The sequence below is a fragment of the Strigops habroptila genome, chromosome 15, assembly GCF_004027225.2.
Source record: "Strigops habroptila isolate Jane chromosome 15, bStrHab1.2.pri, whole genome shotgun sequence".
In the NCBI taxonomy this organism is placed as follows: domain Eukaryota; kingdom Metazoa; phylum Chordata; class Aves; order Psittaciformes; family Psittacidae; genus Strigops; species Strigops habroptila.
Genome location: NC_044291.2, coordinates 6,245,408 through 6,346,726, shown reverse-complemented (window position 1 = coordinate 6,346,726; position 101,319 = coordinate 6,245,408). Strand labels below are relative to the sequence as shown.

Here is a 101,319-nt window from a genome sequence, read left to right as displayed (position 1 = left end):
TGCATGGGGGCAAGGGCCAGCCAGGGCCATGTGGTCCTGCAGCACTGTCTGCCCCTTCCCAAGGGTGGCTATGTCTTCTCCATCTCCGTGGCAGGACTTGGGAATGCTTCCCAAGTCTGCCTATGGCTTTATTCTGCACCAGGATGAGCCTTGCTGTGCATCACCCACTCAAGAGGGATGGCCCAGGGCACCCTGGGGAGCAGCACCCCACAGTCATAGAATCATAGAATCAGCCAGGATGGAAAAGACCTTTAAGATCATCAAGTCCAACCTTTACCCCAGGACTGACAAGTCTACCACTAACCCATGTCACTATGAGCCTCATTGATGCCCCATGAGCTCAGGAAACACCTCCGGGCTCCCTGCAGATCTTTAGCAACGCAGTAGCTGCATCCTGATCCCACACACAACCCTCCCTGTCTCTTGGGACAGGACAGACCTTTCCAAACACTGCCAGGGCTCAGCCACAGCCTGCGTAGGAGACCTGACGTGCCAGTTCCCACAGGCACCAGCAAGGCTCGACTTGCAACTTGCTATTGAGTCAGGCACAAAACGAGGGCAAAGGGCACAGAGATGTGCAGATCAGGAACAACCAGGAACCCCCAACTTCTGCCTTCGCCCAGAGCTTGCGAAACATCATCCCCCTGCCCTGTGTCACCCGCCCTGCCAGGCAGCAAACACCCACCAACAGCACCCCGGGCTCGGGCAGAGCATCTCCCAGCAGGGAAAAGGTGACTTCCCACGGCCTCTTGGTCACACAGAGCCAGTGGGGCACGACACTGCGGATCCAAAACTCCCCACACACCAAATGGGGCTGAGGATCGAGGAGTCCAACCAGCCCATTGCTGCTCACCCAGCATGTTGGTTGGCATGCCCAGGAGGGTGTGCATCATATCATGGACCTCTCGGTACCTCTGGATTACATACGCCAGTTCTTCATCATCAACAAACTTGGCTGGCATCCGGGTATCCGGAGAAACCTTCTGCAAAGCCAAAGAGGTCCAATTCAGCCCCTTCCAAACCTCAAGTTTATCTTGGTTTGGCTAAGGTAGAGTTAATTTTCTTCCTAATAGCTGGTACAGTGCTGTGGTTCGGATTTAGGGAGAGAATAACACTGATAACACACTGATGTTTTAGTTGTTGCTAGGTAGTGTTTATACTAAGTCAAGGACTTTTCAGCTTCTCATGCTGCCCTGACAGTGAGGAGGCTGAGGAGGCACAAAGGACACAGCCGGGACAGCTGATCCCAACTGATCCAAGGGATATTCCACACCATAAGGTGTCATGCTTGGAATATAAACGGGGGACTGAGCAGGCTGGGCATCAGTTGGTTGGTGGTGAGAAACTGTTTTCCATTTGCATCACTTGTTTTTCTTGGGGTTTCTCTCTCTATCATCACCATCATCACCATCACCATCATCATCATCATTTGTGGTCCCCTCCACCAGTGCAACTCCCAGCCCCCAGTGATGGGGGGAAGGATCATTTACATAGACAAAACCCAAGGACTGCTCAGCACTGGTGACAAATCAGCATCATCCAACACCCAGCATTCATCCTGTCTCCCTGACTTCCTCATTCCTCGAGGGTTCCCCACAGGTTCCTCCATGGCTCCAACCTCCCTCTAAAGTAAATCCGTGCTCCCAGGGACCAATTAAAGCCATTTGCACCCTCCAAAACCCCACACTCACGTTGTCCTCCAAGAAGCGAACGTACTCTCGGCCCAGCGATCCATCCGGCAGCTCCCGCAGCCGGGACATGTCCAGGGTGGAGAGACAGATGCGGGGACGTTCCCTGGAAGCAAAACACAGGTCAGTGAAACCCACATCTGGAGAAAAGGGGGGACTCCCTGGAAACCCCATTGCCTGCCTCTGCCCTTCCTCGCACAGATCCTGACTGCTCGCTGCAGGGATAGCACCATCCTTATCCCTGCTGCTGAGGCTGGGACACAGACTGCTTAAAGGCTCTACCTGAAGCTTTGGCAACAAAAGAGCTTTCATCTCGCACCCTGTAGCAACTCTGGTTGGAAAACCACTGCTGTCCTCTGCACTGAAATCTTGCTGCTGGCCACGCACGGCCCCCAGAGCAGCCAGCCAGGGGGAGCAGAGCCCTTTCGTGTCCCTGCAAAGCAGCCAGGGCTTCGAAGGAACAACACAGGGCAAGGAGCACGTGGGGATTTCCCTCCCCAGCCCTTGGTGCCTTTGCTGTCCCCTCTCCCTGGGCAGTTCCTCTGGGCCCCAGCCCCATCCCAGTGCTCCATGTGCTTTGCTGGGTCAGTGTCTGGAGCCAGGATCAGGCTGCTCTGCACAAACACATGGCAAAAGGCAGCTTTTCCCCAGCCCCTACCTCCCAAAGGTACACCCCAAACGCTACACAAGCAGCAGGCTTGACATGTAATGAGGACCAGAGAGAAGCAAGCAAACAAGCAGGAAGATTTTGGTTAATAAGAGACTCATGAAGTCCCTCCTGGCCCTCACTCTTGCTGTGCTCAACACGTCCCTGTAGACATGGAAGCAAAAGTGATCAAATCTTAACAAGGAAGACAAGAGAAGTGGCCTCATTTCACAGCCTGGGGAGATGCTGCAGGCACCAGGAAAGAAAACAGGGAGGTGTCTGAGGAGGCAGACCAGTGGAGATGAAGTCTCCGACGCAAAGAGATGCAGCAGCAGGCACAGGGGAGAAACCCATGGACGTGGTGGGTTTTCATCGCTGCTCAGCATCCATGGAATCCTCCCCTGCGCCTGCTGCTGCATCTCCTTGTGCTGGCACCTGCCAGTTCCAGCAGCGAAGCAGAACAGACCCGCAGCAGAGCCTGAACCAGGGCTGGGCCCAGCGGCTGCTGGTGCTCTCACCCTTAGATCGCCACAGGGCTCTTGTGATGGTTCAAAAGAAAGCAAAATAAACAACTTGAGGGTTAGAGCTGACAAACTCCTGCCTCTCCCTTCGCGGGGCCCAAGGAACGTGCTCTTGGCCTCGTGCCTCCTCCCCACCACAACCCACAGGGCCAGGAAGGAAGGGATGCGGAGGGACGCACTGGAGGATGCGGTAACCTTCGGGGTGGTGTTTCATCTTGTCTCGCAGGTTGGGCAGGGCCAGGCAGCCCGTGGTCTCCCCGAGCACTGCCACCATGTCTGAAAGAGAGACCAGAGAGTGACCCAAGAGCTGTTTTCGCAACACCCAGTTGTCCTTGGTTGGCAGGTGAGGACATGGGGCAATGAACCCCTTGGCCAGGAGCAGGCTGCGGCAAGGCAGGGACCCACAAACCATGGATCTTCAGCCTCGGGGAGGCTCTGCCCTCATGCCACCCGCATGGAGGGATGCAGGAGCAGGCATGAGGCCTGGGGGGACGGAGGAGGAATGAGAAGGGGCTGGCTGGCATCGTAAGGGGTCAGGTGGAGATCACTGGGGTGTGTTTGGGGTTCCTCAGCCCTTCTCTTCCACATCCTCCTGCCCTGGGCCAGGTCTCAGCTCTGTGCTTGCTGCATTACTGAATGTCTCACCCGACAGGAGCAGGAATAAACACACACCCAGGAGACCCCGGGCAGGATTCACTGGACGTTACCGAGGGCGCTGGGTAAAACGAGATCCCCTCGCCCTGCTTACCGTGTCTGTAGGGGTCATACAGAGCCATGACGGCCGAGCCGGCCGCCAGCAGCGCTTTCTGCAGCGGGCTGGTGGGGATGTGCCCGGGGTACAGCTGATAGCACCCTTCATCCTCCTCCTCCTCCTCCTCCCCGCCGCGTCCACGCCGTGCCCGCGGCTCGCTGCGGCTCAGACCGGCGCTGCCTGCGGGAACGGGGGGTGAGGAACCGGCCCGGGGCACGGCAACGGGGCGGGCAGCGCCCGGACGCCCTTGGGGCTGCCCGCGGGGGCCGGGACCGGGACTCTCACTTGCCTGGGGAGCCGGGGCCCGCCCGCAGCAGCGGGACCCCCGCCCGCGCCGCCGCCCGCCGCAGCAGCAGCAGCATCGCCCCGCCGGGCCCCGCCGCCGCCTGCCCCGGAAGCGCCCGTCGGGGCTGAGCGGGCCGGGGCGGGGCGGCAGCGCGGCATGGCGGCGGCAGCGGCGGTTCCCGCCGGGCTGTTCGCCGTGTACAAGCCGGCGGGGGTGGCGTGGGGCCGCGTCCGGGCCGCGGTGGAGACGCGGCTGCTGAGCGGTGAGAGCGGCGGGGACCGGCGGCGGGACCCCCACTCCCCCCCCCCAGCCCGGGGTTACCGGGCGCCCCTGACCGAGCGCTTCCCTTGCAGAGCTGAACGCGGCGCCGCGCCGTGCCCTGCCGCAGCACGTCCGCTTCCTGCCGACCCAGGGCGACGGCGGCGCCACCGAGCTGGTGCCCACCATGGTGCCGGTGCTGGCAGAGCACCCCCTCGGTAAGCGGGGCCTCGGCCCCGGGGGGGCGGCGGTGGGAGCCCCGCGGTGGGGCGGTCTGACGCGGTGTCCGTTGCAGTGCGAGGCCCCCAGTTCAGGCGGCTGAAGATCGGAGCCGGGCACCGGCTGGACGTGAAGGCCTCGGGAGTCTTCGGTGGGTGTCGTCCCGGAGCGGTCCCGTACTGCGGGGTGATGGGTGTCCGTGCGGGGAGGGGGCGCCCGGCCATGGCACTGCAGTACCCCCCGCCTCAACCCGCCGGGAGCAAAAGTGCTAAAACATGGAAGAAATGATCCAACAAGACCCTGGCGATGCCGGGAGATGGCAGTGACCTCCTTCCTGAGCACTGGGGCTTTGCTGCGGGACACCAAGCTCCCGCTGGTGACACCATTGATCTGCCACATAACCCTACCTGAAATAGCATCACTGAACGTTTGCCCTGAAGGTGGAAAGTTCTAGGGCAATCCAAGAGCCCTGGTTACAGCCTTATAGCTTTAACGACAAGCAGGAATTTGGGGGTCTGATTGCACAGCTCAGACACGACTTCTGAGGAGACGTGGCCCTGTCAAAGGGGGGAAGTGTGAGCATGCCACATGTGTAAGTACTCATCAGTAATGGGTTCCTTGTCTTCTGTGTTTCAGTTCTTGGCATAAGTCATGGGAACAAGCTGCTCACTGACCTGTACAACTGCCACCTGAGCAAGGTAAGTGTTTGCTCTCAACAGCCTCAGAATACCCGAGTACAGTCACACACTTGATGCCTGACCCAGCTGGCCTCGGGACACTGATTCTGCTTCAAGTCTCAAACCCACCAATACTTTTGAGAGCTTTTCAGAGTCCAGAACATCATCCTTCACGTGAGCATCTGCACGTGAGCAGAGGATGGTGCTGTCTTTGTGCGGCGCTGCTGTAGCCTGCAGCATGGCTGCTCAATAACTTGGGAGTATTTCTTTGATAACTTGCACTCTTTGTCTTTCTTCAAGGTTTACACTGTTGGTGGGCTGTTTGGCAAAGCCACTGATGACTTCTCAGACACAGGGAAGCTGGTGGAGAAGACAACATTTGGTAAGAAACTGAACTGATGTGTTTTTAAAACCACAAAAATCAGCACACCAAAGAGTGTGCTGCCTGTAGAGCATTTAACCAGGTGAATTGCACAGTGGTAAAAGGTTACCTGCTTTCTACTCATCATGTTTACATGCAGCCCACGTGCAGTCCCGAGGTTGTAAATACAACCACAATACAAAGCCAGGATGAGTCCTGAGCACAGCGGTTGCTACTGGAGTGCGTGGGACCCAGATCTCTCCATAAATCACACTTAGAGATAGCGGTTAGAAGCCGTCGAGTGAAACTCTTCAAACACCTGATAAGAAAAACTGGAGCCAACATCTCGAAACCAATTAAGGAAAATAATTCCTCCCTTTGTGGTCAAGCGCTGCGCTGCTCTGTGCATGGCCACGGTGCAGCCAGAAGTGACTCTGCTAAAGCCACCTCTGGCAGTTCTCATCAGCCTGGTTTGGTGTGACTGCCTGCCAAGGGAGCAGCCATACCCTGATGGCACATTCCATCCACTGTCTCTTTCCAGTGTCTGGGTGGATAATTGAGATTCATTTCTACCTTAATGTTTGCAGATCATATCACAAGGGAGAAGCTGGAACAGATTCTCGCCGTCATTCAAGGGACAAACCATAAGGCCCTGCTGATGTATGTATCCAGGGGAAATGCAGCTGACCTCATCCGACTGCCATTTGCTGGTCTTTAAAACTAATGAGATGATCTTGTTTGCCATAATCAAAGTCTTTAAAGGTTGGAGTGCTAGACAGGGACAGAGAGAAGAGTACAGAGTGCTCTGTTCTCTGGTGAGAGGTCACAGTTAAGTGTCCCTATTGGTTCCTGAATGTCCAGCTATTTTAGGACCCATTAGCTGCATCAATGGGTACAAAAACGTCTTGTAGACTTGACCTAGTACCTCCCTCTCAAACTGTGCTACACTATGACAGTACAGACACCATTAAAACATGTGCAAAACCTCAACATAGAGTTTTAAGAACAAAAATTGCAGCTCTGCTTTATTGGGGGTGGAGATATTTTTGAATCCCATCGAAGAGAAGTGCTAAGTGTCAATGCTGCTCCCTTTTCTTCTTGTTCCAGGCATTCTAACATTGATATGAAAACACAAGAGGCATACGAGCTGGCTGTCAGAGGCTTGATTCGCCCCATGGGGAAAAGCCCTCCCATAATCACAGCAGTCCGATGTCTCCAGTTTGCGCCTCCAGAATTCCAGCTGGGTAGGTACAAAATATACTGGGGAAGCCTGAGTATATATTATAACAAATAAGTCAGTAAAAGTTGAGTTTCTTATTCATGAAGCAAAATTCTTCCTTATCCCAATGTTTCAGTGTAATGCGTTAGTGTTGGGTTGGTTTGGTTCCTGCAGCCAGTCTCCTACTCCTCACAAATTGTCTTATTAAAAAGGTACCTTTTCTCATCCCCTTTGAAATACCTCAATTCCTACATTACTCTCCTGTATCTATGGGTTTGTTTTCTAAAACATTCACTTCAGGAGGGGTTAGAACACCCTGAAGTATTCCAGAAAATCACAATCCCCTTGTGCTGTATCTTAAACAGCCTGTTCTACCAAACCAGTTCTTTCAGCCTGACTGTGATTGATGTCTGCATTAACAGACAAGGTCTGTGTTTGTCAACACTTGGCTGCTTCTGAAGGAATCTCTCTGTCCCTCTAGAAATCCACTGCTTGCACGAGACCCAGCAGTACCTCCGGAAGATAGTTCATGAGATTGGTTTGGAGCTGAAGTCGTCTGCAGTGTGCACCCAAGTGCGCAGGACACGCGATGGTGTCTTCACGCTGGACGATGCTCTCCTGAGGAGCCAGTGGAACCTGCAGAATATACGCAGTGCGATTTGGAGCTGTCAGCTTAAGGTGCAAGCAGAGATAGAGAGAACGTTGGGCCATCAGGATGGCAGTAACCTTCATCAGCAGGATGTGGAGATGGCCCACGCTGCAGACAGCTGAGTGTGTGCGGCGCAGGGAACGTCCACAAGCGATCTCTGGAGCACAATAACGCAGCTACACGCTGACAGGGTGATGGACAGCAGAAGGAAAGAGGTTAATTGCAGTTCACTTCCACCCTTTTCCTTGAGATGACTTGAAGCAGGGAGGCATTTTTCCAGTGACAGGCTGTATTATTTTTCTGAAGCCTTGCAAACAGTTCATTAACAGGAGTGAGCTGCGCCAAGATTCCTGGTGACTCCGGGAACATGAGGTTGCTAACGGATATCAAAACCCATCCCCAAATTGTTTAGCAGCAGGAAATAGCGTCTTGGAGAGCTGCAGTCCCTTGTTTGCACAGATTTGTTTGTTCCTTGCAGCGAGCAGCAGAACTTGCCCACTCTATGGATTTTGTTTTCCTTCTGTTGTCCTAAAGCAGTTTCTTTCAGTTAGCCCTACTTTCAAACACTTAAGAGCTCAAAATCAGACTAAAAGAGGGATGTGCTGGAGGAAACCCAGCTTACACAAAGCAATGCAAGGAAAGAGTTATATCCAGAGGAGGCATGAGTGATGGGGAAAGTGGCTTGTAATAGGGATTGATGTGTAAGATACACAAGAAATAAAACTGAAAGTGCCCTAAATGGGAAGATAAAGGGGAAGAGGCTGGTTCTTGGCTCTACTCCTCCATGAGTACAGTGAGTCATTAAAAAAGAGCATGCTTTCCCCCCTCCCTGGGGAACCAAGGGCGCTCAGAGGGCTCTGGTATCCTGCTCTGCAGCAGTACCACGCAGACACCATGTACTGCCCTTCAGTGAAGCTCTACAAGCTCTGTAATACCAGTTGTTCCCTGTTAGCTCATTACAGCTGGGTCTGACTTAGCAGAAATACTTTCTAAATTTAAGTTAAAACTGAAGTTACAATTAATACTGCACTCAATACACTCATTCTTCCAGCTTACAATTAGCTAGCGAGCATGGACATCTATTTATAGAAAGCAGAAGATGATTTGTTCTATTCCTCTCCTGGATTTGGACAAAGACCAGCATTATTCCATCCTCCAGATGATAGCCACTAAGGTACAAGAGGTAACTTTGGGAGGAGCAGTAAGAGGGGTCACGATGAAGTACCTGTGTGTGCAATCCTGTCCTGAAGCACCCCATGAGTCATTAACTTAGACCCTGAATCTTTCAGCTCTGGGTTTCTGCGCTCTGCACAGAGCAGCAGTGGAGTGTAGGTGCCACCATGCGGCACAGAACCATGGGTCTCCCCAAGGGCAGCTCCCTCTTCCCTCAGCTCACTGGTTCTGTGAGCGTTCACCATCCATGGATGAGGGACTGGGGTCAGGGCACCTTCCATGGACAACTGCCTTGTGCTCATAAACCCAGCACTGCAGAAGCGTGAGCTCTGGAGCCAGGCACTTGCACAGCTACAGCTGCAAGTCTTAATCCTTGTGCTCCTACAAGGAGGGGAAGAAAACATGGACTTCTCAGTCCTTAAATACCCCTCAATCGCTTTGGTAATGGAGTATACTTCAGCCCCCGTGGCTTACACCTAACACTAACAGAAGGAATTTGTGTACACACATCCCATTGCAAAAAAACCCATTTCCAGTTGGGTGTGCCATTGCCAGGCTAATATTTGTGTTGGAATACTCCAGGCTAAACTGGTTCTTCCACACACAAAATACCAGCCAGAACAGCAGTGAGCATTGTGAGAACAAAGACAGCATTTCCCACTCGTGGCTGCCTTGTGACGTTATTCCTCCCCTTAAAACTACTCCTAAAACACTTAACAAGGGAGGGTTTATGGTGGGGAGGATATACCTGTACCCATGAGAGTGTTCTTACATAGCCACAGTGAAAACCCTCCAGAGAAGCACAGCTGGACTTGCTGGAATACATCCCAGGATACACAGGCTTTGTCCATGCCCTGCTTTAGACTCATCCCCACAGCTTTTGTGGCAAAACAAGATACTTGTCAGTGATGCTCCTGTGCCTGGTCCAGAACCAAGAGCACAGAGACAATTATCTCTTCTCAGTGGCAGCCTTGTGACCGTTTTCTGGTTTCCAAGCACAGAAATGATGACAGATCCCTTTGATTTAAATGTGGAAACAAGGAGCAGACTGCAGCATGAGAGCAGGGGGGACACATACTGGCAAGAAAGTCTTTGATAGTAGAAATGGGCAGAAGGACATCAAGCTTGAGTGAGAAAGGGACCACAGATCTGCAGTCAGCAGGGTGCTCCGTCACTTAGAACTGCCCAAAGCAGCCCAATTTAGGCTGTGCAGTCACCGTCAATCCTAAACCTGACATTTAAATGCTCCTGCTCTCCACATAAATTCTGTGCTCAGGACACCACTCACTTCCACAGTGACTCTGCATTTAGAAAAGACTAAAGGTAATTCTGCACCCAGCCGTTGCTGGGTAGTGCGGCCACGCTGGCTCCATTAAGAGTCCTCAGAAAACACTTGACTAATGGATGTTATAGATGTCTCAGAATACAGCTGAAGGATTTGTTCCCAGTTCAGGCAATGGTTTATAGGCTTTTACAGTGAATTACTGAGGAATGTGATAGCTGCTTTATTCAGACAGTTCAACACAACTTCACATTTTGCCATTTGCTACAGAAATGATACAGAACCTCTAGATACCAGAGTGGATAAGTAAATAATGCAGAGCACCCAGAGTTACCCAGATTTGATCATAAACCAAACCCCCAGAGCCCTACATCAGCCTCCTTCCTACTTCTGAGGGCTTTTTCTTGTCTTTCAAAGCAACTATTACATTGCACATCTGTATGCCCTCACTTCCTCTATCCATTCAGTAACCAAATAGCTGCTGGATGCTGTAAAGAAGCAAAGGCTCCACGGGAAGAATCTTAACATCAACCAACCGGAATTACAACCTTTCCCATAAAGAAATACTGTTGATCAGGTAGTAGACAAGTAATCCAAAGTCCTACATCCCTCTCCCACAAGCAGGACACAGCTGATAGATTCAACAACTTTCACGTTCAAAGCTTCTTGGAAATAAGGCTGTTAACCCATGTTCTGTTGCAACTCTACACACATACTTCCAAGGCCACATTATATCAGTTCTAAACCAACACAACACCAAAGCATAACAAGCCCAGTAACAGTCATTTTTGCAGGACGTGGCAGTCTTGATGTTCAATACTAGTCACTAAGCTCCAGATCATACTCAGGGTAGAGCTGCTTTGTGGTAACCCCTCGGATAACAGCTAGAAAAGAAAGAAACACCATTGCTTTCATCAAGCAAAGATTGGGTCAGGAAAGTTGTGTTCTCCTCCCAGTAGCCCCTAAATGCCCCACAGAGCCTCCCATAGCAAAGAAACCAGCAGCTTCTCCCTGTCTATATGAAAACACCAAGAAGTATTTCAACAGCTTTCCCCTTCCTCACCCAGTTTGCCCAGCAGCATCTGCCCGGCATCTTTGATGTCATTATACTCGTGGAGCAGAGAGATGTGCTTCTCCAGTTCCTCCAGGCTGTAGCCTCTGTAATGATAAAACCAGAAAGGTCAAAACGACACAGAGGGATTCCTGCTGCTGCACACGGAGTGCAGCCACCACCGACCCAGCACAGCCAGGGTGTACGAGGTATTCAAGCTTTGCACCTCAAAAGCAGAGCCTGAAGGCAGCGAGTACAGTTGGTGCAAGTTGTAAATGAGCAGATCCTCAATTTGAGGGTATTTTGCCACATCAAGACTTATCAGAATAAATAATCCACCCAAAAACCTCAGAATCGAGCAGAAACAGGCATAGGCAGTGGTGAACCCAAGTTGTGTGTATCTCTAACCTATAGCTAGGGAAAAGAATGAGGATCTGTTTAACCTTAAGCATAATACAGCTTTTGGAACAACCTCTCTTCTACCATTTCCATTCCATGCTCTACATGTTATCCTAGAAAATATCACTCCTTTGCAGCAAATAACCCAGAGGATCCCTCCTCTCTTTAAAAATGAAGCAGCAATTTTATCTCAAACCCGTTGCTAATAAGCAGCTGCCACAGTGTGTCATGAGAAACCACAACAGTTGCACTGCCCTGTAATGCAGCACCCATCACACCAAAGTGTCCTACAGGCCACTTGCTTGCCTGGAAAACACCTCAGCTTCTTGCTATGAAGGTTTAACCCACTCGCCTCAGGCACAAAATAAGGGGACACTTGACCAAGATGGAACAGGAAAGGAAACAGTTTTATCTGGGATAAATCTGGCAGCTCATGCAATTCATTATCTCCGTGTTAATTCCCACATGAACAAGCTTTTCCAGTGTTGTGTCATCATTATGCTTAAAATTATTCATTCCCAGTTTACACATAAATTACCTCAGCAACATCTGGGGTAAAGTTAAAATCCTCTTATGCAAGCTCCCAGTCAAACTTGTTCTGCTTTCCCAAATAAAGCAGAAAGAATTCCCTCTTGTCTTTAGCAGGTCCCATAAATCAAAACCACACCGTAATTGACAGTGCACAGCACCATGACAGAAACAGGATCACAAGGGGTCAGCTCTTGGCTCTAACCCCTGCATCATGTTTTGGTTTAAGAACAAAAATAACTGAGGCATCGCAGTGAACACGGAGCCTGCCAAGGACATACTCGGACAGTAATTGTGCAATTTCCTGGTCCAGAGCAAGGTCTTTTTGTTTCAGCTCTTCAATCTCATATTGGAGGGATTCTTCGTTGGCTCCATGAGGTTGGCAGGACCTTGGAGATGGGATCTGTGGAGCACAGAAGATATTTAACGCTAACTCAGCCCTGGATAAGATGCTGGGCACTAGATGGAGGGCACTAATCAGAGAATACTCAATGTGTCACTGGATAAAGGAGGTTAAAGAGGAAAAGGGAAACAAAACACCTCCTGGGCAAGGAGTGGAGGGAAACTCTGGTGAAATATTTATCGATTTTGTAACATAAGCCTGCTCCACACCATGCTCATAGAATCCCAGACTGGTTTGGGTTGGAAGGGAGCTTAAAGCTCCTCCAGCTCCAACCCCCTGCCATGGGCAGGGACACCTTCCACTAGAGCAGGTTGCTCCAAGACCCTGTGTCCAACCTGACCTTGAACACTGCCAGGGATGGGGCAGCCACAGCTTCTCTGGGCACCCTGGGCCAGCGCCTCAGCACCCTCACAGGGAACAACTTCTGCCTAAGAGCTCACCTCAATCTCCCTTCTGGCAGGTTAAAGCCATTCCCCTTGTCCGGTCCCTACAGGCCCTTGCCCAAAGCCCCTCTCCAGGTTTCCTGTAGCCCCTTTAGGCCCTGGAGCTGCTCTAAGGTTTCCCCTTCAGGAGCCTTCTCTTCTCCAGGCTGACCCAGCCCAGCTCTCTCAGCCTGGCTCCAGCCCAGAGCTGCTCCAGCCCTCGCAGCATCGCTCTGTTCGACAGCAGATTTACAGCATAAAAGACAAAAAAACACGATCTGGTTTTTAACCGGAGCTCCCGGGACGCGCAACCTCCCCCTGCAGGTCGGGCTGTGCCCGGGCTCGGTGCGACCGGCTCCCGGGGGAGCCCCGGGCAGGGCGGGCACTCACCGGTGACTTGAAGCCGGCCGCGCCGCTCCGCCGGCCGCCACCGGAGGCCCTGGCAAAGCAGAGGGGACGCGCGTCAGAGGCCGGACACCCGCTCAGCGGGGCCCGGCCCAGCCAGGGAGGGGAAGGGGCGGCGGGGCAGCGGCTCCTACCTCCTCAGCGGAGCCCGCGGCGGCGGGGCCGGGCTGCGGCCCACGCCCGGTGACACCCGCTCGGCCACGGCTGCCGCCTCCCGCCGCACCGGCGCCGTGCGCCACGGGGCATGCCGGGAGCTGTAGTCCCGCCGCCGCCGCGGGGCATGCCGGGAGCTGTAGTCCCGCCGCGGGGCATGCTGGGGGTTGTAGTCCCGGCCGTGGTTTCTTGCGCCTCACGGCGCTGGAGAATGAAGTTCCCGTGTGGAGCTGCTGGGGGCATTTAGCTGTGGCAGGACGTAATTACCCCAGTTACCACAAGCAAGGTGGTTGCATTCAGTGCCCTCAAAAGATGCATCAGCCGCGGGGCTGCAGCCGGGATGGGGTCTCGGGAAGCCTGGACGCGCACAGGCAGTGCGGCCACCCTGCAGGAGCGGCTGGCAAGAGCCTTATGGAGTTCAACAAGGAGTGAACAGTGCGCAGCCGTGGCAAAGGAAGCCGATGGGATGCTGGGGACCATCAAAAACATCACCAGCAGAGATAAAGATGTCATTGTCCCACTCTGCTCAGTGCTTGTCTGGCCATACCTGGAATATTGTGTTCAGTTGTGGTCCCTGCTGTACAAAAGGATGTGGGCAGGCTGGAGAGGGTCCAGAGAATGGCCACACTGGACACCTAATATTTGGACGAATAACGTGCTGGCACATCTAGTGTAGGTCACGCTTTGCCTGGAAAGGTTGGACTTTCCAACCTGGTATCTGTGATTCTATGATTCCTGGACCAGCGCAGGAGGAGGCTCCTTCCCGCAGCTTCCCTGGCCCTGCGCAGTGCCAGGGGCCAGCAGCACCCATATCCAATTCCCTGTGCCGACCACACGAACCAAACACTGCTGTTGCCACACTTGGACAGTCAAAGAACTTGGGAATGGGATCAAACACCCGCAGAACCCATCCGCCTGCGCTGACCGCGACTTCAAAGGCAGCGCTCAGGCATCAAAGCGATGCACATCCATTGAAAGCCATGCGGCTCTGGAGGACGTGCCCTGCGAAGGACGCGGGAAGCCTGCCCAGCTTCCCGGGCTGTTTTCCAGCCAGCGTTTGCCCTGGGCGACTGAGTCAACGCAGGAACGCGGGGCGTCACGGGGGAGCGGGGCCGGGTGTCACACACCGGGAGCCGGGTGTCACGCACACACACCGGGGAGCCGGGCACGGTGTCACACACACACCCCGCGGAGCAGCGCGGGGTGCCGCACACCGGCCCCATGGGCGAGCTCCGGTGAGGCCGCTCCGGCGGCAGCTCGGGCCGGGCCGGGGCGGAGCCTGGCGGCCGCCTCCGCCGCTCCCCGCCGCGGCTGACGTGGCCCGGGCGCGGGGCGGACATGGCGGACGGCAGCAGGCAGAGCAGGCTGGCGGCGGCCAAGAAGAAGGTGAGGGGCCGGCGAGGGACGGGACGGGGCGGGTAGGCAGGCGGCGGCCGGGTTCCGTGGGCACAGCGCGGATCGGAGCCGCCGGGCCGAGCGGGGCCCGGCCCAGCCTCCCCCCGAGGGACACGGGCTGGGCCTGCTCCGGGCCGAGCTGCGCTGGGGGCCGCCGGGAGCCCCGCGGTGTCCGCAGCGGCGGGCGCCCGCAGCCCGGGGGAGGCGGCCGGGGAGAGGCCGGGCCTGTGCTGCTGCGGAGCGGAGCGGTCCGCACGGTGTGCCACGGTGGTTTTCCCTCCCTACCCCTTCTCTCCCTCCTCCATCACCTTTTCCTCCCCATCCCGCCTATTTTCCCTTTTTTTTTCCGTTATTTTTCCTTATTTCCCCCCCCGCGGCCGCTCGGCCCGGTCCGTCCCGGCGGGATGCGCCTGTGTGTCAAAGTCATAGGAATGCTAAAGTGTCCTGGAGCAGTTCGGGCTTCCATTTTGAGATCCTCCCAATAATGAGATCCTTCCCATTTATTCCACCTCCACCCTGACACCAGCCCGGCAGCGGGGACAGGGGTTTGTCAGAGGCGGCAGGGGGCTGGTGGCACTGTGTTGTTTACATAAGCTGGGTTTGGGGCTTAGGTGTGCAATAACACACCCAAAAATGCCATAAGACCTGGCAGGATCCACGTTCCAGCTCATCAGAGTGGCTTTTCCTGGGCGAAGGGGATAGGATTTTAAAATCGACTGCAGATTGCTTCTCCCCTTCATTCTGTTATTGCAGTGTCTGTATTAATGTGTTATCTGCCTGTGGGGATTGTCATTTCCTCCTTGAAGTCTTTGATAGAGTGGAAGATCTTGCTGCCAGACACTGATTTCTCACTTTGCATTCAGGATTAAAAGCCCTTTTTAAATTTTTACTTATTGCTCTTAGTCATAACCCTAAACCCCCTCCAAAATATATTTGAATCTCCTTTTAGTTGCAGGCTGGAGTGTCCCATTGTTTCCCAAGAACATCTTTAGCTGTGTGCAAAAGTTGAACATTTACAACTCGGAGCCGTTGTCATAAACCCATCATGTTAGTTCTTACTTCAGGCTTCTCTGGACTTGTTTTTAATTTTTCAACTCATTGGAGAGCATTTCTCCTTACACTTGATCTGTCTTTTCACCCAGTGGAGTTTGGGTTGGGTTTTTTCTGACCTTATCGAAGGCATAGTTCTGTTTGGACTTGGGATTATTCTTCTTTTCACAGCTCAAGGAATATCAGCAGAAGAACAGCCCCGGAGCAACCGCAGGGACTAAGAAGAAGCGCAAAACTAAAGAAGACAGTCGACCAGAGACTCCCCCCAACGACGACCAGCAGCCTCCAGAGAACGTGAGTGCCTCATTCTTTCTCCCAGATCATTTCCCACCTCCTTGTTCTTTAGTTTTCCAAACACCACAACTAGAGCTGGGAAGTGGTTATGCGGGTGTGATAGATGAATGGTGTAGATGCCTGTGTGGCCAGGGTGCCACAGCACTACAACAGTTAGCAACTACCTCTCCTGAAGGTGCACACTAGAGTCAGGGTATGTGCCGAAGCAGTGTCTGATCATACAGTGCAGTCACGCAGCCCTGGGTGCATCCAGAGCTGCTGTTTTGAGGTGCATGCTCCGAACGAGCTGGAGGATGCTGGTTTCTTTGGCTGCCTTTGATTGACGTTTTCTCTCTGTCCTTTTCTGAGCCGTTTCTCTTATCCCTTTTCTTTCGCCTCCTTTAGATTCAGAACATTCTGAAGGTGCTGGTGTCAGACCTTAACCGCTCCAATGGGGTAGCCATACCCTCATTGGACAAGAGGAAGGTGAGGCAGTGCTCGTGTCCCTCGCAGTCACTCCCTCTCCCTACTGCATGCTTCGGGTTCTGTTTACACTGACCTCGAGTTTTTTGGAGGGAGCCTTGTCCTCACTGTCAGTTGCTTGAGTTTTGTTGCTGTTTTTATTAACATGGAGCTCTTCATTATCATGCATTTCCATTGCTCATGCTTGTTTCCTTCTGGTTTGTGTCAAACTTAACATGTGAAAAAGTGAACCTTGTCAAAAAGTCTTCCTTGAGACAGCTGAGCTTTGCGGAGAACCGGGAATTTAGGGTGAGGCAATAAACTAAGGAAGAGGTGATGTTTTCTTAGTCTGTATTTCTCCTGTGTGTGATTGCTTTATTTCCTACAGCCTTGTTTCTGAAGGGCATGTTTCTGCTCATCTCCAGGCAAGCAGCTGCCCAGAGAAAGCTGCCTAGTTATTCCAGCCAACCCATTTTAAGCCAGGCAGTGAAACTTGCACAGCTGATGTACAGTCTGGCAAGTACCACGGGTTTAAATATGTTTAGGCAGGAAGTCAGATACCTCAGGTCAAGTATTTACAGGCTTTAGCACCCTCACGTTCCCAGGCTGCTGAAGAGGAAAGGGCAGTACACCAATAAGAACAGAAATGTGTTCAGGAGCAAACATAAATAAACAGCCTTTTAAAAAAACAACCTATTTTCAGATAGTTTATTTAAGTAAGGCTCAAATTGTGATAGAAGCTCAGGGAAGTCAGACTATGTAGACCAGACAGATGCAGTGAAACCTGCAGGATGGAATGGAATTCACTCTGAATTGCCTTTGTATCCCTTTTCTCCTGATAACACAGCAGCAATTCTGTCCAGCGTGTAGGGTGAACAGCAGGAAGTTCCTCTAACTAGACCTTGCTTGTGTAGGTTGTGTATCAGTAGAAGCTGAGTGATGTGCAGACACGTTGCCAGCTTTGAGGGTGCTGGATGTGCCTGTCTGGCAGCAGCAAGCATGTGTTTTGATTGAATTTTCACTCTTGTCATGGGGATCTACTTTCAGTTAATATTCCTAAGTTATATCTCAGAGATATGTTTCACGTTGGAGGGTGAGATGAAGATGGGTGGTCCTGTGCTGCTGCTGAGGTGGCCTTCCTGTGTCTGCAGCTTTAGTCCTGTTCTGCAAATGGAGAATTTAGTACTTCTATTCATCCTTGTTTTCCCATTTCCCCCCCTTTATCTCCTTAGCATGGAGAGATACATTTTTATCTGATTGGCTATTATGGAACTTGTGGATTTAGGAATAATTTGAAAAGTAATGTTTAACTGCAATATGGAATGAAAGAAAGATTCCTCCTTCCAGTTGCTGCCATGTAAAAATCCTGAGTCAGGAAAATGCTGTTCAGAAACTCACTTGATGCTAATGGGGCAGAAAAGCCGCTGTTAGTGTCTGAGCTGCTGCTGCCATTGGTGTCTTAATGAGAGGCAGAGCCCTCCCATCTCACCCACTTCAGCTCTCTTGGCTGTGAAACACAGAAAAACCAGCAAAATAGGAGCCTTTGTGTGAAAGCAAATGGATCCTACTATATGCTAAGCTGAGCAGAATCACTAACTTCTTATTCGACATTATAGAACCTCCCAATGCATAATTTAGTCTCTTGCTCCTAACTCTTTCTTTGTTTCCAACAAATTCAGCTGCTCAAATAGTTTGGCCTTTCTAAAAGAATTATTTCAAAATTGCTTGTTGTGGAGGAAGGAGTTCTTGTGGTTAAGGCACGTTTACTGGTTTTTGCATCTTGAAGCATTAAGCAAAAAGAATGTCTTGGTCAACAGAAATGAAGGAAACCTTTTTGAGATGTACTGGGGAAGGTGTTCTTCCTGTCCATCTGATGTTATATATTGATGAGTGTCTGAACCAATAAAGGTGAAGTAACCTGTGGCTGGAAGAAGTAAGGGAATTCCTGTCCTTCCTGTAAGCACCTAACATATATTGCTCCCTGAGAGCACAAGTATCTGTCCTGCTAAAAAGAAATAGGGTGAATTCTGTTTGTTGCCCTCTGCAATCTTCGAGCTCATTGCTTTCACTAAATGTCTTTGCTGTTACTATATTCCTCCTGCTGCTTGATTCATGAGTGAAGTGCTGAGCAGGTAAACGGGGAATGCCAAGAGAGAGATTTCTTGTCTCCTGTGAAGTGCCAAGAAGGGAGTGACCGAAGTAAGAGGGGAATTCTTTCAGATGGAATTGCAGAGAGCCGCAGTGTATTGGTGGAGTTGAATATTGCAAGATTATCTCATTTGCTTTGTAGGGTTTTTAATGATGACTTAGCAGAGCTGGCTGATGAAATAAAACAGCTAGATGCCATAAAACACTACAACACTGCTCTGGGCCTTTACGGCTCTCTGATGCTGCACAATGCACATGAAATAGTCCAGTCTGGCTTGGTAGAGGTGTCATTAGATGCTCTTCATCCTCCCACGAAGGCTGGATGAGAACTTGCATCGCTGTCCAGAAATAGCTTTTTTGGCCCTTCCTTTTCTATTTAGATTCTTGTAGTCATGGGATTCACAGCACCAGCAGGGCCACAGGCACCTGCTCCCAGCCACGCCGAGTTTGACCTGTTCATAAATGTCCTGCTTCTAAACTTGTGGTTTATGACATGCCACAAATTTCACTGAGTTTTAGACAGAGCCTTTGAGTTTGACTAACCCAGTTTCCAAGTAGTCACTAACCTGTTCTTTCCCATCTTAATTTGCATACAGTGATCCGTGTTTTCCCCAGACACATCTTGAAGGCAGTGCTTTTCAAAGCACAGTGACAACCATCTGGCTTTGCTCTCGCTTGCTTTTTGGGGAATCCTTTGCAGTAAATCTAGGGTGTGAATTTAGACCTGGGTGATATTCTTGCCCCTGTTAAAGGAGTTTGATTATGGGACACTGGCTCTGAGAGGGCTCAGGTGTGGGACAGTGTTTGTGGGTTGATGCAGTCACCTCTTCGCTCTGGGGAGAACGCAGATTCCCTTCCACATGTTTCCTAATGGTTGATGGTTCACATCTGTCTAGTTTTCACAGGCAGATCACAAGGTGATGCGTTCACGTGTGTTTTTGTTCACTGTGCATGAAGGCTGTAATTCCTGTATGTGTTTTGTGACAGGCATACTTTGACAGTGATGTTGCCACTCGTAATGCTGAACAGCTTGCTACCGATGTCCCTGTGCTATCTAACAGCAACAGCCTACCTAGTTGTGGTTCTGTTCTGCCTGCTCCTGGGAGCATGCAGCTGACACAGGTTTGTGAATTATCCTGAATATTGCCACTGAGCCATGGTTAGCAATACCACTTCTTGTTTTGAGAAGGATGATCATCATAAATATGACGTGATTAGCTCAGATTTTCTCCTGTTAAAAATACTACATCCTGCACTCCCCATCCAGTCATCATCTGTCTATGAGAGCAGAGAGAGTACTAGCACACACATGCCCCTGCGGCTTCCAAAGCTGTTTTCCTTCCTGTTCTCTCCTATTTCATTAGCAGAAAGTACCCTTAATAAGACAGAAGGTCTCCAGTCAGCTCAATCTGTGTTTCCTTTCACTACTTAAAGATTCAGTTGAAGTTTTTTCTAGCAAAGCAAAGTGTTGATGATGCTGATAAATAGTAACAGCAAATATAGAGCCTGGAACACTAAAGTTTCTCTGTTCCAAGAAACCCAGGTTCACACCACTCACAAATTATGTGTAAGCCAGGACTGAGTTGGTGGTTTGAAGTTCATTTTCCTTTGGGAAGCAGTAATTACAGGTACTGTGGAACCTGAGCCCAGATGTAATCAAGTCTTAGTGACACATTCATGAGTGTGACTCCCATCTTCTTTTACAGGCTTGTAAGTTTTTGTGTTTTAATCCACAGATTCATGACACTGAGGATCACAAAAATGCTTTGGATGAGAACAGGTGAGTGTCTGTGTGTGTTGATCAAACAGCTTTGCAACAGGATCCCAGTAAATTAAGGTCTGATTCCTCCCCAGTGCTCTTCTGATTTGGGCTGTTCTCTGGGAGAAATTTTCATTTCATTTCCTTGTTCCCAGGTCTTTCTCCTCAACAGAAAGTCTCCGGCAGTTGTCAGAACAACTCAATGGCCTCGTTTCTCAGGTATGGCCTCATTTGATCCATTCGTCCTATTAATTCTGTTGATGTTTGATGTGGAGCTTTGAGCAGTCAGCTCAAGAAAACACTCTTCAGTCTCAGAGGTGTGTTCAGTCGTCCTACTAAACAATATCTAAGCATTGAGAAGCAAAAAATCCTGTTTTAGGAATGTAGTTTCAGCAGTAGGAAGAAAAGCCAGAGTGGGATGAATGAACAGTATGTATTCATGGAAAGATGTATTCTTGATTCAGTAGAAAAGAATCTGAAGTCAATCTGCATAATTCACATCATCTTGTCACAGGGGGAGTCTGCATGTGTCCTCAGCTAGGAAAGTATGTTTTCTGTGCCTGCGTGTGGTAATTTGAAGTGAAAGGTGCTAAAAGAAGTATTACTGTGATAGTCAGTTCTTCCTTAGTAGTGATTTGTTGCCTAGAGGAATAAAACTGACTGACTTGACTGGTTTACTTCTAGTCTACATCGTATGTGAATGGTGAAAGTGCTGTTTCTTCCACAAACATTAAGGAAATGGAAGTAAGTTCTTCTCAGTTTATCTTTTTTCTTCTTCCTTCGTATTTGCTACTGTTGATCTCTTATTGTGACTCTGTACGTGGAGCAGTGTTAATGAGACCTGACTGCACACTTCACAGACATCATTGTCAAGTGTGGGCCCGTGCTGTAATTGGGTAGTTGTGATCAACAGTAGGAGACAGGTATTGGAGGTGCTTCCATTCTGGGGACTGGGGATAATCTACCTTCCATGCAACTGCAGTTCTCATTTTTGATTCACTTTTATGTCGAAATGAAGCCTCAGCAGAAATGGATAAAATATACCAAAGTGTGATAATGATTTCTATCCTTTTTAATGATTGCTTTTTTCCTCCCCTCCTCCTCTTCTGCTCCTTCCTTTCTCTCATGTGTGCATGTGCCCGTCAGACACGTTACCAGGAGCTGGCAGTAGCCCTGGATTCCAGCAATCTAACTAACAAACAGCTCGTTACAAAGATAGAGGAATTGGTAAGAAACAATCCAACCCACCAGTTTGCCATTGTCTTTGCTGCTCCTCCGTGCTTTCTGGGTGTCTGCAAGGTTATGGGTTCTCTCATGGTGCCACAAGGAGAGCTGCTTACCCAGCACTTTGTAAGGAACAAAGTGGACTGTATGGAAGACCTTAGGCCAAAGCCTAAGGCCACTTGTGAATGTATTGGATGAACAAGAAACAGAGTTTTGTTGTTTCCATTGAAGTGCTGTGTTGATCCCATTATGCTTTCCCTGGCTGATAAGCATCCTGATAAAACAGGGATGTCTGGTCCAAATCCTTGAAGTACAGAATTCTGGTGCTGGCAGCAGTGTGGAAACCTGTTTCTGCAGGTGGTGATGCTGTTCTAAATTCATCAGCAGAGTGGGAGCAATAGGTCTAAGGGAGAGCCTGGGGCTGGTTTCTGGTCATATCCTCAGCTTCCCTTGGCACGATGAATGAACTGCTTTGTCCTGTGGCCTGCATGGATTCCTGCTGCTGCTTTTCAGCCTTCAGCTTTAACACTGCAAGAGATGTAGCTCAATGGACTTGTTTTGGCCTGAAAAGAGCTTTTCCCCATTTTCTTCCTCTCTAAAACTACGCATTTCCTAAAGTTCAGCATTTCCCAGTGTACCCCATGAGCACTCTTCTTGTTTTAGTTTTGGTTTTGTGTTATTTTTGTACCATTCTATTTCTTTTTGTCTTTTAGCTGGGCTGCAGAGGTACCTGCTAGTGCATTGCCCACCCAAGATTCTCCTTGTTTGCCTGGAATGATGTAGGGCCTTTGCTTTTCCTTGCTTATGTTGTGCATGGGCACTGCTAGAACCAAACCCTCTAACTCATCACCCTTCCATATGCAGTCATGTTTCAAATTTAATTGAAATGGTAGTAGTAAAGAAACAGTTTGGCCAATGTTCATTCTTTGGGAAGGGGAAGAAGTACTAATTCTGTAGTTACTTACAAGGCATCTGTGAGAAAACTGTCAGGGGGACAACAGCAGCAAACACAGCAGCACAGTTTTGTGCTCCTTCACTTCCTATCTAAAGATGCAGTATGTATGGTCAGCAAACCTCCAAATACTTCACCCATAAGGTTGAAATGGGTTAGGACAGAATTACCCCTTTTCCTTACATTTGGCTTCAGTGCTCCCTTGTACCACCTTTGGCAGAGGCCTGCCAATGTAAGTGTGGATCTGTGTGACTTAAAGGCCAGTTGAAGTGAGATAAAGGTGTAAAGTCTCAGTTAAACCTAAAAAGAAGTGGGTTTTTTTGTTTGGGTTCTGGTTTTTTTTAAGCATTTTGAGTGATTATCATAATACACCAGGGTTACTACGATGAATTGCATACAAATGGGATGCAAGCTTAACTGAAGTTGGTGGATGCTCAGACACAAACATACAGGGGTTTCAGTAGTAGTATTGGAGAAGAACTGTGGTAATATACTGAGCAATGAAAACCATGTCATATAAAGTGTATCAGTGAAGGGAGCCCCAAATCTATTATTTTTTTAGCCAAGATGAAGTTCCCAGTCTTGTACAGAGAGGATAATGGAAATTCTGTTTGCATTCATTGGGCATGTATCCTACTTCATTAAAGTGAAAATGTGTTTCAGCAGTATGAGAGTATTTTCTCTTAATGCTGGTACGTCAATTTTCTTCCATAGAAGCAGCAGAACGAAGAAGCGGTGAATCAGCTGGAGAAGGTAAAGTGTGTCCTGGTTTTGGGTACATACAGAAATAGGTGTCTGTTTCTCTGAGTAGAAAGCACAGTGAACTGTGGCACAGGTATGTGTCATCTCATCTTACGTTACATTCAGTTTCATCTGTGGCATAAGGTTGAATATTTTGACTTCCTGAGCTAGGCCTGGCAGGTAGTGTTCTTATTTTGACAAAAGCTCATATTTAAAAGCTCAAGCATTGGAGGAGCACGGTGGAGGCAGGAGATCACAGTTTAGGTCTGTGCCAGTAGCTTGCATTCCAAACACTGCCGCGGTTGTGCCAGCAGTGACTGCGCTATGCTGTCATTGCTCTTCCAGGATGGATAAATAATGAAGTAGTTCAAATGATGGAAGACTGAAGTACGTCTTTAGAAATACTGGTATCATTTAGATGCTGGAAGTGCTACAAGTGAGTCACTGCTTTTTTAGTTTGACATAACTAGGGGTTAACTAGTTACATGTTTGTGGTGTTTGTTTCTACAGGAAAAGAAGGAGTTTGAACAGAAATTTTCTAAGGAGCAAGCAGCACTGAGGGAACAGCTCCAGGTAAGGCAGAGCCTCCATTATAGTAATATCATCTGGCTTCTGCTGTTTTCTGCATTACTGACCACTCATAGTCTTTCATTCTGGAAGCCATGAGTCCATTCCTTCAGGAAAACTGGGAGAGTCAGTCAGCCAGACTGTGCTTAACTGCAAGAGCTCTCTACCTTTACTGAATTATCCTTTTGTGGCAACAGTGATGTTGCAGTTACAAGCAAAGAAGCTTTGCACTGAGCTGATCTTTCTTTCCTAAAGGTTCATATCCAGACAATTGGAATTCTGGTTTCTGAGAAGTCTGAGTTGCAGACAGCCCTTGGACATACTCAGCAAGCAGCACGGCAGAAATCAGGTAATTGAGTGTGAGTGCTCCAGCTCATGCTGGTGGTTAAACTGTGGATGTCAAGTCCCAGGCATGATAGCTGCTGGCAGGCAGCTCACAGCACTCCTTAATGAGCGATACTTGGCACCGTCACTGCTTCTGTCATCATGGCTGCCCCCAAATGGGAGCATGTTGAGCCCATGGCAGTTGAGGTTCTTTTGTGCATCACTAAAGCCTTGTCAGCCCTGTTTGGGCCTGATGACTACCCCAGACTGTTCCTTTCTGACTTTTGTTGCTTTTAAAACTTGGTTCCCTTTTCTCTGCCCGTCCTCCCACACAGCTGTCATGTTAACGTAGGTTTTACCCAAACCTTTCATTCTGAGCTAGATTTGAGTAGTTTGTTCTATTAGGAAAACCCCCAAACAGTATATTATGTATCGTTCTGCAAAGGAAGTTTATCCTTATTATCTCCCTCTAAAAGTGAGGAAGGCAGTTCAGAGAACTTCACTGCCCAGAGCTGCTAGTGAATCACCTGTAGAGCCAGGAGTGGAGCCAGGCCTACTGATTTACAAAGCTCTTTGCCGCCTTAAGAGTTTGTTGACAAAGTAGAAAGTGCTGTTCAGCCAGTTCCAAAAAGTTCTTTGTGATCTAGTCTCAACTGACTCTGCTCTGACTTGTTCAGGAGAAGCTGAAAGCCTTGCTGCTCGTTTACATTCATCTCGCCAGAGGGTATCGGAGCTAGAACGTACTTTGTCCTCCATCTCTATGCAGCAAAAACAGTCAGAGAAGGTAAGAGTCACCTCTGTTTATGCTTAACCAGCAGTTCTACCGTTGGCTATTTGCTTGTCACTACACTACTGCAAAGTAAGTCTGTCATCCCTGCTTAGAGAAGAGGCAGAAATTAACCTTGTATAGCCCTGTACTCTCCATGATGAAGGCAAACTTCATTCAGGTTTCTGTGACCACTAATCATATGGTCCAGTTGCTGTCTTCAGATGTAGCACCTTACTTTGTTAGTCTCACCAGCTCCACTCAACAGAAGCCTCACTGAGGCCTTGTTGCAGGAGGGTCTCCATCAAATAGACACTTTACTATTTATATTAATCCAGAAGTTTGCAGAAATAACCTCATGTTCATTTATCTGCATTTGAAAAACTAAGTAGACTTATTCCTGACAAATTCAGGAGGTTCTAAGCAAGCCTGTCCTGAGGATTTTGCCAAAGTTATGACTTTTTCCACTTGAGCTGATTTGCTAAAGGTGAAATGAAGTTATTTGCTTGGCTAAAGTCTGGAGATGAATCAGTAATTCATTTTTTCTTCAGCATAACAAAGAGTTGGTGAAGGAGCGAGACAACCTGAAGCTGGAACTGTACAAACAAAGGTAAGTCCATTCTGCTCTTAACTGCAGAGTAACACTACACAGTAAAGCCACAAAAACATAGCAAGGGACACAGACCACAGGTGGGGACTTGGGAGGTGGGATATTCAATTAGAAAAGTCATTAGATATGATGTTCCTGTGATTCTAACTGCTGTGAAAAAGTGGATTGTAAATTTATGACATGGACATCAGCAGACCCATAGTACGTAGAATGGTGCCACTTTACTGTTGCGTTTGTTTGCTTGTTTCAGCAAAAGTAGTGAGGAAATAAAGCAGCAGAATTCAGAGCTGTCAGAGCAAGTTCACTCACTGATTTCCAAGAACTCGGCTATGAAGTTGGATATGGAGGATTTGCATAAGAAACTGGAAATGGCTGAACTGATGATTCAACAGGTAACCACAATACTTCTGGGCTGGGAGGGTAGATCACTCTAATCATGGTAAGACTTTGCTTCTGACAGTGGGGGCAAGACTTAAGTCTAGTTTTTAAAGGAAGGCACAAAATCTCATCCTAGTAAAAACATCCTCTAATAAAAGTAAACATCTTAGTAAACATCCTCTTAGTAAAAGGCTTTCAGTGAGGCCTCTGAGGAACACTAAGTCTGTATTCTAAGGCATTGGAGCAGTAGCTTGAAAGACACTGTGATAGTGGTTTGCTAAAAGAATGACATACAATATGAGAGGGTGATCAAACATACCAAGTGTGACTTTTCCTGCGTGTATCTGTTCAGCATTTTGGTTACTCAGTTGTTGCACAGTTTCATTGAGAAACCAGTTGAGTAGGGGTGGTGTCTGTACCTACCTAGCAGAAGGTGGTGAATTGGACCATGGCAACTTGAAGGTCAGCTGAGGAAAGTTAAGAGAAGCAGCCAGTTAGAAAGGGAATGCATGAGGGCAGCTGGTAGCAGTTGAGAGAGCAGCCTGCTGTTAAGGTGAGCCTGCGAGGGAAGAAACTGCTGTTATTTTTTCCCCAGACAGTGGCCTGAGTTACCCTTGAAATAAAGCCAACTGCAACTCTTCAGGGTACTGTATGTCAGCTGAACCAGCCTTGCTGCTGAGTCCACTGACATGTTCCAGACATTGGCTTTGAATTGCTGACATGTTTGACAACTTTTAAGGTCACAGGCTTTTATACCACCTGATCTGGCTGTGGAATACAGACGCTTTGAAATGCACAAAGGTTCTGAGCCAAATTGTTTGATTAAAACCTATTTTCTTAATTAAAAAAGTAAATATAAAATTGGTAGGAAGGAGCTGCCCAGCTCAGTCTGGTTTAACAGGGCTAAAATCTAAGCTTTATGATTTTAATTCCCCCTTATTCTTTCATTGAACTTCACCGTGAGTTGGAGCACTTTAAAGAACTGTAGAAGGTTACAACATGGATCATGTGGCAGGTTACTATCAGGGGAAAGGCAAAGCAGAAATTGAGTATTAACATTTTGCCATAACTTTGTGGGGTTTTTTGGCAGTTCTCAAGTCAGGCAGGGAGCCTGGATGCAAACCAGCAGTTGCAGATGGCACTGGAGGAGAAGGCGAGCCTGGAGGCCCAGGTTACTCAGGTAAGAGGTTTGTCTTAAGTATGATCCAAATCTTGGAAGAAACTTGCGTGGCAGAAGATCCACAGGGATTGTCTATTTAAGGGGTAAAGCCTGAGCTTTGCATTAACACTGGTTTCTCAGGCTTTATCCCTTAAGCCGTCACTGCCCAATTTATTTAGCTAATGCAGTTTTCTTTGTGTTTTGCTTTGTTTTGAACAGCTCTCGGAGTCACTTCACCAGCTCCAGGCAGAAAGAGATCAGTATGTAGAGAAACTGAAGGAGGAGCAGAGCATTTGGCAGCAGCGGGTACAGCAGCTCTCTGAGCAGGTAACATCAGGGGCAGCATCACAGCTGCTTTTGACAAACACAGACAGGAGTAAAGCACCGTGAACATTGTTTTAACTTCCTCTTATGTGGCCTTGCAGGTCCACACAATGGCAGAAGAGAAGGAGAAGCATATGGCCCAAATTCGGGAGCTGGAAGCCAATGTGACAGAGCTGTTGAGCAAATCAGGTAGGGCTTCCAAAGTGGGGCTTCACATTGCAGAGTGACAGCTGGTTAACTGTCCTCGCTGTGCACGAGATGCAAGTAGGTCTGAGGCTGTGAAGGCAGCCTGGTGACCCTAAGGAACCTTCCATCCACCTGAAGTGTGAACTACTTCAGCTAACGACCAGCAGACTGTTCATGTCTTTAGCATTTGCCTGACTGTACTGTCAGCCTCTCCAGGCCAGGAATTTGGGCAGGCAGGATGCTCTTGCTAGGGCTGTGAGGAAGTTGGCAGCACATGGCAGGATGCTGTGCTTGGATCTGGGGTAGTTTTGCTCCTTTGTTCCCCTCGGTGCCCTGCAATGAGGGCTGGGTACTGCAGCAGGTGATACCTTCTGGGTCATAGAGCCCTATAGGTTGGGGTATGGTTTGTGTACGTAATAGTGATGTGTATTACACTGGGATTTAGCCCTTTGACTGAGCTGCTTTTGATTGCATTTCCACAGCAGTTAAGCCCATGGATATTGAGCCTTCCCCACCAGAAAGGCCCACAGCAGCTGAGCTGAGTCTGCAGGAAGAGATCCAGCGGCTGCAGCAAGAGAAGGAGGAGCTGCATGGGCAGTACCAGGCCCAGGTCCGGGACAACGAGCAGCTGAGCCACCTCAACAGGGAGCAGGAGGAGCGGCTGCTGGAGCTCGAGAAGGCTGTGCAGCGCTACAACGAGGAGTCTGTGGACAGACAGCAGATCCTGGAGGACATGCAGAGTGACAAGGCCACAATCAGCAGGGCGCTGAGCCAGAATCGGGACCTGAAGGAGCAGCTGGCTGAGCTGCAGAATGGGTTTGTCAAACTGGTATGTCTCTTCTGTGCATCTTTTCCTGCTGCTTCCCTCGCTGGTGCAGTCCTTCTGTAGCACAGATGTAAAAACCTGGCAGAAGCATTATCCATCTCTTGTCCTCTGAGGCTATGGGTGCTCCATCTTCTGTGATATATATTGCCGTGCCAGGAGGTTCCCTGTCACTCCTTACTCCCTCGGGCGCTTTGGCAGATGAACCAGTATCTTTGTCCAGAGCAATTTCCTTTTCCCCCTCATCCCCTGGCAGTCAGGCTGTTTCTTTCCCTCAGTATTCCTTCTGCCCTTTTACCATTGAAGATTCCCATTTTCTGTTCCCTGTATTTGCTCATGAGGAAGTTCTCAGCAGTCTTCTCTGCTGTTGCTGTCATTCTTATTCCCTTTGGGGCCCTGGCAAACTGACACATGGTCTAGCTGCTTTTTCTTTAGTCCTTTCTGAACTCTTCTTGGTTTTGATTGTCTGTTGCTTTGTTTGGGATATTCATACAACCCATCTGCTTTGGAGCTGACAGGCTGTGTGATGTGCCAGGCCTCCTCTTGGCACCATCCCAGCACCGATTCCCCAGGCTCTTTCCTTGCTCTCCTCCCATTTTCTGAACCTTTCTGTAAGTTATTTACTGCCCTGAAGAGTCAATTTATGGCCCTTAGTTACACCCCAGAGTAACTCAGGGGGTGGCACCCTGTTGTACTGGGAATGAATGTGGTTTATTGAGCGTGTATGTTTATGTTGGTTGGGGCAGTTTCTTTATACAGTGGTATTTCTCTTGCAGACAAATGAAAACATGGAGATCACCAGTGCCCTACAGTCAGAGCAACATGTAAAGAAAGAGCTGGCCAAGAAGCTTGGGCAGCTGCAGGAGAACCTGGGGGACCTCAAAGAGACGGTAAGGGACAGCCAGGGGGTGGCAGGGCAGGTATTGCAGTGGTTTATGCAAACTGCTGGCAACTTCCCAAACTTTGATGGAAGGGTGGAAATTGGGATTGTAATGATCAAGCTCGGAGCCTTCCCCTATCGTCTGCTGTCCGATGTGGGGGACCAGCATGTGGGGGCAGATGGTGGCTGCCTGCCTAGTTGGTGGCTTTGGGGCACCGTTGACAAGTTTGCACATGTCACACGGATCAGCTTTTCGGGCAGAAATGGTTTGATGTGATGGTTTGATCTTGTTTTGTTAGCTGGAGCTGAAAACACAGGAGGCTCGGGCTCTGCAGGAGCAGCGGGACCTGTACTACAGCCACTTACAGCAGTACACCGTGGCCTACCAGCAGCTGTCTGCGGAGAAGGAGGAACTGCACAAACAGTACTTGCTCCAGACACAGCTCATGGATCGGCTACAGCATGAGGAGGTTCAGGGGAAGGTGACGGTGGAAATGCACCTGAAGGAGCTGCAGCAGACCAAGGTAACAGTGAAAAGGGGAAGTGGAAAGATGGGAGGGAAAGTGCTTAACTACATTAAGTATTCATTAAGGGAAAGGTTGGACCAGGTGATCTTTCGCAGTCCCTTCCAGCCTGGGCTGTTCTGTGATTACATCCTGTGCAATACAGACTGATCAATGTCTGGAGCAGAAGTACTGCTTTTTTTTGTGTGTGTGGTGCTGCTGCCTGAAGATGCAGTGACTGTTCACAGCCTGGCTTGTGCAAGGTTCAGGGATCTGCTTCTCTCTTGCAGGAAAATCTGGAAGCTGTAGCTAAGGAGAACAAAGAGCTGCAGGCCCAGATCAGTCAGTTAGCAGCAGACCTGGATGGCAGGATTTTGCACCGCCTAGAGGGTGAGTAGCTGCACCTGCTCTCCAGGGAGGAGGTAGAGCTGAGCTCTCTGGGTTATTACCTCTTTGTTCACCACCTTCCTTTCACAGGAGATGGAGTTGAAAGTGAAGCAATGACCGAAGAAATCCCCAAATCTTCATTTGTGATCCCAGAGAAGTTTGAAAGCCATGAAGAAATGGTGAGTCCTACCAGGCAGAAAAGCCTTTGGGTTTAGTTCTAAACAAACATCTAGAAAGGAGGCAGGTTAAATTGCAGAGAGGTTCCACTGGGTGCATGGAGCAGGCTGTTTATCAGCTGTGATCCCTTCCAGCTGAGGCTCAGTAATGAGGGAAGTTTAACAGCTCCTTGTGCATAACAATAAAAACCCCAAAACTTCTGCAGCATCCTTGCAAGAGAGGTTGGAAGTCTGGCAATGACTTAAATTCTGAAGACAACTCAGCTGGCAGAGTAGCTCTCTAATTATGATGGTGGTGTTCTCTTTAGTTTGGAAGGCATTTGGAAACACTGTTGAACATGTAATAGATTTTTCTGTAAGCAGAGTCATAACTGGAAAAGACTGATCAAACACGTGTCCCCATGGCAGCTGGTGTTTAACCTGCATATTGGTACTACATAGGAATGACAAAGACTGCAGTAGTTGCCACCTGGTTTAGTTCCAGGGCTGTCACTTAGTACTTTGGTTCCACACTCATAAATAAAATGGGGTCAACTGTTACTGTGTTTGTCCTGAGGTGCACTGCTGATCGTGCTTCACATCAGAGAAGCACTGACATGCATGATCTGGGATTCTTTGTAGGTCGCTTTCTTGACATCTACCATGTCCCAAGTGGAGAAGGAGCGAGAAGATGTGAGGCAGCAGCTGGCTGCTCAGAAGCAGCAGTGCAGGGGCCTCCTGCAGCAAATAGCAGCGCTCAGGCAGGAGCAGCAGCATCACGTCCCGCTGGGTGGAGGTAAAAACTTGGTGCAGTTTGGGGACAAGTGTGACCACTGAGGCGTGCCTTGGCCAGCTGCCTCACTGGAACAGAGCTGCAGGCTTTGTGAGTGCCTTGTGTCCAAAGAGGAACTGTAAATTCCACGTGTCCCTTCTAGGTTCTGATACAGATACTGTTCCAGTGGAGGTTCACGAGGCTTTGAAAACTGCCATGGAGAAACTACAGGTAAGCAAAGGATCTCCTCTTTCAGCCCTGCTATGCTGCTTAGTGAGTCTTTGGTCCAGGGTCAGACTCTCTTTACAGCACACACAGACAAGTTTTAGGGGAATAAGTAGCAGATATGCCATAATAATAAGCTACTTCCTAAAAAGCTGCTCACTGCTTGTCTCATGCAGGTAAGCTTCAGTAGTAACTCCCCTCTCACCTGTCATCCCCATACTGTGAGTATAAGGGCCCCAACACTGACCTGTGGCCTTTTTCTAAAGCAATCACTGAAAACCAGACCGAGTATCCATCTTCACCCTGCTGGGCTGAAGCAGCTGCTCTGCAGTCTTGGCACTGAGCATGACCAGAGCTGTGCTGTCCCAGCAATGAGAAGGTTAAAAGGCTCTTTGTTGCAGCAGCCCTTCTGCTTCCCAAAATGCAGAGGTGCTTTTTTACACCTTCTCTAGCTCTGTCCTCTCTACAACTTGTCTCCAAGTTGATGCTAAAAAGGAGCAAAGGCAGCAGGACTTTCTTCCCTAGGCTCAGACCAACGTGAAGGGAGGGTGTTGTCTCTAACACAGGTAATTCTTCGTGTGTGAGCAGTTGAGGTGATTGATACCAATTTGTATGTTCAGTTCCGTTTCACAGACCTGATGCACGAGAAGGCTGATATGAAGGAGCGGCTGGAGGAGTTGGAGCATCGCTGCATACAGCTCTCTGGCGAAACAGACACCATTGGTATGTTTAGGCAACACCAGCACAAGCTAAAGCTTCCGCAGTGTGTGAGTTATTTGGGGAGGAGGAATTCCCCAGCAGCTTGTGGAGCTGGAGCCCTTCAGCTACCAACCAGTTCATGTCTCTACTGCTGCCTGACTAGGCTGGATGTCCACACCGTGGTTGGATTTGCTTGATCCCCATGCCACGTAGTTCTATGCTTACTGTAAAGCTTGTACCCCAATCTTGCTAACACTCCTTATGCTTCCTGGTATTCCAGGGGAGTACATCGCATTGTACCAGAGTCAAAGGGCCATCCTTAAACAACGACACCAGGAAAAGGAGGAGTATATCAGCAGATTGGCTCAGGACAAGGAAGAGATGAAGGCAAGGAATCTTTTTCTATAGCACAACTCTAAGCAGGGCAGGCCTGGAGAGTGCTTGCACAGTCCAAACCTTTGTGTGTTCTTCTTCAGCTGGCTCTAACTTGGAGGTTGCTAATTCTGTGACAGAGGCAGGACTACAAACTGAGGTAGTGTTTGCGTGCATGTTTCATAGGCTTTCCTTTCCTTTGGTGCAGGTGAAACTACTGGAACTGCAGGAGTTAGTGATGCGTCTGGTCAGGGAAAGAAATGAATGGTACAGCAAGTATGTAGCAGCTGCTCAAAACCCAGAGCTGTTGGCGAGCCAGAGTGAAGGTGTACTGCCCGTGGAGAGGCGCATTGAACTGAATGCTACTGATGGAGAAGGTAAGATGCAGCCAGGACAAGCTGGGTAAAATGGAATAACCCAAGGTCCCAGTGTAGAGCTTCCTGCCTTGTCTGTGTTCCTTACAGGGCTACGAGATGTGAATTTATCAGATGAAATGGAACAAGAGGCTGCGGTTCTTCATCAATCCGGTTTTTCCCCTATTGACAATAAAGCTGTTCAACCAAGCCAAGAGGACCCCACTGCAAAGCAAATCATGCAGCTTCTCAGAGAAATCCAGAACCCTCAGGAGAGGCTGAGCTCCCTGCTGGAAAACCCGTGCATTCCCTTCTTCTACCGTGCTGATGAAAACGATGAGGTCAAAATCATGGTAGTTTAAGAGGTGCTAAATCTTATTCACAGCAATTTTCTATGAGCCTGAAAGGACTTAACTGACTTGTACGTGCCCATACCTCTGCTCAGTGCCCTTGGTCAGAACAGATGCTTAAAGACATCAGGAAAGAGGGATTGCATCAGACAGAACTTGAGCATCAGCCCTCATCTTCCCCTTCTTCTGTTACTTGGTGTGCTTGGAGCTCAAACTAACCTTGGGAGGCAGCTGGTGCTGGCGTTTGGCTGGGGAAAGGGGCTTCCATGACTTGGGGCAAATGACTGAATCCCTTGTGCTGGACTCTGGTGCCAGCAGCCAGCTTCACAGCAGCGGTTCTGATCCATCACTCATGACTGTCATCAGCCTAGTCCCTTCCAGGGCTCCCAAAGTAACTAACTTATTCTGGTAATGAACTCTTTGGCCTTTAAACAGGTTACTTCTGTTTCATACTATGTATCTTAAACTTCCCTCTCTCTTCTGCAGCTTGCCTCTTGCAACTGTATTTGAAACCAGCCTTGAACAGCCAACAGGTAGAGGCTCCTGGCTGTTCCCAGTGCTAGGGTGAGGACCCAGGGTTGCCTTTTGAGTCTTTTTGGTTACTTGACAAAGCTTTATGTGATTCTTGGGAGTGGGGTGGAAATGTAACTGCACTTTGAAGGATGTGTTTCACTTGTATGTGTCTGAAGGTTTTATTTATTTTAAAAATGGGAGAAATAAGTAAAAGGAAACCACTTAATAAACATGCTTTGTTTTGAATTTCTGGACTCCAGGAGTTCTAGTTCTCCATCCCTTAATTTTCCTCTTCTCCCAGTTGGGTAAGGAGTGCATTAAGTGGGTGGAATCCATCTGTGACCCTTAAGTTCCTGGGACACACATCAACCACAGTAGAATCACTGGGCACTGCCTTGAAGCCCTAATTCTAAGGGGCAAACAGAACATGGAGGAGGAGAGTGACCCATGAAGCAACAGCAAAGCCGATCCCCTGGGTGTGCGAGTGAATATCCTGCAACTGCATTTGCCCCCCAGGCAAGAACTGCCTGGCCTTAGGCAGGTTAGTTCCAGCAATGGAGTTTCAAGGAATAGTGGAGGGGAGGTTTAAAGGACCCACCATCTCCCTGTTAACTCATCAATGAGAGCTGCAAGCACAGGAACACAGTTTTTGGGGTTGTCAGCAACAGAGACTGATCATTTCTTGTGCCCAGCATGGTACAGACAGCTTGGCTTCTACTGCCAGAAGCGGGTTGGGGTTTTTTGTCCCCCTAAGTGGTTCATCTTGATGTTTCCATACACAACTGAAAAAGCATTCACAGGACAACGAGCCCTTCCCTACAAACCCACCAGGGGAAGATGGATGCTGGTTTGGGAACTCCTTTCATGTGAATGGCAGTAGTGGTGTCTGTTATTAGCACAAGTGATGTGGGCTCCATGGTCCTGGCTATGGGGCTCTGTACATAGTGTATCTGTGTAAAATGCTGTATATTGGAGAGAGACTGAGCCTCCTGCAGTGTGAGGCCTGTTCAGGCTATTCATAAATGTGTACCATAACTAACAGGGGTAGGGCTATGACTTAATACAAAGCATTACTGTAAATGGAATAACTATTTATTGGGTGTTCTACTCTAGTAGGGGGAAGGAGACAAGACCAGTGAAGAAGGTCTGTGGTCTCTTGCAGAAGTGATTTAATCATGTTAGCAATGTGCTTTCTGAATAAATTTCCTCAGATGAGCACTGACTAGATGTATTTCTTCTGCACAGATCCTCTTGAAATTTGGCCAGGAAAAAAGGTGAAGAATGAACTCTTAATAAAAATACCTGCCCTGGCATTGATGCCCCTTTTCACTGAGCTTTCACGAATGTTTCCTGTAGCCAGAGCGCTGACAAGCCTGAGATGTTTCTCTTGGCCAGCATTTCAGATTCATTCTTTACCCTGTTCTCTTCACGAGTGTTTCCCTGACCACACCTTTGCTTGGAGCAAACTAAGAGCAGGAACTACTGTTCAACTGACACCCAATAGCTTTAAATCAGAGCAAGTGAACTGCTTCTGCACCTCTGAGCTGAGGAAAAAGAGAAAATGCTCCTTAAAGGCCACAAGCACTGAACAACAGGGAACAGGACAGTGGTGGACACAGTGTAGATCAATGGACACAAGCTGCTCTTGTGTGGGAAGGGTAACTGGAATTCCCATCAGAACATATTTAGCCTTTGACAACCAGTAAAGGTTTCTTGTTTTGCTTTCAGAAATAGAATATTCTTTAGGAATAACTCTATGTATAAACACGAGGGATAGATGGAGCAGTTCCAGTGAGGAAAGAAATAGGACAGGGTAGGGCAAGCTCTGGTTACTGCCTCAGTTGCAGAGAAGCTGAAGCTGCAACCCTTAAAAACAGGCAAGAAAGAGAGAGCTTGAACACACAGAGAAAGGAATCACTAGAATTCCCTCAACCCACACCAGTATCTACTATGAATAAAATCAAGAGGAGTTTTAGCTTATTACTAAAGTGTAAGCCAGGGAGATTTCACAAGTACCACAGCAGCTGTAACCAGGAGCACTCGGGGCCAAATCAGGCATCAGTATTACACTGATTTAAGCCAGCAACCCCAAAGCTCCTGGTCTCTTCCTGCAGATGTAGTGCTGGAGCCTCAGGACACAAGGCCTTAAGGAACCCATTGCAAGTGTTGGGATGGCAGCGCTATGTTCCAGAATTATGGAGAAACATGATTGCTACTGTGAGAAGCAGCAACCATGGTCCGAGACCCGTAGCGCTCACTCTTGGCATAGAGAGAGTGGGAACAGGTTTAGGCAGCCTGTACCTGGGGAGAAATCCCACTTCAGCCTAAAGCCAGCTCCTAATGGGAAGTTGCTTATGTGTGTTAGGCTGTGGTTAGGCTGTACTTCAGGTACAGGCCCAAAGGACACCGCTTAACAGAGAAACTACAACTCAACAGCTGCTTGCTGTGCCACACAAACAGCCTTGGCAAAAACACCTTTGTAAGAACCAAGCAACTGTGTGCAAAAATCCCACCTTCTGTATGTCCAGTCACTGAAGCACCTCCATTCATTTTCCTTTATAATTTAACTTCCATGTCTGACAAGGTGTTTCACTACTGCAGCTCCTCAGTGGTTGATGCAGATCTGCTCCACCTTCCCTACCAATGATAGCACCTGCTTGCATGTACAGCTTTTTAAGTTCTATGGGATGGAAAAGATTAGGTTATAATTAAACACTGTTTGAAAACACCCAGAGAAAGAGCAAGAGAGATGGTTTTATTCTAGTCATGGAGACCTTCATTATACAGAAATGATAGTTTATTTCATCCAATAAACAAGAGTGACAGGTAGATCACAAACTGCATCACAGCTACTACCAGCACTGAGACAGTTCACCCACAAGTCTGGGGTAATACAATAACCCAACTGCACACAGCAGAGAATTTAACAATCGGCTCAAAAACTCAACATTGGGATTTGGTTAGCTTTTTGGATGTAAGTGTATATATATATGTATATAGATATTCTTTCCCTACTTAAGTATTTCCTAAAATCCACATGGAAGCACAAATGGCTTTAAACACCTGGACATATATAGATTTTTCATCTTATATATATATTTATAGATATTTATAACAGTAAAGATATGTTTCTCATTACTACAATATACTTGTTTAACTCCTTTAAGCAGCTGGGAAGAAAAGAAAAAATGAAGAAACCAGTTCACTACAATCACATCTGATATGTGTGTGTGTCACAAAATACAAACAAAACAAGCCATGGGTGAGATTCGAGTCAGACCATTCCAGGACAGAACAGCTAAGAGGCAGGCAAAGAGTCTCAGAGGGAGCAGGCCTACATGTCAAATGGTGGTTTTGGGCTCTCCGGGCGGGAGGGACTGGCCTTACCCGGCCGGCTGGAGGGTAAAGACAAGAAAAACAAAGAAAAAAGGGAAAAAGGGAAAGAAAAAGGGGGAGAAGTAGTAAAACAATAGTTAAAATACAGAAAGGAACTGGCATCAGAACAACAGAGGATCCACAACAGAAATTAAGAGCAATAGCACTGAAATGAGAGAAGTTAAATCTGAATCAGGCCTTGTTGAAAGCCTGCAACACAAATGGCTCATTCAGCTCTGGTAGAGACATGACATCTGAGATGGACAGGGTTGATAGTTGATATATTTTTAATTCTCAAGTATTTTTTTTTAATACATGTAGCATGAAAAGTAGAAACCAAACCTTAAGAAGATGAGTTGCGATCAACAACGGTTACAAGTTTCCCCAAACACGTACCATCCACATGCAAGAAGAAAAGGCTACGGAAGAAGTCACCACAGTACCCAAACCACACTGAAAGATGTGCTTATCCAAAGCAGAAAGATTTTCAACAAAAACATTACACAGCAAAACTCCCTGAAAACATTTGGCTGTCCATTTGCAAGGGGGGAGCGGCGGATCTATTCCCCTCTCCCTGCTGGCTTCAGGAAAGTCAGCCAAAAGTGATGATGCAAAAGCACTGCATCACCAGCAGGATTGCCCCAGCTCTTAGGGAGCCGAGTGTGAGCAGGTCCGTGTGCTCCCTGCACGCTGAGGTGTGTGCGCTATCTCAGCCTTCACTCTAGCAGGACTATGCCGATCCATTGAGTTCCCCCCCTTCCTTGTTTTCCCTGCCTCACTTGGATAGAAGGTTGATTGCACTGTTCCCAACATGAATTTTTGCACCTTAGAAGTCAAACTAATACACAGGACATTTAATCTGTTCCTAACGGTGTCACATGTTGTGATAGTATTGTTCTTCTAAGTCACACTTTAGTCTTAACTACAAGAAAATAGCTACAGATCAGTCCCGGGTGCTACAGCTAACTGATGCAGGCAGGACACTTATCCAGGCTAGACCAGGCAGATGGATGGACAGCCACCACTTGGACTTAAGGATGTCCCTGCGGCTGATCTCTCCAAGGAGCCCGTGTACTTCAGGGATCCATGCCACTGAATGAAGGCTACTCTATGCTCACAAAGCAATACAGGACGCACGAGTGAAGACGAAGAGCTCAATCACTAGGCTAGTGTTTTACGACACACCGGGAAGGGGCGGTGGGAGGCAGAGATGTGGGATGGATGAGAGGAGTGACTGTGGCTGTGGAAGGGAGGGTGGGATGGGGCAGCCGCCAGCACGGCATTCGTCGCCAGCTGTCTACAGCCTCGAGTTATAAATCTAAGAGGGACGGTTCAGCCGGTCGGATTATGGTAGGTCGAGTAGGTGAGGCAGGGCCCCTTCTGTTGTGAAAAAGCAGAAAACAAAAACAAGAGAACACACACTGTGGTTAGCACAGCAATCGCAGTCACAATCACTCATGCTTCTCCACCTCGCCTGAGCCAGCAAGAGAATAAAACTCAAGGCACGAAGTACCAGATGCAGCTCCACAAAGGAGACTTGCAGGTTTGTGTTAGGCCTCGCACTGGCCTTTCTGCACAGTATGAATCAGCAGTAAAGCAATCTGCTGGAAAGCCACTTCTGCTCTCCCTCTGAAATTTGGAAGTGCAGAGGTTTATTACCAGTGAGTGCAGTGGCTCTGGAATGAGAGTTGAGAAGCATGGACAACAGTGAGCTCCTGTATCAAGCACATGACAGTCACACAGCATGGATGGAGCCCTCTGAGACGCGCTGCTGTCAGAGGTTCTTGGCTGGTTTGGTGGAGCACCTTCTACCCCTGCCCTTGAGGCTACTGCAAGCCTGAGATTCCCTATTCCAGTACATGACACTGATGTTCAGGGCAAGCTGCTTCCACTTCTCTAGTTCTGGTGCTCAGCAAATGCAGCTTCTACTTCAATAAAAGGAAGTTTGGCCATTGCTACTCCATTCTGTTTAAGCTCTTTTGCTAGTACTTTAGCTGGTTAAGTGGGAAGCAATGTGTTTGCTCTCTGCATGGATTAAGTATTCTAGGATGTCCTTCCTGTAAAGGACTTGGGAAAAACAAAACCCCAGAAAACACAAGACAACACGCCTGCTGTCTCAACTCATTCCTCAGAAGATCACTTCAGACAGACTACAGTTTACAGATTAAAAGTGTTCTGTAAGGCAGCGAGTCCAATCTATGTTTTCTCCTTTAAAGCATACTCCCTGCAGTGTCTGCAACCTAAACAGCATCATGATGGTGTATCATTATGATAATTAAATCACTCAGTACCACGCCAGAGTAGGTCCACAGTCCAAACTGCCTGAAATGCAAAGAGCAAATCCAAGAGGATGCAGATCAAATAGAAGGGAAGCATTTGCACTGATCATACAGAATCAATGTCCCAGAATTAATGCCAGAACAATTCCAAGCTGACAAGCTTTAATTTAGATTACAGAGAATCAACAGCCTGCTGGAAATGAAGGTCATTCCCTAACACAGGGCATGAAGGAAGGGAGGGGAGAAAGGGAAGAGTGGCAGAGGAGGATATTTGCACCAGTACAGTCCTCTGAGATAAAGAAGTCTTGTTTTGCACTGACTGCAAGTCTATAATCATGCTGGTACCAGAGGAGCTACACTCCTATAAACTGGGGCAAGCTCCCTCATTGCAGCAAATGAACCAGAGCAACTCTACAGTCCTGTTTATTAGACCTCAGCAGAATTTATTGCTCCATAACTATTAAGCCCCAAATCTCAAAACAATTACAGCCACTTGTTCCTTGCTTTGGGAAATGATACTTTGAAAAAAGCTTCAGACAGTAAAACATTCTGCAAACATTATTTCCTTGACTGGAAATGTCAACGGGGACTGCAAGACCCCACTGCCAGCATGTCAATCAAGTTACTGCTCCTGTACAGCAAATAATGATGGGATTGAGCTAACCTGGAAATCACAACCACCTTGGAAGGATGCTCCCAAAAGCAAAACTTATAATGAGCTATTACAGCTGGGGGATCTGTGACCCTGAGCTTTCTGACATGTGGCATCTGTGCATTATCTCTAAAGGGTGTTCCTGGTGAAACTGCAGCCATATCAACCATCTGATGGCTACTACCCTCACTGGAATAGCAACAGCACGTGAATTAAAACCCTACAGAGCTCCAGCTCAACCTTCAGTGAGATGCTGTTGCACTGTCACATGTGTTAGAAGGCTTTTTTAGAAGTTTGAAGGACTATTTGCATTTCAGGAGTTTGGACGCATTGTTCTAACAGTCTCTGTGGATTTACATGAAAAGGATGCTTCAAAAGTCACTAGACTATGTGATGTGTTCTGGCAAGAGAGGCCACTTGACCCTACCAGAATAAACAGGCGTGAAAGGAGCACAAACCATTCCCAGGTAGATGGGCTGCTTTTTTATAATGTATTATTTTATAATTCATTTTTGCAGACACTTGGGAGTCTTTTAGGGGGAAGGGCTGTCACTTTTTAGAGTTAGATTTTGTCTCTGCTCAGCTTTTCTGGAGACACCTGCAGAATCTGTCTGGTAAGGTTGCTAAAGGCTGAAAACTGTTTCCCAGCACAAAAATGGACAGAGAAGTCCATTTACCCCCGAAATGCTGCTTCAGTCTGTCTCACTGCATTATTAGCCAAGCCCTTTTCTATTAGTGAAAAGTCACTTTCTTCTGTCAGGACAACAAGGAACAAAGTTTTGCTCATGGGGAAGCCTGTAGCAGTCTCTTGTCCTGGGAAGTAAGACCTGAGTCCTGGCAGGAGCCTGAGGAGACCAGTTACAGTGACTGTCATGCCCTCTGAAGTCAGGCTTTCAAGCCATACCCAGACTGTGCCCATCATACCTAGGAAGCAATGGGCTAATAGAGAGCTCTGCTGATAAGGACCTAACAGAGATGGTAAAACATTGCATTTATTCCCTTGGAATGCAAAAGGGTTTGAGTGGTATTTTGGGGGTGGTTTGGGGTTTTTTTGGTGTTGTTTTGGTTTTTAACTTTTATTTCCTTGGTGCTCTTGATGCCAGATTAAGAACAGAACGCCCCATAACAGCGAGTCCCAGAATGAGGTACAGACAACAGCAAGCCTCTTCACTGAGGCTCTTCACCAAGATGCATGTTTCTAGGGCTGTCAGGGATGTCTGCAGTAGGCAGAGTATTGGAGGAAACTGCTGATTGCTCCCAGCACCTCTGCAGTGTGTCATCAGTGAGGAGAGCTGACGGCTGACGTCCTCAGAGATGTCAATCACTGAGCAATCACTGCATTGGTTTGATGTGATGTGGTACCTCTCAGCTCTAACTGCAGTTACATGCAGCACTAACAGACACCAACGTGCTGCAAGATGCGCTGGCAGTGAATCCCCCTGCCCTGGAACAGGGGCTTGTCTTTTGCTATTCCTATTAAGATAGCACTTCAGCACACACTGCTCCCCCCAGTTCTCTGCCACAGCCAGCAGCAAGGGAATCTACAGGAGCTGCTGCTGTGCCCCTCTCAGGCCTTTCACTTCAAGAAACAACCACCAGAGACAGGGAGAAGGGACCCCAAAACCCCCACACCTGCCCTGTTCTGACCTCTCTGTCCCTTTATCAATAAGGGCTGGAGGTTCCCAGGAAAAAGATTCAGGAGAATTTGCTAGATCTTCCTCTTCACAACCCCACTCTTCAGCATTAAAAGGACAAGGAAGGGTTTTTGGGCCAGTGCAGGATTGCATGAGCCTGCCCCAGTACCCTGCTACATCACTGAACAAGTACAATGCTGCAAAATGCAAGGAGACAGGAAAAGGAAACAGGCAGGACAAGCAGTGTTTGGGGGACACAGATCACTGAAGCCTAACTCTCACAGGGGCAGAAGGCAGAGGAGAGAAGGCAGTTTGCATCGAGCAGAAGAGTAACCTAGAAGGTAAAGGGTCAAGTGGAGAACAAGCAAAAGGGAGTTTGCTTCTAAGTGTGACAGGACACAAGGATTACAGGGAACATTCAATGTCAGAGTTACCTTGCACTCAGACATGGAAGTCCTGATATTAATGACCCCAACTCCTGCCTTCCATGAGCACTGGGGACACAGTGACAATGGGAGCACTTCTCCAGCCAGACATTAGAATATAAGAAGAGGAGTCTGAACTAACAACTCCCCAGGTCTCTATCTTGATTGTAACAGATCTGACAAACCAAATCAAAACAGAGTTCACTCAGCTGATCTCCCAGTCAGTGTGCATATAAGACAAATGAGACATACACACAGTTTAGACCTTGTTGCCAGAGCTCATTCCCCCATCCCTCCTCCTCTATCTAGAGGCAGAGAAAGGGTCCTCTAGTGACCTTAAATCAGGTACCGAGGCTTTCCCAGCTCCTGCAGCTCAAGCAGCTGCCCTGACTCTGATCAGCCAGTTTTTCTGTTCAAGACTCCTCCTTTTATGAGATCCTGGCAGAGGTGGTTCATTGGACAAGGGACTCTGTTACTAACACAAGAACTAGGCAGCAGAGGTGAGCTGCAGAGCAAAGTAATGGAGGATGGGACACAATGACTCATGCATTGCAGGGAGAGTGCAAACGTACCGTGGCTGCCAGTCCTCAGGGGTCACTGATAGTGATTCTGAAAGACAACATGAAATCAACATGGCAGTTCAGACAGTTCAAGGCAGAGGCCACACAGACTGTCAGGAAGGTGGAACAGAGACACGTGCATGCGCAGACACACATTCACACACCTCCCCATAGAACACAGCGCAAGCGTGCGCTGCTGGGCAGGACTTCACACACCACCACAGCCTCATCTTTGCACACATCCAGAACCCTGCTGTGCACAGGGATCCACTGGTCATTGCTCACTCAACCACCACTCATACATCCAGGTTGACGTTCATACCTGCTGAACCAGCGGTATATCTAGGTCTCAGCACCTATCAGCTGGGTGCAGGTAGCTTAACTTGTCTCTCAAAAGATTCTTCTCTTCTGATAATATTAAATGTTGGAGTTGAAACAAACAGCTCAGGAAAGGAGATAACATGCAGCCCTGACCACTACCCAAAAGGAAAGAAGCCGGTGAAGGCTTCTATTTTTCAGGTTACAAATCATAAGATCAGCTACTCTGACCTCCTGAATAATTCAAGTCAAAGCCGTGTGATGTTATGCTTACAGAGATGCTGATCACTTGCATCTCTTTCCTTAGATGTATCAAAGAATGGAGAACCCATTAATGCCTTCAACAGATCTTTTCAATGGTTAAATCATTCTCACTTAAACATTCTTCTTTCTCCTTTGAGCTTGCCAAAGCTCTTTCACCTTGTGTTTCTATTGAACTATTTTAACCTAAAGAGCCTAAATGGAGGAGTATCTTCAGAGTTTTCTTTCCCAGAGCAAGTCCTCCTGCATAACTCAAATAGGCATGTAGTCCAAATACAGCCTTTAATTGCACACAGATGGGACCTTGTATTGCTTCTAACTTGCAGCTCTGTATGTATTTGGCAATATGGACTTACACAGTAGACTGAATAAATGCTAAGTACACAGGCATGATGTCAATGTTTTATATGTCCTTAATTATATGCAAGAAAACCTTCCTGTGCAAGAAGATGGACCATGTGGTGTTTATACGTGAAAGCATGTGTCTACAGTTATGTTTGAGAAAGAAGTAGAGTGACACTTGTCTAAGTTCATCATTCATAAAATCAGATGCTCAAACAAACTGGAGACACAAAACCTGCCAAATGTCTCCATGGGTGTGTGCATACACACACAAAGCACATCCAGCCACCACTACACACTTCCAGTTCACTACACAACACCAACTCCTACAGCAAAGCCCACTCATACCACCTACAAGAGCTTTGTTCCTCTCACACAACAGTGTAGCCTGGTTAGCAAGGGAAAAGATGAGTATTAAAAGAAGCAACAATGGAGATGGCATTCGTTCACCCATGGCAGAAGGACCCGAGCCCAAGTGCTAGCAGGGAACATTCTTATTCTATATACAGGAGAGGAAGAGAAAGAGTCCCTTGTCATTGGAAATTCTCCATTCCTCAGTGAACTCAAATGACAAGCTGGTATCAGGATCCGGAGGAGTCTATGAACAACTGGAAGAATCAGAGAGGGGGATCAGGGAATGAGCATCACTTCACAGCTTCTAGAATTACATTCTCAACTCCAGATCAGGGCAGGCAGTAACATGCAATCCAACCTACCATCTCTCCTTCTAAAGCAAGAGATTGCTCAGTTAAGTCTGAAATACTTTCTTCCTCTGCTTCAGTGCTGTTCCCTACCTTCCCTTAAACCCTCATGCAAAAGGCAGAAAAGACAGTAAGATAGGATATGACAGATTTCTTCAAAAGAGAGGCCAATTCACTTCAGCCCATTTGGGGAATCATCCTATCATGATGATCAGGTATATAGAATATTTTTCATGAGTGAAGAAATGAAACTGAGTGAAAGGAGAAAGATGAAGACAGAAAGAAGCATAAGTACACTAAAAATAAAACCACAAAGTAACACTAGATGGAAAAGCAGAGTCACAAGAAGCAAGAGCCAAAATACACAATAGAAGCATGCTGACATCCATAGGTGCCACCAGCAGGACTGGAGTCCCTGGGGCAACACTGAGATATGTGTGGACAAGTGACTGTGGGAGCTGCATCAAGGTGCATAGGGAGGACTGGGGGCAGAGGCACCAAGAAAGTAAAACCATTTGCACACACCAAAGTCAGAAACTGGCCTATAATCAATATGGACTCATCCACCTCTGAGCTGGATATAGCCTAGCAGAGAATACGTCCTCTCTAAACAGGCAGCACCAAGTATGAGCTGGGGCACTATCCCTAGAGGAGGACTGATCTGCCTCTGCCATATACCATCCCCACCCATTGACAGGCTGGGTGTTTCCACCAAAAATGGCAAAGCTTCAGACATTTGCCACCAGCACCCACTGGAGAGGAGGTATTTTCCACGAGGGAAGTGTTCCCTCTGGCATGCCAGCGAGGTGTTTCTGATTATATTCATTCTTTACTCTGCAATTACCTTCTCTTCCTCACAGGGAGGCCAAGTACCCAACATAAAAGCATTCCCTGTTCCAGGCTGATTCCTAAGTCCTGTTCAGGAACCTGTGCTTAGGAAATGTATATAACAGTATTACTATATTGAAGTGTTTGAAGTGACTGAACAGGAAAGGAATTGAGTTTCCTAGTGGGAAAGAAAAGCTGTGTGATTTGAATGCTCTAGACTGGAAAATGTTCAAGTTGATTACAGAACCAATAAAAAGAGGCTAAAAAAAAAATTCATTTCCCTGACAGTGACATTGCAATATTCTCCTAGCCAAAAAGCAACTGAACACCTTAGATAAAGGTCTCCAACTCACCTTGAAGAACTCTGTGCCAGGAGAAAAGGGGCAACTTCAGACTTTGGGAGCCCTACGCAGAGGGGAACTGTCACTCCAATCCTGTGATTTTTCTGGTGAACATCTACTTGTGATCAAAAGCATTGCTATGATTGCTTTAATAAAGCCCTTGGGTACAAGGTCCTCTTCCCCCATTATCTGCACAGAGGTTTGTGCAGAGAAGAGGCTGCCCTGTTCCCGAGAGCTGCTTTGGCAATGCCTCATCTGTATAATGAGATTTCAGTGGACAACAATGCTCCTGCCTATGGACCCACTTCAAATATCCAAAGACTGTACCCACACCATGCACTCCATTCTCCTTCTATGGCCCAGGCAGGCTAAGTGCTGTCAAAGCTGCTACCCAAAAACTGGACATATCCCACCTGCATGGAGCAGCATTTCAGGACTTACCTGGGAACACCAGGAGGAGCACGATTAGGCCGAGAAGGAACCTGAGGTGGGGGCCCAAAGGGATCAGGAGAGGCACCTGGCCTGGAGGGCACAGGGGGTGCACCACCCAGCGTGGACCCACCAGCAGGAGGTGGTCCAGGAGCTGGGCCTCGAGACCCAGGTCTGGCGGGTGGCACCGCAGGAGCTCTCCTCTGTGGCGTGGGGCTGGATGTAGGGGACCTGGCAAACAAACAGAAGAAATTCAACTGCAACAACAGGCCTGGGATCCCTCTATCACCACCAGGCCCCCACATGCTGCTTTCAGTGTTCCTTCTTTAGTTTCACATCACTTTACGCACTACCCTTTGGCTTTTGAGGACCATGCCAGGCTTCAGGTTGCCTTCAAAGCTACTTCAGGTCCCATGTATCCTAAGGGTTCAGAACCCTCCACATCCTTCCAAAGCCTAGAAGCCTCCCAACACAAATACCCAGAACTCTTCATCCACAGGGAGAAGAGAGCAAGAGGAGGACTCCCTGTCTCAGTAGGAGGCCCCAGCTAGCCACTGAAGAGGCATCAGGCAGGTCTGTGGGGCTCTCCCCCTGAGCCTCTGGTACCTGCGTCCAGATGGTACGCTCTGCACCTGCAGCCAAGAGTCGTCCACCGGTGGGGGCATTGGGGTGCTGATGGTGCTGGTGTTGATGTCCCCGATGATGTTGAGGGCCTCCTTCAGGGCATGGAACATGCGCAGCATCTCGTCACGTCGCTGAGCCTGCTCTGCCGACTCCTCCATCAGTGTATTTTGGTCACCACAGGAGTACAGGTTTGCCAGCAACTCCGAATGGATAAAGTCCTTGGTCTGTAAACGAGCACAAAGAAGGAATCAGTTTTCACCCTCTCCCCCAAAACACTCCATTTTCTCCCAACATCTCCTCCTTCCAAACAGTCTTCCATTTTATTTCATTCTTTCTCTATTTTAACCCTCCTCTGTGTCTCCCCACCTCCACTGACCACACAGTGTGATAAGTACATTGTTTATCATGAGGTGCATGATTGTCTTCGGCATGAGGTCTCTGATGGTTTTGTTGACAATTGCCATGTAGGAATCCACCAGGTTCCTGATCGTTTCCACTTGTCTCTCCAGCTGAGGATCCATGGAGTGCATAAAACTGTCTGATCCATTCTCCTCGGCTTCACTGGCCTGCAGAGAAAAGGAGAAACAAATTGCTGCTTCAATTGTAACACAAAATTGGTTTTTCAAGAGAGGTAAGAGAAGAAAAGGGAACACAAAGGAAGCGCATGCAATAAATAAAACTGAAGCTTACATTCTGAGCTGTGATTGTCAATGCACAGCTCAGCTTGTACAGACTTCACCTCACATCTGAGAAGCTTTAACAATAAAGCTGCTATCTTGGTAGAAAGTTACTATACAAAGGTGAAAGGCAACAGGGACTCCTGACCAGCATTCACAGGTCATGGCTCTAGTGAATACTCAAAGCTGTATTTTTGCTTTTAATGCTTAGAGCTTCCTGAAAGGTTCTTCATCTGAGCTGGGTTTTCCATCCTCAGATTCAGTTTAGTCCTTAGAATTACTCAACATAAATTAAGCCTTATGGGCTGACACGCTGCACCTTTATTCTCATTATACAAATGAGAAAACAGATACAGAGGTGAAGTAACTGCTCGCCTCAGTGAGATCACAGTAGATGGAATAACCTAGAAACCCTTCCTGACCACTTTAATTGCAAATCCTCCATCGTAAGTCAATTAGCTTTTCTTTCACACCAAGCAGATGAATCTCTTCCTGTCTGCCTGAAATGCTTTGTTTAGCTTTCTGTAAGGTAAAACCTGGACTGTGCTGTTTGACAGCAAGCAATCACCAAGGCTCTTCCATTTGGGATCGATTTCAAAGCAGCAAAGCATGAAAGACTGCTCTTTCCCAATGCTTATTAAAAAAAAAAGCAACAAACCAACCTTTTTATAAAGAAAAATCTTTCTTGTATCGACCATCCCAGTCTGAAGGTTTTGCAGCAGTTGCTAATCTTTTGTTTTGGGGAACAAAATATAGGAGAAAGGGCAAATTCTTTTGTTCATTTGAGCTTTTCCTGGGAAGATCTTACATAATGAAGGAATGCAAGGTCTCAGTGAGAAACAAAGAAAAGGAAGTAGATGTCAAACAGGGCAACTTAAAAAGAAAAAAAGAGGGTCAAGAAAACCCCAAAAGTAAGTTTGCACTAAGATTCAGAAGTCATACAAAAAGGCAGAAATAACAAGAAAAAAGGAAAACTCAAACCAAGAACAGAAACAAACAGCAGGAATCCAACAGAAGGTACAAAGAGGGAGAAGAAGCAAATGCCTCTCAGGAAACTGTGACAAAAGGAAAAAAAACCAAGAGAACTATCTGGTGAGAGCCCCAGGGGGCAACACAGGCAGAGAGGGTCAGACTTACTTTGTCCTTGTCCTGGCAGGCCAGTTTGAGCATAGGTGGAAAAAATTAAAATAAAAAGGGACAAAAAATAAAGGAAGACTTTTAATTGGTCTCAGAATTTGGAGAAGATCCCATCATAGCACTGAACAAGCAAAGATCAACCCCACTAAAAATACATAAATACCTGGATTACCCTGGAAGAGGAGTAAGTTAATTGCAAACTGAAAAATCAAGATGGGATGCACTTCAAGGAAATCACATTATTAGCAACGGAGAACAATTTACTTACCTACAATGGTTACTTCTTCTTTGTTACATAGGGTTTGAGACAGTCATCCTAGCAATCAGTTTTTATGTCAAACCACTTAATTTGCACACCAATAGGTGGCACATGTCCTTTACCAGTATGTGTTTCAGAGGTCTGGTTCAAAGCCAATTTGAAGCCATATCACTGTTAAGGTCCAGTCCCTAATCCTCTTTTTTTTAACATCACATCAGTTTGTCAGGAAATGCTTTAAGGCAAAACCCACACTCTTCAGGTGTAACAAGGAAGATGAATGCAAGAAGTCTATTAGAAGCAACAAATGCAAACAGATAAGCAATTATCACTTTTATAATGGGACAACTATTAATAGCAGCTTCCTCTCAGAGAGCAGGAAGGCTTTGAACAGGAACATACACCACAATTCTCTAGAATGTACTTTTAAAGCAGAGCATAATGCTGACAGCAAGTGTTACGGACAAGGCTAACGGAAGAGATAAGGGGTCTTGCTAAAATAGCACATTAAGGTATCTACTAAGCAAAAGAAAAGTTCAGAGAACATCCCTCCCTAACTGGGTGAGGGAAGGAATGGGAGAATAACTACTACTAACCCAGAAGTTCCTAACAGGACTGTACAGTGTTTCTGAAAAGGAACGGTAACTTAGCTCAGCAGACACATACCACTTAGTAGTCAGGTAGTTAAGTGTCCTCCTTAGATTGGGAATTGAATGCCCACAAAGCAAGAGAGCTAGAAGCGTTTATCAAGGCAGTCTTTGCCTACTTGATCCCCCCTTTGAAGCTGCCTGCTACTTTATCCCAAGCTTCCTTAAAGCAAGCACCAGAACATACTAAAAACTTATGTCCGAAAAGATTCCCAGTTCAGAAAAGACACAAAACCTTCACAAACTTATTTGTAACACAAGAGGATGCAGCTATCCTTCATGAGATACATGCTGTGTTCCTTCTAATCCCATTGTTACGTCTGTAACTTACCCCAACACGCTCTGGGTAGACTCCTGCACGAAGGAAGGAAGCCTTCCAGCTATCCACCTCCTCCTGGGTCTCACAGGCCAGCTCCAGCTGCCGATAGTCCTTGTAAACATTCCTGAAAAGACAAACATTTTATTCTTCTCTACTGCAAATCAGAGATTTGCCCATATTTAACAGAAATGTCAATAACTAGGGAATCTTCACAGCCTTGTAGGAGCTTCCTGGACTAAGGCAGAGATACTTAGCACCTTGCTAGTATCCTCATCATGACCTTGCAAAAAGGAAGGGGCTGCCCCTAGATGAGCTGTGTGTTTCGACAAGGCATGAATGAGATTCTCTTTTCAATTCTGCTCACTGCTGCACTTCTGCAGCCAACCTTGGTGCCCCTTCTCCTACAGCTTTCCCTAGTCACTCACTAAGAACGTTGATTATCAATACATATCCCAGCCAGACAGGTAACTACACCAAACAGCTGAAGATTAAGGTCACCCTGCAGGCCATGCACTGGTGAAGAAAAATAGTACACATATGTAAGACCAGCAGAAATGAAGTCAGACTGACTCTTGAAAGAAGTCTCCCCATCTCCTCCAAAAATGGCTATCCTTAAGAGATAGAGCCCTGGAGAGCTATCCCAACACACTCATCTCTATTCCCTCCTATCTAATATTACATAAATCCCATCCCTAGCTTCAACAGCTTGGCGTGTCGAGATCTGAGCGTACCTCTGTTCAGTGTTGAAGAGAGCAAAGATGTGCTTGCTGGACATGAACCCCTTCTCAACATCTCGCAGTTTCAAGTTATCCACTGGTAACATATACTTCTTCTCTTTCTCCTGAAAAGGGAATCAGTAACAAGTCACTCACTGTTCCAAAGCCTCTACTCTGCCTGCACCAAGGAGTCTGTCAACAATACAGCCCGACTCAACTCACCAGGTCCCTTGAATCTGTGTGGAAAAGGGACCTCTATAAACAAGAGTCTGTCCTTCCTGAGTGCTCTTGTGATGTGACCCAACAATCCAGGCCCATTAACTCCTCCGGGGGCAGGCAGAAGCATGTCATGACCCAATTCCCCAGGTTGTAGATCACCATCAAGGTCCTCACTCTTCCCAGCAAGGGGTTAGTCAGCACTAAGACCCTCACCAGCCACTTGATACCTCCATCCTCAGGACAGCATAAATGGGGGGGGGATCAGAGAAGGGGCAAGCAGCCCTCACAGCCCCACTGCTGACACCTCAGTGTTTTACTTAGAATCATTACAAGCCTATATCCAGGTTCAAGAAAAGCCAGGCATGTGATGGAGAAGCTGGTTTGACATAGATACAGACTGCATTATCTAAAATTCACCTCTTCAGAAGAGCTGACTTTCTCATTTCACCCTATCACAGTCCTGCACTATTGATTACTACAAACTCTCCTAAAGTATTAATTAAGCAATATAAATATACATCCAAAGATCAAAGAGCAAGTCTGGCTACAAGAATACAGGTTACTGTAAGGTTACCTCAAGGCCTCCTGTGTTGGAAAAGCAAAATAAATCAATGACTATGCTCACTAATGAAAATCTCATGCTCCAAATGATTAGAAGCTGCAACAATACAGGCAGTTTGCTGCTTGGTGAATGTTAAAAACCAGAGCCTGTCATTTTAGTGACCAGACTCAAGAGAGCTTTAAGGGACCCATTGTCCAGAATAACTGCACCTACAACCCTCCAGTCTGGTTCTTACGGGACCTCTCCAGCTAAACACAGAACAACGCATCCAAAAACCAACCTCAACTGATATTTCTGACCCTAAATATCATATTTAACAAACAAAATTGAGCTTAGTTTCTGGATGTTTAATGTAAAAAGTAAGGCAGAAATCATTCTCCCTGCTCAAATCTGACAGCAAATTAACACAAGTGACTTTGATTTAAGGCCCCCATTTGGAACATCTTGTTCCAGCTGAATATTATACCCCAACATAACAAGAGAGGGAGCCATCACACTGGTCTCCAAGAGGCAGAATGCAGCTACCCAAGACTGAAATAGAAACAGAGCATACTTCTGTGTGCAGGCATGCATGTGTGACTGTCCCCTTGTGAGCATCTTGTGTTGTTTGTAGACCTTTCTTGGCTGGTAGCAACAAAACATGATTACTCTCAGGGGAAACAAGAACAGAAAACAAAGATGGTCAGAGAGCAGAGATTAGCTAGAAAAGAGGGACAGGGCACAGCAGCAGATAAGGATGACAAAGCTGCTGAGCTCAAACATCCAGGAGGGCAACTCCAGCCTAACATCCTCTTCAGTTTCAGTTAAATGGGCTTGAGTTTGCCAAGGATAGCAGCCACTACACACAGTTCAGACATAGCCCAAAGATCAAATTAGACTAGTTCATTCCAAAATTTAAGCAACAAGAATATCGCAGAAGCCAGCGCCTAGAAAACAGAAGAGATCACTTGGGTACCTGTCAAACTCTCCATTCTCTAAGATGCCAGGCTATGAAAGCAGGAGAGCTCTTCCAAGCAGATTTCCCTGGATATTTTAATATTGTTGATCAGTCTAGATTAGACGTGGACAAGTGCTTTTGTGATGGGACATCTGTCAGCCAGGTACTGGGCTCAGAGCCAGACCACTTCAGGTTCTGTAAGCCACAAACAGCTTCCAGCTTTCTGTTACTTTGGATTATTATTATGCTGGTTTAGATTGAACTAGTGACCTAGAAGTGAAGTACACCAACTGCTAAGGCCCTGGGCAGGTCAGACCATCCCTGCCACAGCCTCACTTGACTGGAACTCCCTGCATTCACCCCACAATGTCTCTGGGCTAGTAGAAGAAATAACTGATGTTAAAGCTGTCTCAGAAAAATCATTCTACATTAGAACCACATCATTCCATGGAAATCTAGCAATGGAGTCATTCTTCAGGGGAAAATAAAGGCGGCAAAAGGTAAGGGAATCCCATGTCCCAGATATGGAAATACACGCTGTTTGCCAGAGTTTCAACTTTCACCCTTTCCAAGCTCTTGCATAAATGCTGCCACATGATCAAGACAACAGTATCTCTGCATGCTGATCTTTCCATACACCAGAGGGAAGATGCATGTATCTGTCTGCCAGCAGAAAATATCACAGTCAAAAGGAGGACACTGGCACAAGGCAAGAACCCCCCAGCTCACACATGCTGCTGGGCAATGCACAATGCCACGAGCCCCTGGGGCTCTCCATCTCCCCACACCTCCCCCTAACCAGTCCCCCACTTCAGTCTTTCCAGCTTCTCAGTTTTCAACCCAGCCTGTTTTATATCAACACTCTGACTTCATTTCCTGAATGTAGAGACAGGAAAGTGTGGAACGAGCTGCCAAGGGCTGAGCCTCTCAAAACTTTGGCTGAGCCCTCTGCCCATATGTTAGCAATCTGGCAGTATGTGCTATGGCTGAATAGCATCCTGGCCAAGAGGGGAAAAGGGCTTCTCTCTCTCTAGCTTTCCAGACTTGGAGGAGGGGAGAGAAGGAAGAGCCAGCACATATCGAAATGGGAAAGTGGTTTGTGAAACACTATATTAAAAGCCCTCGGTCTGATCCCAAGAGGCTTACAATCCTCGTAAGATATCTCCCTCATCTGTAAGAAGAAAAATCAGGCAAAACTCTCTCTCAGCAGCAGAGTATGTGTTATGCAAAATGTGCATGCTGGCTGTGAGTTAATCTGCAGAGCCATGAGGCCAAGGAGAGGTAGTGAAGTGGCAGAAGTGTTTAGATTGGCCATAATAAACAGAACATGGATGCTCAGTGCTAGGAAATGTTGTAGGCACAGAGCTAGTTACCCGTAATCAGGGCTGCTGTTCCCAATGGGAGTCACGCTGCTTGCATGGAGAACTGCAGAAAGAGATGACTGCAAGGTACTTGCACAGGCAGGATAAGTGCCAGAGGATTACTCTCCCGCCCCCAGCACAGTGCAGATACAGCCAGATGGCTCTGTACTTTGCATCTACCAAAGAAAGAAAACACACATGGCCAAGGAGGAGACCAGGATCCATCAGACATTCCAATTGTGGGGCATGAAACACAATAGCTGGAGGGGAAAAAAAAAAAAAAAAAGGATGCTGCAGTTGCAGCCTGATGTTGCAACATCCTGATTGCGGCCACACATCTCCTGATGGTGGCTAAATCCTAGAGATTGGTTTGGGTCAGAGACAGCAACGGTTTCCACTATGATCCGAATTATATGTAGCAATCTTATAGGTAACAACCTACAAGAAGTTCACAAAATCCAGCAGGCAGCAAGCCAGCCTGGCTTAAAGCATCTCCTCCATTCAACTGGGCTGCCTCAACTGCAGGTTACATTTTCCTCCTCCTGGATATATGTGAAGCAAAGCTGACAGATGTATGTGTGGGCTCCCCTAAGGTTGGGAATTGGCACTGGCAATACAAGAAAGTAATTGGCAGCATTATTAGGTCTCAGTTTGCTTTTGGAGCACAAATAAACTAATTAAAGGTTTCCCTGTAGCTGTTATGACAAACACCTTTTGCACAGAGACAAGGGTCTGTGGATATGAGAGAAAGAGCACTGCCATTGTTTCAAATGGTGGCCATGTGAAATGGGGAGAAATTCGTCCTGCTTGAAGCTCTTAATCTCCTTTCCTTCTTGTAAACAAACCTGCCCCAGAGATGAGGGGAGTTTCGGCCGGATTGTTTGTGTTAAACACACGCACGGCACTTTGGGAACTCCTGTAATCAAACTCCACTCGAATGGAAAAACATTAACATCATAATTGATAACAACACACTGCACAAATTGATGTACATTACAAGAGCATTAGGAAGAAGTCTCTGTAAAACTGGAGTATTTGAAAGCAGTATTGAAAGTATTTGAGCATTTTAAGTTGAACCACCCCCCATTACTGACCACTTTCTGCTTGTCTTTGCAAAGAAAACGCACGTTAGAAGAGCTGTATTTTTAAGCTGTGATTCTCCCAGGAAGCCTTCATCATCCCATAACACACATGCACCTTGAGGCCATCTTTCTAAACCACAGCCCACCTGCATCACTTTTACCCTCAGAGCACAGTTTACCAGACACTGATCACTGCTCCAAGCAGCTGCAATGGCTTGTTTACATCAGAAAGCCCCATTGGTTTAACTTAAACAATACACCCTAAGATTTTAAGCTGATTTACTTCAAAAAGCTCTGTAGACATTAGGCCTGGCCTCATGTGATTAATCACAGCCATCACTGTTGGCTTAGTAAGCACAGCAAATGGTAATCAACTCACCTGCACAAAAGTAAAGACTATTTACATCAGCTGAAATAGCTGTGTGGTTCAATCTGCCCATGAAGTGCAACCCTTGAAAGCCATCAAAGGGTATATGAGAAAGCACGGGCAGAAACTGAGTCTCTTCAGAGAGTCCACAATGCTCAAGACTCCACTGCCATGACCTCCCTAAGGTCACAGCAATGCTCAGCAGCCTTTGCAAAGGACAAACAGGCATTTCTTCCTACACCAGTCCCTGTGCCAGGGATGAACCGCCCTCAACGATTTGACTTGCTTTGATGAGGTGAAGTACAACACACTTGCAAAGTGTTGCACACCACTGGGAAATGGAGAGGGTTGGTTACTCTTCCCCAGCGCATGGTTAGAGCCAGAGTGGGAGCTTTGGGCATTCATATTCTTGGCCACAAATCCTAGCTGTCCACCAGCATGTCCACAGGAGAAGGGGATCCTGGAAAGGGAGGCGTGCGGCACACATAAAGCCCTCTTTATCCCTGCAGCACTGAGGGAGAGAGGGAGCAAACCGCACGGGCTAAGGCTAACATCTGGAATCGTTACATGGGAGCCAAGCGCCACAGAAAGCGACAGCATTCCTCAAGTTTCCATGCGGGGTAGGGAACCTTCCTTTCCCCCCGCGCAACCCCATCCGTCAGCCGGCTCACTTCCTGCCAACCTCCGGCCTTCCCAGCAGCCAGCAAGCTCCTCCCTCGAGTCTAGTTAGCTTTCCACTGCCACGTCAATTGAGGCAGAAGGACAGAAGGGAAGCAAGAAGGGAGGGAGCAAAAACCAGAAGAAGAAGGGAGGGAAGCTCAGCAATGCCAGATATAGTGGGGGGAGAAGAAAGAGGGGATGCGGATTTGCTCCTGCAAGTAGCTGGAGGTGAGCTGCAAAGGCAACGGGCCAAGGTGGGTCAAAGGACCCTTTTGGGAAGCAAAGGTTGGTCCTGTTTGAGCTTTGCTCTGGACATCAGGACAGAACGCGGCAGAAGGAGGTGAGGGTGCATGGGGCCTGGGAATCTTCCCACGCAGCTCCATGGGGAAGAAGAGGAGTTGAATGAAGCAACAAGTTCTGCACACCTGGGCGACAGCCAAAACTTCACAGCATTTCCTCCTCAGACAACAGGAATTGATTTTTCTTTTTCCTCTCTTTCTATAAAGGTGCAGCATATCCCAGGTGGAAACCAGGTACCAGCCTGACACCAGCACTGGAAGAGGAAAGAGCTTGGAAGCTTGTTCCAGAGCGGAAACCTGCAGAGAGCAACACTTCTTCTTCTCAGCTGCCAGAAGAGGATGTTTTTCCAATCAGGACTTGGACTTTCTTTCACTCCATCTCTGCCCCCAAAACCCCATCCCAAAAGCATGGAGGGGAAAAGGACTAATGGAGCTGCTGATAGCCGGAGAGCAGATTGCAGAGGCTCCACTCCGTCTGCCCAGTGTTCAGACTACCTGTTCAGGACTACGAGATTGTACAGTAGTCTGCACATTGGTTAGGCTGTGCTGGGATACACCTCACAGTGCCAGTGCTGCACGGGGACAGCATCACCTGCACGGCAGAGGGACATGCTTGGAGAGGGTGGGCTGCGGGCAGAGCTGCATGTAAAGTTCACTCATCCCTCAGCCTGGGAGGATATAACCCTTTGGAGCCATGCTTGATGATCACTTTTACCTGCCTGTCCAACCAGCCTACTCACAACCCTCTTCTTCCTCCCTCCATCTCTTTCTCTTATCCCCTTATTTCTTTCAGTTCCATGCACTTGTCCCAGGGTAGCTGTGTTCAGGGTGGCTTGTGCTTCACATGCTGAACTTTGCCATAGAATGCAGAGATAAACACACGGGAGTTACAACCACACTGTGCTTTGCTACCTGAGAAGGCAGGATCAAGCACAGAAAGGTGACTGGAGAAAGGGGATTTCACATCGTAAAGAAAGCTGGTCATTAATATAAAGAAAACCCCACAAAGGATTGAAAGTTGAAGGTATGGATGCTCTGGAAGTTGTGTTTGCTTTGATGTTTGTCTGGAAAAGAAAGAAGAGAAACAGTGAATGAAAGCATACGTGAGGACTGATTGAGTAAGGTACTATCCATGAGAAAACATGCACTTGTGAAAAAAGATGAGTGAATGAATGAAAGAGCTCCACAGAGGATGTAAAGAAAAGGAACATGTTCCAGAGAGCACCTAAGAGTAGTGTGAAAGCAGGAGAGGAAGAACTTCAGAGCAGACCTGCTCCTGCAAACCCCTGGCTGCAGCCAGACCCATCAGCAAGTTTCTGATCATTTGTGGGCATCAAAGACAAAAGGATTTCTGCCACCTGGGCTGGGCCCCAAGGACACAGACTGTTGGGGGTATGTGTATGTGTGTGCAGTGGGGGGACAATCTCAGTACTGATCAAAGTATTTATTTTTAAACTAGAATTGGGTACAGCACATTGACAGGTACAGAATAAGCAGCTATCTAGTGACTGCCAATAAGGTCACATTTTCCCCAGGACAGGAGAGAATACCTTTATGCTTCAAGCAAAAGCAAATGCATGAAGACTGAGAAATCAGAGGAAGAGCTCAAGCACGGCTGTTGCAGCAGGAATTAACATGATGTATAAAGAATATGAAGCATCCCCCACGCACCTGAAAGTACCTAAAACCCTGTGCCCATCCCTTCTGCACACACACAGGACTCAAATGCTCTGACATTGCATGCAACACATACTTCTACACAAGCAAATAAGGCCGTAACCTTCTCATCTAGTCACCTGTTCTTACAAGTCCCAGCCTTCTAGTACGTGATTTACCTGAGTAAGGACAGAAGGTCCCATCTGTATTGTACATTCACACAAACTCCCAAAGGAACCAGCAGGTATATCCATCTACCCAGCTGTGCAAACACTCCAGCACAGCCACTCCAACAGATACAGTCACCCTTGCAGAGCAGACGATGCAGGGGACCCCTCCGGCAGGTAGTAAGCTTTACTAATAGGAACCACTGAGCACAGTGCTCCTTGCATCTTGCCTACAAGGTCCCCATCAGCAGCAGCTCTAGCCCAGCTCACAGACCCTCTTTTCCAGCAGGCAGGAAAGCCCTGCAGAGAAGTGGGCACTGCGCATTTCGTAAGGGATTCAGGCAGAAGGACTATTCAAATCAGCTTCTTGTATTGTGTCCACTAAGGAGCTTGCTGAGCAGCTATCCTGTGTGCTGTGCTGCTGCTCCAGCCCTGGGGACACTGTGGCCTCTCTTAGCAAAGAAAATCTCACTCTATATTGCCAGCGGCCAGAGCAGGCTCCTCCCCATCTCTCCTTCCCACTGCTGGCTGCAGCATGATCCCACAGGGTTGAGGAGGTGCAGGCACCTCAGGAGGGTCTCCAGGTCTTGGGAGGCCAGCTTTCTGTGGGGCCGCTCTCCATGGGGCCAGCGCTTGACTCATTGAAAGGAGACAGGAAGACAAACAGAGCCCAGGAGCACACACACATGCTCTTGGCAGCAAGGCAGAGTGGGGAGCCAACTTTCCACCCCCGCCTGGTCTGCTCTTTCCTTCCCCTCCCATTCTCCCCAGCACACTCCTTCAGGCCCCTCCAGAGCATCCACAGCCACATATCCCTGCTAACATGTAATGCTGGGCCCTTTAAGACATTTTGAGTTTCAGTTCCTTTCTTCAGAGCAGAAGAAAAACAAGCCAGCACTGCGGAAAGACTGGTATTTCACTAATGGGGTCCAGATGTCTTCATTCCACAGGCTCCGGGTCCTGGCTTGCAAAACAGGGCAGGGAGAGGCTGTACCCCAAATCTCCCCAGCTCTAGAGGTGCCAGCCTAGTCTTCACCCACCACGCACCTTCTCACCCTGTTCCTTCCTCCATCATCACCCACAGCTCTGCCACCAGCACTTCCATCCACACCAGATGGATTCAGCTCCCTGTTCATTCCCTCTGGAAAGCTGCCATAGCACAGGGGAACTGGGACAAGAGAGCCCACAGAAGTGCAGGGTGGAGCAGACAAAGCCTCCCCCTTCCTCCCAGAGCTTAAGTGAAGAAAGATCATGGTGTACAGCCTTTAAAAACCACACAGGAACATTTCAGGAGCTGTAGAGGACATGGGTCCTCCTGAACTGGTGGAGAAGGAAAGCTCTGGAACAGCCATGCAAAGATAACCCTGTCTGATAGAGGACCATGCACTGCAGACAGCTCTTTGGGAGGGAGCCAGCTCTGTGCAGGACTGAGGTTTGGGATGGGAATCCCCATCCTCAAAGCTTTCCAAGCTGCCTTTCAAACGCACTGACTTTTAGCCTAAAACAGCTATGGAGTCCAGGTGAAAGTTGCTTCCTTTTGCCCTCACAACAGCCAGTGATCGAGGAGTTGAACTCGGGGAGGAAGCAAGTAAAAACATGCTTCCCTTTCCCCCCTGCTCCCACTCCACTGAAGACAAAGACTCCTTTCTCAGAGGCAGCTCAGACCTCATCAGCACTGGTCCTGTGGTGTTTCAGGGACTGAGGCTGGCAGAGAAGTGTTTTCATTAGGCAGCTCTACCTCTTGCTATGCAGAAGGAAACAGTGCAGACCTCCAGTTGCTATTGACCCCCAAGGCTGCCCTCCCTCAGGAGGGAAGGGAGGTCTAATCCCCATCCCAAGCAACTGGAATCTATCAACAGTTTATACATCCCCACTGTAGCCCTCCCTCCCTCCCACTCTCCAGGGAAGAGCAGGGAGTTCTGATCATGTCTGTAATGCAGATGTGGCAGCTGGCTTTGATTAAACTACTTGATGTTTATAACCACTCGACCTGCATATGCAAACCTAGAGGAAAGTGAAGCCTCCCCAAGCAGCTCTGCATGCAAGGGCAGGGGTCTTATAGCAGAGACACACTGATTTAGTGAAAGCCATTTCAGTGCCTGGTTCTTTAATTAGGAAATCACTGCCTGCTCATCCATAGCAGCACAGCAGCAGTCTCTATGCAGAAAGTGATATTTAGAGGCTGATTCATCACTGGGTTTGTCATCATTTCCACCTGCTGAGAATGAGACAGGCCCACTGATAGGAACTAGACAAGAAGCCAGCACTAGCTGCAGCTCCCAGGCACATTACTGTGTGCTCAGAACACCTGAGGGACACAAACCACAATAAGAGGCAGAGCAGTGTCTTCATTTGCAATCAGAAACCCCCATCAACTCAGAATGCATGATTAAATCATATCAGACATTTCCCATTCCCCTCCCAGCACATTGAGTGGGGCTAACCCTTTCGATCATGTTCTTACCAAAACCATCCAGCTATTCTCTTTTCAAAGTCATCAGAAGAGACAATTAGCTACCTTTGTTTTGCACAGGAAGCAACACACTGTTGACAATGATAATTTCAGTTGGGACAATTCTGTCTGCTTAAATAATTTCCCACTGAAGCAGAACAACACCACAGCACATTGTAGAGTTGCTTGAAAACCCTGAATATTAGGGATTCTGGCATGTTCCTATCAGTGATATTCCACACATCACTGTACTTTTGATCAGCAGTACTCTAACCATTCACAATTCAGACAATTTCACACACAATGCATGAATGGCATGTTCAATATAGAAGCATTAAAGAAAGACATTCCTGCTTTGCAGGTTTAACAACTGAATCCTGGAGAGGTTAAGTAATTACTCCAAGTCAGGAGAAGCCAGCATCTGAGCTGCAGCTTCAGGTCCACAGCTCCTGTTGCTATACTCAGAAAGGAGATAGCTTTTTCTTCTTGTGACCAGGAGAGATGCAGGAAAACCTCTGTCATACTCCTTCAGGAAACTCAACTCTAACTGTCCCCAAGATACTAACAAGTCCAAATCTTGGAACTAACCCATCAAACCCTTACTAGCAGCTGCCACAGCAAGACAAATAAAGGTCAAAGTCATTCCAAGTGTCTGTTAACCTTCTGCTGAGCCAGAGCTTCAGGCACAGATGTTACTCCTTGTGCATCAAAAAAAGCCACATTCACATCAATTGAGAAATGCTCAGCAGTGCTGAGACCACAGAGCCTGGCCCAGGGATAGTTTCAGCTTGTGTCACAAGCTGCAGACAGTACTGAGAAGATTCATCTGTAGCACCCAGTGAACTGAAGGCCGTATGCTCATCAAGGCACAAGATTCAAGTTGTGTTACTCACCTCATCATCCTTGTACCAGGAGAGGTTCTCCGCTGTCAGGACAAACCAATACTCCTTGGAGCCACCCTTCATGATCCCAATGTTGTTGATGGTGAGCCAGCCCTTTCGGATGACCTAAGGGGGTGGAAGCAGTGAGCATTAACACAGGCCCTAAAAGCCTGGCTTTAGGTGACAGAGGAAAGACCAGAGGGTATCCCTACACACAGAGTAGTATGGAAAGACGAGGAACACCGTGCTCTCTGCTGCTGCCAGAGGAGCCCCCCACTCAACTGGCCAGTGAAGGTCTTTGCCTCAAAAGGGCCAGGAATAGTATAAAAAGGACGCAGGAAGGAGCCTGGCAGTGCTGTGCATTATACCCTCTGCCAAGAGGAAAGAGATGCAGGAAGAAGTGCATCAAGAGTGCCTCGGATACTGGCAAAACCTACAAACACCAGATCACAGCAACACACCCAGAAAAGGCCATGCCTAGAGAAAACCAGGATGCCAGCACACCTTTGGGCACACTGAGCATGTGGAGTGCTTTACTCAACTCAGGGGTTGGGGCAAGAAGAGATGGGCAAGCAACCCAGAAAGAATTGAGTTTAGTAAAAGGAGACACTAAATAGAACAAAACGGTGCATCTGGAATTAGTGCCCTGGACTTATGCACCCAGGTGTTTGAGTAGTCATATTAATTTAGGGCAAAACAAGTTCCTTTTAGGTTTAGTCTGTAAAGAAGCCAGGCTATTACTCTCTAGGGGACTCCAGTTCACCAAGTGCTGGTTTAGAGCCTCACACATGCAGTAATCAAATGCAAGTATGCATCAGCTTAAATGCATTAGCTTTTATGTCTATTAGTGCACTGTTAATACCCAAAAGCATCTGCATGCATTGTGTGTGTACCTTGTTGTATGGATGTGCCTGGTGAAAACGACCTGGCTTTCAAAAAACCATGCAACTGCACTGGATATTAGCAAGTTGCACTGTGTTAGCAGCCTACCACAGAGGTACACGGTCCTTTTAATTGTCAATTTATCCTATAAAGGTAAACCTAGGGGCATTGGATCTTCATTTTACGCCTACTGTTAAGCTCGACATAGTCCTATTCTCTCTATGGACAGGAGGGGGCAGTGAAACAGAACCACACATCCGTGGATTACTGCTTTTCATCTCCACCCCCTCACAAGATGTACCAGCAGTTCTGAGTTTTGCCTCAACATACTACCTTTCAACCTCATTTCTGCTTCACCTGTGTCTAGTGCCAGCTGCCCTCCTCTCCCCATTCAGCAGCAGAGGGAATAATTTGTTTATGCACTGTTCTTGCCTTCCCAGATGCAACATTAATGTTCATTAGCACACCCTGCTGAGTGGCCTTCTACTCACCAGGATCTCATCCTGCAAAGGGGAACCATAGCAACAGCAGCAGAGCAGAGAGCAGGAGAGGAGCAAAGAGAGGAGAGATTGTTACTAGGAAAGCTGGAGCAGGAGGAGAGAGGCTCAAAAATAAAATAAACTGGAAGCTGGTACCAAATCTTTTACCCCAGGTGTTAAGAAAAGCAACCCCCATCCCAAAATAAAGTCTGCTAATGGGAAAGCCAAAGCACTTTACAGGTACATCCAGAGTTTACCCTCTGCACTCTTTTACACTCAGCTCTTGTGTCAGTTGTACTGCAGAGGATGGGGTTCCTTACAGCTGCTCCAAGATCCCATGGAATGGATGGTTGGTCAGCCCAACCTGCTGACCTACCTGCCTGCCAACACTACTGAAACAGTCTGAGTGTTTATGTGCAGGGAACAGTGGTCAAACATATTATAAAGAGGATGGATGTCAGGAGTGAATGTCTTCAAAAGGACTGAACAAAAGCATTTGCTTCCATTCTCTATGAAGCTTCTTTGTTTCTACAAGATCTTCTAGCCTTGCCATGTCCCCAGAAAATCTGGGAGAAAGTATCATTAGCCCCTTTTCAATTGTATTCAGTTGAGTTCTCTTACTCCTTACAGTTCCTGAAGGAATAGGGGAACTCCTCCCCTCCGCTCCTGCCTTCTCCTATGGGTGTGTTCTCATACATACCCCGTGCAACCATGGCTATAATCACCCTTTGTCTCCCCATACAGAGATTTAAGTACTTCCAGTGAAGTTTTCCAGAAGAGAGTCCATAAACTCTCTTGAAATCCCTTTCCAGAAAGTAGATACCACTGGTGAAAGAGACAACTAGAAAAGACAATTCTGTACTGCAACAGTTCACACCTAGTGTTCTGTACCCCTCACTTCAACAGAGGAGTTAGCACAGCCAGTGAAGGGGCTGAACTAACAGGGATTTACACAACATTAACAGGGATTTCTACCAGAAAAGCAAGACCAGAGCTTGATTATCAAGCATCATTTCCCTCTACAATACTTGCCCTCTATTGCTGCTACATGCTCAGCTCTTCCTGACTGCAGTGAGCCTAAACCAGCATCCTCCAGGTATAAATGGAGTTTGATGAATAAAAAAAAACAACTTAGAGCACTGCTGCATCCAGCCCAGCACTTGTCCACCTGGTAGCTTCCAGGTAGCAAACATGCCCTTCTTGCAGCAGTGAAGGAGATGGAACTTGGCCTACCTGGTTGCCAGCTGCCTTCTTCTTGCTCATCTGGCTGCTCCTCTGCTGAGCACTGCAAACAACAGCAGAGACATTCAAAACCCCTCAGGCTCTTGATCACCTGAATCCTGCTCCCATCAGATTGCTGCTACAGTGAGTTCATGCACCTCACCACAGGCTTCCAAGCCTTGATAACCCAATCTATTTCCATCTGCTCTCTCAGACTGGTCAACTCATCACACTCCCATCTGAACCACACTTGGGTCACTAACCCTCCACAGCTTCTGCTTCTTTCTCCCTGGCTCAACCCTAATACTCTTAACTTCCCCTTCTACACATCCCTGTTCTCCTTCCCAGCCTTGTAATACAGAGCCACTGAAAACCAAGAATACTGAGAGCTGAGCCATACTTTGGGACCACAGCATCTGCACCAGGGCTTTTGCAACCCATTTACTGGAGCAGCTATAGGACAGAGCCACAGGAAACATGCAGACAAGAGGAGGCAATAGGCTGTGGGTGCTTACTTGGCAAAGCCAATGAAGTCCTCATGGTTTGTGTTCATGTAAGCCAGCTCGATGTCTATTAGAAGCATGACCTGCCAAACAGAGGCACAGAGCAAGACAGACATTAGTGATTGACACTGCTAATAGTCAGGGACAGACAGAGCCCTGTGCATCGTTCATCTGACCAGCCCTCTGCAGCCAGACACCCCTTGGCTCAGTCTAGCCTAGACTGTCCCTTCAAAGGTGTCCCCACACCTCCAATCTCCCCTCTTACACACACTCCTGATCCCCTACCTGATCTTTGGTCCTGCCTTCTCTCTCACGGATGTGAGTCGTGACAATCCTCTCCATCTCCTCACGCAGATGAGGGTATTGGCTGAGCTGCAAGAGAGAGAAAACACGTGCACATGGGAAAGGGAGGTATGAAGTGGGGAGCAGCCCCCCACATACATGCATGCATACATACACCCTGCAGTCAGCTATTTGCAAGGGAAGTTCCAGAAAGCTGGACTTGCAGAAAAATTTTCCAAGTTCCTGGAGGTCTGCTGGGGGCAAAGTTCTTTCCCCTCTTGCTTTGGGCTTCAGGACAAAAACCTTTTGCGCTCTTGCGGCAACCTTTCTGCCTCACTGGAGGCCTGCTCCTAACCCACCACATTCTCCTTGGCATGACACTCTTGATAAACCCCAGATGTAAATGCTCATTGTAGTTGGCTAAGGAAGTGAATGGTCTGTAGCTACAACCTGCTAAATCTTATGAAAAGTCTCCCTGGGAAGTGAAGTGGATTTCAATCCCCATTTGCTGAGGCTCTATGTGAAAGCATCTCGCTATCTCCATCAACATCTGCAGCAGAGACAGAGGATCTGACCAACTCAAGGTCTTCAAGAAACATTGCTCTAAGCATCCAAACTGCTTCTACCTGCTCTCCACCTGTGTCGGGGCAAGATTACAGAGCTGAGGTCTGTATTCACATCGCATCTACACCACAGTTTTTGCCATGGTACTGAAGAGGAAATCCTTCTACATCCCTGCTCAGACAGAGAAGTAGAAGGACTTTATGAGCTGTGGTTCAAAAGAAGAATTATCTACAGATCATATATGAGACACTGCCAAATCAGCACCCTTAAAGCCCTCTGGGTTTCACACAGCACCTACCTACTTGCTTACATTCATAGGCCTTTAGTGATTTCAACAGCAGTAACTGTATGCTTCTCAGGTCAGGCCTAGCATAGGCAAATGAGATTAATCCTCCAGATCCAGGATCCAGCCTGTTCTTCCTCACTTTGCCTACCCCCACTAAATCATTTCCCCCCATTCTTTTCTTAATATTACCTCCAACTTGACTATAATGTCAAACGGCATTTCCTAATACCAGTCTTTTATGTCCCCTTAAGGGATAAAAAGGGGGTATATAAAAAAGAAGTCTCGTTTGCCTATGATCTATACTGCATTTGTTTTGTTCCTTCGATTTACATGAGAGAAGCTTCTTATACTGGTTTGGCCTTTTGTTCTTTATACATAAGCAGTTAGAAGATGTTAGAAGGAACTGGCTCAAAGTGTGCAGCATCACTACTGGAAGCCAGAGCTGACACTAACCATCAACATTGCTAACATCTGATTACAGATAGTCTCAAACCCTTCCAGCACCCTTGCAGTCAGGTAAGTCGCAACAGCCTGGAACTGACATTGAGCACTAGCTTCGATGCTGCCCATTTTCAAATGTGTGGTTTGTTTTGAATGCCAATGACCCTACAGAGGCAGGAAAAAACAAGTGGAATTAATGTTCCCCACCACCACCTTCTCTTGAAAGCACAAACTGGGTGTTCTCCATGATCCTTATGGTTTAGGCAGCTGGTTGCTTCAGAGACACACAGGCAAAGCTTCCTGTTTCCTTTGGGGGGTTGGCAAAGGATAGATGGGCAAGTTATGTCAAACAAAAACAGGAAGTTGGAAAACCTCTAAGCAAGTCTCAGCTTCTTTGCTTCAAATTAAAAACAGTCAAACAAAAAACACATCAAACCTTCCCCCTTCCACCCCACTCCCAACCAGTACAAATGCACACAAAGTGCAAACCAAGTTGTGGTTTACTCCAAACCCAGGTCCAAATCCAGCAACGTTCATGTGCAAAAATAAATTGACAGCATCAGTCCCCATGCAGGAGTTTGCAACCCCAAGCATGCACAGGAGAAGCAAGGGTGGGCAAGGGAAGAGGACACAAGCAGCCACAGGATGTCACACCACCAGGGCACATGCAATAGGGCACAGAGGGGCAGGGAGTTATCACCAGCAGTACAAACAGCACCCAGAAATGCCATGACTCTGAAAGACAGGAGAGCAGGCGACCCTTCAAGGGGTTCAAGTCTGTCAGCCTGGGATCATGTCCCAGCTCAACTGGGTTTTCAATCCTGTTTTAGCTGCATTTGCCTGTTTAATCAAAACACAAGCTTAGAGCCCTCTTTGAAAACCAATTTGTCCCAATGTTCCTTAGTTCCCCTCTTTGCAGATTCCAGGAGACCTTGCCAGCACACCAAAGAGCAACCTTTAGCTGAAAGTTGCTGACTTGCAAGATCTTCCTGCACTTGTGAGATGCTGCAGTGCAGTCTGGCACAGAAGGTTCCTGCTTTTGGAAAAACACTGGCTAGAACATTATCCTCCTAAATGGAAGGTCTTACATCTTACACCAGCTTTCTACTGATTTTGGAGCTACTCTCCATTTAACCAACTGGAAGCAGCTCAGAATCAGGCCAGAGAACAGCTGTCAATGGCTACTTTCTCTTCAGCTCTCAACTTTGTCTAATAGTCAACTGCAAATCTCTTTCCATGCAGGAAAGCTGTACTTTTGTAGACAACAGATGGGTTTGCCACCCTCCGTGTTCTTTATTGATAGTCCCATATTATTCCATCGATGCAGCTTTATCAGCTGCACATACAAAGATTTCCTCACCATCTGGGGTGAAATGAAATAATTGTGACACCACACAAACAACACAATAGTTCAGGACAGCAACAAACCAAGGCTACGGGACTGTTAAGCTAATTCAAGAGGTGTTAGCCCAAGTGATCTTCCTTTCAAGAAGCCTGGCAGGGCTTCTAGTGAGTTTATAGGTTTGGTTTTGTCATCTGAAAGGCAGCATCAGTCCACACCACAGCAGGCTGGGTATTACCTTACAATTAGCATCAGTCCTCAAGTAGCCTTTTCCAGGTATCTTCCCTAAATAGCACATGCTCTTATCCACATCAAGCAGGGCTATAACATGCAAGATAAATATTGCAAATTGACTAATGCCCTTGTGCTGTTACTACCTTATGCCATGAGACCCCATCTCAGGCTGGCTGCTATCCTAAAATGGTCTATGGCAGTTCCCTTCTACTCTTTCGGGAGGAGACACAGGCAAGATTAACCTTATCACTACATGCAGACGTTTGACTTTAAGCACTACTAAAGCCTTTCTTTTACTTTCCAGTACTGTTGCTACATATTTCCATTCAGACCGTTATTTCACATCTTCAACATTTACCTCCCTGGTCTCTCTGCCATTTATTATAGCCATTAGTCTCCTACAGCGTTACTGCTACTATCACCTTCCTTACAGCATTATCTTGGTTGCATCACCTTGGAACATCCTCATGTGGTCCTCCACCATATCACAGATTAAAATCCACAGCACAAGTGGGTATCCGGCCATTCTAATGACATGGTCCAACAAAAACTGGAATTCAACACTCTTGGGGTTTACATGATCCTTCTCCCTCCCCACCCAGAGCAGATGTCTCCAGCCAGATACAGAAAACACTGCAAACAACCAAATCCATCAAATAAAACCCACAAGAGAAACAGGCTGGAAAGGAGTTACTCTGCTTCACCACATCAGCCCCCACAGTCTGGCAACAGCAGGACTTTGCAAGAGAGAGACTGGGCAGAGCCCAGGGCATGACAAAGATGTCACCTTCTTACCAGAGGCAGTGGTGAGCTCTATTCCTACGTACAACCAGACCTTACGAGCTCAGCTCTTGCCTTCACTCTGAACTCATATCAATTCTTATCTTCCTCTCCTTCCCAGCTTAGGGGTATACATTGGTGAGTCTGGCTGCAACCCTGGAAGAAGGGAACTGTAATTTTCAAGCCCTAAAATAACCCATGAAACAGCTCTTTCCAACTCAGTTTCCAGAACATACTTCTCTTCTGCCACAGATGTTTCTGGCTCCTCACTGGTGTGTTTAACACCAATTGCCACAACTGCCTTTTTTTTCTTTAAGGAGGCATGTGGTGCCCTCTCCTGGAGGAAACCAGCCTGGGAAACAAACCCACTCCTGCCCCAGCCTCTAAGCAGTATTTAACACCTTCCATGTCACTGGGGACAGCTTCCCTCTCCACTTACTGCTGCCCTCTCCTAGCCTAAGGCTTCACCTCCTGTGCTTCACAGCATGCAAGGAAAAGTATCCACACTACCTCCAACCGAGCATAGTTCATGGAGCAAGAGAGCAGCAGGAGAATGATGCAGACGGTGTAATGCCTGGAAAAGCTTTTCCCCAAGTCATCTTCTGTTGACCCTGAGTACCTCTTGCAGAACATCTTGCACCTCAAACTTTCAATTGACTGTTGGTTTGTATATGCTACTGCTCAACATAGCTCTGCAGACTTGATGAAACCTGCAGATCGCTCGTGCTGGGGGATGTGAGGGCTTTTCTGGCTTTTTCTAGGGTATCTGGATTTTTTTTAAGGGGGAGTCTCACAAAAACCAAGACATTCCAAATGTGCAGGCAGTGGCACAGAAATGGGGCTTGCAAAGTGACTCACACTGAGGTGTATACTACAGAGCCAGCCAGAGGCAAAGTGCGTGCTGGAGTAATCCACTAGATCCCAGCTCACTTCTCAGCTAAAGAACCCATCAGCTGATGCCCACTTCTCTTGGCCTGCCTTTAAACTGCTCTTACACCAGGTTGGTGCTTTCTTTTAGCTACATCTTTATACCCATTATCTCTCTCTAGGTTTGCTGGAGTTCCTGAGGATGCGTGTGGAGAAAGAGCATGGAAGTGTGTGGGAAAGGAGCGGGCATTGACCTTTCTTTGCATGTTTTGGTTCTTTACCTTTTCGCTACACTTTCTGATGGTGGATGTGAGCTCACTCACTACCATATCCACACACTTCAGACTCGGCTCCTTCAACTTCTGCACCTGCTTTTTCACTATGGCTTCAAAAGCGAGGTCAGGCGTGAAGAGACCCGTTCTGCATGGCAGGGGCAGGGTGGGAGGAAGCAACAAGGAAGAAGAAAGCGAAGCAGAGAAAGAACAGGAAGGAGGAAGAAAGAGAAGGAAGGAGAAGGGAAAAGAGAGAAAACACAAGGCAAAATGAGAAGTGAGATTTTTGGTTCAGTCCATTAGTTTATTGAACCAGGTGAGCATTGCTATGGGGCCTGTGCACTGCCAAGTATCAGGAGAGTCTACAGGCAAATGGAAGTGGCAAAGGTGAATGAGGTAGGAGAGGCTGGGCCAGTGAAATGGTGAGCTGTCAAGAGCAAGATGAACGGATGGAACCCCCCAGGGATCAAGTGATCTCCTCCTGAAGGAAAGCTTCTTTGGATTTTATGACAAAGCTGCTTGCCAGCGAGCCACTGTCCCTCTTCCTAGAGGCTCACCTCGGCTCATTTCCCTTTGCTTCAGGCATTCCCCTTCCCTTCCCACCACAATTATCTCCCCTTCATGTTTTCCTTATCCTTATCTCCCCTTCCCTGTGCAGGAAGCCAGCACAGGAGCCAAGTTAAGACTTGCTAAGGTCTGTCACTTGCATCTTGCTGTAGAACTGAACTGAATTGATGGCTCTCAGTTGCAGGGATTCAGACAAACTGCTCCACTTACGGAGCATATTTCATTTCACTTCACTCACCTTCCCTGCAACATTAACTTCTTCAGAACAGATGTACCCAGTTATTTAGGAAAATGCATACATTCTACAGGGCATCCACAGCTATATAGAGCATCCATTCTGCCCCAGCTAAGCTGTAGCATCAGACCTAATACAGGCCCGTCGAGGTTTATAAGGAAGTACTAATTTCCACTGATCCTGAGTGGCCTGTATTCACAGTGGCTCCACTCTGAAAAAGCAGAAAGTCCATAGAAACTAAAGTTACTAAAATATGGCAAAATTAATTCAAGACTACTTAACCCAAAGAAATTTTTCAGCACATCTTTAACACTTCACAGCTTCTACCAGGATGCTCTTTGTTACACAGACCTTGTTACTTGTTTTTCATCTTTCACATCTCTGTGGATAACACCTGCAAGACCCCAAGCAACACTGCTATTAAAACACCCCTCAGCACATAGGATAAGACCTACAACTAGTTTGCTTTTTAAGCAGCCAAGAGTTGGAATATGTTACAGGATTCAGCTTCACGCAAGGGTCTTTCTCAAGGTGCCAAAAATGCCTCTTTGGAGCAAAACAAGGGCATTTCCAAAGTTCACATCCTCTGACTTAACAACAGTTCCTACTAATGCAGTTACCCTGCTAAGCTCAATAAACACTGTTTTCCCCACCAGACGTGGAAGGCCCTGCACAAAACCAAGTATCTTTAGCAAATCAGTAGCTTCCAGTACCTGAATATCACCTGAATCACAATATTTGCTTTCTTCAAATACAAACCTGTAGCCATGGCTACTAGAGCACACACTAGCACTGAGGAAAACCATCAAATCCATAGCAGTAGGAGCTGAGCTAAAATGGAATGCTTTAATCCTGGATCTGTGACACTTCCCCCCCACCCCTGTGGCCTCTTATTTCCCACCCTGCTACCCACCACCCGATCACTTGAGGAACCTGCTGCTGTCAGAACAGATGGTCTATCCTGAAATTATCAGTAAAAGAGGAAACAAAAAGGAACAGTGAAAAAAAAAAAGACGTGGGAAATGGAAGGAAGGATGCAAAGAGAAAGAATGAATGGGAGATTTTTAATAGCAACTGAGGGATGGAGAACAAATCAAGAGAAGCTTCAGAGGGCATGGAAAAGGAGGGCCCTTCTGATCCAGTTAGCAGGCAACTCTGGATACTTGGCAGCCTGAGGGCCTGTGCTTACCTGTCGCCAGGCTCTAATGGCAATTTTCTGGGTGCTCCCCACAGTCACACACCCCAAGAGATGACAGCAGGAAGGAAAAAGGAAGCTCCTCCAGCACTCTAGAAACCTGAGCACTCTCTCACTGCATCCACTTTGCTTTCCCAGTCTGTCCTGGGGGGCAAAGCACGTGCCTGCTTGCCTGAGCCCTTCTGCAGAGGCTCTTGGCTCTAAGGACTAGGCATTTCTCCAAGCAATGGCAAGTATGACCACTTGGGCACCTTTCCCCACCTTTGCAGAGGCAGGGTGTCAGACTCTCCAGACACCTCCTGCAATGCCCATTTACCTGCACCTGAACAGCCAGTGGCGATTCCAGTCTCCAGTGCCCATACCATCATCCTAACTGAGGTGCCTTTCCACCAGCACCCAGCCCTGCCTGAAGCAGCAAGCCATGGCTGAGAGGAATGGCACAAGTCATTTTATCTTGCTGCCTTTCAACCCCAACAAAACAAGAACTGCCATATCCAAAGGGCAGAAGCAAGGCAGGTTCCCTCCCTCAGCCCCAACAAATGCCAGTATGGATCCCAAAGAGCAAAACCTGAAGCCCTCTCTCTGAGATTAGGAGGACCACGGAGATTGATGGACATTTCTAACTTGCTTCTTCTCAGCCATGTGCTGCTCTTCCAGAACAGGGTAATGGACCAAGCCAACCAGAAACCAAGCCAAACACCACAGGAATGGATCCCTGCAATACAGCCCACAGCTATAACTGCTGTATCGTCTGAAGTTCAGCCCCATACTTGTCCCCAGCAGCATCCAAAGGCTAGTTTGGGATAAACCCTCTCACTTCTACAAGAACAGAGGGGGCAAAATTTAAATCCCAGTTTCTGCCTTGGAAAATAAACCCAGATACTAAATTTAAAGTCAAATGTGGCCACATAAGAAATACCCTTGGTTTTAGAAGGAATCAAGAGTTATACTGCAGAAGGGTGGCAGGGACATCTCCAGCACCCCTCAGCTCAAAAAGGCAGGGAGCAGGGCCATGGCACATGTGCCACAGCACTTCCCTTCCTGTTTGGCTTGTTGGCTGGATGGCTCCAGGCTGGTACCGCTCAGGTCTAGTCATGCTGAGGAGGTGGTTAGAAACACCGAGTGTGGCTGCAGGCAAGTCCCTGCCCAGGTCACAATGCTGCGCCACAGCCAGCGAGCGGGTGGAAGGTGCCAACTCCATGCTGCCTCTGGTTACCTTCTTGGTGCACTGTCTAACAGTATTGATTAACTCCGAAATGACCATGTCCACGCATTTCAGGCAAGGTTCTTTAATCTTCTTCACCTGCTTTTTCACAATGGTCTCAAAGGCCATGTCGGGTGTGAAGAGACCGGTTCTAAACACCCAGGGTGGGGACAAGAGAAGGCAGGAGGGGGAGAAGGGGCAAGGAGAATGTCAAATCGTTACACACACATCTTGGAGCAGGCACCGCCATCACTGACACCCGGCACGTGGGGCTGGGAGTGAATGTCACATCCCCTAGGACAAGCCCTGACTGGAGTCCATGGAAAATGGGGAATGCTTGGCACCTCACAAGAAAGAGGTGCTGAAGGCAAAAGCTGGACAGCCATGGCCAGGCCACCATTTCACCTCAGCCACCAGGACATTTTAGTTTTAACTAAATGAAAGAGTAGTGTGGGCTGGCATCCCTCTTTCTATTCTTTATGTCAAGACACAAGAAGGAGGGTGAAAATGTCTTGTCACCAAGGCAATTTTACCTTTTAGCCTTCTGCGACTCTCACATGGGAAGAGAAAGCAAACTGACTTGGATGATTGTCCCTACTCCCAAATTCAAGCTACTGGAGTGGTCCAAGGAGGTTATCCCTCCCCTTTGGCTGACCTACCGTACCTCTGAAGTCTTCAACGCCATTCAGAAGATCTAGAGGTATTTAAAAGGCTATGCAGCCAGTGATCTGCCTAGTGCGTGATACATGCCTGATACCATGGATGTTCTTGATGGCATAGCTAATCTCCCGCCGCAGCTCCTTCTCATCAAACTCCATCTGCACCAAGAGAGAACTTGATCAGAATCTGTCTGACACTTATTTGCGCAACCCCAGGATACACAACACAAGAAGATGTCCCACGCCAGCACTGTCATGTGACAGATATTAGCCCAAGTGTTGGATACAGAGTCCAGCCCTAAGGCTTCTATTGCCAATGCAGACGTGCTGGACAAATAGCTGAGGGCCTACATTTACAGATGTCAAGCCCCAGCAGCTCTCAAGGAGCTTTGCTGAGATAAAGCAATCTGACTGAAGTACTAGATTGCTTCCTAAAACACACTGTTTTTTCTCCCAAGATTCAGCCCAAGATCTTGGAAGATGTTTTTTTCAGTGAACACAACAAACAGATTTACAATTCACATCCAAAAATGTATTATCAAATACAAGGCAGGCTCTTGTATTTCACCTAAAAAGGCCTCATCTTATTCAAATGCAGAAAAGAAAGCAAAATGCAGGACTGGAATGATTTGGCTCTCAAGTCTGTTCCAATTGATATCAAAAGAAGTCTTTCTGTACCACTTCTGATCAGGTTAGTGCACTTTGCTATCCAAGAAAACTATAATTCGATTAAAATCCTCTTTAACTGTTATGATAGTAGAATAGTTTCTCTACTGTTCCCACCTCTAGGGGGACAGACAGAAGTAATCCCAGGTGTATCTACATCCTCTTTCCTGCTTCTTGCGTACTTATTAGGGCAACTTTAAGTCTAGTCTGGTGCTCAGGATCAAGGAAATACAAGTTTCAGCACCATTCACACTATCTGAAATCAGTCAAAGCTTTGACACAACATATCTGCAAGAACATTCATTGATTAACTACTGTTTGTGTTGAAGTTATTTTGCACATATAATTTAGCATTTAGGAATTAAGAAAAAGAAACACTGTCATTTAACTAAGAAAATTTAAGTTCTGTCACAAGGATGGGGACTGAGGCAAAGGGTCAGTACTATGGGAAGGCTCTAATAAAGGAGACAGAATAAGTAAGAAAGCGATAAAGGGAAGAACATGAAACAAAGCAGTCAAAAGGACAGACAGATTATGAAAGATACCAAGAGGAGTCAGGAGACAGAAGAGGTAAAAGACAATAGGCAAGATGACAGAGTGGATCTCAACAGCACAGGGAGGCAGTACCTTCACCAGCTCAAAGGGGAAACGCTCATGGAAGATGCGGTTAATCCTAGCTCCTCCTGACAGCTCATAGGTATCAATTTGGTCTCCAGAGCCTTCGATGCGTTTCTCAAAGTCCACAGCAAACTGCTGGACCATCCTGAAAGAAAACAAAAGGCATTAAGCAGAAGTCATGGCTGAGCAGTCGTCTCCAAGGAGGGACTTGCCACTGGGGCCACTTACTGAAGCAGAGCTTTGGTCTTGCGAGCAGGGTCATCAGGGCGGAAGTTCTTGTACTCCTCCACCTCCTTCTCAATGGAGAGAAGTTGGCTTTGGAGCTTGTTGCGCAGCCCTGGCAGGGTGTCACGGATGTGGTTGGTCAATTGCTACACAAGAAAAAGGTTTCAGATGATAATAAACCTCCAGGTGGTCACTGGGGAGAGTTTGCTACCTCCACACCATAAAATAAAAGAGGAATGCTCCTCTCTTCTGTGCTCAGTCCTTCTGAGTGGTCCTAATACGTCTATCCCAGGACAGATACCAGTTATGAGTTGTGCCTATCCTGCCTCTCCAGCTCCTACTTATTGCACCCCTCTACTCATCACCTTCATTTTACCTTCTAGTCAGGTACAAAACTCCCCTTCATACAAGCCTGCTGTCTCCCACCCAAGAATAAGCTTTACATACAAGTATTAGCATTTGCTTATACAGGTAAAGACTATCCCAGCTTCAGATTAGCAAACCACTGACACCATAGTGGTTAAACCTTTTTTCAACAATAAACATCACAAGGCAAGGTGGAAGGAGCCAAAACCACTGATGAGGCTCTAATAAGAGGGTTTCCACAGAGCACAGCTGTCAAAAATTCCAGTTTGAAGTATTTAAATAAGGAGGAAAAAGAACAAAGCAATTCTTCACTTAAGGGAGCAGAGAGGGAAGCAACAATAAGTTGCTACTGTACGAGACAGGAGACAAGATAGCCTTAATAGATGGGAAAAGGACTACCAGTATCACATTTAAATCAATCTTTGCAGCTTACTGTTAGGTACAGAGACCACTGGAAATTTAGAAGGCATCTTTTAGCTTAACCAGAAAGACCTTGCATTCTGATAGTGTAAATGTGCCATGAACCAACTACTGATCTTGCACTGGTGTTACTGAGAGGATAAAGCAGTGCTCTGCCTCTGGTGTGTTAGCTCTGTAATTGACCTTAGTGTTTTTCACTGTATATCTGTATAAATATACTTGTATATTTATACAAGTCAGGCACTTCCATCTGAGAAGAGCCCTGATGGTCATTCCTGTGCCATAGTGGGCAGCAGTTCTTAGCTGTTGACAGTACCTGGTTCAACACTTTCTGCAGGTAGGGGGTTCCCATGCGATCAGCCATGTGTCTGTAGGCCGGATGGGAGAGAAAGAATTTCCTCTCTGCAGCCAGAGCTGCCTGAATGTCCTTCTTGCCATCAATGTCCTTCTGACTTCTGTTCACTACACCAATGTAACCTGTAAGAGCAGGGTTAGAGATCAGATGGATGCAAGGATGAGAATGTAAATGGGACTCAGACTGAGAAGGAAGTTACCCAGCTGGCAGCACTGCAAAGGGGGAATTCTAGTAGCAACATGTTATTAGGAATTCATTGGAAGAGTTTAAAACCAGGATTTCCTCTGAATGGCCCAGGCTCTGATGGTTAGGGATGCAGGACAAAAATGACTATGCGACTGAGAATTAGCTTATTTATTAAGTGTTCTCCCAGTCACAAAGCATACCCCAGTCTCATTCATTTCAGACTCTTCTGTTAAAATCCTTAGGATAGGTACTTCACTATGGCTAACACAGCACATACCGTAAGCCAGAATTATTTCATCTGATATACTATAGCAATTGCATTCTAGATAAAAGATGAAGAGTCTTTTAGACAGGAGGTCCATCTTTGCAGCTTGCCTTATTAAAAGTAGTAAAGAGAAAGTAAAGACCAGACCATAAGGCTGTGCTTCTGCTAGGACTACATATCTAGGTACAAATACCTAAAAATCTCCTATCAGCAGGGTGACCAATCCCTGACTTTTCTCAATTCCAGCTTGAAACAGAAATGGCTTAACAACTTGTAACAGATATTGCAGGAAGGGGATGCACTGGAGGAAGGGATTGAGTCCAGGACACCTCACACTGGGAAAACAGAGGAAAGAGATGGTGAACATGAGGAAGCATACCTCTACGAAGCGGAAGCAATTTATTTTCTAATACATCTCGTGCATCAGTGCCTTCATCCATAAGATCCAGCTTAGTGATGACTCCAATAGTGCGTTGCCCTATGGAAAAAATAGGCATATTTTACCAAGCAAACAACTTACTATTTTCCTCTGCTTACAGAGCTGACAGGTTGCCCAAGCTCACACTACCACCTCTCAGAAGAATGTGTGTTGGTGAAGATACAATCCAAGACGACAGGAGCTCACTGCTACTGGGCTGATCACAACCAAAAGGTAATAGAAAAAAATCAGGTCACTCTCTAGTAATGTCATGCTAAATAAGAGATATTTACCTTGAGGATCCACCTCCTTTGCAATCTTCAGGGCATCAGAATTGGCCAAATCGGAGTTGGCTGGAGATACTGCCAGGATGAGGCAATTCTCTTTGGTGACAAACTGCATGAGCATATCTCGGATCTGAAACTCAATGTCAGGGGGCTGGTCCCCTACTGGGACTTTTGTCATACCCGGTAGATCCACCAAGGTCAGGTTCAGGACTAGACATAGGAAACAGAAGATAACACAAGGGAGTGTTGAGATAAGAATGTTCTGGTCTATAAGTAAACACCTGTAGCTTTAATGTCTCAAATACATAACAGGCATAACAGATGCACACACAGAAGCACACAGCTTTCTAGTTCTGTTACTGCTTAGCAAAAACTAGTTGCTATTGTTACTAGTTGTGATTGTCAATGTCATCACATTTTCCTTTAAATCACTTATTTTCACCCTGGTCAGGAAAACTGTGTCCTCAAAGTCCTTCCATATAGACTACACTGAAAGGGAAGGAACAACAGTACTTTTTTTTCCACTTCATAACAAAGGCTGGGGAGTCAGAAGAATTGGTTCCACACATTAAGAGTTGTCCCTAGTATTGAAGAGCTCAGTCCTGCCACCCTTATTCAAGGGAGGCTCCTGTCAAAGTCAGCTGGGCCTTCTCCTGAAGGACTACAATATGCAGCCCTATACAACTGTTTCATAGTCTTGCTGAGAGAAAAAACACAGCACTGAGCTGCTACCTTCCAAAAATACCCAGATAGTTGTTCACATTTAAAGAGATGGCAAATTTGGGACTATGTCACTCCCTTGTTTAAGAAGAATTCTTCCACTGAGATCAGCAGCATTTGACATAGGCACTACCCAGAAAGAACTATACAAGGTACATATTTACATGCAAACAGAAGTGCTCTTCAAGAAAGCCACTCTCCCCATTTCTTTGCCCAGTAAAGCAGTATCAGGAAGCAGGGAGAGACAGCAGCTCTTCAGTGTAATGCCCATACTGACGGAAAAGAACAGCCTCAGGAAAAAGCTTCTGCACAGACATCAGTTGTTTCTGCCAGCAGTCAGATCCTTCAGCTGGCAGACAACCCTCTTTTAGCAGTATGTCAAGGACTAATGGTTTCACACAGCATGGCCCAGCACATGGAGATTAAAGTCAAAATCAAGCACACTCTCCATTTCACCTCTGTTTTGTGCCTACTTCATGACAAAGCAGCATCCTGCCTTGTCTATCTGCTGACTCAGATGCTGCATTAAGACTCACCATGGGGAGAGTAGACTCGAAGATTGATGGGCACAGGGGAAATCCCTTTGTTGGAGCCAGTAACACGATCTGTTTCAGCCTCAATCTCCAAACGAACCTCCTCAAAATCAGTGAATTTCTTTCCTTTGCAGTGTAGGAACTCGCCATATTCTATTTAAACGGAAGCAGAGAGAGTCAGAAATAGTCACTGAGGTCAGAGAAACATTCAGAGTGTAATGAAAACATCATGTCCCTAAGCAAAACAAAACAAAACCACAGTTGAAGAGATGAAATCTGACTTTCCCACTAGGGAGCCTTTCCCACTAGGACCTGCAGGTTGGCACTGCAGTCACATTATCTGATCAACATCAGAGAACTCAGCTGAGCCCAACATCTTCACAATCCAGCTTCTGTTCTCAGCAGAGGAGGCATCCTCACTTGCCTTCATTCAAGCAATAACCCAAGACCTTCTCTGGTAACACAAAACAAACTTAGCATGCACCTGCCTGCAGCAGTGACTTCCGCAGCTCCCATGGGAGGTATCTTGGTACAGGAAAGTTTGGACTAGGTCTGTATTAAAGTGCTGGGGGTAAATAACAGTCTTTTTACATAATGAAAACAGACTTAAGAGGAAAAAACGCCAAACCTTCTCTTGACATGGTTTTGAGCTGGCTGCTGGTTGGGTTTTTTGTATGTGCCAGTCCTTGACTAGGCTAACCAATCCAAGAACCCTCTGTTTCCATTTCAAAACCTCTTAAAAGTCAAATTGTCTCCTTACAAGACAAGAGGACTGCTGTGGATAGATCGAGTTCACCTGACAAGAGGAAAAGGACCTTGAAACATTCACTTGTCAACTCCTGGATGAGATCTTTACTTATGTGAAGGAGAATCGTAATGAAGATATGCTGCAAGCAAGTAGCAAAATCAGTGAACTCTGTAGCCTTCCTTCTCCACATCCCAGCATTCTCACGCTGGGGTTTTCAGTACATTAAGTCTTCTCATTCCCTTATTTCAGTAGATTAGCAGCAGGGTGATCTGCCTCTTTGGTCTTACACTCAAAGTCACAGCTGGAAAGGACAGTTGTGATAAGTGTATGCACGGAGCCTCACCTAATAAATTAGAACAAAACAACCCTAAGAAGCATTTTGCTTCTGAACACTTCATGCATCATGTATTAAACAGGTACAACTGGAAACCACCTGCAGGTCATTTTTACTGCAGAGAATTCCAATTTACTTCACAAACACACACACTGCGCAGTGCCACTGATCAAGTAAGTCCTTTCTCAGACAGCAATCCAGCTGGATACACAGGGAAGGTGCTCACTTACCTGTGCTGGCATTCACCAGCTGCAGGACCAGCGGGCGTCTGGTTACGATGCCAGATCCACGTGGCAGAAAATCCCTGCAATGAAACAGGAAGTTTCAGATGAGTGAATGATTGTTTCCTTCCCTTTTCACAGCTTTTCTGCCTCTATAAGCATACACGGATACTAACAGGGAGTCTCAGCCACAAAAAAAGTTTAAGGCACTAAAAACCAAGTGCTTCTCCTCAACAAGACTTGAGCTTGTTCTGAATAAGCTTATACCCGCAGCACGTTCCCTCTAATCCTGTAACAGCTACAGCTCCTTCAGCTGAAGTTCCAAGTTCACCAACAAGCTCATTTAATGCAGCACTCTCTACTTTGGAAAGAAATAAATCTCTTTTATTAGCAAGAAAAGGAGAAGTTGAAGCAGAGCCCCAAAACCAGTGTACCTCCTTTTGACCATAGTTACCCAAACTGCAACAAAATCCCCCATCCCCTGCACTTTGGGGCTTCAGAAGACTCCAAATTGCTCCAGCATGCAAACACCATATGACACATCTTAGAGAATAAAGAGCAGCCAAAGGCTTGCCTCCACCCAGGGTTTCTCTTGGCTAACTGCTCACGGCATAAGTATTGCCAAGGCAAAAGCAGTAACAGCTTCCTTCTATACTAACAAGAATCCTGAATTTTTGTGTACTTCAAGACATTTCAAAGGAAGGAAACCTTTCACTATCCTTCTCCAAATGCTGACTTAGCAGCCACAGCCCACAAGTTCTCCTTTGCTTTTGCTTTTTCCAAAGCCAAGCACTTTGAGCACACTGAGACAATACTTCAGTTATTGATCTCCAACTTGCAGTATCAAATCCTGCTTTACTGGAGGAAAAGCACCACCTGAGTTTACAAGCATCAGCTCTCCAGGGATTAAGATTCCACTCATGTTGTGCTCCATGTTTTCCTGAAGCTTTCTGCTTTAGCCAAAATCCTGACTTCTCTGCTGTCCTTGTCACAACTACTAAGGCAAAAAAGCAACACAAAGGCACATGAACACAGGGGTCCAGCATTATAAAAGGAAATCATCCAATTTCCTGTGGTAACTGAAGTAGCTCCCAGGCTACTCCAAGGAGAAAAATCCTCACAGAAGACAAGAAGAAAAATCCTCACTAAATCCTCACAGCAGACAAGACAACAAATCCATTAGACAAATTCCGTCACCTAAATCAATAACCTTAGTGCTGCTTTAGTTCTGAGTGAAAATATGTGCAACCTGATCCCTAATATCAGAAAATGAATGTGCATTCTTATCCACAAACTACTGGGAGGAACACACAGTCCAACTTCTAAGTCTTCTCTACACTTGACTCCTATCAGGAGTTGCAGCCAGAAAGTGTTATAGAAAAACCACAGTTGATGCAGCATCTCCCCATTGTATCCATATTATTGCCTTTTCTTCACTCCCTTTCCTTCTAGAGTCTTTTGGACAAACGCCTTCCTCCTCTTGCTCCAGCTTTTCAAACCATAGACCCTAGAAAGTATGGATTAGTAAATTCTGTGAGAAGCTGTCTGGGCACCAAGCAGAAGGCAGTATATGGGACTCTTGCCTGCCCTCTTGCAGTAGGCATAATAAACCGCTTCTGTAAATGGACTACAACAGCAGAGCACATGTGGCATGGACAACATGCTCAGCAGAGGTTTTGAGTCCACTTGGGAGCCAGGGGAAAGATCTCCACACACACCTACTGCTCCAGAAAGAGCAGCACAAAGTGATAAAATTAAGTCAGAATCAGGGAAACAACACACGAGGTAAGAACCACCACATGCCAGGTGACTTGGGCAGACAGGAGCAGAAGGGTTGGATAAACTGGCTTCTTCAGTTCCAGCACTGATGCGTGGTAGCAAGGCTGGCAGAGAAAACTGATAGATGGAATAAGGCTTCAGAGATAACACACTAGGGCTCCAAGTGCTGGCACAAAGGTAGCAGGGATTCCCCTTGTAAGACAAGGCAGCCTCTAGCATGACACCAAAAGCAGCCTCATTACAGACATCACTATACAAGACTTTGTGCCTGAAATATGTTATTCAGTTAGGTTTCAGGGCACCAACCCCTGGGTTCTTTCTCCACTTTGATTCTTAAAAACTGAAAATTACTTGTTGTTTTATTTGTAACACACAGAAGTGGCATGGCATTTGATTTCCTGTGCTTTTAAGCAGGAATACCATTGTGCTAGTTCTTCAGGCTAGGCTTTATGCAGAAAGTACAGCAAAGTAGCAGCTAAAACAGAGCAGCTGTATTCAGGGAATATAAATACTTAACTTGCTCGTATCTTTTTGCTTAGCTATTGACTCAAAATTCCCTATCAAGATATTGGAAGACTTACTTCTAAGTCTCACACATCTTTTATTAACTACTGTCAGAGAGAAGACTTTGAGCTAGGTAAACTTTTTGTCTGACCAGTGATCTCCTTTTCTAAACCGAAAAAACAAATAGAACCAAGGATTCAAGTCCTGATGGACAAGCTGCAGCAGGGAAGTAACCTGAAAAGGCATTTATTGTTCCATTTTGCATTGCTCACTTCTGAAATGCTTACACATGTTCTTGACTAGCTACCTCAGGGCAAACCCAATCTCATCATCCCTTCCAGTCTTATTTCTATTTTAGTATGCAGAGCTGCATTAAAGCACAGATTTAGGCTGAAAGCTGCATTAGTAGTGCAATAGTAAAAACAAAATATTTGAGGGATGGCAAACAATCTAACAGTTACTGTGGAGCAACATCCAAACCAAATCCAAACCCACTGGAAACACAGCAAGGCAATCGATGCCGGCAACACCACATTTGTGAGCAGGGCACTGGGGACTTGGGGTTTCCTTACTAGTGTTTTAAATTAAAGCCAGACAATCTGTATGAAGAACTTCCCTGCATCAGATAACTTGGAAGCCTACAGAATAAAAAGGTGCTGTTAATGACAGAAAAAGCACGTTTGCTCTAGAAACAAGCTTCAGAGTTCATTTAGTGACTTGCACAGTCCAAAGGATTAGAAGTTAAAGGTAACATGGACCAAAGACATTTCCCACTAGATTATTTATAAGACACAGGAGATTGACAAAGTGCTTGTATAATTCGACATATATTGAATGTTATGAATACTAAATATACATGGAATGTATTGAAAATTAAATGTAATGTCAGCTATAAACACACCCATGAAAGGAGGAGACTGCATTAATGCAGATCTGCACAACCTGAAGCACTTTCTTTTTGGTCATATGTTGTATAAACTTTAATATGAGTGGACAAGAAGGGTTATTGCAATCCTGTATGTGGCACTACAAATGCATTCTTATGAGCCCAGCTCTCAACCCAGCAAGAGCTCAATTTCAAACCAGAAAGATATATAGAAATGATCCCACAGGGAAACCCAGGAGCATTTGGAAGTTCACAGGACAGGCAGTGAGGATTCCTGCACCATAAAATTGATTTCGTCCCTGGTTTATTGAGCCTCACAAATAATTTACTCCTTGTACTGCAGAACTGAAGTGGTTTTGCCCTTTTACCATCCACTGCTAATCTGTATTTCTGAAAGGACTTTGTGTCAGAGCGTCTTCACATATAATTTTAGTTTTCACTGAAGTTGCAATTAAAGTCATTGGCAGGTAACAACAGACCTGAGGCCATGGTACCATCTCTTGTTCTAAATGGAAGACAGACCAAACGCTTCTACCCCCACTCACTTTCCCACCCTCCAAGGAAGCTGGAGGGTTTGTGAAGCTGTTCGTACAGGGCTTTGAAACACGAACCTAGGACTAGTCTGGATATACCAATACAGCATCCTTGCAGTTATTGTTTCTCAGTGCTTTGAGATTCTTGGATTAGAATGCACTGGAGAACACAAAGCCTCAACTAAAAAGGCAAACCAGCAGCTTATGAAGACATAAAAGTAGTCCTAAAGAACAGAAGAGTGAACACCACCATCTGATCATTTCATTTCAATTTGATTTCTTCTTAAACATCTACAGACAAATGGGGTATTAAGGGCTGTGATTAATTCCCACTTTGGATTATACTCATTTCAGAAAAATTAAGATTCACACAGGCTCCACAATTCCACATGGCTGGTTGGTTTTTTCAATCCGCTATTTATTTCCTGTGTTCTGGCGGTGCCCAGGGACAGCAATTCAACCAGAACTGCACTGCACAAAGCACCAGGCCAATACACAGCAAAAAACACCATTCCTGTCCTTATGGATTTTACTATCTGCTTACAAAGTTTGGACCTGCTCCTGCTTAAGCTTAGAACCATCTTCACTTCATCTGCCAGTTCTTGTAGTTGATCATTCACACACTTCCAGGTAGAGTTCTTCGTTAGCTCATGATGGCACAGAGCATTACAGGAATCCCAAGACAATCTGGGGGCATTGGCACCTTTATGACTCTTCTGATCCTTGCACTGATTGGCAAGGATCCCATCCTCATAAAAGCTGCATTCTATGAATGGCTTATATATATCTCTCTGAAGAACACTTCACCTCGCAGCACAGCAGCTATGTTTTCAAATATATTCTTACTCCAGCATGTATGACTGGAATGAATCCTTAAAACACAGGCTGGCACCTATGCAACACATTAGCCACAGAATATCTGCATGGTCAAAAATATTTACTGTTAATCTTATTGACTAAAACACCTCAAACAGTACTCAAACTGTCTGAGTACTGCTAGCTCAAACAGTAGCTAATAGCAGCACTAGCTCAAGTCTGCTTCTCCTTTTTAACAGACATCATCTAGCTCTACCAGAAGTTAGAAGCCTGATGCAGAAACTGCCCTTGAGAGCACCTTCCTGGTCTCATCGCTCAAGTGACATGCAAGTACATTCATAAGCAATTCTGTAACTCAGACATGGGGCAAGAGGACAAATCTGTTCTTTCCTTTGCCACCTGGTAGGTCAACACAAGGGCTGCATTACAGATTGAGACTTTCCTGCTGACTCTGTGGTCTCTATGAGCTCTTCTCTTCCCTGACCCAAAGTGCTTCTTGAACAAAAAAAAGCCAGGCAGGCCAACATGAAGAGCAAGCATTTAAAAGCAGGTGCATTGTGAACAATAGCACCCATCAACCTGCTATTTTATTTCTCTCTGCCCTTAGGACACCAGTCCTTCAGACTCAGTCCTGTGGTCAGCCTCATTCCCAGGTAGCCACATTTCTTTCCATTGAGGTTAACACTTTTAGACTCAGAGAAGTTTAAGCCAGGGGATGAGTGTTATTTATCTACCAATCTCCACAGCACAACAGTGTGTCTAGTCTTGACCCATAGTGAAAGAAAGCAATTCCATAAGCACTTGGTGTAATATTTCTTAGGCTGTAATTGGTACTGGTCACACAATGGATACATATAGAACTAAAGAGCTATTGTAAATACACCACATTGCAGCATACTGGCAATATTATTGTGCACAATGATGCATTATACAAGACTACAATTGTGAAAAATAAAGACAGGCAATAGTTCATGAGTGTCATCATAATATACATGTTAGCAGAAACAAAACGATTCAAGAGAAGGCTTCCCACTGCCTTGTACCTTGAGTTCCTATTTACAGTAGCTCAAAGGGAGGTTAACACTATTGTGCTGGCTTGGGACACTTACACTTGCTTTGGTAAGTAGCTCTGGCACTCAGACAGCATCTCCAGCACCTAGCCATTCCTCCCCAGTACCACAACCCAAAGCAGGAACCAAGAAAGGCCAAGCAGACCTCTTCTCAAGTCTGGGAGTTTGCCACACATAAGGTGAGCTCCCAGAGACTGTCTTACACGCTTCACAGGTGCTCTGTGAGCAGGACAAAGCACAAATGCCAGCATAAGCTGAAGCCATTTATAGCATTTGACTGGATAATTTGCAAACAAGTGTCAGAGGGGACAGATAATGAACTAGAAAGTAAATTCTGAAGTCTGCACCTTCTCCTATTCCCCTTTCTGCCTTGAGTTCTTCCATTCCCTTGCACAGCATTGCAGTTGATACCAGCATGGGCCCCCAGCAAGGATGAGGGGTCTAAGATACCTTTATTAACAGAGACTGAGGCACTGTGGTCTTCAAACATGAAAGGACAGCAACTATGCTAATTCTGTGTAAGAAAACAAGTGTAAAAATAGGTTTTATTACGTGTTCACACACACTTACTGCTCCAGAACTAACACTACAACTCTCAGTGCAAGAATCGCCTGTTTTCTCTGCCCCTTTTACAACTGACCAGGATCTGTGTTCCAGAGCAATCCTGCATCTTTTTCTCCCATACTGTGCTCTCACCTTATGCAAAGAAAGACAAAAAGTAGTGCACACACAGTTAACATATGAAGGAAATAAAGCCACATAAAACACCCCTACATTTACTGCAAAAGGCAACATTTCAAAAACCATCACAACCCCACATCCCAGGCTTTGCCAAAAAGACAAGAAACCTTTCAGGAGTCTGCCCCCTCCAAGGGAATCCAGCTCCACAGAAAAGTGCAGGGCTGGCTGTTTGGAAGCCTACAGACAGTAAGTCTGGCGAGTCAAGGCCAGTTCCTCGTGAACACACATAATGGTGAGGTTTGTTTCACTGACATTTGGGACTAAATGATGTGCCATGGAGACACAGCAGCTGAATGAGCTCCCATCTCAGCCATAGGGCTTGTCTTATCATGGGACACAGCACAGTTACTTGGCCACTGACCTAGACAGACAGAGGTGACAGTCTGTGCCCTGTGTCACCTTCTTGGTAATTTCTGGTAAAGCATAAACCTTCTCTTTCCCACAGAACAGGATAAGCCTTTTGTTATTGAAATGCATTGTCGTATTTATGTGTTCCTGTGGGTCTCTGGGAGGACCCACATGCTTTCAACATCAAAAGTGTTAATCCAAAAATGTGTTTCCTCCCCTGAGAATGTAATTGTTGAGTCAAGTGTGGGCTGAGGGGCTCAGACAACTAAAAAGGAGGTATGCCTTGTGCATGTTCTCTCACATCACTGGTACTTCAGCTGCAGCACCTTTGCAAACGCTGCTATAGTAAAAAGGAAAGTGCACAGCAGTTTTTACATAAACACTTGCTCAGAAACAGCTCTCTTCCCCTCTACCCCTCCCAGAGTGTGCTAAATCTCTTCCAGACTGCACTAAATGCTGCTTTTCTGGCTTATCTCTGACCATACAGACCAGTTCCCAGGAGTCATTGCAGTCAGTGCTTCTCATTCCCTGTTTCCACATCTCCCTCCTTTCTATCTCAGCTCCTCTCCTGCACATGCCTCTATGCAGGTCTCAAAGCAGTGGGATAAGATAAGAAGTTCCTCTATATTTATTTTTATTTGAATCCTTTGGGCTGATTTTTCTCTTTCACACTCCACTAGCTTCAGGGTACAAAGTCTGGAAGACAGCTGTGTGCGTTATGCCAAGTCACGGCAGCGCTAGAGCCTCTGCGCGCAAGTTAACCTGATGCAGAACTACAGAGCTTCATGCCTTTACTGTTTCCACAGGCCAAAAGAGATCCAATGAGGTCAAAAGGATTCTTACACTTGAGGTATTACACTTTTATTCAATGGCCTGTGGGCCTGCCAGCTCACAGACTGAAGTGGCACAGCCAAGAGTTTGCCCCAGGGGTTTCTGTATGGCTAAAGCACTCTACCGGCTTTATACTTGGCAGACCTTACAGCAGGATCTGGCCTGACTTTTGAGGTGCACTATGTATCTATATAGATGACCCGAAACGAGGCAGAGATATTGCTGCTACATTCTTGATGCACAAACCCATAAGCAAGGGTTACAACATCTAATCACCTCTGGCTGTGTTACAAAGCGTAAAGCAAGAACTTCTGCTACAGCTGCACTGCGCCGCTAACTCAGTTTACAGAACAGGGACTGCGGCCCCTGAACAGTGAGGGGAGACAGAAGCTTCCATTGGAGAAGGTTACACAGCTCCTGCACTACATTTGTAGGAGGGGAAAACAGAATTACCCTGGGAAGAGGCTCAAACACACAAAGGCGTTACCATCTTTACCAGTTTTCCATGGTCTGCTTTTCTTCTATCTAGGAATCTTAGGTTTCCCTCTCAGTCGTTGCTGGGGCCTAGATAGGCAGTATCTTTATCATGAGTCTGAAATACAGGGGTGCTGGTCAGCCCCAGGATCTTGCACAAGGGCACTGTATCCATTCAGACTCAGTACTACAGACCACCACCTCCAGCAGTGTTCAAGGCCAGGTTGGACACAGGGGCTTGGAGCAACCTGCTCTAGCGGAAGGTGTCCCTACCCATGGCAGGGGGTTGGAACTGGAGGAGCTTTAAGGTCCCTTCCAACCCAACCCAGTCTGTGATTCTATGATACTGTTCTTATTTGAACCTGTTAGATCAGGATCTACATTCATGCTTTGATTTCTTCTCTGGTTTCAGGAGATTAACTTCCATTTTAGAAAGAAAGGTTTCAAAATCAGCCCCAGCCACAGGACTTCAGGTGCTGGAACCTTCTGAAAGCTGTACACCAAACATAACAGGACATACAAACATTTCATCTGATGGCAACACTTGGAGCCTGTTTGAAAGATCTCAGCTTCCCCTCGTGCCTGCAGACACCACAGAGAGGTCTCAGCTCTTGCCTAGAAGAAGGTGTGCTAAAGTATGACCACAGTTTCTCACCTTAGCCATGCTAATCAAGATGTCTGGGCAGGATGCATAGTCACAGGCCTCCTTTCTGGCTATGAGTGACCAAGGTTAAAGTCTTTGCTTTTAAGTGCCATGGAAGACTGTGACCCAGGGAATCCTGGCACACAGTGACAGTTCCCTGTGCCATCCCTGCTGAGGAAGCCTGCAATGGGAGCAGATTGGGTCCACGTGCTTCTCCCCCTAGTTGTGATCACTGACTACATAGATAATCCCTTCATGGGCTGCTGCTCTACAATTGCAGTGCAGCAACCAATCCAATCTGAGTGCCCAAACCAAGCCCAGGGGGGTAATTCCCCTCCTACTTCCCTACAACATGATGAAATCTACTTGTCTCCATAGAAACAAATCAGTTTGATGTCCACACAGCTCCTGCATCCCTCACTGCTGTGCATCAGCCCCAAGCTGCTAAGGCTGAGAGATTTTAAGCAAGTCACTAAAGCTACAGATCAAGAGTTTGCAGGCGAAACGAGGTACTCCTGACACACAAAACCACCTCACACAAGAGGTCATTTGCTTCAGCTCATCTTTGCTGTGAGAGAATTAATTGGGAATATCCTTCCCCTCCTCCATTTTGAGGGTTGATTTATCTGCCAGATCCCTCCTGCAAGATGGGTTAGCCCAGAATATGTGAGGACTTAGAACACAAATGGGAAAGGAAAACACTCCAACACCTCAAGGGCACTTGTGAGCTAATTTCCTCTTTGTATTTTTGCAGGTAACAACCGTAAAGAGATTTTCTTGTTTGGAACTCTGCATTTCACTGCAGAGGATTATTTAGAGAGTGGTACAGCCTCCAGTGCACTGCCTGATCTCAAAAAGTCACTGCTCATTATAGCAAATGCTGCATTAACTCTGGGCTGCACTGCTGGGGAAGGAAAGAGTCTTGAGAGAGTGGAAAATTGCAGCACTGCTGCTGTGCAGCTTCCTCTGGGATCTTTTGGCTAATAGAAAATGAAGTCCTGGCTCTTGCTTGCTGCCTTGGGATATCAAGGTAAAGAATAACACAGCACTCATTCTACATGACAGTACTGGGAACTCAAAGAAATAAGCAGTCCGGTGTGTTCCGAATGGATGCAGCAGTAAGGATTACACATTTGTGGAAAATGCAGCTTTGATTTCAAGAATTACAATCCCAGGAGAAAGAAAGCATGGCTGTGTTCACTCTTAAAATACAAACATACACCAGATCTGGGAGCAGTATCAGGATTCCAGGGAAAAGCAACAGCACTGGCTTGGTCCAGAGGCCTCCAGAGCTACAGGTATAAGACATGCTGCACTAGACTGATGTATTCTCTACCCCAGAAGTTGTAAACAAGACCCTTCTGTCTGCTTTGCTGGTTCTTCACCTTTCAGCTAGCATGAAAGCAAGCTTTCCTTTTGCTCCCTCTGAAGCATGGATGCCCTGGCAAAAAAAGTCACATAGATTTGTATCTGCAAAATCTCCCTGCAACTTCCAGGTAGTCTCCAAGAGGAGAGAGGCATCAACACCAGCCTAGAGCATCAAATTAGTCCAGTTCTGATGGCTATAGTGGAGAAACAGTTACAGCCATAAAGGTAAACCCATGCCCCAGCATCTTTGCTTGTCTCGTTCTCAAGCTGCACTGATCTGTCTTAATACTGCAGTAACACTGCTCTGCTTTGGCACAAACAAACCTACGGACAAATCCTGCCTTTGCCATAACAGAAGGGTTGCAGCCCTGGAAACCATGACCTGTACAGCACCTGCAGCTTGAGCTGGGGGAAAACGAAAGGTAAGCTGTACACAAACACTGGGAATTACTGATGGGAAAGCACAGCCACAATAACACCCTGGGATTAACAGATACTAAGACCCATGAGCAACAGGCTGACCTTGCTATTTCCCACCAGCAGTGTCTTAATCTGCCCTAGCTCTCTGGAGTCAGGCTGCAGTGAGTCTGGACTAGAGGTTGTCCAGCAGCAAAGGCTCTTCTGTGTCCAGGGACACCCTGCAAGCTATTCGTCACATGGAAACTCTGCATTAAAAGGGGGTTATTCCCATTGTTGCCCTTCTCTCCTTCAGAGAAGGAAACCAGGTAGAATGCTAAACTTAAAGATACCAAACACTCATGGTAACTATCAGCTCAGACTTCTTGTCACAACTCCAACACCTCTGGAGTCGTGGTATTTGCTGCAAGACCCAAGAGAAGAACAAACGTAGCTTAAGGCACATTCCATCCGTGCAGTATGACACTTCCTGTACTCTCAGACAGCCCTGTGTGCTACAAAAGGAGACAGCCTCCCCAGAGCCTGAATGCCATAAAGGGTCCAGACAACTGAAAGAGTTCATTGGGAAAGGCCAGATCACTCTGATGAGCCCACTAATACAAACCCAAAAGGAAGCTGTATGAGGAAAAGAGAAAATACTTCAAGCCAAGATGCGCTATTAGTGGCCAGACACAGGTGCTGAGTTTAAAAAACTGAATGCAGGTACCCTGATAATTTATCTTGGGTCAGTGGTAAGAGGCAGAGTGTTGTGGACAGGGAGGGAGGCTGCTTCCCTCAGAGTTCTGAGGGGTAACAGGGTTATGCTGCACTCGCGCATCCTTACCAAACTGTCCCAGGTGCATGGCTGTCCTGCAGAGGGAATTTCAGATGCCAACTTAGCTCTCTCTGCCTGGAGAATTATGCAGGAACAGTGCCAGGCTCCTGGCTACGCACTGCACCTCCGCAGTTTCAGATATAATTAGGATAACCCTGACTGGAAACACAGTGCAGAGGCACTGCTGCTTCAGCCCTTGAAGGAAAACACAGTACAATGACTGCTCACGCCTCCAGTGCAAAGTCAGAGGCATTAAACTCTACTTCAAAAACCACACAAGACATCTCCATTATACCAGAATGAAAGCTGGATCAATAGTCCCAGAAGACATGAGCTTTTGACCTCCTAGCTGGTTCCAATGTGTCCTTTTGACCAACCACACATCTCACGTCCCAGCGAACATTTTTCTCTGGTCAAGAGTGGCATTGACCATAGGAGATGATAAAAGGGCATATTTATTACAGATACACATCCACAGAATTTCTAAGGGAGCTTAAGCCTTCATGGAAAGCTTTCAAGGGCTTAAATTCAGAAAGCAGAGAAGAGTCAAAATTGGTGTTGTCTATTAAGGGGCACTCCAAGTCTATAGCAAAATTGTGGTGTAATGAACCGGACAATCAGACCAGAGTCTTCACTCTTCCATTTCTCTCCCTGCTTCCCACAGGTAAAGAGTATTTCTTTCCCTGGCATCTTTCCTTCACCCCTTCAAACCAATACACTTATTTCTAACAACATTTGCTTTTGCCTGTCCAGGTATCCAGCTTGAATTCAACTTTGTCCAAACAGAAGATGGCAAACTATCAAGTGATAATGCAGAGCTTCACTTGTTCTTTTGCAGCAAGTATTCTTTAAACATCATTCTTTCAATAGTCTATACAAATTCATTCAGGAAATGGATCCCTTCCTCTAAGATGAGTTTGGAGTGCTGGGTAGTTTGCAGGCCTGGCATAACAAACACATCTTGGATGAAAAGGCATAAACAGAGTAATGCTTAGGAACAGGAACATCGAAGTAGGACAACCCAGAGGGAAGAAGAATATTGCTGGGATCTCTGCTGAGAGCTGCACTGATGTAGAAGAGGTGACCTGAGCTTCAGCACTGGAGCTGCAGCATCAGCTCTGCAGTGACACATGTCATGCACCAGTCTGAGGGTATTCCGCATTTTGGTGTTCCAGTCTCTTCCTTACCTCTAGCTATAACCCCACTGCGACAGATCTCCTCTCAAGGCCACCACCACGCTTAGACAATTCCCAGCTATTCATAGAGGAGCTTCTAATAAAAGTAAAAGCACAATCAGCTTAAGAAATAGCCAGAGATTACTCGAGATCACAGCAGCCTGAAAGAGAGAAAACCCAACATGTGTATTAGAATCAATGGGCCCCATCCTGACCCAGAGCAGTGTAAGTTCAGAGTAAATCATAAGCAAGTCAGAGAAGCTAAATACCAGCATAAAAACTGTAAGGGTCAGAGCCCTGAGCCAGATCCTACATAACTTACTCTATATTTACACATGCAAAAGTGGCAGGAAGGCAAAGAGAAGGAACTAAACAAAGACTGCAAGATTTTTGCCTTTAGGTACCTCTTTCCTTGCTCTGAGAAATTCAGCACAGCCTCCCCCATCCCTGCATCTCTGGTCTCAAAGGAAAAAAGGCAAAAATAATAGTTTTCGCTAGTGCTCTCCAGGGTGAGTTAGCTCTGCTATAAAAACATTTGCAGATGTTGAGAACTGACTACTCAGCATCCCTGTCGATTTCTGCCCATTGATGCTTTGAGTTTAAATGCAGCTGAAAAACTACTCAGAACTATGGCTGCAGTTTATGCTCAACTTTTACACAGCCTCACAGCAACGCTGCCTGGCTCTGCAGCCAAAATCCACAGCAGTATCAGTTTAATACCAGCTATGTCCTCTCTCAGGCATCCCATGGACCACAATGGCCACTCTTGCACCAAGACAAGATCCCAGCAATTCTCATGTTTCTTACAGTAGTATTAACTCTTCACCCTTCAACACAGCTGCAACTGTGCAACCTAAAGCCATAAGAAACAGGAAAGGGACTGTTAAAGGGGACTGCTGAGGCAATACATTATTAAAACAGTATTTTCATCACCAGAGACTCAAGTTCAATTCCCATTTCAGTCACAAGTGAGGTACTGGGTTTATTCCAAACCTCATTTTGTATAATTTATTGTTCATTATGACTGAAATATTTTAGCAGAGCTTATAGTTTTAGGACTGAGCTCTGATTTTTAGGAAGGGAAGAGTTGACAACACAGGTCTTAGAAGTTTCTGGATTCTTTATACTTGTCTCCAGGAGCATTTACAGAGACAGCATCTTTTAAAGAAAAAAAATATACCCTCAAATATCCATGTTAGAAATTGCTGGTTTTGATACAAAAGCTACACTGCTCCTCTGTTAGCTGAATTGCTGTGGCCAGGGCTCTAAGAAAAGCCACACAAGTCACAAGACTTGCAGAAAAGTGGCAGAAGTTGGCAAGTTTGCTTCCAGTCAGCAAGACACAGCTTGAGGAGCTTGCATAACGTCTGCTTCCAAGATGCTTCCAAAAGCATCTTGTGTTGAGCTGCAAGAAGCTACTGACCAGAGACTGAAGCACCATCTCACTTCCATTTGGTCGTGGCTGGGGCTGCCAAAGCTTTCAGAGCATCTAACATGGCAGAGAACAATCAGAGACACTGTTAGATTTCAGACTCTGGGCTCACTCTTCCTCTACTGTGTCTTGAAGAAAAGCAGTTCTCTATTATAGTCAGCACCAGCCTAGGAGCTGTGGCAAGCTTGAAGGTCATGGAGGAAGCAATAGTCAGCAACTTCACTGTCCTGTCTCTCCATCTATATAAGATGGTTTAAGAAAATTACTGAGCTACTTTACATTTACTTGTTACTATTCACTAACCAGGCTTTGAAAACAAAAATCTGGACATAAGCACAAAGTTTAATTGTTTAAATCTCTAACATTGTGCTCTCAGCTGCAGTCACAATGTTTTGCTGCACTCTCTTGCCTGCTCCTCAGTAAACACTGAAGTGTTGTCTCAGTCCTCTCTTCCCAACCACCTCAATATTTACAGCAGTTAGTCCTGAGCAAGACAACCAATTCTCATGACTAAACTCCACCAATTCACTCAAAACCAAGCATGATGCATGCTTTAGAAGGATGACAGAGAAATGTAAATAAGGAGAAACAGCTTTTTGGAGCTTTTCAGAACCAGCCCTGCTTGCAGCCTGACCACCCCCAGGGCTGGGGGTTTCAAGTCAGTAGGAACAAAACCTTGGGCTCACTCCTCTATAGGGCTGTGCTACCCATCCCTGCTCTGAAACACTGTGTTCAAGAATTTAAGTGCCACCAGCTCATCTAGTGCAACTTCCCATTTCCCAATGCTTTCTAAGAATACCCTAACTCCTCAAATCCAGGATCTGATCTATGCCAGCAGCCAACAGGTGGCTGCCTCAGTCCCAAACTCTCTGCAGAGCAGACCTAAGTAACCAGGAAACAAAGCTGCATGAGTAACTAAAGCTCTTGGCACACCACTTACGCAGAGAAGGCAGGTCTTGAGGGCTGAGGCAGACACCACTGTAGCACCCTTGCAGAGTTTTAATTTATTGTTAGGAAGAAGAGTTTCCTACTTTATAGTTAACCTTTTCTAGGGTTGTTTCAAGTGTCCATTCATTATATACATCTCCATGACATAGGGTGAACCACCTCTCCTTCCTACAGATGGAGAATGCGGTATAAAAGAAACTTAGTCACAAGGTAAATTAGTTTCAGAGCTGAGAAGAGAACTCTGACACAAGGCTGAACATGCCCACCTGCCTGTTAGACACAGTATTCCTTTACCCTGAGCTTTTACTCTCTATCAGGATGTGCAAAACCAGGTCTGAGATCAGGAAAAGAAAGTTTCAAGAGGAATGAGAAGCTGTCCCATCAGTGAGCTGTTTTCCCCTCACACATGACTAGATTTCTTTTTATTCTGAACCAGATTTCATTTCAGCTCTCCTCCCAACCAGCACTACTCTGACTCATATGGTTACGGATCTGTGAGTCCAAGTATTACACCCAAAGTGTTTTTGGTGGCATATCAAGGAAGCAGGTTCACCCCCTGCATAATACCAGTAAATTTCCTTTCACAGATGCCACCTCAAAACCCATTTCACATAGGGCATGCTGGCTGAACACCATATGCTTCTAGGTGACTGCCTGATACTCCTTCCGTAAATCTTGTTTTGCCACTCAAATGCACTGCCTGAAACAAGCATCTGGCTCTTGGCTGACACGGGTGGAGCACACATGGGTTTGCTCTTGTCTAATAAATTCACTGCTCACGGCATCATAATGAGTTTCACCCCAGCAGCTAGAACACAGCAAGAACCGTTTTCTTGATTAACCTCGGTGAAGTTATCAACTTCTTCCAGTTCTCCTCAAAAAGTTTCATCTTAAAGATGCCAAGAAATCCTTACTCTGAGGGAATTTTTACTCACACTTGGATAAACAGGCTCAAACTTGAAGTACAAAGTAGGGACATTCAGTAACTCACCAGCTCAGGAAGGGGATTAGCTTCCTGCCTTAGAATAACATTTTCAGAAGCTGCCTCAGATAGGAGGTGCTGCAGACAAGACTCCCACACCTTCTATTTAAATCTAGCAGAGTTCTGCCTGCTCAGAGCATCTGGAGAACATAGGTTCAAGGAGTTGACTTGGCATCCCCAGCTAGGTATTGGACTATGGCTTCTGAAAACAATTGATAGCCTTTAAAAATAGAACCTCAATTGCACAATACTGAGCATCAGCTTCCAAACTAGAGGTAAAAGCCAGTTTCCTTTCCCTGGGTAAATTCTGATATGATCTGAGACATGCCATAAGGATCTCTTCCATGTGAATATAAAGCTAGTGGGCAGTTAACAGAAGTACGAGGTCATTACTGAAGAGTTAAGCTGAAGCACAGAGTCAGACAGCGAGATCTGCAGAGAACATCCAACTGCTGCACGAATTAGAAAAGATACTGGACTTGTATTTATTTGGGCCAACCCATATAACATTAAAGCGAGTAGTCAGAGGACAAACACAGGCAGACACTGCTGCTGCATCTACAGACACTGAGATTCTGAGACACGGTTTTCCTCCCTTAAAGCCATCCAGATTACATTATGTTTTAACTTAATTATGTATCTCCTCCTTGCATTCCTCCTCCCACCAGTGTTTGCTCAGAGCTGTACAGATTTCTCTTCAGGTAAATTACTTTATCTTGTGGCCTGCTGTACCACATTATTCGTTTCCCCCAGTGGTCCAGATTTTCTTCCTTCCCCAATTAATCAGAAGTGAAAAATAGGTATTTTCTTCCCTGAAGACCAAAGGCTTGCTGCCATTTGAAAGACTATTATTTGACCACAAGTTATTTCTCTTAAGAGCAGAATCTTACTCCTGGCTCTTGCACCATTCTCTGCAACCCTACGTAAAGTCAGTTCCCAAGCAATGCCTATGTCTTTAACCTGCAAATGCACCACAGGATTTGGTCAGCTCACAGATGTATTTACCATACAACAATTAAGGGTCCATGACTTGCAATTACCCTTTGCTCACACTTTAGGCATACAAATGTATCTCAAAGCAGAGCAAAAAAATAAAATAGAATAATCATATTTAAGGAGCCCTTCTGTGGCCTGAGCAGAGCAAGTTAATGAGTGTATCTTCTTACTCAAATTTAAATCTGCCACTAAAGCACTGCATTGATGCACAGCACCACCCAATACAGCAGACATCCTCAATCTATACATAAAGTAGCTGTGACTTTTAGAAGATTTAAACCTTCTATTCTCTTCATGGCACTCAAAGCATGTACTACAGCAGAAGCTTGAGCAGCTTCAAAGCACAAAGATCATTGACAAAACAGTTTTCCAGGAGCATCTGAACAGGCCAAGAATCTAGATCTCAGCATGCATTCCTATAGGATCTTTCACTTCTAGATAGTTGCTAAATACTGCTGCTGGCCTCTGGAGGTATTTTGCTGGGGAAGCTTCCCATGACAAAGCAATGTGTTATCAAAGGCAACATTCCCTCATCATATCTTGGGGGTGTAAGTATCTCTAAGTGGCTGGGGAAGATTGAGATACAAAGAGAAGTTGTTATACCCAAGTTGTTATGCCAAAGCCAAACCAAATCCTGTGACTTCAAGATCTGGCTTTGCATTTTCAGTATGTGATGCTGCAAGGCAAAACCACACTTGCAGCACACAGTGCCTGGCCCTTGTCTGGTTTTGTCAAGGCAATTGCTATAGCACAAGTACCAAACTTAATAGGTATTTATCTTTCCCACTGCCACAGGCATTGCAATGCTGCATTTTACTTGCTTTCTTACCCATACTGAAATTTCAGTTTGCTAGGAGAGAAACTTAGCACAACACAGTTGAATTTAGGTCAATTTCCTCCCAGGTAACATACAAACATCAACTAATCCAGCACATACCATCAGAGCCCAGTGATAGGTTTCTAAGTTCCCAAAAGAGAATGCTTTTGGGGTAATGTTCAAGACTGGGGTCAAGTAAATGCTGATTCACTTCCCACACCTTTGGCACCGCTTAGCTCCCCTGAATAAACGAGATGGTTTCACCTCCATTCAAGTTCTTCCACCTACTACTCCCAGTCCCAAGTCATTGTCTCCTCAACAGCCCCCTTAAACCATCTGTTCTCCAGAAGTCAGAGGTGCCTTGTTTTCTCCATGAAGAGCAATGCAACTGTCCTAGCAGGGCTTAAGCAGCACACTTCCTCGGATCAGAAAACAAGAACACAAGGTGCAGACATTTACAAAGCCATCTGAACACAACCCAGTGCTTTTGGGTTTTCCTGTTTGTAAAGCAGAGATAACAGTAATACTCCCATTTGTGTAACTGATTTGTATAACAGCACTCTTAGAATTCAAAACAAAACAAACAAAAACCAAACAAAACACACTTAAAGAATCATGGAATCGTTTGGGTTGGAAGGGACCATAAAGCTCCTCCAGTTCCAACCCCCTGCCATGGGCAGGGACACCTTCCACTAGAGCAGGTTGCTCCAAGCCCCATCCAGCCTGGCTTGTATTTGTTATTTTCACATGGTAAAATAAGAATGGCATGAACATGAATAATTGTACAACAGCTTTGAGGGATCTCTCGTACATCCCCTCTCCTCGGTCCTTGGGGCTCTCAAGTCAAATGAGCAATACCACATGCTTTGTTCTTTTCATCAGAAGAATTTTGCTGGTACTGGTGCTTGCCCTAAGATCTTCTCATTAAAGAAAGAGGGCAGCAGGGAAGTAACATCACCTCAAGAATAGACTAAATGACCCCTGAGGTCCCTTCCAACCTGAGCTAGAACCACACCAACAGGAAACGCGTGGACCTGACCCAATCAACCTTCCTTCCACTTCTGGGGCCCAGGACAAACCAGTCTACAAGAGATGTGTCACCTGTCTGGCTTCTCTTGTCTCTTCAGTGACTTTAAACACCATCAGCTGGTATCCCAGTCACCATGCTGAGTCTCCGGCAGCAAAAGCACACATAGCAGCCACACTGACATCTGGTATTATAAATACAGGCTCTGCACTGTTGGATAATCTGTTAACAGCAGCGTAAGTGGCACTGGAAGAGCAATTAGTAGTAACTAGTAAGGCATCACATTCAAGAGGAAAATAAAGACGTGTTTGGTAAGACACGTAACTAAACATTGATTGCAGTCAGCATCACTCCTCTGTGCAGAGAGGTTTCCAGCATGCGTGGGATTCAGTGCAAGGTGCCAGCACCAGCCCTGGACTGAAATCCTGCATTGCCAGAGGCCAGGTCTGGCAGTGGGGCCAAATGTGCTGCCCTGTGACATGAACATGGCTTGATGGCAATTTGAAAGGAGCCCTGCAGGTACCGAGCGGGGAAACCATCCCCTCTGCTAAAGTGTCCCCATGGAGCACAGCAGTCAGTACCAACTGCATCAGCATTTGTCCTTGCACATTCCCATCCACTCAGAGAGAAACTCATCAGCACTCACATTCACTGTGCAGTCAGCAGCTGCTGAGCAATAGCTGCACCACCATCCTGGTATCAGGCTGGAGCAGTGACATATGTCATATCCACACTACAGCAATAGTTGTATTTGGACACAGTAGGTCTACACACAATTCCTTCTGATGCCTATTCAGACAAGACAACAGCCCCTCTCACAATTACATTGAGGAGCCATGCTTATTCTGGATACTATTTCCATAGCTTCTTATCATGGTTTCCAATACCCACACAAAAAGAAGAGAAACTACACACAACAGCAGGGCCCCAACATCATTATATCGGGATTGGGTTTTGCAGCATATACACATATATTCTGTGGTAGGATGTCTCACGTTACCAATCTCTAAACCAGCCAGCACTCAAGGGTATCAAATGGAGAAAGACCTCTTCACTCTGACATATCTTCCATTCCCACTCCAATTATTTCCTCTAAATGCTTTTCTACAGACAGGTCTCAGCTTCTGCTCAGGGGACCCTTCATTATTTCCTTTTCTAAAAGCCACAGCACTATAACTTGCTGCTAGAGAGACAACTGATGGGACACAGCGAGGTCACAAGTTCTCCTGGGACAACAGTCATCAGAAAGAGACAGAAAACAATTTTAATTCATTTCTTTTTCCACCAGGCAAAATAAAATGCCCAGTTCTCCGTTGGTGCAGTGGAGACACACCAAGGATTAATATATTCCCTTCTGTTTGCTCAGTCAAAAAGAGAGGGACAGCAAACCCCAATGCACTGACTGCCCTTCCACAAACCCTCCTCTGGCCCGACAGCCACACATTAGATATTACGCCACTGCAGCACTGACTGCATAGATGCTCTAGAAAGGATTTACGAGGGTAGGCTGCCAGTGCTTCGAAAGCATGAAAACAGCAGAGCCAACAGGTGAACCCATTTTGCTCACGTATTTCAAGAGACCTATTTCCCCCTTCTTAGAAAGCTACAGCACAGCAAGCTTTTCCCCTTTGGTGGTAGGAATTGTTATTCTCTTCCTGTGTCTATGGACAAATAAGTGGATACTCTATGATCTGAGGCTCAGTAAATTGTTTCTGCAATGTCTTTCCCTTGGCATGATTCCCAGCATCCCTGGGGGATACCGCATGGACTGTTGGAAGTTAGCAAGAAAGGATCCCAAACTCTTTGAATGCATATCTATAGCAAAGAAAAACAGTAATCTTACTCTGACCATGCTTTCTTTGCACCAGATACAATCCCTGTGCTGCCTTCCTACTACACGCAGCACATCCTGCACTCAATGCTCAAGGCTACCCTCACACAGGTCCAGAATTTGGGGCTACTTGCAGGTAAACAAGCAACTCATACATACCACAGACCCTTCTGACAGTAGAAAAGCTTTGGAAGCCACCTGGCAGCAAATAGCTTAAAAGAAAAAGTGGGCGTGGGGGAACAATATCCAGTAGATGTGGTCACAAAAGGAGTCTGCTTGAAGAGAAAAACCCATGCAAGCATCTGACCAGGTATCACAGCAGTCACTGCTTCTCAGGCAAGTCAGAAGCAAGCTGCATGCCCCTCGTAGCATAACAAACACCTTGATAAGTAAAACCTGGATATCACTGAACACCATTAATTAACGAGGCCACAAACAAGCTGAGGAACACCCCCCTCCCCTCCTCAGGTGTTGTGTGTCTACACTGGCACAGATAACCGGGCAGCACGGGCTGCAATTGACTCAAGTTGCAGATGATGAATGCGAAGGTCACATGAAGGGAAGGCATCAGTATATTGCCTGTCACAAAATGGTAGCACGCGGGGATTTGAGCATATAGGAGGGAGATAACCCCGTCCTTCCTACAGCCTCCCTGCAGCTCCTGACATGGCATCCGCTATGGAGGACAGCGAGGCAGGGCTGCGGGAGGAGGATGGAGCAGATTAAACTTAAACACCCCCCCCCTCCCCGCCGCAGCTCCCTCCCTCCCTTCCTAATGACAACATCCATATATCAGAGCCGCGCCGAGGGGATACCCCGGCCCGGCGGCCCCGCACCGAGTCGGTGAGGGGATGGGGCCAGTCCCCACTGACACATCAGCCCCCCCCCCCGTTATGTAACGGCGCGGGGGGGGACCCACGACACTCCGAAGGTGCGGCAAAGGCGGGAGACCCCGCTGCGGAGATCCCCCACCACGAACGGGGAGCCCTCCAACGCTCCTCCCCGCACCGCAGCGCCCGGGCGTCCTGCAGCGCTGCCCCGCTACTGCACTGCACATGCACCCAGGCGCTGTGCTGGTGAGCCGCACTGCCCGCGCACCGCACCACCCGCACCGTACCGCACTGCCCGCGCACCGCACTACCCGCACCGCCTGTGCATGCGGCAGCGCTGCCCGCGCATCGCGCTCTCCACACACCGCACTGCCCCTGAGGCGCCTCTGCCCGCGCACCACACTGTCCACACACCGCAGTGCCCCTGAAGCGGCTCTCCCTGCGTCCCCCACAGTCCAGCCCGCGGCGGGGCTCCACAGGGACCCTCTCCTCTCTCTTACCTCCCGACGAAATTCTCCAGCACGGAGCTCTTGCCGGCGCTCTGCCCTCCCACCACAGCGATCTGCGGCAGGTCGAGGTTGGCGTTCTGCCCGATGGCGGCGAAGGCGTCCTGCAGCCGGTTGACCAGCGGGATGAGATCCTCCATCCCGCGGTTCCCCATGGCTGCGGCGCGGCACCGGCTCTTTCACAGAGGTGAACTCACACTACTCCCTTTCCCGCTCCCTCACCGGCGGCTATCCCGGCTCTCGCCGCCCCGGCCGGTGGGCACCGGCACCCGCTCGCACCCCTCGCCCCGCTCGACGCCGCCCGCTCCCGCCCGGGCTCGGCTCGGCTCGCCTCAGCCCGCCCCGCCTGCAGACAGCCACGCGCCGCCGCCAGAGGGCATTAAGAGCGCCGGCGCCGCGCTGCATGCTGGGAGTTGTAGTCCGGGCGAGCTGAGGTGGGAGGGGGCAGCCTCCCACAGCCCGGCCTGTGAGGGCAGCCATGGCGCCAAGATCGGGCCAGCTCGCCCCCCCTGACACCAGAGCAGCACAGGCTGTCCCCAGGCCTCGAGGGCTGTGTGGTGCCATGGCTGCT

At 46.9% G+C, this 101,319-nt stretch overlaps 5 protein-coding genes across 21 annotated transcripts in view; 2 read left to right on the top strand and 3 right to left on the bottom strand.

Annotated features, from left to right (window-relative positions):
• Positions 1 to 3,968, bottom strand: part of COQ4 (coenzyme Q4) — a 5,836-nt gene extending 1,868 nt beyond the window's left edge. The window contains exons 1-5 of the mRNA XM_030506728.1: positions 3,896 to 3,968; positions 3,604 to 3,786; positions 3,035 to 3,131; positions 1,692 to 1,794; positions 854 to 983 (exon numbers count right to left, since the gene is read on the bottom strand). Of these exons, the coding sequence (XP_030362588.1) occupies positions 854 to 983; positions 1,692 to 1,794; positions 3,035 to 3,131; positions 3,604 to 3,786; positions 3,896 to 3,968 (586 nt within the window). The remainder of the gene's footprint in view (positions 1 to 853; positions 984 to 1,691; positions 1,795 to 3,034; positions 3,132 to 3,603; positions 3,787 to 3,895) is intronic.
• Positions 3,969 to 4,018: 50 nt separating this feature from the next.
• TRUB2 (TruB pseudouridine synthase family member 2) lies at positions 4,019 to 8,032 on the top strand. 2 transcript variants are annotated; one of them, XM_030506726.1, is made up of 8 exons: positions 4,019 to 4,154; positions 4,246 to 4,368; positions 4,446 to 4,520; positions 5,006 to 5,067; positions 5,347 to 5,428; positions 5,995 to 6,067; positions 6,515 to 6,651; positions 7,108 to 8,032. In XM_030506726.1, the coding sequence occupies exons 1-8, from the start codon at positions 4,049 to 4,051 to the stop codon at positions 7,395 to 7,397; spliced, it is 948 nt and encodes a 315-aa protein (XP_030362586.1). In that variant the 5' UTR covers positions 4,019 to 4,048; the 3' UTR covers positions 7,398 to 8,032. The 2 variants fall into 2 exon arrangements, with proteins under 2 accessions (XP_030362586.1, XP_030362587.1); XM_030506727.1 differs by lacking the exon at positions 4,446 to 4,520 and having other exon boundaries at positions 4,030 to 4,154; positions 7,108 to 8,028.
• A 1,853-nt stretch (positions 8,033 to 9,885) lies between these two features.
• SWI5 (SWI5 homologous recombination repair protein) lies at positions 9,886 to 14,431 on the bottom strand. The gene is made up of 6 exons (XM_030507407.1): positions 14,153 to 14,431; positions 13,073 to 13,251; positions 12,924 to 12,972; positions 11,990 to 12,111; positions 10,794 to 10,888; positions 9,886 to 10,614 (listed from the first exon to the last, which is right to left on the bottom strand). The coding sequence occupies exons 1-6, from the start codon at positions 14,429 to 14,431 to the stop codon at positions 10,550 to 10,552; spliced, it is 789 nt and encodes a 262-aa protein (XP_030363267.1). The 3' UTR covers positions 9,886 to 10,549.
• On the top strand, positions 13,282 to 33,687 carry GOLGA2 (golgin A2). 6 transcript variants are annotated; one of them, XM_030506720.1, is made up of 28 exons: positions 13,282 to 14,477; positions 15,708 to 15,830; positions 16,215 to 16,295; positions 19,407 to 19,541; positions 20,156 to 20,199; positions 20,334 to 20,397; positions 20,863 to 20,922; positions 21,325 to 21,405; positions 23,069 to 23,107; positions 23,606 to 23,668; positions 23,918 to 24,011; positions 24,664 to 24,770; positions 25,304 to 25,362; positions 25,613 to 25,754; positions 26,831 to 26,920; positions 27,119 to 27,226; positions 27,325 to 27,412; positions 27,895 to 28,238; positions 29,009 to 29,122; positions 29,412 to 29,636; positions 29,906 to 30,005; positions 30,093 to 30,181; positions 30,800 to 30,953; positions 31,093 to 31,160; positions 31,775 to 31,877; positions 32,134 to 32,240; positions 32,434 to 32,602; positions 32,690 to 33,687. In XM_030506720.1, exons 1-28 carry the CDS (start codon positions 14,430 to 14,432, stop codon positions 32,938 to 32,940), a joined length of 3,150 nt encoding a protein of 1,049 aa, XP_030362580.1. In that variant the 5' UTR covers positions 13,282 to 14,429; the 3' UTR covers positions 32,941 to 33,687. The 6 variants fall into 6 exon arrangements, with proteins under 6 accessions (XP_030362580.1, XP_030362579.1, XP_030362581.1 ...); XM_030506719.1 differs by having other exon boundaries at positions 27,892 to 28,238; XM_030506721.1 differs by lacking the exon at positions 16,215 to 16,295 and having other exon boundaries at positions 27,892 to 28,238.
• Positions 33,688 to 36,175: 2,488 nt separating this feature from the next.
• Positions 36,176 to 101,102, bottom strand: DNM1 (dynamin 1). Of its 11 annotated transcripts, none has more exons than XR_003994434.1 (23): positions 100,743 to 101,102; positions 78,990 to 79,063; positions 77,681 to 77,830; positions 76,431 to 76,634; positions 76,099 to 76,197; positions 75,230 to 75,390; positions 74,131 to 74,273; positions 73,912 to 74,047; positions 72,710 to 72,777; positions 71,972 to 72,110; positions 63,976 to 64,062; positions 63,703 to 63,773; positions 63,200 to 63,251; positions 61,979 to 61,990; positions 60,618 to 60,731; positions 49,978 to 50,087; positions 49,259 to 49,370; positions 48,025 to 48,036; positions 46,606 to 46,776; positions 46,219 to 46,434; positions 45,599 to 45,817; positions 42,379 to 42,415; positions 36,176 to 38,196 (listed from the first exon to the last, which is right to left on the bottom strand). XR_003994434.1 is itself a non-coding variant. In XM_030506716.1 (23 exons), exons 1-22 carry the CDS (start codon positions 100,901 to 100,903, stop codon positions 42,394 to 42,396), a joined length of 2,559 nt encoding a protein of 852 aa, XP_030362576.1. In that variant the 5' UTR covers positions 100,904 to 101,102; the 3' UTR covers positions 36,176 to 38,196; positions 42,379 to 42,393. The 11 variants fall into 11 exon arrangements, 8 of the variants coding, with proteins under 8 accessions (XP_030362576.1, XP_030362578.1, XP_030362570.1 ...); XM_030506716.1 differs by having other exon boundaries at positions 46,193 to 46,434; XM_030506718.1 differs by lacking the exon at positions 71,972 to 72,110 and adding an exon at positions 68,768 to 68,906 and having other exon boundaries at positions 46,193 to 46,434.
• Positions 101,103 to 101,319: the final 217 nt, after the last annotated feature.

Bases quoted from the DNA above. Each gene is read 5' to 3' on its own strand.
- TRUB2 (XM_030506726.1), top strand. From the start codon at position 4,049: ATGGCGGCGGCAGCGGCGGTTCCCGCCGGGCTGTTCGCCGTGTACAAG. The intron at 4,521-5,005 runs GTGGGTGTCGTC...TCTGTGTTTCAG, and splicing joins GAAGGCCTCGGGAGTCTTCG to TTCTTGGCATAAGTCATGGG. The intron at 6,068-6,514 runs GTATGTATCCAG...TTCTTGTTCCAG, and splicing joins AACCATAAGGCCCTGCTGAT to GCATTCTAACATTGATATGA.
- GOLGA2 (XM_030506719.1), top strand. From the start codon at position 14,430: ATGGCGGACGGCAGCAGGCAGAGCAGGCTGGCGGCGGCCAAGAAGAAG. The intron at 15,831-16,214 runs GTGAGTGCCTCA...CGCCTCCTTTAG, and splicing joins ACCAGCAGCCTCCAGAGAAC to ATTCAGAACATTCTGAAGGT. The intron at 24,012-24,663 runs GTAATTGAGTGT...TGACTTGTTCAG, and splicing joins AGCAGCACGGCAGAAATCAG to GAGAAGCTGAAAGCCTTGCT.
- SWI5 (XM_030507407.1), bottom strand. From the start codon at position 14,431: ATGTCCGCCCCGCGCCCGGGCCACGTCAGCCGCGGCGGGGAGCGGCGG. The intron at 12,973-13,072 runs GTAGGAGCCGCT...CTGCTTTGCCAG, and splicing joins CCGCGGGCTCCGCTGAGGAG to GGCCTCCGGTGGCGGCCGGC. The intron at 10,615-10,793 runs GTGAGGAAGGGG...TTTCTTTTCTAG, and splicing joins GATGCTGCTGGGCAAACTGG to CTGTTATCCGAGGGGTTACC.
- DNM1 (XM_030506710.1), bottom strand. From the start codon at position 100,903: ATGGGGAACCGCGGGATGGAGGATCTCATCCCGCTGGTCAACCGGCTG. The intron at 75,391-76,098 runs GTATGCTTCCTC...CTGCTCTTACAG, and splicing joins ATTGCTTCCGCTTCGTAGAG to GTTACATTGGTGTAGTGAAC. The intron at 64,063-71,971 runs GTAACCAGAGGC...TCTCTCTTGCAG, and splicing joins TTAGACAGTGCACCAAGAAG to CTCAGCCAATACCCTCATCT.